The following is a 144,179-nucleotide window of genomic DNA, read 5'->3' on the forward strand; positions in this document are numbered from 1 at the left end:
CAAACTAATCACATCAGAAGAAATTATGTTTTAACTTGGAGAAAAGATAATAAATAAAAGCAGTGATTATGCATGTGCAAAATTGAGAATTTTTATATGTTGAAATGACATGGAAGCCTGTTAAGTGACCTGATTTCTCAGTCTAGTGTTAATCAGTGATGTTGCGGTTCAAGTGAGGGAAATTGGAGAATTCCTAGCATACATTTTCTCACAGAAAAGGGAACTTCAACCTTGTCAGGAAACCCTTATTCCCAGCCTCCCTGTGCCCCACCTCTGGGGATGCTCACTGTGGTCAGAGGGTGCTGGGCTCCCCCCATAACATACAACATCCTTAATGTATAATTCATGTTCGGAAAGATATAATCTTGCTATGCTTGTAATTTAATTTCCTTGATGGAATATCTGGAGGGACAAAATATTTTTACTTTTACTAAAGTTCAGTTCATGAGTGTTTTCTTTGTTGGGTCCTGTTTTGGGTGATTTTACATAGAACTCCTCAGAAAATGCTGAGCCTCCACTGTCCATGTGGATTGGCTACAGCAGCCACAGGAACTGGAGTAGGTTCTGGTACCAGAGGGGAGTGCTGCTGGGAAACTACCCATAAATCTGGACGTGACAGTGGAACTGAGTAAGGGCAACAAGCTGGGCTTGTTTTGAGTCACATGACAGAAATAAGCCAGATTGTCATGGACAGAGAATTACTGGACATGTAGGTTTAAAGCTTCCTCCAGTGAAGGACCAGAAGGAAGTCATAGATACAGCTTTATCATCGTAGGAAATACCTGTATAATTAGGAACAAGAGTTTGTGAAATGTAGAAAGTCAAAGATCATGCTGGTAGTGATGAAGAAAAATAAGGAAAATGTCACTTCAAACTGGTGGGAAAGGGATTACTTGTTTTTACATGCACATTCTCACAATGCCTCTGTTCTAGAAAGTAACACCTTCCCAGTCCAGGGAATTAAGACTTGGACATATTTGGGGTTATTACTCACATCAGGGGTCCTCAAACTTTTTAAAAAGGGGGCCAGTTCACTATCCCTCAGACCGTTGGAGGGCCAGACTATAGTTTAAAAAAAACTATGAACAAATTCCTATGCACTCTGCACATATCTTATTTTGAAGTAAAAAAACAAAAAGGGAACAAACACAATATTTGTATTTGCATGTAGCCCGCGGGCCGTAGTTTGAGGACCCCTGACTCACATGGTCTCTCCAGTGAAGAGTGGACACCTATCACTGGAGGAGCCATGGCGAAGGTGTGTATGTATGAGGAGCCATCATTCCATTAGTCCTGGACCCTGTCTCAGTCCATCATCATCATTGTAATCATCATCATCATCATCATCATCATCATCACCACAATTTGCTTGCTTATAACCATTCTCATTTTGAATAGACATGGTGATTGTTCCCACACAATTCCTTTTTTTAAATAAAGAAAGCAGGCATCTACTCTTCAGATACCGTTGGGAATTCAGACCCCAATGGCCCAATGTAAGTTAACATAGGCCTTTTAAAAAGCCGATGACCATTGGTGAGAAAGTAGATTCCTGTCAAACATTAGATTAAGATTCTTTTTGAAATGTATCATCATCACCACCACCACCACCATCATCATCATCACCATCTTCATTATCATTTCCTTACTTATAATTATTCTTCTCATTTTCTGTAGACTTGCCTTTTGTACCCACATAAAGACTCTTTTACTTAATTTTGCTCCTTTTGTATAGTAGTTAAGTAAAATACAAAGCCATACTCTGTTTTCTGTATTGTTTGACTTCTAACAAGTGATGGCTCATTGCTGCCTCTTCTCCATCTGTCCCCGACAGGGAAAATCAGATAAGAAACCATACATTTCTCTTTAGATGTCATTGTGAGATTGAAACAACCCCCTGGGAGCAAAATTCCTCTGTATTCCCACCACTTTGCCAAAATAAGAGCCCTGCACCATTCTCCTTTCCTGAATCCATCAAGGCAGGTCTGTTTTCCTCAAGGGCCTTTTCTGAGTTTAAAGGGATTTCAACTCTGTGCACAATAAACATTCCATGTCCCTTGGTGTGTGTGTTTGTCATCAGCCTGTACATCTGCACCAAGCTGTCATGGATCCCTCTGTCTCTGCTTGGTGTTACAGACTCTCTGTGCTATGAGTGTGATGACAAGACAATGACTGTCACCACTGGGGGTCCTTCTTTTCCAGCTTTGGATTCATATACTTGTGGAGCACGCTGCCCAGCAGTGAGGTGAGCTGCACAGCTGAGTCATTAGAGCCTCCAGTTAGATTTAGGTAACATGGGTCAGAAGTGTTGGTGATTAATAGTACTTTTAGCACAAGTGTGTCTGAATGACACTCTCTGCCACTGGTCCATGGGACAAAGTTGTCTTTGTTTACAACAGACTTTCTAACTCAAAGATTTCAGACGTAAACACAGAATCTGGAATCCAGAGGTTCCCTGAGGGAAATGTGACATGAAGAGGAAACCAGTCCAAACCTCCAACTGCACCTGTTCCTGGGAAGGTCTTTGTGTTCAGGGACACTGAGCGCCCCCTGGTGGTCACAGACTCTGCTGCAGGGAGGTTTGTGTCTGGGTTCTCACAGACTTTCCCTCACTGTGTGTATTTAGCACAGTAATACATGGCTGTGTCCTCAGCTCTCAGACTGCTGAGCGCGATGTAGGTTGTGCTTGTGGATGTGTCTCTAGTCATGGAGACTCTGCCTTGGAACTTCTGTGCGTAATTTGTGTTTCCATTGTTAGGGTTAACTTTCCCCATCCACTCAAGCCCCTGTCCTGGGACCAGTCCCACCCAATTCATCCAGTAGCTGGTGAAGGTGTACCCAGAAGCCTTGCAGGAGACCTTCACAGAGGCCCCAGGTTTCCTCACCTCAGCCCCAGACTGCACCAGCTGCACCTGGGAGTGGACACCTGTGGGAGGAGACAGGAGTGGGTGGAAATCCCCCTTGACTCTCCCTGACCCCCTCTTCAGCCAGGAGACTGGGGAGCCCCTTACCTGTAGCCATGGCCACCAGGAGGAGGGTTCTCCAGCTCCAGTCCATGGTGAGGGGCTGTGCTGTGAGCACTTCTGTAGGGGAGGGTGTGGCTGTGGGTGATACCCTCAGGGCACAGACTTATCCATATTTAACCTAGTCTATTCCCTCTCTTTTGAATATTCTTGAGGCAGAGTATTTCAGAGCTGAAGTCTTGAACCATCTGAGAGAAGATTGAGGACACAGGCATCATGCTCAGTGGGAATCTCAGGGTACACGTCCTAATTCTTTCTTTAAAAAAATTATGTCTTTATTGATGAAATTATTACATATGTTCCCTTTTATTCTCCATTGACCACTTCTAGCTCTCCCTCAACCCCTACAACAAGTCTTCACCATCCTATTGTATGTGTCTATGGATTATACATATATGCATACAAGTTTTTGGTTGATTACTTCCCACCCACCCATCCGTTCCAGCCTTCCCTCTCAGATTCCACAATCTGTTCCATGCTTCTAGGTTTCTGGATCCATTTTGTTCATCAGTTTATTTTGTTAATTAGATTCGACATATAAGTGAGATCACTTGATATTTGTCTTTCAATGACTTGCTGATTTTGCTTAGCATAATACTCTCCTGGTCCATTCATGCTGCCCCAAAGGGTAGAAGGGTATTTTTTTGTTTTTGTTTTTGTTTTTGTTTTTTGTTTTTTTTTGTTTTTTTACTGTAGCATAGTATTCCATGGTATAAATGCACCACAGCTTTTTTATGCACCCATATACTGATGGGCACTTGGTCTGTTTCCATATCTTACCTATTGTAAATTGTTCTGGTATGAACATAGGGGTGCATATATCCTTTCTGATTGGTATTTCTGATTCCTTGGGATATATTTCTAGAAGTGGGATCACTGGGTCAAATGGCCGTTCCATCTTTAATTTTTGGAGAAAACTCCATACTCTTTTCCACAGTGGCTGCACCAGTCTGCATTCCCATCAGCAGTGCATGAGTGTTCCTTTTTCTCCACATCCTCGCCAGCATTTGTCGTTTGTTGATTTGTTGATGATAGCCATTCGGACAGGTGTGAGATGGTACCTCTTGTTGTTTTGATTTGGATCTCTCAGATGATTAGTGACTTTGAGCAGGTTTTTATATGTCTCTTGGTCCTCTTTAAAAAAGAGTCTATTTAGGTTCTTTGCCCATTTTTTAATTGGATTGTTTATCTTCTTTTGGATAAGTTGTATGGGTTTCTTATTTTGGATATTATTTTGTATATTTTGGCTGTTAACCATTTATCACATGTATCTTTGCCAAATATGTTCTCCCATACTGTGGGCTCCCTTTTCATTTTGTTTATGGTTTCTTTTGATGTGCAGAAGCTTTCATTTTGATGTAGTTCCATTTGTTGATTTTCTCCCTAGTTTTATTTGCCCTAGGAGATGTATCTGTAAGCACATTACTATGAGAAATGTCTGAGATTTGCTGCCTATGGTTCCTTCTAGGATTTTTATGGTTTCCCTTTTTATATTTAAGTCTTTTATCCATTTTGAGTTTGCTCCTGTGTATGGTATAATTTGGTGGTCTAGTTTCATTTTTTTGAATGTGTATCTGTCTAATTTTCCCAACAATATTTACTGAAGAGGCTGTTTTGACTCCATTGTTTGTTCTTGCCTCCTTTGTCAAATATTAATTGAGCATAATTGTGTGGGTAGATTTCTGGGTTCTCTGTTTTGTTCCATTGATCTATATTCCTATTCCTATGCCAGTAGCAGGCTGTTTTGATTACTATGGCTTTGGAGTATAATTCGATATCTGGTATTGTGATCTCTCCCACCTTTGTTTTTCTTTGTCAAGATTGCTGTGTCTAATTGGGATCTTTTTTGGCTCCATATAAATTTTTGAAGTATTTTTTCTAGATCTGTGAAATATGCTGTTGTTATTTTAATAGGGATTGTATTGAATTTATAGATTGTTTTGGGTAATATGGACATTTTAATTCTACCAATCCATGAACATGATAAATTTTCCCTCTTGTTTATATCTTTCTCTATCTCCTTATTAAGCACCCTGACTTTTTCTGAGTACAAGTCTATTACGTGCTTGGTTAAGTTTATTCTTAAGTATCACAATTTTTTAATATATTTTATTGATTTTTTTTTACAGAGAGGAAGGGAGAGGGATAGAGAGAGTCAGAAACATCCATGAGAGAGAAACTTTGATCAGCAGCCTCCTGAACACTCCCCATTGGGTATGTGCCCGCAACCAAGATACATGCCCTTGATCGGAATCGAACCTGGGACCCTTGAGTCCGCAGGCTGACGCTCTATCCACTGAGCCAAGCTGGTTAGGGCAGTACCACAGTTTTTTGATGCAATAGTTAATAAGATTGTTGGTTTGGTTTCCCTTCCTGAGAATTCATTATTGGTGTTTAAAAATTCCATTGATTTCTGGGTGTTAATTTAGTATCCTGATACATTGTGGAATTTGTTTACTAAATCTAGTATTTTTTGATGTTGTCTTTAGGGTTTTCTATGTACAATATCATGTCACCAATGACTAATAAGAGTTTTACTTCCTCCTTTTCAATTTGGATGCTTTTTATTTCTTCTTCTTGTCTGATTGCTGTGGCCAGGACTTCCAGTACTATGTTGAATAAGATTGGTGAAATTGGACATTTCTGCTTAGTGCCTTTTCTTTTGGGAAATGCTTTTCATTTTTGCTCATTGACTATGATGTTGGCTGTTTGTTTGTCATACATGTCCTTTATTATGTTGAGATATGCTCCCTCTTCTCCCATGTTGCTGAGAGTATTTATCAAAGGTGAGTGTTGGGTTTTGTTGAATTCTTTTTCTAAATCTGTAGATATGGTCATGTTATTTTTGTCTTTCAATTTGCTTATGTGATGTAATGTGTTTATTGATTTGTGAATATTGTACCAGCCTTGCCTTCCTGGGATAAATCCCATTTGGTTATGCTGTGTGATCTTTTTAATATATTGCTGGATCTGATTTGCTAATATTTTTTGAGGGTGTTAGCATCTATGTTCATCAGGGATAATGGCCTGTAATTATCTTTCTTAGCAGTGTGATCTAGTTTTGAAACTAGGATACTGCTGGACTCATAAAAACAGTTTGGACGTTTTCCTTCTTCTTGGATGTTTTTAATAGTTTGGGGAGTACGGGGTTTAGTTCTCCTTTTAATGGTTCATAAAACTCCCCTGTGAAGTCATCCAGACCAGAGCATTTGTTTGCTGGGAGTTTTTTGATACCTGCTTCTATTTCCTCAGTTGTTATTGGCCATTCAGGTTTTCTGATTCTTCCTGTTTCAGTTTTGGGAGATTTTGTTTGTCTAGGAATTTGCCCACTTCATCCACATTGTCCAGCTTGTTGGCATATAGTTGTTCATAGTATTTTATTGCAATCCTTTTTTTTATTTCCAGGGGGTCAGTTGTTCCTTCTCCACTTTCATTTCTGATTTTAGTTATTTGGGTCCCCTCTCTTTGTTTCCTGATGGGTCTGGCTAATGGTTTGTCAAACTTTTTTATCTTTTCAAAGAACCAGAACATGGTTTCCCCAAGTCTCATTCCTTAGTGGTGAAAGGTTCTGTAGTCACCAGGGCTGTCTGGAGGAGAACAGGGTAGACACACAGAAGTTTGGGGAGCAGTGCATGACTTGGGAAAGTTTTGCAGACATAGTGGGTTCTCATAACTCCTGGAAACCCATCAAAGAAGTTCAAGGAGGAAGTGTGGGAGCTCTCCTCAATCCTGGAGATGGAAGGTGAAGGTGGGAGTCACTATAACACCTAAACATGGAGGTTAGGAAAATGCTGAGATAGATCAACATAATCAACAAGCACCCTCCACCTGGGTTATTATCCCGTCTGAGCCCTCAAAGGAGTAATCTACAGAGAATTCAACACCATCATTATGAAATGTCAAACTTTACCCCATGATGTTAAGTAAAAAAATAATGGAAAACTGTATAGGTGTCTCCTTCACCAAGATATTTGCCCAGTCAGCTGCTTGTTGAAATGAGATTATTTCCAATGAGTCTTTGTTACACTTTCCTATTAAACTACACTACACAGAGAGTGTATCATCTCACATCAGTGGTGGTGTGACACCTTTTGGGAAAGAGCTGAGGTCATTTCCTGCTCCTGTGGTACCAGAAACAGCAAATCCTGGCACCTGCACAGGTGAGGTGACCAAGGAGCAGCCCTCTAGGGCCTTTTGCACAATTCAGATGGGTTTCATCCAGTTTCCACTGTCCCTGGTAGGTGCATATGTTTTATTTATTGTGGGCCTGTCAGAAGGAAGGGCCCCTATGGGGACAGGTGGGCATATGGGTCAGACCCTGAGCTCAGCATACAGGTGACTGGGCTGTGCTGGGGTCTCTCTTTGTGGGAAAGTTTCCAACCACAGGCTGATGAGAGCTCTGAGGATGGTCCTTGTCCAGAAAGCAAAACAGAAAATACAGAACATAGTGAGGAGATTCCCTAGTCACTTCCCATATGTCTTCTGCCAACAGATGTGTTACCTCCTCCTCTGGTGTCTGCAGTGAGAATGGGGGAAGTTAGAGCCACAGATAAAGAGCAAGAACCATCCCTGGATGCAGCTGAGAGCTTGAGAGGAAATCCCTGTGCCCAACAGGAAGGCCCTTTCTTCCCCACCTCCCTCTGCCCCTGCTCCTGAGGTTGCACACTCTGGGCTTGGTGAGTCAGGAGCTCCCCCTGGTGTCTAAAGCGCCCCCTTGTGCCCAGCCCAGCTGTCTCCCTCAGGGAGGTTTGTGTCTGGGCTCACACTGACTTTCCCTCACTGTGTATCTTGCACAGTAATACACGGCCGTGTCCTCAGCTCTCAGGCTGTTTAATGTTAAATAAACTTGGCTCTTGGACGTGTCCCTGGTGATGCTGAATCGAGACTTCATTGTTGGGCTATAGTAGGTACCTCCATTACCCCATATACCTCCGACCCATTCCAGCCCTTTTCCCGGAGCCTGGGGGGTCCATTGTACACCATAGCTCGTTAAAGAGAATCCTGAGACAGTGCAGGTGAGGGAGAGGGTCTGTGAGGGCTTCACCAGTCCTGGGCCCGACTCCTGCAGCTGCACCTGGGAAAGGACACCTGGGGACAAAGAGTATCAGTCTTGTCAGTCACCTGTAGTCACAGCCTTCCCATGACCCCTGCCTGGCTCCTGAGACCCTCACCTTGGGAGGCTGTCACCAGGAACAGGAGAAGACCCAGCAGTCTCATCTTCTTCTAGACCATAGCTCTGCCTTCCCAGAGACCTCAGTCCTGTGTGAGGAGAGAGCTGTGAGCCTGCATAGTCCAGGTGAGGATTTACCCTGGAGTTTGAACAGACATTTGCATGTGGGCCCGCCTTGCCTATAAGTGTAGGGACTGAGGTTGGGCTTGCCTGGTTTTTCTGAGGATTGTGTGGGGACATCTCTTGCTTTGACCTCACTCAGCATGTAAATTGGGCTCAGCAGACCACATGGGTCATGACACTCATTGGTTTAATGTCAAAGAACAGTCTAAAATCTCTGAACTTATGAAGAAATATGGAGTAATTAAGAAGGTTACACTATTATCTCCTCATGCATATTTCAAGCAGATATAAAAGGGATTAGCATTTGTTCTGACCATTTCTAAATTCAACACACTAGTGTATCCCACAATTTCCAAATTTTTGAATCTAATTTTATATAAATTCTACCCTGTGTGAAATATAAAAATAAAGGACATTCACTTTCAGTGTCTTACATCTTAATTTATTTTGTTACTTTTTTTGGAGAAACCATTGCCCAAGCACATGCAGGTGGGATATTTGTTATTCTTGATGTTGAAACTTTCTGATTATGTCTACATCTTCCTGTGAAAACTCTTCCTTTATGCATGCCCATGGCCGATTGCAGAGACCCTAATATAATTACATCAGAAATAGTCATGGCTTCAAGTGGAAAAAAATACACGAAATAAAAGCAGTGATCATGTATGTTCACAACTGAGAATCATTCATATCCTATGTTATAAGTCTAAGTGGCATCACACAACGTTGTCACAAAATGGCCACCACAAAGATGGCTGGCAGAGGAGGGAATTTGTGGGCAATCAGGCCAGCAGGGGAGGGCAGTTGGGGGCTACCAGGCCTGCACGGGAGGGAAGTTAGGGGTGACCAGGCTGTCAAGGAAGGGCAATTGGGGGCCATCGGGCCAGCAGGGGAGGGCAGTTGTGGAAGATCGGGCCAGCAGGGGAGTAGTTAAGCATAAATCAGGCCAACAGGGGAGCAGTTAGGGAGCAATCAAGCTGGTAGGCAGAAGCAGTTAGGGGCAATCAGGCAGGTAGGCAGGTGGCAATTAGGAGCCAACAGTCCCGGATTGTGAGAGGGATGTCCGACGGGCCTAAACTAGCAGTCGGACATCCTCCAAAGGGTTCCAGATTGGAAAGGGTGCTGGCTGCGTTGAGGGACAACCCACCCCATGCACAAATTTCATGCACTGGGCCTCTAGTATTTAAGTAATTATGGAAGGAGAATAACCTGTTTTCTCAGTCTAGTGTTATGAGTTACGTTGGGGTCCAGAGGGAGGTGAGTGAAGTGGAATCTGAACTTAGAATTTCTCATAGGAAAGGAAACTTCAACCCTGAGAGGAATCCCTCACTCCCAACCTCCCTCTGCTCTTCCCCTGGGAGGTCTCTGTGGTCAAAAGGTGCTCAGTTCTCCCACAAACATATAACATCCTTAATATATAATTTATACCTTCTCATATGAGGCATATGATTTGGAAACATATTCTTTGTGTATATGATTCTGATTTCATTTATTCAATGGAATCTTTGATGGGGGATAAGTTTTTAATTATAACCAAGGCTAATTTATTAATGTTTTCTTTAATGAATCCTGTTTTGGGTGGTTTTACAAAGAACTTCAAGAAAATGCTGAGCATTCACTCTCCATGTGCATTGGCTACAGCAGCCACAGGGAGTGGAGCAGAGGGGAGCGCTGCTGGGAAACTACCCATAAATCTAGATGTGACTTTTAACTGCATAAGGGGAGGAATCTGGATTTGTTCTGAGTCACTGGAGAGAAATATGCTTGATTTTCATGGAAAGAGAATACCTGGACCTCTGGGTTTAAAGCATCCTCCAGTGAATGCCCAGTAGTAATTGCAGGACATGATAGCAACAGCTTATATCAGGGGTCAGCAACCTTTTTGTTAGCATGTGCCAAAACTAGCAAAATCTCTGACTCAAAATTCTGCGTGCCAACCTTAATTTTTTGAGAACATGTTATGCCTACTTGATATCTCTTAAGATGTATGTGAAGAATCTTGAAGAAATAATAAAATTCATTCGATGTCCTGACCTGTTTGGCTCAGTGGATAGAGCGTCGGCCTGTGGACTGAGGGGTCCCGGGTTCGATTCTGGTCAAGGGCATGTGCCTTGGTTTCGGGCATATCCCCAGGGGGGGTTGTGCAGGAGGCAGCTGATCGATGTTTCTCTCTCAGCGATGTTTCTAACTCTCTATCCCTCTCCCTTCCTCTCTGTAAAAAACTCAATAAAATATATTTTTAAAAAATTCATTCGAGCGACAAAAACACAGAATATGATGATGAAAAATACATTTATTTTTTAATGTATACATGTTATGTAAAATTATTTATTTATCTAAGATGCACCTACACTGAATTTATCTGAAAAATTAAAAAAAAGTCTGTATTAAGAAAAAAATTGTAAATGGAAGATTATAAGAGAGGGTTTCGCATGCCAGCAAAAGTTACTGGTGTGTCATGTTTGACACGCATGCCAGGGGTTGCCCACCCCTGGCTTATATCATCATAGGAAATACCCGAATAATTATGAACAGGAGTTTGTTAGAAATAGAAGATTTAAAGATCACACAGAAAAAAGGAACATGTCCTTGCAAACTGGTTAGAAGGGAATTCCTTGTTTCTTACATGCACATTCTCATAGTGTCTCAGTTCTGAAAGGTAACACCTTCTCAAGTGCAGGGAATCTGCACTTGGACACCTTTGGGGTCGTTACTAACATTGTGACACCATGAATCACCCAAACTGCATAATTTATTGGCTCTCATTTATAAAATCCCTCAACAGTTATAGGGAAGAGTGGACACTCCTCCCTTGAGGAGCCATGGTGATGGTGTTTCCGTATGAGGAGCCTTCATTTCTTTAGAACAAGACCTCTTTCTCAGTCCATCATCATCATCAACAGCATCATCATCAGTTGCTTACTCATTCTCATATTTTGTAAGCATGGTGGTTGACCACACACATTGATTTTTTATCAAATAATAAAAGCGGGAATCTTCTCTTTAGATGTCATTGGAAATTGAAACCAAAATGGCCACATCTAAAAGTTGATACAAAGCTTCCAAACAACTTATGGTTTTGGATAGGAAAGAGGTCCCACCCAAGACAAGGGACCATACCCCGTGTCCAATTCTGTGGTCATCAGTACTATCACCATCACCATCACCATCACCATTATCATAATCATTTTGTTATTTATCATCATTTGTCTGAATTTCTAAAGAGGTTGTTTTTGTACCCACATAATGGCCCTATTTCTAAATGTTTGCTCAAATTTTATAATTGTTCAGTAAAATAAGTAGCCATATTTTATTTTATTTTTTGCTTGATTGCTGAAAACTGATGGTTCATTCCTGCCTCTTCTCACTTGGCCCCATATGGAAATATAAAAAGAAAAGTTGGGTCTCCTCTCCAGATGTCAATAAAAGGTTGAATACATATAAGCCCCTGGAAGCAGAATTACGCTGCTCCCCCACCTCTACAAAATAAAATCCCTGAGCCAGTCTCCTTTCCTGGCTCCATCAAAGCAGGTCTGACTTTCTGATGGGCCTTTCTTGTGTTTCACAGAGATTTCAACTATGTGCATAATGAACATTCTATGCCCCATGGTGTGTGTGTTTATCATCACACTGGTTGTCTGTACTAAACTGCTGTAGGTCTCCCTACCTCTGCTTGGTGTCACCTACTCTTGGTGCTATGAGCATGATGAAAAAGCAATGAATGTACCACCTGGGGTCCTTCTTCTCTAGTTTTGCATTCATAGGCTTCTGCTGCCCATTGTCCAGAACACGTGAATTCCGTTGTTGACTGGCTGGGACCCTGAGCTGTAGAGATGAGCTGTACTATTGAGTCAGTAGAGACTCTGGTTAGATTTAGCTGATGTAGTTCAGATTTGATAATGAATTGTCAGACAGGCACAAGGATGTCTGAAAGAGACTCTCTGTGATTTGTGCAAGTGAGAAAGTTGCCTCTGTTTACAACAGACTTTCTAACTCAGAGACTTCAAAGATAAGCTCAGAATCAGGAATCCAGAGGTTTTCTGAGGGAAACTGTGACATGAAGAGGGAACCACACAGGAAACCAGCCCAAACCTCCCACTGCACCTGCTGCTGGATGGTCCTTGTGTTCAGGTACCCAAAGCACCTCCTGGTGGTCACAGCCCCTCTTGCAGGGAGGTTTGTGTCTGGGCTCACACTGACTTCCCCTCACTGTGTCTCACACAGTAATACAGGTCCATATCTTTGGCTCTCAGGCTGTTCATTTGCAGATGCAGCAGGTTCTTGGCATTGTCTCTGGAAATGGTGAATTGGCCCTTCACAGAGTTGGCATAATTTGTGGTACTTCCATCAGGATTCATTTGACATAAACACTCCAGCCTCTTCGCTGAAGCCTGGTAAACCCAGTTCATCCAGTAGCTGCTGAAGGTGAATCCAGAGGTTGCACAGGAGAGGCTCTGAGACACCGCCCCCCCAGAGTCCACCAGCTGCAACTCACACTGGACACTTGCAAACACAAAGATGTCCTTGTCAGGAAACTCTCACATGTCCACCATATCACTCACTCTTGTCCACTCACATATTCAGTATCTCTTGTTCTCTATAAATTACCTCTTAAAAGAGCCACAAGGAACACCCAGCTGAGTGGTCTGTGTTCAGTCCTGATCAGGGAATGGGAACACCTGGGGATCCCAGGGCTGGGCTCCTGTCCCAGATCTGCAGGGTTAGGGCTGGGCTGGTTTTTATGAACAGCGTGGCCTCTATTTGCATGTCCTTCTACTATATAGGATCTCTGGGTTGGATGGTGATACAAATAATGCCATCCCAGGTGTAACATGTCCAAGGGTGCATGTATGTTAAATAATTCCCCACAACTACACCTGTGCACTCCCCACTGAACCCAACTGCTCCAGGTCACCTGTACAAAAAAGAGGAGGATTGAAAATAATTGATTCCTTTGACAGTCACCAATAATGACAACCAAGAGAAATTAATATTCAAATCCCAGAATTAAAAGTGTAGGAGTTTCATGTCCAGGAGACAGGAAGTTCCATCTGACAGTATTTTCAAGCTTTTTTAAAAAAATATATTTTATTGATTTTTTACAGAGAGGAAGGGAGAGGGATAGAGAGCTAGAAACATTGATGAGAGAGAGAAATCGATCATCTGCCTCCTGCACACCCCCTATTGGGGATGTGCCCGCAACCAAGTTACATGCCCTTGACCGGAATCGAATCCAGGACACCTCAGTCTGCAGGCCAACACTCTATCCACTGAGCCAAACCAGCTACAGCTCAAGCTTTGTTTTATATATTTCAGTGTTCCTATGTAGGATGCCTAAATGTTTCCCAGAGGTATATCCTCTTGTTTCCCACCATGGGGCCAAGGGGCAGGTCAGCAAATGTCCCAAGACACCCCTGGATCCTTCTGTGCCTGCCTCCACCTGCGGGCTGCCAATTAACCTCAGTCACTGGAAAGGCTCAGTCTCTGAAAGAGACTCCCGTGGAATCAGGAGGATGGGGCACTAGGATGTCCCTTAAGGGGGAGATGCTGATCAGACTTCAGGGAAGGTGGTGGGTGTGTTCCTCTGTTCTAGAGCCACATATCTGAGTCTGTCCTTGATTTTCCCCTGAACTTGACACCTTGAAACCCCTGGTGCTAAGGTGGGTGGGTTCTGTGGAGATCAGAGCTTGGGTCTCCCAGAAGCCAGGATGCTGTTACTATCAGATCTCCCATGAGGAGCATGCACCAGTGAATTTCAAGAGAAAGTTGGTCAATGGCCTCACCAAAGCCAGTCTCTGACACATCCTGAGACTCCCAGACGTCTACAACCAGGCTTTTGCCCCTTACTCCTCAGCAAGGCTTATGATTCAGGGTGGGGTGACAGGGTTCCAGAGGTGGGGGAATTGCTTTCCCCAGGCTCATGCCATTGGGTGGGGATTGCTCCTCCCAAGAAATATGGCTGCTGAGGAATGGAGGAGGGCTCAGACAGGGTCCTGGAGGCTCTTCCCCCACATCCCTCCCCAAAGCCACCCATCCTGACTCTCCTCAGGCAACTGCCATCTGACCGCCCTCCTTCCCTTGGAGCACAGCATGAGTGGCTGCTAACACACATTTTGCTCCTTAACCTGATGAAGTGGTGGCTTTGTCTCCTTCAGGCTCTGCCCAGTGAAGGTGCAGAACCCTGGTATGATATGAAAGCATGGATGCGTGTCTGTGATGTGGTGTTACCTGCATTTCAGGGCCGGATCCACCTGTGGCCTCCGAGTCCTCACTATACGGAGAAGGTCATGCCTCACCTGGGAGGTGGTCCCCTATCACCTAAGGGGAGTCAGGTTCCCCCAGGTCTGTCACATGCACCTGAGGTCTGTGTTGGGCTCAGCACCACTATCGTGATCCCCACAGCCCCTGTCTGTCACTCTGTTACCAGGGGCCTGAGACCCTCTCCAGCCCCAATGTGCATGGGCATCTTCATGTGGGTGTTAGGAGGTCAGTGGTAACGGTCATGGCTGCAGCTGTCCCTGGGGTCAGACGTGGCATCCGTCATTGTCCTCCATGTGCCTCTGGACCCGCTAAGTCTGTCCAATGCTGTGGGGAGTAGGCTGCTGTGTGTGGCTGAGATTTGCCTATTTATGGTAGGTCTTTAATGGAACCAGGAGCTGGACTGACAATTCCAGTCTGGGTGGATTTACAAGACACAGAGTCATCCTTTCAAAAGGGAGAACAGAGTTTTGCTCATTTGAAACACACAGTCCGTCAATTACTCCAGCTTCTGAAGTGGCATTTGCCTATTAACCTCAGTACTGTTTCCATAAAGGTGTTTCCAACGTGGACTCACCTCTCCATCCTCCTTCAGGGCTATTCTGTAATGTTGGCCTCACAGATATTGCCTGAATATCTAGGCTGTAGTCACTGGGGACAATGGTGGCACTGGGAGTGGCCAGCCGCCCGGCCTATTCTGGGACTGCCGTCTGCTCCAGAACCCATGGGCCTGTCCATCATGCTGTTCCAGCTGGTGGGGCCAGACAGATGACTGTGACCCCAGGTGTGTGACTGTTAGAGGAGCCATGGGGTCAGCATCCCTCGGGACTTACACATGAACCAGCTTGACCTACAGCAGGGCCCACGGGACCTAAACTCACAAATGATAGCTTACGGACCCTGATGAGGGGATTAAAGACAGGACACAGGCTGATATGTCATGTGAGATGGCTCATTACTGCCTCTTCTCCATCTGCCCCCCCCCACACACACACACACAGGAAATTGGGTAAGAAATGATAGCTTTGTCTTTAAATGTCATTGTGAGATTAAAACCACACAAGTCCCTGGAAGCAGATTCCTCCCTGTACCCACTGCCTTGCCAGAATAAAAGCACTGAGTCTGTCCTCTTTCCTGGCTCCATGAAAGCACGTCTGTCTCCCTGAATGACCTTTCCTGTGATTCCCAGAGATTTCAACTATGTACTTAATAAACATTCCATGTCCCTTGGAGTGTGTGTGTGTGTCTTTGTCATCAGCCTGGACACCTGTATCAAGTTGTTGTGGGTCCCTCTGCCTCTGCGTGGCATCACCTATGCTTGGTGCTGTGAGCATGATGACAAGTCATTGACCTTCACCAGTCAGGGTCCCCTTTCTCAAACATTGGGGTCACAGGATTTTGGTGCCCACTGTCCACCCCACACGTGTCCTGCTGATGACTGTCGGGGCCCTGAGCTGTGGATCTGAGCTGCATTGTTGAGTCTGCAGAGCCTCTGATTGGGTTTAGGAGATGTGTGTCTGAAGATTTGATGATGAATTGTCATTTGGGCACAAGAAGGTCTGAAAGAGACAATCTGTGGTTTTTCCACATGAGAAAGTTGTCTCTGTTTATAACAGACTTTTCTAACTCAGAGACGTCAGAGATAAGCACAGGATTGGGAATCTAGAGGTTCTCTGAGGGGAACTGTGACATGAAGAGGAAACCACACAGGAAACCAGACCAACCCTCCAACTGCACCTGCTGCTGGGACGGTCCTTGTGTTCAGGGACCCTTGAGGACCCCCTGGAGCCTGGCGAACCCAGATCATGTAGTAGCTACTGAAGGTGAATCTAGGTGCTGCACAGGAGAGTTTCAAAGCCCCTCCAGGCTGCACCAAAAATCCTCCAGACTCTACCAGCTGAACCCCACACTGGACTCCTGCAAACACAAAGATGTCCTGGTCAGGAAATGCTGACCCGTGCACTGTTTCTCTCACTCACATCCACTAACATACTCAGTGTCTCCTGTTCTCCATAAATTACCTCTTAAAATTGCCACAAGGAAAACTTAGCTGAGCCCAAACCCCATGGTGAGGGGTCTGTGTTCAGTCCTGATCAGGGAATGGGAAAACCTGGGGATCCCAGGGATGGGCTTCTGTCCCAGCACTGCAGGGTCAGGGCTGGGCTTGTTTTCATGAGCAGAGGGGGCCCTATTTGCATGTCCTCCTGCTATATGGGGATTTCTGGTGCTGGACTCTGTCATAAAGGACATGGTCTTTGAGTGTGATATATGTGAGGGTGCTGTCTGTGAAAAATCACTCCCCACATATGGGTCTTTGCCCTGCCCACTGGGCCCACCTGCTGCAGGAGACCTGTACAAAGACCCAAGAGAGGAAATTGTTGTACATATAAAAACAGGAGGTTTAAACTGAGAGATGCCTTTGACTTTTACCTATAATGGCAACCATGAGAAATCAACCCTCACAACCCAAGAAAGAAGTAAAAGTCCAGAAGGTTCATGTTCAGCACATGGTAGGTTCCATCCAACCCTATTTTCCCTACAAAGTGATCAAAGGATAAACTAAGACCAGAGTGTGTGCCTGGCACCAGTGGATCAAATGTTGGGGGAGAGAGGAGTGTCTGTGTGGGTCCCTGGAACCAAAAGCATGAACAATAGAGACCCAGAGTTCTGGGTCCTATTCCTTCAGGGGAGTTTGGTGCTTGACGTGTAGCAGCTGCACTGCCTTCTTTTTTGTGCTTATCCTCTAGACTCTGTTCAAAAACCAATTTCATACATTAGGATATAGAACACTCATAGTCATAACCACATGTGTTTAGGTGAAGATGTCGGTAATGGTTTAGGAGTAATTAATTTTACATCATGGGAATTTTGTGATTGGAAACTTGATTGTAGGGACAAGACAAGGACCTTTATTTTTCTTTGCTGTGGCCACCACAATATATGAGAATCACCTGATGATGAAACTCCCAAATTGTTATCTTCTCTGATCCAAATAGCCCCTCTGTTCAAACGGAGGGAGAAGATAGCTACTCTCAAGGCTGAATTGTTGTATCCCCCCCTCCCTGCTGGTTTCAGAACTCGGGGATAATTCACACCAATGAGTCTCTAGTTAATAGAAAGTTCCCTTCACCCCTCCAATTGAAAAAGCATCTTTGTGAATCCTCATACCTTTTGCTCTAAGCATGTTACAGGCTTGGGGGAAATACTGATAAGACACCTTCCTACAACATCTGTCAGACTGTCTCCTTAAAAGCAAATAAACTGTCACTTTTCAAGACAATCCCCCTCGTATCTGCTCAACTTCAGCCCTAAATCCTTCCCCCTTCCCTGTCACCTAGCAACAGCAGACATTACTCTTTGAAGTATAAGCTGCATTTTGTTCCTGCCCTGTATTGACTAGTGATACACTGGCCCCTTCCCTTTCTGGAAAGTAAAACACCCTTCATCTCTGTATCTCTCATTTTAGTTGTGAATCCTTGCACAGGCCGAGTCACCAGCCAAACCCTAACACTGATGTCTGCTTGTGACTCTCTGGACCACTGTCCCTTGTCCCCACATGATGGGAGTCAACTGAAACCTACAGCTGACTCAGTGTCACATTGGAGGAAGCTACCTGAGAACAAGATGGGGGATTAACCAAGACCAAGGACACACAGGCCCAGGGTTCTTGTTTCATTACGTTGTGATCTCCTTGTTGTTTAGCCAGTTCAAGTTTTCTTCCCTCACTTTCCTCTGAAACAGCCCACATATTTCTTAGAGTCTTGAAGACACTCTGTTGAGAGGGTGCAGGGGCACAAGGCATTGTGTATTGTTTTGTATCTTACATCTTTCCTGAATTCTAGTTCTATTAGCTTCTCATACACTTTTTAGGGTTTTCTATGTTCAAGATCTGCCATCTGCATACAGGTAAGGAGAAACATTTTAGCTTGTTTCCTTATGACTTAGACATTTTAAATTTCCTTTATTGTCTAATTATTCTGACAAGGACTTCTAGTTTTGATGAATATAAGTATTCACAGGGGAGCCCTTATCTTGGTCCTGATGTAAGAAGAATAGTTTTGAAATTTTCTCTGTGTAACATGATGTCACTTGTTGGATTCTCAAATGTGCCCTTTAGGATATTGAGGTACATCACGTCTATACCTAATCTGCTAAGAATTTTAATTCTGAAGTCATTTTCAATTTGAAAGGCTTCATATATATCTATTTATAGGATGTATATGTTATCCTTCATTCTGTGGATGAGGTACGTTGAACCACCCTTGCAAATCTGGTTTTATACACACATAAGGACACTTTATCTTAATTTTTGCTCTTTTTAAAGTTGTAAGTAAAATGGGGAGCTATATTCTATTTTCTTTTTCCTTTGACTTTTGCCAACTGATGGGTCATTGCTGCCTCTTCTCTATCTGCTCCCCCCGCCATAGGAAATCGAATAAAAAAATCATGGTTTTCTCTTTAGATGTCTTTGTGAGATTGAAACAACACAAACCCCTGGAAGCAGAATTCCTCCCCCCGCCCCACCCACCTGAACAACAACAACAAAAAAAGCCCATAGTCAGCCCCCTTTTATGCTCCTCACCAGCTGAGGGGGCCTTTCCTGTGCTTCCCATAGATTTCAACTCTGTGCATAATAAACATCCCAAATCCTTGGTGTGTGTGTTTGTCGTCAGGCTGGACATCTGTGCCAAGCTGCCATGGGTCCCTCTGCCTCTGCCTGGTGTAACCTATTCCCTGTGCTGTGAGCATGATGACAAGACAATGACCATCACCAGAGGGGCCTCCTAATCTCTAACGTTGGGTTCTCATAACTGTGGTGGCCACTGTCCAGTATTCAGGTGACCTGCACTGTTTAGTCAGCGGAGCTTCTTGTTAGATTCAATGGATGTGGGTCAGAAAATTAGATGATTTATTGCCATATGGGTACAAAGGTATCTAAAAGACATTCTCTGTATTTGTCAACGTGAGAAAGTTGTCTCTGTTTACAACACAATTTTCTAACTCAGAGACATCAGAGATAAGCGCAGAATCAGCAATCAGAGAGGTTCCTTGATGGAAACCGTGACATGAAGAGGGAACCACACAGAAAACCAGCCCAAACCTCCAACTGCTCCTGCTGCTGGGATGGTCCTTGTGTTCAGGGACTCTGAGCGCCCCCTGGAGGTTGCAGTCCCTACTGCAAGAAGGTTTGTGTCTGGGCTCACACTGACTTCCCCTCACTGTGTATGTTGTACAGTAATACACGGCTGTGTCCTCGACTCTCAGGCTGCTGAGTTCCATGTAGGCTGTGTTGATGGACGTGTCTCTGGTTATGGAGACTCTGCCTTGGAACTTCTGTGCATAATTTGTGTCTCCATTGTTAGGGTTAACCCTCCCCATCCACTCAAGCCCCTGTCCTGGGGCTTGTCGCACCCAGTGCATCCAGTAGCTGGTGAAGGTGTATCCAGAAGCCTTGCAGGAGACCTTCACAGAGGCCCCAGGCTTCCTCAACTCAGCCCCAGACTGCACCAGCTGCCCCTGGGAGTGGACACCTGTGGGGAGGAGACAGGAGAGGGTGGAAATCCCCCTTGACTCTCCCTGGTCCCCTCCTCAACCCAGGGACTGGGAAGCCCCTTACCTGTAGCCACAGCCACCAGGAGGAGGGTTCTCCAGCTCCAGTCCATGGTGAGGGCTGTGCTGTGAGCACTTCTGTAGGGGACGGTGTGGCTGTGGGTGATGCCCTCAGGGCACAGACTTATCCATATTTATCCTTGTCCACCTCCACCCTTTGCATATTCATGAGGCAGAGTATTTCATAGCTGAGGTCTTGACCCCATGTTAGAGAAAATGAATGTCAGAAGGACCAAGCTCAGTGGGAGTCTAAGGGTCTAAGTCCTTATTCTTAAATATATATATATATATATATATATATATATATATATATATATATATTGTTAAAGGTATTACATATGTCCCCTTTTCCCCCATTGATCCCTTCTAAACCTCCCCCACTCCCCATACCCCAAGCCTTCACCATCCTATTATCTGTGTCCATGGCATATATATATATATGCATACAAGTTCTTTGGTTGATCTCTTCCCACCCTTCCACCCTCCCCTACTTTTCTTCTGAGATTCCACACTCTGTTTCATGCTTCTAGGTCTCAGCATCCATTTTGTACATTAGTCTATTTTGTTCATTAGATTCCATATGTGAGTGATATCATATGATACTTGTTTTTCTCTGACTGACTTAGCATAATACTCTCCAGGCCCCTAAATGCTGTCTCAAAGGGTAAGAGATCCTTCTTTTTACTGCTGCATAGTATTCCATAGTATAAATGTACCCGGGCTTTTAATCCACACATCTACTGATGGGCACTTGGGCTGTTTCCAGATGTTTGCTATTGTAAATTGTGCTGCTATGAACATAGGGGTGCATACATTCTTTCTGATTGGTGTTTCAGTTTTCTTAGGCTATATCTCCAGAAGTGGGATCACTGGGTCAAATGGCAGTTCCATATTTAATTTCTTGAGGAAATTCTGTACTGTTTTCCATAATGGCTGCATCAGTCTGAATTCAAACCAGTAGTGTACTAGGGTTTCCTTTTCTCCACATCCTCGCCTGCACTTGTCATTTGCTGATTTTTTGATGGAAGCCATTCTGACAGGTGTGAGGTGATACCTCATTGTCTTATAATTTTATCTCTCTGATGATCAGTGACTTTGAAATTTTTTCACATGTCTCTTGGCCTCCTGTATGTTCCCTTTAGAGAAATGTTTATTTAGTTCCTTTGCCTAATTTTTAACTAGATTTTTTGACTTCCTTTTGTTAAGTTATATGTGTTCCTTATATATTTTGGATATTAACCCTTTATCAAATGTATCCTTGCCAAATATGTTCTCTCCTACTGTGGGCTCCCTTTTCATTTTGTTGATGGTTTCTTTTGCTGTGCAGAAGCTTTCTATTTTGATGTAGTCCCATTTGTTTATTTTCTCCTTAGTTTCCTTTGCCCTAGGAGATGTATCTGTAAACATATTGCAACTAGAGATGTCTGAGATTTTGCTGCCTATGGTTTCTTCTAGGATTTTTATGGTTTCATGACTTACATTTAAATATTTTATCCATTTTGAGTTTATTCTTGTTTGTGGTGGAAGTTGGTGGTCTAATTTCATTTCTTTGCATGTATCTGTCCAGTTTTCCCAATGCCATTTATTAAAGGGACTGTCTTTACTCCATTGTATTCTCCTCCTTCTTTTGTCAAATATTAATTACATGTAATGGATTGGGTCTACTTCTGGAGTCTCTGTTCAGTTCCATTGTTGGATATGCTTGTTCTTGTGTCAGTAGCAGGCTGTTTTGATTACAGTGGCTTTGTAGAATAACACTATAGCTGGTATTGTGATCCCTCACACTTTGTTCTTCTATTTCAAGATTGCTGTGGCAATTCATATATAGCACATACTTGGGGAATTTAATCTAGACCTGTGAAATATGCTGTTGGTATTTTAATATGCATTTCATTGAACTTGGGGTAGTATGGACATTTTAGTGATGTTAATTCTACCAATCCATGAACACAGTATATTTTTCAACTTATTTTTATCTTGCACAGTCTCTTTTTTAAAAGGAATATAGTTTTTTGAGTACAAGTATTTTTCTTACTTGGTTAAGTTTATTCCTAAGTATCTTATTTTTTTTTTGTTGCAATAGTAAATGGGATTGTTTAGTTTCTCTTTCTGAGAATTCACTATATATATATATATATATATTATGAAAAGTGATCTCTTAGGATTTTGACCAGGAGACCAGGAGTTTGATCACTCACTATGATGTGTGCTGACCACCAGGGGTTGGCATGGAATGAAGGAAGGCTGTGGTTGGCAGCTGGCAGCCAGGGAAGGAAGGCCTCAGGCTGTAGCTGGAAGGTCCCGATCAGCCCTTATCACTGACTAGGCCTAGGGACCATACTCATGCACGAATTTCATGCAGCAGGCCTCTAGTTAGTCTATGAAAATACCATGGGTTTCTGGGTTTTAATTTTGTGTCTTGCTACATTGCTGAATTTGCTTATTAAATCTAGTAGTTTTGGTGGAGTCTTTAAGGTTTTCTGTGTACAATATCATGTCATCTATGAATAAAAAGCATTTTACTTTCTCCTTTCCAATGTAAATGCCTTTTATTTCTTCTTCTAGTCTGATCACAGTGGCTAGGACTTCCAGTACTATGTTGAGTAAGAGTGGTGAAAATGGACATCCCTGTCTTGTTTCTGTTTTTACAGGAAATGGTTTTCATTTTTGCCCATTGAGTATGATGTTGGCTGTAGGTTTGTCATATATGGCCTTCACTATGTTGAGGTAAGATCCCTCTATTTCCACTTTGCTGAGAGATTTTTTTATCAAAAAAATGAGTGTTGGATTTTGTTGAATGTTTTTTCTGTATCTATTGATGTGGTTATGTGATTTTTGTATTTCAATTTCTTTATGGGATGTATCACATTTATTGACTTGGGAGTATTGTACCAGCCTTGCATTCCTTGAATAAATCCCACTTGGTTATGGTGTATGATCTTTTTAATAGATCTTATTTGCTAATATTTTTTGAGGATTTTAGCATCTATGTTCATCAGGGATATATTGGCCTCTAACTGTTTTTCTTTCTAGTGTCTTTATCTGGTTTTGGAATTAGGATAATACTGGCCTCTTAAAAAGAGCTTGGAAGTTTTCTAAACTCTTGGAATTTTGGAATAGTTTTAGAAGTATAGGTGATAGTTCTTTGACTGTTTGTTAAAACTCCCCTGTTAGGCCATCCTGACCAGGGCTTTTGTTGCTGGGAATTGTTTGATTCCTGCTTCTATTTCCTCACTTGTTATTAGTCTATTCAGGTTTTCTGATTCTTCCTGTTTCAGTTTTGGGAGATTGTGTTTTTGTAGAAATCCCTCCATTTCATCCACATTGTAAGCGTGTTGGCATATAGTTGTTCATAGTATTTTCTTACAATCTTTTGTATGTCTGTGGTGTCAGTGGTTACTTCTCCTCTCTCCTTTCTGATTTTATTTATCTGGGGTCTCTCTCTTTGTTTTTTTATGAGTCTGGCAAATGGTTCATTGATTTGTTTATCTTTTCAGGAAACTAGCTCTTGGTTTCAACAAGTCCTAATCTTGGCTGGAGGATGTGTGTCTCCTGCCAGGTCCCTGACCTCAGTGAAGACAGAGCTCCTCACACTGAGGAACTAGCCCTCACAGGACATGATCCTCATTGTGGGCTCACCTTTGTGTGAGAAGAGGCCACCTGGACCAGCTCTGGGCTTTGATACCTGAATGTCTTCTCCTTGGATCAGTGTGTCTCTAAAATGCTGCCCCTAGTGAGGTAATAAATCCATCCCTGTGCCAACCTCTTACAATGCAGATATCCCAAAGCCATAGAAACACCCCCCTGTGTGTGGTTCTCATGTCTCATTGAGTTTGGTAAATGCTCTGATAGAGCAGGATGTTCACAGTCACCTCAGCAGTCGTGTCCAACTTTCAGTTTGGATTGTTTGTATGAAGAGAGGAAGGCCCAGGGCTTAGAGGAAACCCTTGCCCAGCTCCCTCTGCACCTGCTCCTAGGACAGCAGCCTGTGCTCCTGGGCCCTGAGTGCCCCCTACTGTCCAGCCCTGGCTCTACAGGGGAGCGTCCTGTCAGGTCTCACAGGGCAATGACCTCTCAGCATCTCTAGTCCAGTAGTGACTGCTGTGCCCTGATGTCCAATTGCTTCCTCAAGGACACCGTGTGGTTTTGGTGTCTCTGGACAGAGTGAACTGGCCTTTCTGAGCCCCTATGGCTCTGCAGGGAGACCCCAAACCAGGGCTTTAGGAAGCCATCAGGGAGCCCTTCCCTGGAGCTCTTAGTTGCAAAGACACAGCTGACCCTCCCCTCATCCAGAAGCTCCCGGGAGCCCTGGGGCCACTTATGCCCTTAGGTTTCTCTCATTGAAGGTCTCATTTAAGTATCCCGGTGTGTGACCAAATCTCACAGCACTTTTAGTATTTAATAAATTACACATACACACACACTGTGATGATATTCTTTGCTATGAAATCCACATTTTCCCCTTCTCTGTACATAGCACATGAGCAGGGACCACATGTGGGTTCTGGGCCTGGGTGTGATGTTCTTTGGAAGCCAATAAAATGCACCCATGATACAAACACAGACTTTGAAGAGCAGGAACTCGTGTGTCCATGTTCTTGCAGGTCCTGTATACCCAGACACAGGTTAGAAAAGTCAGGTTTGTTCCAGGGAGAGTCAGAGGTGGGGCTGAGTCACCCCTTTGACTGCAGTTGTGCGTTCCTGGAAGTCCCCTGGAGACCCCCCCATCATGAAGCAGGAAAGAGACCTCAGAAGTTGGAGGGGAGGAGGCAGCAGCATTGTCAGCTGTCAGGTGAGACTGCTCTCCCAGGTCACCTGGTGGGTGGAGCTGCAGTGGCACGTGAAAGAGTCCAGCTCTAGGAGGGACCCTGGCTTCCTCAGGACTCCTGGTTCCAGGATGAATTGGGAGTCTGTCTATTCTTGGTGTCCATCCTGATGGTTAACTTCCCTGTGAGCTCCCGCCTGGTTGCCCTCATTCCCTGCCTCCCACATAGAGACACCCACTGCTCAGAGACGCACAGATGCACCTTCAGCCCCTGCAGGAGACTTCATCTCCTCCAGTATTGGTGTCTCTGGTTCACCCTCATGGGTAGTCCTGCCCTGAGTACAAGGTTGGGAGTGAGAATTCAGACTCCACTGGTGGTTACTCAGGCACCTACCAGGGAGAGTTCAGGGACATCCCCATTTCCTCAGGCCCGTGGGTCTGTGCTGGTCCATCAAGGGTGCAGCTGTGGATCTCTGAGCAGTGGGTGTTTCCATGTGGGAGGCAGCGAATAAGGACAACCAGGCGGGAGCTCACAGGGAAGTTAACCATCAGGATAGACACCAAGAATAGACAGACTCATAATTAACCTTGGAACCAGGATTCCTGAGGAAAGTGTGTGCCATCACTTCCTGTAAGTCAGTGTACATTTATCCTCTATGTGGTTCTTGTCCTGATGTGTTGTCACATGTGTGCCCTACATTAAGCAACATCCTTTCTAAACAATGTTCACAGCAAAGTGACAACTCAAATGAATCTCTATCACTACAGAAAATGTCCTTCAGGAACGCTCCTGCATGAAGGGGGCTGATGGCAGCTTCAGGCCACTTGTCTGGGATGTGTCCTGCGTGACTCTGGAGGAATGCACATGTTAAATGAATAGATGATGTGGGTTGCGTGGACTGATGACTAAAATTTTATAGAAGACAGCAAGGGACATAGGAGTACCTGTCTGAAGTAAAGGGCCAGGTAGGACAGTGTGTGCCAGTCTGAGGACAGAGAGTGTGAGGTTCTTTTTAAAAAATACTAGAAGCCCAATGCACAAAATTCATGCAAGAGTAGGCTACCTTCCCTTGGCTGCTGGCACTAGCTTCCCTCTGGCACCAGAGACATGGGCTTCCCTCTAACCTTCCCTCCAGCCACAGTCCTGCTACTGGCAGGCCCCCAGGGCCCAGGCTTCCCTTGTAGCCCCGGCTTCATCCCGATGTTCATCTGGAAGGAAGTCTGGTCTAATTAACATATTATGCTTTTATTATTATTGATATTTTATTCATTTCAAGAGGGAGAGAGAGAAATATAGAAACATCAGTGGTGAGAGAGAATCATGGATCTGCTGCCTCCAGCATGCTCCTTGCTGGGGAACCAATCTGGTGGGCATGTGCCCTCACCTGAATCTAATCATGACCTCCTGGGTCATAGGTCAATGATCTATCACTGAGCCCCACTGACTGGGCCAGAGAGTGTGAGCTTAAACCCAAGGGCACTGATGTCAGTGCTGTTTCCCTTTGAAGGAAATTTGTCCCCAACATGGATGTGATAATCAAAAGGCTGATCTGCTCATGGAGAAGGTCCTGCAGGGAACTGGTGAAGAGAACCTCTAGTGCCTGTTCATAATTCACCTGCAAACACAGTGCTTCTTCTCCTTCCTGGTCCCAGTGATGATGTGACAATTTAGAGATCCAAAGAACAAGAAATGCTCTTCCCTGGGAACAAAGAGCAATGTGGAGAGGCGTGGAAAATACCCATCATAATAGGAAGCTTGCCTCTGCCCCTCTGCACCTGCCCAAGAGTAGAGAAGTGTGACTGCCAGGAGCCAGTCCATCCTTGCTGCTTGACACAGTCGCTGCAGAGAAGAAACATCTGCACAGCATATGTTTCAAGGGACCTGGCGTATATGGCATACTGTTCTTAATATGTTTGCTCCCTTTAGCGCTATGTGTTTTAACCATGGTCACCTCTCTGAGAAAGGTTGTTTTCCCAGGTAGGGATTTTTCCCTGAAGTTAAGGAGGGGATAAAACCTCTTAACTAAGTGCCAGGCAGGTAGTTAATCACCTTAATTACAATCACCCTTAAGCTACATAATCTTTACTCCCTGGAATGGAGATAAGAAACGCCCTAACCTTTGCAATAGAAATTGACAGGATTAAAATCAACTGGTATAAATAAAATACAGATGTAACAAGACAACAAGATAGAGAACCTAGAGAGAGAACCTAGAGACAGGACTTGGCTGGAGATCCTAGACAGAACCTAGAGACAGGACTAGGCTGGAGATCCAAGACAGAACCTAGAAACAGAAACTAGCAAGAGAACTTGGACAGAACCTAGACACAGAACCTAGTGAGAGAACATGGCAAAAGATCCTGGACAGAACCTGGCTACAGAACTTTGCTGGAGTACCTAGACAGAACATGGCAAAAGAACCTGGCTAGAACCTGGCTGGAGAACCTGGTGACCAAACCTGGCTGGAGAACCTGGAGAACCTAGCGAGAGAACATGGCACCAGAACTTGGTTGGAGTTCCTAACCAGAACTTCGCTGGAGATCCTGGAGGGAGAACCTCGCTATGCTGATGAACTGAAACCAGTTTCCATGTCATTCATTCTTCGCCGACTCCGTCCACACTTTTGGGGAACCCTGGACCTGTTGGGGTTGGACCCCAACATGTGACCTGCTGATCCTGAGCACCCCCTGCAGCCCAGCCCTGCTGTCTCCTCAGGGAGGTTTGTGTCACGGCTCACAATGACTTCCCTTCACTGTGTGTTGTACAATAATACACGGCCATGTCCTCAGATGTCAGATTGGTCATTTTAAGAGAGACTGTGCTGGTAGGGTTGTCCCTGGAGATTGTGATCTTCCTTGAATTGCTGGAGCATCTCACTGATCCTTTCCATTTGGTTTACTCACTCTTGCCACCCACCGCAGCCCCTTCCCTGAAACCTGGCGGACCCAGTCCATGCTGTAGTCAGTGAAGGTGAATCCAGAGGCTTTGCAGAAGAGGCACAGAGACCCCCTGGTTGGCACCACGCCTCCCCCAGACTCCACCAGCTGAACTTGGCACAGGCTACCTGCAAACAGAGAAACACACTGAGAATTACCCCGTGTGACCCAGTCCCCATGAGCCTGATGCACAGGGACACACCTTTGGCAGCGAAGAGAAGGGCAGCCCAGATGAGCGTAGACCCCATGATGTGGGCACTAAGGGGCTCACACAGGAGGCTCCTCTCCAGGGTCTGGAGAGACCCAGCCTGGCAGGCTTTCATGAGCAGGGGAGGCCTTGCATTTGCATGTCTTCCCCTGAGGCCCTGACTGAGCTGCCTGGAGGTTCCTCCATCCCTGTAAACAACAAGGGACTGGGGATAGCCTCATGGGAAGGGCTGGTGGATAATGGTGTCTGGGCCAGGACTCAGGGGCACTCGCCTGGTCTGAACATTCTAGTAGCTTATCTGTAAATAGTGATAGACACACTCTGCCAGGATGGAAAGTGGGACTTTTAAGGTTCTCCAGTGCAGGTTGCACATATAACCTCTCATGCAACATCCTGGGACAGGATTGTGGAGATGACAGTGACCCCTAGTGGTTTTTCTGAGCCTCAGGGTCTGAGGACAGGTGTTTGAACCAGCTCCCTGAGAGAAGGCAGGCATGTCTGCCATGGGGAAGCCTTCCCTGGCGTTTCTGAAAGAGTGGCAGCCCCAGTCCTGCTACTTGTATGCAGGTGGTTCTCTGCAAGGGCGCCCTAGGCCTAGGCAGCTGCCTCGGGGGAGAACCTGAAGAACATAACCCTCCGCAGACTAGGCCTCTAGTGCCAGGTCTCAGCTTGCACGTGGGAGGTGCTGTCACCCGGTCTTGTATGCACACTCAGCATCCTGGAATGTCCACCATGTGGCACAGCAGTGCCTGTTTAGCTCAGGAAACATATTTTCTGATATTTGTGGGGGACCCTCCCTAACTGTTGGCAGTGGAGCTGCAGGGAGCGGTAAGCACAGGAGACAGGCTCACCATGGACAGAGGACAGTTCCCTTTCCAGGAACCGGGCCCTTTAAATACAGCCCCTGAGACTCCGTATCTGTGAATTCTAGGATTGTGCTCGAGATCATATGAGTAAGTCGCAGTGGAGAGGACAGCACAGCCCTCCTCACTCTGGGACACGAGGAAGTGGGCCCACCTCTGCAGGGGTGATTTTCATCCATTCCTTTTAGCCTTTGAAAGGTCATTTCCTCCATTTTTTCATGAATAAAGCCAGGAGTACAAAGTCTTACCACCTGAGAGGTCAATAAACTTGTTGGATGATTCTGTCATAAACTCTAACCCCTGGATGCAGGTCCTTGAAGAGCCCCGAGAGCAGCTCAAGGAGAATATGCTGGCCCTTTGGTGAGCACCTGGACATGGGTGCTGGCCTGTCCCAGGACCATAGTGGGGAGCGCACCTGACATCCAGAGCAGGTGCAGCCATTCTCATCAGGTTCTCTGGCCCCTTGGTGTTTACAGATGTGCACAGGTCCTATCTGGCCAGAGAGGGGAGGTGTGCCTGGATGTAGACTGGTACACACTGTTGAGCACAGAGAAGAAAATACACTAGGTGGGCCTTGTGTATGTGGGTTTGCATGGGTTACTCAGGTGATCTCATTCCCAGGAAGGAAAGAGTTAGTCTACTGCAGAAATGAGCTGTGACACTGCAAATTAGCAACTGTGAAGGGACACTGATCTCATTGGAGTAATAATGATAGACCCTGTGGAGAAAGTCAGACTTGGTCACATATGAAAATAGAGGTTAACATATAAATGTGATGTCTTTGACTTTCACCTGTAATAGCAATCACGGGAAATCAAATCTCACAATCTAAGAAAGAAGTAAAAGTGCAGGAGGTTCATGTTCAGGAAACAGGCAGTCCCATCTGACACTATTTCCCTTACAAAGTGATCAGAGGATAACCTAAGACCAGAGTGTGAGCCTAGAGCAAGTGGACCAAGTGATGGGGGAGCGAGGAGCATCTGTGTGGGTCCCTGGGAACAGAAGCTGCACTATGCCCACTCCACATAGAGGATCAAAAGCCTACAGAAGGCCAGGAGGATATACCATCACACCTCCTTCTGAAGTAGAGCCTGTAGAGCAGGGGTCCTCAAACTTTTAAAACAGGGGGCCAGTTCACTCTCCCTCAGATCGTTGGAGGGCCAGACTATAGTTTAAAAAAAACAAAACAAAACTATGAACAAATTCCTATGCACACTGCACATATCTTGTTTTGAAGTAAAAAAACAAAACGGGAGCAAATACAATATTTAAAATGAAGAACAAGTAAAGTTAAATCAACAAACTTACCAGTATTTCAATGGGAACTATGGGCCTGCTTTTGGCTAATGAGATGGTCAATGTCCAGTTCCATATTTGTCACTGCTAGTCGTAACAAGTGATGCAAGTGTGCATCAGTTAGTCTAGATCTGGTTGGAGATTTCAGATGTTTTATTCGGGAAAAAGGCTCTCCTAACTTCAAAAAAAAAAAAAAAAAAAAAGGCCCCACTAACTGCAAAAAAAAAAAAAAAATAGACCTCCTAACTTCAAAAAAAAAAAAATAAATGCTAACTTGTTCTTACCTCGGTTCGCAGGCAGCAGCAGGCTCTGCACAGGAAAGCTCATGACTCTTCCAATTACACTGGAGACTGAGAGGAGGAGTTGAGAGACAGAGAGAAGGAGGGGAGTCAGAGAGTGCAGCGCACATTCCACACAAGCGCACTGTGGGCCCAGGATGAGTTGGCTGCTAAGCAACAGGCAGCGGGGGCAAAAACACCAGGTGGGCCTGATAAGTGTTTTCTGCAGGACGCATGTGGCCCACGGGCCTTAGTTTGAGGACCCCTGCTGCAGAGCCTGTAGAGCCTGTAAAGCCTGAAGAGCCTATAGAGCCTATAGTACCTAAAGCCCCGCTGCTGAAGGAAATATTTCCTGATCCTCTGCCTCCCGCGTGGGAGAATCCATCAACTAGATCCTTGGTTATGGGATCCTGTGTCAGGCAGCCATGTCAGAAGGAGAGCTTTTGGCTTGCCCAGTTATGCAAGATCAACAAGGCAATAGGATTCATGAGCTGCTCTCCTTTAACACTTTAAGGAAATAAGGAAGAATATCAGAATATGGGGCTAACAGCCTGTTTATAAAGGGCTCCTCAATGCGTTGTCTGAATGTTATCACATGACACCTCGGTACTGGCAGATTTTAGCTAAAACGACTTTAGAGGCCAGTCAGTATTTGCTATGAAGAGTAGAATATGATGAGATCTGTAAGCAACTGGCTGTTTGTGGGTGTTCACTGGCTGCCCCACCTAGCAGCCCTCTGGGCCGCATTCTGGCTATAAGTCCCAGGCACTGTGAGACATCCTGTGAGGGATCCATAGAGAAGGAATTTATTTTGCATCCTTGTTATAACCCAGAATATGACCTCATTGGACATCAACACAATTGTGGTACTTAGGAGACAAGCAGAAATCCTAATACCCGTATATCTCACCAGTGAATGACAATGCTCATCAACTATTGAAGACTTAGAAAGATCATTGGACCAATTATGGCCCAAAAGATTTTTGGGAATGCTCATTGCAGCCATCATCTTGGCTATTGTCATTCTGACCACTGCCAGCGTAGCTGTGGCAGCCCTTTCTGAGTCTGTACAGATGGCCACATTTGCAGATAATATGGCGAAAAATGTAACTAGGGAATTCAGTATATAACAGCATATAGATAATAATATATTCGCTAGAAAGAAGACAATAGAGGCAGCCATTGAATATTTTGGGGAAAGGCAGGATGCTATAACATACAGGCAAGTGCTCAATTTTGATTGGGAGCATAAGCACATATGTGTCACCCCTTAAAATGGAACAGTAGTCACCATCAGTGGACTGATGTTAAAAAGCATCTATGGTAGTCTTTCATGATAACATTACTGAAAAATAAACACTTTTCAAAAGCAAATTAATGAATCCTTACTCGCTATCAATGAACATGAATAACAGACTACTGCTTAGAATGCAGTAAAGGAGCATTTGGAGTGGAGAGACCCCCAACACTTGGTTTCCTAGAATCAGTTGGCACCTAATCAGACCAACCATTGCTGTCATCTTAATTCACTTTGCTTTTCTTATAGTCTGTAAAATAAGAACTCAAGGAATGAATGCACTTCTCAGACGTGGGCATTGCAAAGCAGGAAGTTCGCCGCCTCCCTTTTCTTCTGCAGCTAGCAAAACAAAATAGGGAGAGATGTGGGGGAGCACAAGACTTGTTTGGAAAGTCTGTAAGGATGAAACTCCGAATGGTCAGAACATCCTGGGGGAGTTGGCTGAAGGTAACTAGCCCTGCCTTGACTTTTGCAAACAAGTCCGTGTACGTGTGAGCCCCCGGGTGTTTACTGGAATCTTTATGCTTAGTCTTCAGACATCTTGCTTAAAGGACACTGCAGATGCATGTCTTCTCAAGGATGCTTGCCCTGCTGATTGTATCTAAAAGTTAATTTTAGTTCTAGATGCTGTTGCAATAAAAGCCTAAGGAGACAGGCAAATGGGGCTGTTTGGTTACTATAGCCAGGCAGTCCCTTAGCCCTCTCTTTCACAGAAACATGTGTCAGAGTAATCATTCGTCCTTTGCTCAGGATCTGCCAGTCAGTCCCGGCAATTGTCACCAGCACCAGCACCGCAATTATAATCATCATCATTTGCCTATTCATAATTATGTTCTCATTTTCAGTAGACTTTAATTTTGTACACACATAATGACATATTATCTCAACATTTGCTCTGTTTATATACTTGTTCAGTAAAATATCTAGTCATACTTTATTTTCTTGTTTGTTTGATTTCTGAAAACTGATGGCTTATTCCTGCCACCTCTCACTTGGCCTTGCATGGAAAGCTGAAAAGAAAGGTTGGGACTCCTCTCTGTATGTTAATAAGAGGTTGAAACCACACAAGCCTTTGTTAGCAGAATTCTTCCTCCTCCCCCACCACCTCAAATAAATAAAATCCCTGAGCCAGTCTCCTTTCCTGGCTCCAACAAAGCAGGTCTGACTTCCTGATGTGTCTTTCCTGCATTTTTGAGAGATTTTAACTATGAGCATAATAAACATTCTATGCCCCTTGGTGTGTGTGCTTGTTGTCACCCTGGACATCTGTACGAAGCTGCTGTGGGTCTCTCTGCATCTGCTTGGTGTCACCTACACTCAGTGCTATGAGCATCATGGCAAGTCAATGACCATCACCACCTGTTACCTTTTCTTCTCTAGCTTTGGGGCCACACTCCTCTGGTGCCCACTTTACAGCACACATGTGTCCCGCTGACTGGCTGGGACCATGAGCTGTGTGGGGATGAGCTGCCCTGTTGAATCAGCAGCAGAGCCTCTGGTTCTATTTAGCTGACTTGGGAAGAATTTTTGATCATTAATTGGCACAATAGCGTCTGAAAAAAACCCTCTGCCTTCTGTCCACGTGAGAAAGTTGTCTCTGTTTACAACAGACTTTCTAACTCAAAGACTTCAGAGGTAAGTGCAGAGTCAGGAATCCAAAGGTTCCCTGATGGAAACTGTGACATGAAAAGGAAACTACACAGGAAACTAGCCGAAACCTCCAATTGCACCTGCTTCTGGGATGGTCCTTGTGTTCAGAGACCCTGAGCGACCCATGGTGGTCACAGCCTCTGCTGCAGGGAGGTTTGTGTCTGGACTCACACTGACTTCCCCTCACTGTGTCTCTCTTGCACAGTAATACATGGCCGTGTCCTCAGACTTGAGGCCATTGATCTGCAGATAGGCAGTGCTGATAGAGGTGTCCATGGAGAAGACAAATCTTTCTGAGAAGCCCTGGGCATACGTGGGTGCCCCAGTTTCTGTTTTGATCCAGCCCATATACTTCATGCTCTCCCCCGAGGCCTGTCTCACCCAGCTTATAATGAAGCTGGTGAAGGTGTATCCAGAAGCCTTGCAGGAGATCTTCACGGAGTCCCCAGGATTCCTCACCTCAGCCCCAGACTGCACCAGCTGCACCTGGGAGTGGACACCTGTGGGGAGGAGACAGGAGTGGGTGGAAATCCCCCTTGACTCTCCCTGGTCCCCACCTTATCCCAGGGACTGGGGAGCCCCTTACCTGTAGCCAGGGTAACCAGGAGGAGGGTTCTCCAGCTCCAGTCCATGGTGAGGGCTGTGCTGTAGGGGAGGGTGTGGCTGTGGGTGATGCCCTCAAGGCACAGACTTACCCATATTTAACCTAGTCGACTCTCTCTCTTTTGCATATTCATGAGGCAGGATATTTTATAGCTGAGGTCTTGACCCCACCTGAGAGAAGATGGATGACACAGGGACCAGGGTCAGTGTGAGTCTGAGAGGCAAAGTCTGGAGGATGTGTAACCCCTGCCAGGTTCCTGATCTCCTTTTGAGGAACCAGCCCCCACAGGACATGCTCCTCATGTGGGCCAACCTGTGGGTGACATAGGGCCACCTGGACCATTCTGTGCTTTGATACCTGAATGTCTTCTTCCTGGATCAGTGTGTCTCCAAAATGCTGCCCCTAGTGAGGTAATAAGTCCATCCCTGCCCCAGCCCCTTACAAATCAGATAACCCAAAGCCATAGAAACACCCCCTTGTGTGTAGTTCTCATGTGTCATTGAGTTTGGTAAATGCTCTCATAGAGTAGGATATTCACAGTCACCTCAGCATTAGTGGCCAACTTTCAGTTTGGATGGTTTGTATGAAGAGAAGAAGGCCCAGGCCTCAGAGAAATCCCTGATTAGCTCCCTCTCACCTGCTTCTCGGGCAGCAGCCTGTCCTCCTGGGCCCTGAGCATCCTCTGCTGGCCAGCCTGGCTCTGCGGGGGAGGGTCCTGTCTGGGCTCACAGGGCATTGAACTCTCAGTGTCTCTAGTCTAGTAGTGAAGACTGTGCCCTGTCAGATTGCTCCCTCAGGGACACTGTGTGGTTTTGACGTCTGTGGAGTGAACTACCCTTACAGAGCCCCAATGGCTCTGCAGGGAGACCTCAAATGAGGGCTTTATGTGGGCAGCTGGGAGCCCTTCCCTGGAGCTGCCAGATGCAGGGACTCAGCAGACCCTCCCTTCATCCAGAAGCTCCTGGGGGTCTTGAGGCCTTTTATGTCCTCAGGTTCCTCACGTTGAAGGTCCCATCTGAGTATCCCAGCATGTGGTGTGGGCTCTGGTCCTGGGTGTGACTTTCTCTGGAGACTGATCAATTACACCCACTATACAAACACAGACTTTGAAGAGCAGGCACTAGTGTGTCCATGTTCTTGCAGGTCCTGTACATGCAGATGCAGGTGTCACAGACCATGTTTGCTCCAGGGAGAGTCAGAGGTGGGGCTGGGTCACACCCTGACTACAGGGTTCATTGCTTGGAGTCCCCTGGAGACCTCCTTCAGGAAGCAGGGAACACACCTCAGAACTGGAAGGGGAGGAGGCAACAGCATTCTCAGCTGTCAGGTGAGGCTGCTCTCCAAGGTCACCTGCTGGGGATGGTGAGTGCCTGCCCCTGGTCCCAGAGAGTCATTCTGGGACCTGTCCTCCCAGCATGCACCTGAGACCCTGGGAGGAAAGGAATCTGGTGGCTGATTTTCTGGGAAGGGGCCTGTGAACTGATGATGGGCTAAGACTACAGATGGAAGGAGAATCAAAATGCAGGGCAGTTGTATCTTGTACTAAATCACTTAACTAATATTTACCTAATAATGAGATATCAGAATAAAGGGCTTTTGAATTCCCCCGAAGAGACCTGATCATGTGTTTTAACAATAAAGTCCATTGTGAAACTGCAATTACTCCCTGAGTTCACACCTTATAGCTCACGGAGCAATTGAGACTCCACTCCTCAGAGAACCGCTCCAGTGCAGACTTCTAACTCAGGTTGCCCAGAACCCTCTAGAACCTGCAATTCTGGAAGCAGAAATTGACCCCTGACCTTCTGTACAAGGGGAGGATCAGACAGTGGAAACTTCACTCAATGTGAGAACCAGACCCCACTCTCACTTCTGCTTTGTGTCTATTGACTTGCCCATCATCACTAGTTGCTGTCCACTCAAATGCATGAGTACCTCCCTTTCTCTTAGTATTGCAATTGTTAGGTGGACACAGGAGTCTTACCCCAAGTTTCGTGCTGATGTCTGGCTGTTTTCTAGCCTTGTCTTCCATCCTCTACTTCTTCCACCTCTGGACACTCAGGTGAGGAATCCTGGTCGTCTTTACTCTGCCCCTGGAGGAGCCCATCCACTTCAGCCCCTGCCCAGCACAGGAACCCCCACCAGTCCTCCCTCTCTGACACAGATCAACCTGAGCCAGTCTCTCTCCCAGCTCCCTGAGGCCATTGTGCCTGTTGGGGAGGCCTCCCTGCCTCCTGAGACTGAGGTTATATAAGAACTGAAAGTCATCTCATCTCCTGGTGTGTGGACATCCTCAGTCTCAGCCTCTGAAGCTGCTGTGGGAGGGACCCTGCTGTCCTTGCACAGGGCCCACAGCCATTGTCTGTGTGCCTTTCTTCTCCATCAACAATAACCAGCTCTCTTCTTCTGAGCTGTCTTTGTCCTGTCCATGAATCTGGAGAAGGTCCAGGAGACAATGTCAGATGAAGATGTCAGGACCCAGCTTCCAACAGGATCCAGGCTGAGCCTCCCTGTGAGCCTGCTACTGGGTTGCCTGTGCTGATTTTTGGGTCCTGATTGCCCCCTGGTGTCCTGAGCACACTCTGCAGCCTACACTTGCTGTCTCCCTAAGGGAGGTTTGTGTCTGGGCTCACATTAACTTCTCCTCACTGTGTCTCACACAGTAATACACAGCTGTGTCTTGGGTGATCACAGAGCTCAGCTGCAGGAAGAACTGGTTTCTGGCCATGTCAGCAGTGATGGAGATGCGGCCCTGGAAAGCAATATTGTATCTTGTGCACCCTGTCCAGTACCCCATCTGTTGCAACCCTTTCCCAGTGGGCTGGTAGTTCCAGTTCCAGTAGTAACCGCTGATGACTGAGCCCCCGGACACAGTGCAGGTAAGGGAGAGGGTCTGTGAGGTCTTCACCAGTCCTGGGTTCTACTCCTGCAGCTGCACCTGGGACGGGACACCTGGGGACAAGGAGCATCAGTCCTATCAGTCATGTGCAATCACCTCCATCTCAAGACCCCTATCTGACCCCTGAGACCCTCACCTTGAGGGGCTGTCACCAGGCACAGGAGAAGACCCAGCAGACTCATCTTCTAGAGTCTAGACCACAGCTCTGACTTCCCAGAGACCTCAGCCCTGTGTGAGTAGAGAGCTGTGAGCCTGCACAGCCCAAGAGAGGATTTACCCTGGAGCTTGAAGAGAAATTTTCATGTGGGGCAGCCTTTCCTCTAAGTTGAGGGACTGAGGTCAGGCTTCCCTAGTCATACTGTGACCTATATGGGGAAGACTCTTCCCTTGAGCTGAATCACCATGTAAGTCAGGGACACAGGACCATCTGGGTCATGAGACTCATTGTAATTAAGTGAAAGAATGGCCTAAACTTTCTGAGGATAAAGAGAAATGGTGGATGTGATGAGTAGATGACACTTTTACCTTCTCATGCATCTTTCAAATAGATGTCAAAAGAATAACATTTGTTCAGACCATTTCTGAATCTCCACACCCTAGAGTATCCACAATTTCCAATGTTTTTGGCTCGAACTTTAAAGAAATAATTCTTGTGTAAAAAATAAAAATAAAGAAAAACCATTCTCAATATCCTATATCTTAATTTATGATATTACATCCCAAGCACAAATAAGTGAGACATTGTGATTCTTCATGTTGCAAATTTTGCGATTATGTGTACAGCTTCCTGTGCAAATTATTTGATATGCAAACCCATGGCCTATTGCAGAGAGCCCAATCTAGTTACATCAGAAATAGTCATGGCTTTAAGTGGAGAAATGTCAAGAAATAAATGCAGTAATCATGTATGTGTACAACTCAGAAGCATTCATATGTTGAAATGATGATGGAAAGATGTGAAGCCATGGCCCATGTGGCCTCGGGTTCAAAGACTTGGAGAAAGGGCTGACACACAAATTAATTACACAAGACAAGATATATAAATTTGGAAATTATGTGGGAAGCCAGTTGTGATCTTGGTACAAGGGACCAAGTTCCACTGTGTCTCTGTTCCCATCTGCTTTTATTTATTAGAATGCACAATTGCCTTTCAGGAATGCAAACACATACCAAAGGTGATTTGATAAACAGTAAGATTATAAGGTTGGGGGAGTTTGCTTTAGGCCATTGAGTCAGCAGAAGGTAATAAAATGCAGATATTCAGCCATGCGAATATCAAAGAGCACCATTTAGCCTTCTGACCAAACTTCTCACATTTATATTAATTACTGTTAATCTTGGTTCCCAGTAGAAGGAGTTAGACCTGTTTTCTCTGTCTAGTGTTATCAGTGAGTGATGTTGTGGCTCAGAGGGAGGTGAGGGAAAAGAATTCCTACCACAGAATTTTCATAGGAAAGGAAACTTCACCCCTGAGAGGAATCCCTCACTCCCAGCCTCCCTCTGCTCTTCCCCTGGGAGGTCACTGTGTTCAGAGGGTGCTGGGGTCTCTCACAAACATATAACGTCCTTAATCTATAATTTATTAACTTGGCCATCAGACATATGATTTGGAAATATATTTGTTAGGCTTATGTTTTAATTTGCTCAATGAAATCTTTGATGAGACAAAGGTTTTAATTTTGACTAAGGCTTATTTAACATTTTATTTAATGGGTCCTGTTTTGGGTGACTTCATAAAAAAAAACTGCACAGAAAATGATGAGCCTCTACTGCCCATGTGCCTTGGCTATAGCCGCCACCAGGACTGGAGCAGGTTCTGGTACCAGAGGGGAGCGCTGCTGGGAAACTAACCATAAATCTAGATGTGATAGTAGAACTGGGTGAAGGGAGTAAGCTGGACTTATTTTGAGTCACATGATAAATATATGGATGATATTCATGGGCAGAGAGTTACTGGACTTATGACTTTAAAACCTCCTCCAGTGAAGACCCAGAAGCTAGTACAGGGTATGATAGAGGCAGTTTGTATCATCATAGGAAATGACTGAATAATTATAATCAGGAGTTTGTTAGAAAGGGGAACATTAAAGATCTTGCAGGTAGGGATCAAGAGAAATAAGGAACATGTCACTGCAAACTGGTGGTAAGGGGGTCCCTGTTTCCTACATGCACATTCTCACAGGGTCTCTGTTCTAGAAGGTGACACCTTCCCAGGTCCAGGGGATCTGCACTTGGACATCTTTGGGGCCATTACTGATCTAGTCTCAGCATGGATCACTGAAGCTCCATAATCATTGGTGTCCCATTTATGAAATCTCTCAACACTTACAATGAATGGTGGACACCTCTCACTGGAGGAGCCATGGTGATGATGGGTCTATATGCGGAGCCATCATTTCATTGAGCCAGGACCCCTTTCTCAGTCCAACCTCATCATCACCATTGTCCACACCATTGTTTTATTTGTAATCATTCTTCCACTCATTTTCTATAGATATAGTTGTTGTTCACAAATATTGACTCTTTATCTCATTTTTGGTCATTTATTAAAACTATAAACCCAGTGAGATTAAAAATGGTGGCACAGTAGGTAGATGTGGCATGGACATGATCCCATGAACAAGTTAGAATTACAACTGAAATAGAGAAAGGCTTCCTGAATAATAAATGAAAAACTCACAGGAGAAAACCCTGATACCTGTTATGCCCAGATTTCAGGATCCCCAAGAAACCACATCAGGGAGCCAGGCAGTCTGATGAAAAAGCATAAGAGTCTTTATTCGAACTAGCTTGGCTCCCCCACCTTGCTGACGCAGTGACAGGAAGCAGAGAGAGAGTGAACATTGTGTGCAGAGGGGTTTTATAGGGGGTTGGAGTAAGGGTAGGAGAAAGGGCTGTGGCCTTGCCGATTGGCCAGGCGCAAGTCGGTGTCTTGTTCCTGGCTGTGGCTAGCAGAGGCTTAGACTTCCAGAAAGAAGCTCCTTGCCAAGCACATGGCCAAGGTAAGATGGAGCACTTACCCTGGGACAAGAGGGAGGGCGTAGCCCTAACCCTGGGGCAAGATGGAGGGCCTAGCCCTTACCCTGGGGCAAGATGGAGGGCCTAGCCCTCGCCCTTTCAATACCCAGTGACCACTGGTGGAGACTGCATAGAGACTGGAAGGAGGGGTGGTGGTGTGAAAGTGCTGACTAGGTGACCACAGACAGGAACTAAAGTCCCAGAGAGATATCTCAGCTCAGGGGGCGGGGGGGGAGGCGGTTGGGAGGGAATCACTGAGAATTTTGGCATCTAATCCCTAAACTGGGCTCCCCAGGAAAGAGCACCTAATCTGAGGAGGGTACCCACATAACATCTGGCTGTGAAAGGAGGCAGGGCACTCACTGCCAGGGAGTGGCAGCTGAAACTTCAGGCACCCTCTTGAAGGGCCAATGAACAAAAATTCCCTGTGGAGCCACCCAACTTGTGCTATGGCAGAGGGATGGTAAGTGGACTGGAGCTGTGAGAGCAGAACCCAGGACTTGGGACTCTGGGGATAGAGCTCAGAAGTCAGACACTCCAAGTTTCCTGGCTGATTAATTTCCTCACGCAGCAGAGGAGGACATCTTTCCCACATACACATTTGCCTTGCCTGGGGAGAAGACACACCCTACTGGAAAACACCTTGCCCTGAGGCCACTTATGAGATTAAAAGTAACAATTAGCCTCCAGGGAGAAGCCACCAACCCACACTGTTGAACAACAAACCAAACCAAAACAAAACAAAACAAACAAACAAACAAAAAAAGCCCTTTTGCCACACCTGAGGATGATTGCCTGGGGCTATTCAAACCATAATCTCAATAGTCTGTAGACAGAGGTGGTCTCTGGAGGCTTTGAATCTTTGCTGATCCAATTAGTCAGAAATAGCCTTTAACACTGTCTTGCACTAGAGATTGAGAGGTGTAGAGGATCTACCTAATACATAGTCACAAACCCAAACAGACAACCAAAATGAAGAGAAATGAAACAACCCTCAAATGAAAGAACTAGAGAATTCTCCAGAAGAAGAGATAAATGAAGCAGAGATAAGAAATTTATCTGAGAGTTCAGAATAATAATGGTAAAAATGCTCAAAAAAAGAGAAAAAATAACTCAACAGTATGAAAAAAGACACAGTCTCTATGAAAAAAGAATCGTCTGGAATAAAAAATGGCATAACACAAATAAAGAACACATTGGAAGGAAGACACAGCAGGTTAGGGGAAGCTGAGGATTGAATCAGTGAATTAGAAGACAGTTGAAAATATCACTCAATCAGAGAACCAAAGAGAAAAAAAGAAAAAAAAAACATTTAAAAACCAGGAGGCCTGCTTAAGGGAGCTGTGGGACAACATGAAACATAACAATATTACAATAGCAGGTGTTCCAGAAGAAGCAAAAAGGGACAAAGGAATCAAGAAGGTGTTTGAAGAAACAATGACAGAAAATTTCCCTAACCTGGTAAAGGAAAAAGTCACACAAGTTCAATAGGCACAGAGAACCCCAAACAAGAAGAACCTAAACAGACCCACAAGACACATCATAATTAAAATGCCAAACATTAAAGACAAAGAGAGAATCTTTTTTTAAAAATATATTTTATTGATTTTTTACAGAGAGGAAAGGAGAGAGATAGAGAGTTAGAAACATCAATCAGCTGCCTCCTGCACATCTCCCACTGGGGATGTGCCCGCAACCCAGGTACATGCCCTTGACCGGAATCGAACCTGGGACCTTTCAGTCAGCAAGCCGACGCTCTATCCACTGAGCCAAACTGGTTTCGGCCAAAGAGAGAATCTTAAAGGCAGCAAGAGAAAGGAAAACTGTTACCTACAAAAGAGTTCGCATAAGGCTGACACCTGATTTCTCATCAGAAACTCTACAGGCCAGAAGGAAATGGCATGAAGTACTCAAGGTAATGGAAAGAAAGGATCTGAGATCAAGATTACTATATCCAACAAGGCTATCATTCAAAATAGCTGGTCAAATAAGAAGCTTCCCAGACAAAAAAAAAACAACAAAAAAATGGTAGAAGAGTTCATCACCACCAAGCCAGAATTACACAATCAAAAGGTGTAGAGTAGCTGAATGGATACAAAAACATAACCCCAATATATTCTGTCTACAAGAGACCCACCACAAAACAAAAGACACACAGGTTGAAAGTGAAGGAATGAAAAAAAAAAATTCATGCAAATGGAAAAGAAAAAAAATCTGGAGTAGCAATACTCATATCTGGCAAAATAGACTTTAAAATGAAGGCCATCACAAGAGAAAACAAAGGTATCTACATAATACTAAAAGGACCAATGCAGAGGATATAAACCCTGGTAAACATCTATGCACCCAATATAGATGCACCTAAGTGTGTGTGTGTGTGTGTGTGTGTGTGTGTGTGTGTGTGTATATATATATATATATATATATATTTCTAGAGATTGACAATAATACAGTCATAGTAGGGAATTTTAATACCCCTCTAACTTCACTGGACAGATACCCCAGACAAAAACTTAATAAGAAAACAGAGACTCTAAAGGACACAGTGGATCAGATGGATTTAATAGACATTTATAGAACATTTCACCCCAACACAACAGAATATACATTCTTCTTAAGTACACATGGATCATTCACAAAGATAGACCACATGTTAGGACACAAAACAAGTCTCTACAAGTTCAAGAAGACTGAAGTCATATCAAGCATCATCTCAGATCACAGTGGAATGAAATTAGAAATCAACTACAGTAAAAACACCCAAAACCATTCAAACACATGGAGGCTAAATAGCATGTTATTAAACAATGAATGGGTTATCAACGAGATCAAAAAACAAATAAAAAAACTTCCTGGAAACAAATGAAAATTAACACACAGCAACCCAAAATCTCTAGGACATAGCAAAAGCAGTCCTGATAGGGAAGTTCATAGCACTACAGGCATACCTAAGAAAACTAGAAAAATCAGCAATAAAATACTTAACTCTACAACTTAAAGAACTAGAAATAAAACAGCAAGAAAAACCCAGAGTAAGTAGAAGGAAGGAAATACTAAAGATTAGAACAGAAATAAATAACATAGATACTGAAAAAAAAATCAATGAAACCAAGAGCTTGTTCTTTGAAAGGATAAAAAAAATGATAAGCCATTAGCCAGACTCATCAAGAAACAAAGAGAGAGGACTCAAATAAATAAAACCAGAAATGATAGTGGAGAAGTAACCACTGCCACCACATAAATACAAAGGATTGTAAAAAAAAAAAATACTATGAACAACGATATGCCAACAAGCTGGACAATGTGGATGAAACAGACAAATTCCTAGAAAAATACAATCTCCCAAAACTGAATCAGGAAGAATCAAAAACACTGATAGGCCAATAACAACTGATGAAATAGAAGCAGTAATCAAAGAACTCCCACCAAACGAAAGCCCAGGTCTAGATAGCTTCACAGGAGACTTTTTCCAAACATTCAAAGAAGAGCTAACACATATACTCCTCAAACCATTTCAGAAAATACAAGGGGAAGGAACACTTCCAAACTCTTTTTATGATGCCAGCATTATCCTCATTTCAAAACCAGATAAAGACACTACAAAGAAAGATGATTACAGGCCAATATCCCTGATGGACATAGATGCTAAAACCTTCAATAAAATACTAGCAAATCGGATATCCCAATATGTTAAAGAGATCTCACACCGTAACCAAGTGAGATTTTTCCAAGGATGCAGGCTAGTACAATATTCACAAATCAATAAATGTGGTACTTCACAGCAACAAATTGAAAGACAAGGATCACACGATCATATGAACAGACACAGAAAAGCACTCAACAAAACCCAATACCCATTTTTGATAAAATCTCTCGCCAAAGCGAGAATAGAAGGATCATACCTCAACATAATAAAGACCATATATGACAAACGTACAGCCAATGGGCAAAATGTAACAGCATTTCCCCTAAGAACAGGTACAAGACAAGGATGTCTGCTTGCACCACTCTTATTCAACATAGCACTGGAAGTCCTAGGCACAGTGATCAGACAAGAAGAAGAAATAAAAGGCATTCAAACTGGAAAAGAAGAAGTAAAACTATCATTATTCGCAGATGACATGATATTGCACCTAGAAAACCCCAAAGACTCGATAAAAAACTACTAGACTTAATAAATGAATTCAGCTATGTAGCAGTCTACAAAATTAACAAACAGAAATCTATGGCTTTTTATACACAAATAATGAACTCACAGAAAGAGAAACTAAAAAAAAACACACAAAAAAATCAATCAAACAAACAAACAAAAAACAATGCCATTTGCCATTGCACAAAAAAATTAAGATACCTAGAATAAACTTAACTGAGGAGACAAAAGACCTGTACTCAGAAAACTACAGGATGTTGAAAAAAGAGATAGAGGAAGACATAAACAAATGGAAGAATATAGAATGTTCATGGATTGGTAGAATCAACATCACTAAAATGTCCATACTAACCAATGCAATCTATAGATTCAATGCAATCCCCATTAAGATAACAATGGAATATTTCACAGACCTAGAACAATCTCTCCAAAAATTCATCTGGAATAATAATAAAAAACAAAACAAAACAAAAAACCCCGAATAGCTTCAGCAATCCCGAGAAAGAAGAACAAAGTTGGAGGGATCACAATACCAGATATCAAGCTATATTAAAAAGCCACTGTTCTCAAAACTGCCTGGTACTGGCACAAGAACAGACATGTAGACCAATGGAACAGAACAGACAACCCCAAAAATCAACCCAAGCCATATGCTCAATTAACATTTGACAAAGGTGGCAGGAGCAAACAATGGAGACATTATAGTCTCTTCAATAAATGGTGTTGGGAAAATTGGACAGATGCATGCAAAAAAATGAAACTAGAGCACCAAAGTACACAATATACAAAAATAAACTCAAAATGGATAAAAGGACTTAAACATTAGATGGGAAACCATAAAAATCTTAGAAGAATCCTTAGGCAGCAAAATATCAGACATATGTCATAGAGATATCTTCACAGGTACAGTTCTTAGGACAATGGAAACTAAAGAGAAAATAACAAATGGGACTACATCAAAATAAAAAGCTTCTGCACAGCAAAATAAACCATTAACAGAACAACAAGAAAGCCCACAGCATGGGAGAACATATTTGTCAATGTTATCCTATATGATAAAGAGGTAATATGAAAATTGACCCTCACAAGATGGCTGCCTATGACCAGGCCAGCTGGGGGATTAGTGAGGGATGACCAAACGACTGAACAGCAGGCTGTGTGGGGTGACCAGGCCGGTGGAAGGGAGGGGGGGCATGAGGGGTGACTAGGCCGGCAGAGAGGAAGTTGGGGATGACCAGGCCAGTGGGGTGGGGCAGTTAGGGGCAACCAGACTGGCGGGGGGTGCAGTTGGGGGAGATTAGTCTAGCAGGGTGGGTGGTGATGAGCAACTAGGCAGGCGGGGGGTGCAGTTGGGGGTGACCAGGCCAGCAGAGGTGGGAGGTGGGGGGCAACCAGGCTGGCAGGGGGGCAGCAAGGGGTAACCAGGCTGGTGGGGGGAGAAGTTAGGAGCAACCAGGCTGGCAGGGAAGGGGCAGTTGGGAGTGACCTGGCGGGCAGCAGGGGGCAGTTATGGGCTACCAGGTCAGCAGGGGCGTTAGTTAGGGACAATGAGGCCAGCATGCAGAGGCAGTGAGGGGCAATCAGGCCAGCAAGGGGGGGTGCAGTTTGGGGAGACTGGGCAGCAGGCAGGTGAGCGATTAGGAGCCAGCAGTCCAGGATTGTGAGAAGGATGTTTGACTGCCAGTTTAGGCCTGATCCCCGACTGCTAATTTAGGACCCCCCACCCCTGTGCATGAATTTTGTGCACCAGGCCTCTAGTATCCAATAAGGGTTTATTCTCCAAAATATACAGGGAACTCACACAACTTAACAAAAAGGAAGATAAACAATCCAATCATAAAATAGGCATAGGCAAGGACATAAATAGAGACTTTTCAAAAGAGGACATAAAGAAGGCCAAGAGACATATGAAAACTTGCTCAAAGTCACTAATCATCTGAGAGATGCAAATCAAAATGACAATGCGGTGCCATCTCACACCTGTCAGAATGGCTGTCATCAACAAATCAACAAACGACAAGTGCTGGCGAGGATGTGGAGAAAAAGGAACACTCGTACACTGCTGGTGGGAATGAAGACTGGTGCAGTCACTGTGGAGAATGGTATGGAGTATCCTCAAAAAATTAAAAATGGAACTCCCATTTGACCCAGTAATCCCACTTCTAGGAATATATCCCAAGAAACCAGAAACACCAATCAGAAAGGATATATACACTCTTATGTTCATAGCAGCACAATTTATAATAGCTTTGATTTGGAAACAACCTAAGAACCCATCAGCAGATGAGTGGATTAAAAAACTGTGGTACATCTACACAATGGAATACTACACTGCTATGAAAAAGAAGGAACTTTTACCATTTGCAACAGTGTGGATGGAACTGGAGAGCATTATGCTAAGCAAAATAAGCCAGTCCGAGAAAGATAAATATCACATGATCACACTCATTTGTGGAATATAATGAACAACATAAAATGATGAACAAAAATAGAGCCAGAGAAAAAATATTTTAGAATATAATAGAAATAATCCTGCCATTTGCAGATTTTTAATATCTCCTACAACTTTTGAGATATCATACTATGATAGTACAGTTTTGGCAATATTATGATACTTAAAATATTTTTTCTTGAAATACTAATGTTTATTGTATGTAATCCTATATAATAAAGGGCTAATATGCAAATCAACTGAACCATGGAATGACTGGTCGCTATGACACTCACTGTCTTCCAGGGGGCCGATGCTCATCTCAGGAGCTGCCCCCTGGTGGTCAGTGCGCCAGAAGTCAGGCTCAAGGCTGGAGAGCACAGTGGTGGTGGTGGGAGCAGTCGGACATCCCCTGAGGACTCCTGGACTGCAAGAGGGCTTAGGCCCAGCTGAGGGACACCCGTCCCCCCTAGTGCACAGATGTTGTGCACCGGGCCTCTAGTATTAAATATTTTCTTCTTAGTTCCCTTTGCCCTAGGAGATGTATCTGTAAACATATTGCAACTAGAGATGTCTGAGATTTTGTTGCCTATGGTTTCTTCTAGGATTTTTATTTATGACTTATATTTATTATCATTTCTCTTAAATAATTGGTGTTTCTTGCAAGTAACATTATTATATTAAAATCTTTTTTCTTGAAATATTAAGATTTATTGGATGTACCATTATTATATTGAAGATAGTTTTTTTCTTGAAATATTAAAAAAATAAAAAATTAAAAAATGAAGAAAAAATAGAGACAAAAAAACCCTCAAAAGGGAAATAGGTAGCCAAACATTATATTATTTTACATTCGACTGCTGCCTACTTATGCCTCATTCCTGCACTTCTCCCTCTGCCCCACATGCGAATCTGTCCTGAAATATTGGTCTTCTCTTCATTTGTCAGTAAGAGGTTAAAACCACACAAGTCCCTGAAAACAGAATTCTTCCCCTCCCCCACCAGCTTGACAAATCAAGTCCCAGAGTCAGTCTCCTTTCCTGGCTCCATCAAAGCAACTCTGACTTCCTGAAGGGCTTCCCTGTGCTTCACAGAGATTTCAACTCTGTGCACAGTAAACATTCCATGTCCACTGGTGTGTGTGTCATCAGCCTGGACATCTGCACCAAGCTTCTGTGGGTCTCTCTGCCTCTGCCTGGTGTCACATCTCTCCATGCTATGAGCATGATCACAAGTCAATGACTGTCACCACCTGGATTCCTTCTTCTCAGCTTTCAGTTCACATGACTCTTGTGCTCACTGTCCAACATGCTCTTGTCCTTCTGGCTGGCTTAGACCCTGAGCTGTGTGGGGCTGAGATGCACTGTTGAGTCAGTAGAGCCTCTGGTTGGATGTAGGTGACGTTGCAGAAGATTTGATCATTAATTGGACTTGGCACACGAGTATCTGAAGAGACGCTCAGTTTGTCCACCTGAGAAAGTTGTCTCTGTTTACAACAGACTTTCTGACTAAGAGATGTTGGAGGTAAGCACAGAGTCAGGAATTCAGAAGTTCACTAGGGAAACTGACATGAAGAAGAAACCGCACAGGAAACCAGCCCAAACCTCCAGCTGCATCTGCTGCTGGGATGGTCCTTGTGTTCAGGGACCTTGAGCGCCCCCTGGTGGTCACAGACTCTCCTGCAGGGAGGTTTGTGTCTGGGCTCACACTGACTTCCCCTCACTGTGTCTGTTACACAGTAATACACGGCCATGTCCTGGGCTCTCAGGCTGTTCACTTGCAGATACAGCAGGTTCTTGGCGTTGTCTCTGGAGGTGGTGAATTGGCCCTTCACAGAGTTGGCATAGTATGTAGTACTTCCATCAGGATTTATTCGGCATAAACACTCCAGGCCCTTTCCTGGAGCCTGGCGGACCCAGTCCATCGAGGCGCTATTGAAGGTGAATCCAGAGGCTGAACAGGAAAGTCTCAGAGATCCCCCAGGCTGCACAAAGCCTCCCCCAGACTCCACCAGCTGCACCTCACACCGGACACCTGCAAACACAGAGACACCCTGGTCAGGAAACTCTCAAACATCCATTGTTTCTCTCACTCATACCCACTCACATACACAGTGTCTCTAGTTCTCCATAAATTACCTCTTAAAAGAGCCACAAGAAAAACCCAGCTGAGCCCAAACCCCATGGTTAGTGGTCTGTGTTGAGTCCTGATCAGGGAATGGGAACACCTGGGGATCCTGGGGATCCTGGGGCTGGGCTCCTGTCCCAGATCAGCAGGGTCAGGGCTGGGCTGGTTTTTATGAGCAGAATGGACCCTATTTGCATATCCTCCTGCTATATAGGAAGCTCTGGGGTTGGATGCTGATACAGATAACACAGTCCCAGGGAGTCACGTGTCCAAGGGTGCATGTCTGTTAAATTATTCCCCACATCTGGGCCTGAGCACTGCCCACTGAGCCCTAATGTTCTAGGTCATCTGTACAAAAAAAGAGGATTGAAAATGATAAATTCCTTTGACTGTCGCAAGTAATGACAACAAAGAGAAATTAACCTTCAAATCCCAGAATTAAAAGTGCAGGTGGTTCATGTTCAGGAGACAGGAAGTTACATCTGACACTATTTCAAGATTTGCTTTATATATTTAGGTGCTCCTATGGTGGGTGCATAAATGTTTACCAGAGTATATCCTCTTGTTGTATCCATCCTTTAATTATTAATGTCTTTGTTTCTCTCTTACTATAGTCTTTCTTTCAAAATCTATTTTGTCGGATATGTGTTGCTACCCCATTTTTTCATTTCCATTTGCACGAAATTTCTTTTATGATTCCTTTACTTTTATCTCCGTGTGTCTTTCATTCTGGAGTGTGTTCCTTATAGAAAGCATGAATGTGAGTCCTGCAGTCTTGTACAATAAGCTACCCTATGTCCTTTGATTATAGCATTTATGTCTTTTACATTTTAAGTGATGTTTGATTGGTACAAATTTATTGCCATTTTATGCTTTTACCTTTGTATTTTTGTCTTCTTTTTCTCTCCCTCCTTCTCCTCCTTCTCCACCTCTTCCTTCTCCTCCTCCTCTGCCTACTCCAGCAGACCCTTTAACATTTCTTATAATACTGGTTTGGTGGTAACAAACTCCTTTAGCTCTTTCTTGTCTGGGAAACATTTTATTTATCCTTCAATTCTGAAAACCTTGCTGGGTAAAGTAGTCTTGGTTTTAGGTTCTTGTTTTTCATCACTTTGAATATTTCTTGCCAATCTCCTCTGGCCTGCAATGTTTCTATTGAAAAATCAGCTGAGAGTCTTATGGGAGCTCTCTTATAGGTAATTAGCTGCTTTCAAGAATCTTCCTTGCTTTTAAAATTCTCTTTTTGTCTTTATCATTTGTCATTTAAATTATGATGTGTCTTGTGGGCCTCTTTGGGTTTATCTATCTTATTTGGGTCTCTCTGTGCTTCTCAGACTGTGTGTCTCTTTCCTTTGCCAGTTTAGGGGAATCTTCAGTCATTATTTCTCAAATAGGGTCTCAATCACTTGCTCCATGTCTCCTCCTTCTGATACTACTATCATGGGGATGTTGTTTCATTCCACGTTGCCACAAACTTCCCTAAAACTATCCTCATTATTTTAAATTATTTTTATTTCTTATCAAATTGTGCATTTTTCCCTACTTTTACTTCCAAATCACTGAATTTATCCCCTGCCTCATCCAATCTAACTTTTATACCTTCCAGTGTATTCTTGATGGCAGATATGGTATTCTTCATTCTGAAGGGGTCTTATTCATAGTTTCTACATAATTTTTCATGCCATTATAGTCCCTACTAAGTTCATTGGGCATCCTTATAATCATACTTAGAACTCTATATTTGATAAATTGCTTACCTCCATTTAATTTCATTCATTTTCTAGAGATTTACATTGTTTTTTTTCTGGGACCTATTTCCTTGTCTCCCCAATATGGTTGTCTCTTTGTGTTTCTTTCCATGTATTAGATGGAACTTCTATTACTCCAAGTTTTTGTGGGGAATCCTTATGTAGCAGGTGTCCTGTGAACTACACTGCTACAGTCCCCTTCATGTATGGAGCTCGATGCTCTGGAATGTCCCCATGTGTGTTATGTGGGCTCTCTTGTTGTAATTGGGTCTTGATTTCTGTTGGCCCATTCATGGCTGGTATTGACCTTCAAACTGGCTGACTGTGAGGCTGAAACCAGACAACATCATGGAATCTGATGTACAGGTGTTGACAACAGTAAACAATACAATAAAAAACAAAACAAATAAACAAACAAACAAAAAAAACAAAACAACACCACCACAAAAACAAAGAAAATCACAAGAGAAACAAAAAGAATAAAGGAAAAAGTATAAGAAAAGTAAAAAAAAAAATATGAAAGGAAAGAAAAAAGAAGGAAAAAGGCATTAAAATGGGGGGAAAAAGAAAAATACAATAAGGAACACAAAGTGAAATATAAGAGACAAGGAAAAATAGAAAAGAAAATATAATGAAAGTAACACAAGAAAAATGGAGGTTCTCCTCAGCAGAGTATGTAGTGCCTGCTGCGATCTCCCTTTGGAAATGCTGTGTGAGAAGCTTGTTGGATGTTGCTCCAATGTTGTCTGAGGATGGCCAGTGGGTGTGCTGGCTTAGGGCCTCCTGGGAGGTTCTCTGGGGCAGGCCCATCTTACATGCTGTCTATGCCTAGCCCTTGGCAACCAGTTTGAAGATATAAGTGACCCAGTTTGTGGTGCCTCTGATGGGCTTGGCTGTGCACAGGAAGGACTAAGCTGAGCTCCAAGCCTGGTGTTTACCCCCATGAGATTCAGGGGCAGGTCAGCAAATGTCCCAAGCCACCCCTGGGTCTGCCTCTGCCTGCCTCCAGCTGCTGGCTGGCTGTTAACCACAGTCACTTGAAAGGCTCAGTGTCTGAAAGACCCTCTGGAGGAATCAGGGGGATGGAGCACTAGGATCTCCCTTAAGGGGGAGATGCTGATCAGACTTCAGGGAACATGGTAGGTGTGTTTCCCTGCTCCAGAGCCACCTGTCTGCATCTGTCCTGATGTTTTCCTGTACTTGGTACCTTGGAACCCCTACTGGTCAGGTGGGTAGGGCCTGGGGAGATCAGAGATGGGGTCTCCCAGAAACTGGGAGAGTGTTTCTATCAGATCTCCTGTGAGGATCAGGTGCCAGGTAGGTTAATGGGAAAGTGGGTCAATGGCCTCACCAAAGCCAGTCTCTGTACCTTCTGAGATGCCCAGGCATCTACGCCCAGGCTTATGCCCCTGACTCCTCAGCAGAGCCTAGGATGCAGGGTGGGGTGACAGGGTTCCAGAGGTGGGGGATTGCTTCCCCAGGCTGATGCTAAGGGGTGGGGTTAGCTCCTCCCAAGAACAATGGCTGCTGAGGAATGCAGATGGGCCCAGTACAGGGTTCTGGCACCTCTTCCCCCACCTCCCTCCCCAAAGCCACCCATCCACAGCATGAGTGGTTGCTAACACACATTTTGCTCATTGGCCCTTTAAGTGGTGGCCTTGTCTCCAGCGGGCTCTGCCTCTCATTGGCAGACAGAACCTCCCTGCATTTCACCTCTGGGTGCTATGTGGGTGCCCATTCACTTCTCTGGCTCTCCAGGCAGGGCCTGGTCTGGGTCTGGGCTTCACACCTCTCAGGGGAACCACTGCAGCTGAGCAATCTGTCCATCACATGGCCTGCCAACCAGGGAAGAATAGCCTGCCAATTTCAAATGGCCCTCTTCCTTCCAGTCTCAAGGTGCCTTCTCCCAGCTCCATGGTTAATTGTATTCTCTCTATATAGTATTTAGTTGGTAATTAAGGGTGAATGACCCCCAATTTAGTGTAAATTCCAGTTGATTCTGGAAGGAAGTGAGAGTAAGATCCATCTACATCCAAGCCATCTTGAACCCTCACCCTCTGCATTTCCTTTCCTACAAACATGAAACTTCACCTGTGCTGCATCTGAGGCTGTACCTACTAATATAATAAAACTGTTAAAACACAGAGCCATCAGTGGTAGTCACAGAGGCATAGGTCTAGCAGTAGTTCTCAACCTTCCTAATGCCGCGGCCATTTAATACAGTTCCTCATGTTGTGGTGATCCCCGACCATAAAATTATTTTCATTGCTACTTCATAACTGTAATTTTGCTACTGTTATGAATCGTAATGTAAATACCTGATATGCTATATGTGTTTTCTGATGGTTGCGAGCCACAGGTTGAGAACCGCGGCGTCTAGAGATACTCTTGGATAAACTGTTATGTGGAGAGGAAACCCAGAACCCTCAGAGGAAACAGCCATAAACACCTCCACCAACTGCTCCTGGGGCAGCAAATAAAATCTGTGGGTCCCAAGGCCACCAGCTGGTCATAGCTTCCACTCTTGGGAGGTTTTTGTCTGAGCCCCCACTGCCTTCCCCTCACTGTCTCTCACACAGTAATACACAGCAGTGTCCTCTGCTCTCATACTGTTCAATTGCAGATACAGTGTGTTCTTGGCATTGTCTCTGGAGATAGTGAATCATCCCTTCACAGTCAGTGTAGTATTTCTGACTTCCATCATACCATATAACTGCCACCCACTCCATCCCCTTTCCTGTAGTCTGGCTAACCCAATTCATGTCATAGCTGAATCCAGAGGCTGCACAGGAGAGTCTCAGAGACCCCCCGGCTGCACCAAGCCTCCCCCACACTCCACCAACTGCACCTCACACTGGACACCTGCAAACACAAAGACATCCTGGTCAGGATAACGCTCATAATTCCACACTTTTTCTCATTCATGTCCACTCACCTACTCAGTGTCTCTTGTTCTCCATAAATTACCTCTCTTTTTAAAAAATATATTTCTTTATTGGTTTCAGAGAGAAAGGGAGAAGGAGAGAGAGATAGAAATATCAATGATGAGAGAGAATCATTGATCAGCTGCTTCCTGCACACAACCCACTGGAGATTGAGCACGAAACTGAGGCATGTGCCCTTGGCAGGAATTGAACCTGGGACCCTTCAGTCTGCAGGATGACGCTCTATCCACTGAACCAAGCCAGCTAGGGCCATAAATTACCTCTTAAAAGAGCCACAAGGAAAACCCAGCTAAGCCCAGACCCCATGGTGAGTGGTCTGTGTTAAGTCCTGATCAGGGAATGGGAACACCTGGGGATCCTGGGGCAAGACTTCTGTCTCAGAGCTGCAGGGTCAGGGCTGAGCTGGTTTTTATGAGCAGGGGGAGCCCTATTTCCATGTCCTCCTGCTATATAGGGAGCTTTTGGGTTGGACCCTGACATAAAGGATATTATTCAAGAGTGTGAAATGTCCAAGGGTGCATGTCTGTTAAGAATCACTCCCCATATCAGGGCCTGAGCCCTGCCCACTGAATCCCACTACTCCAGGAGACAGAAAATTCTCACAAAAAGAAAAAAGAAAAGTTTAAACTGAGAGATGCCTTTGACAGTCACCAGTAATGACAACTAACAGATATCAACCCTCACAAACTGAGTAAAAATGTAAAAGTGCTAGGGGTTCATGTTTAGGATACAGGAAATTCTATCTGACACCATTTCCCCTACAGAGTGATCACAGGATAAACTAAGACCAGAGTGTGAGCCTCCAGCCAGTGGACCAAGTGTTGGGGGAGAGAGAAGCGTCTATGTGAGTCCCTGGGAAGCAGAAGCATGAACTGTAGTGGTTCTCAACCTTCCTAGGGCCGCGCCCCTTTAATACAGTTTCTCTGTGATGGGCTTCTGGCAAGTGCAAATGGGGGTGTCAGGTAGATTTGGAAAGTACAATGAAATTTCGTCTGCAAGCTTGTGCAAGTGTTCTTTCACAGGAATTATCATCGTAATCCTTTTGTCTGGTTCGATATCATGTTCCTCAAAGAAAGCAGATAAGGTAGGCAACATGTAAATTTTAATTTCATCCAATTTTTTTTTGCCAAAGCTGAAGTTTCATTTGGAATGATCGGATCTTTTCAGACAAATTGAGGCTTGTTGCATTTGGTCCTTGCAGGGATAAATTTAACTCATTCAAGGTGGCAAAGATGTCAACCAAGTAAGCTATTTTTTGCAGTTCACTTTTATCACCGAAAAGTGCTTCGAACTACAATCTTGCTTTCTGATTAAAAAACGTTTTGAGTTCATCACAAAGCTCAAAAACACGTTTTAAAAATTTTCCTCTTGACAACCATCTCACTTCAGTGTGAAATAGCAGAGCATTGTTTGGTGCATCCAACTCATTGCACAGTTTGGAAAACAGTTGATTGTTTAAGTGCTCGCCTTTACAAAATTGACACAAGTTATGACACTTTTCATCACTTCATGTAACTCTTGTGGCTGTGTCTTCATTGCTAATATTTGCCGATGAATCATACAGTGAGTTATGATGACTTTTGGTGACTCATTCAGTACAAAATGTTGAAATCCAGATCGACATCCTAGCAGAGCTGGAGCACCATCTGTGCAAACACCACAAACCTTTTCCCAAGAGATCTTATGCTCTTTCAGAAATGAACCAACTGTGTCAAATACTTCACATGCAGTAGTTGTCGTTTCAAGAGGTTTGCAAAAAAGAAACTCACCTTTAAAGTCGTCATCATTAATATACCTCACGTAAACCAGTAACTGTGAACAGTTTGCAACGTCTGTAGATTCATCAAGCTGGATAGTAAATATTGGAAGTGGAGCAGATTTAATTTCCTGGATTACCTGATCAAGAATATCAGCAGACATGTAATCTATTCAAAGACATGTCTTTGGCCGCTGGCAACAGTAAATCCTCAGCAATGGTGTGAGGTTTCATAGCTCTGATGATTCTGAGTGCCACCAAATATGAAGCTTCAATGGCTGCTACCAGAAGCTGGTCCATTCTTGCTGCTTGACACAGTCACTACAGGGAAGAAACATCTGCACAGCATATGTTTCAAGGGACCTGGTGTATATGGCATATTTTTCTTAATATGTTTGCTCCCCCTCTTAGCGCTATGTGTCTTAAACAAGACCACCTCCCCAAGAAAGGTTGTTTCCCCAGGTGAGGATTTTTTCCCTGGAGTTAGGGATTAACAGGACTAAGGAAGAGAATAAATCAGTAAAACCCCCTAGTGTTACAGAAATACCATGTACTACTTATGAAGAACTTGGACTAAGACTGTTGGCAATAAATTTGGGACTTGTTGGGCCCACATCCCCAGGGGTCTGTCCACCAGGGAAAGCAGTAAAGCCTATACCCCTGGAGACCCACTGACACAGGGCAATCCCACGGAAGGCAAGCAGCTAGGTTGGGAGTACATAACCTTTACTGGGTAGGATAATCTCCTTCAGTCACTTCCTTGTAGCTTATCAGTAGAGCAGCGACCTTGGAATAGCCCTTATAATGGAACACAGAGATTAACCTAGACAGGATTAAACTCAACAGAACTAGATTAACAAATGCCCTAACCTTTTGAATAGAATGGATAGGATTAAAATCAACTGGTATAAATACCGTTGTAACAGGACAATAAAGACAGAACCTGGCTGGAGAACATGGCTACAACCTGGCTAGAACCTGGCTGGGCTGCTGGTCAACTGAATGATGTCTCTGTGTCATTCTTTCTTCGCCGACTCTGTCCACACCTTTGGGAACACCTGGACCTGCTGGGGTTGGACCCCAACAGGCTTCTACATTTTGTCTGTGGTAGTTGCCACCAGTGTCAAGTCTGGCTTTCTTGATTCCATCAGCTTTGCTTCTAAAATAGTATCCTTGCCGGCAAAGCTCCGATGCTTGCTATCAGAATGACGTTTTAGTTTGTTTGGCTTCATAGATTCGGCTGATAGAACTTCACAACAAATAACACATTGCAGTTTCTCAATTCCTGCTGTAATTATTGAGGTAAAACCATACTGTAAAAAATCCTCACTATATTTTCATTTCTTAATGTTCTTCTCTACACGATCCATTGTCATGGGATGGTTTGCTAATGAAAATAATATATAACAATAGCTTTAATAATACAAAAGATGATCCATGGCATAGTTCATTCAATACAGTTCATTAAAGTTTCCTATGTTGTTAGGAACATTCTCAGTGTGGTTTTTCTGTGTTTTTTTTTTTCATGCCTGTTACTATCACAAGGGAGCAGTATTCACATCAACCACAGTTGGATATAAAAAGACCAATCAGCATCCAGATTAAGTTTCCATGGTACAGATATATTTTTTTTTGCAGTAGTTGATGATTTTACAGTACATAATTTTACATTTATCCAGTAATTATAATTCACGAAGTGTCGTTTTGCCTCCAATACTGCTACTTTCAACACAGTAGCTGCTTTTAACAGAGTAGCTGCTTTCAACACAGCAGCTGCTTTCTACACAGTAGCTGCTCTATACACATGTGTGACTGGTCTGCATAAGTACATTATGGTGCCAACCCTGTCATATACACTTGTATTTGTACGGGGTGTACGTGATGGGGTTGGCGTGAAGATGTCATCACGTTGGGTACGTATGTGGTTGTATCTGCATGTGGGCGAACCCACCTAGAGACGGTTAGAGGAGCTATGTCTCGGTTCCTAAGACCATCGAAAATATGTGTTTTCCCATAGTCTTAGGTGACCCCTGTGAAAAGGTCGTTTGACCCCCAAAGGGATCGTGACCCACAGGTTGAGAACCGCTGAACTATAGAGACACAGACAGAGCTCCTGGGTCCTATTTCTTCAGGGGAGTTTGGTGCTGGACGTGTAGAAGCTGCACTGCCTCCTTTGTGGTGTTTATTCTCTAGACTCTGTTGTAAATACAGTTTCATACATTGGGATATTGAAGAATTTCTGTCATGACCAGGTGTGGTTAGGGGAAGATGTGGGTTATTATTTAGGAATAATTAAGTTTGAGTCAGGAAAATGTTGTTATTGGAAACATTCATGTTTACATGTGGCCCTTGGGACCTCTGTCACCATGTTCTGGTTCAGCTTCAGGTCTCTTCTGTGACCCATCCTGGGGTGACCACAGGTGATGGACTTGTGAGAGGGGTGCTAGTGGATGAAGGGGGGCAGGTGGGTTTCACAGGGTCTGCTCTGTACTTGAGGCTGTGGGAGGAGCTAGTGAGAGTCAGCAGGGTTCTGATGATGGAGCTCAGGGTCTCACACAGATCTAAGGAGAATGTGGACAGTGGAAGGCAGCTTGGGAGTTTTCCCTCTTCTTGAATTTTGGAAATATTTTGAGAAAGATAGGTGTTAGTTCTCTTTAAATGTCTGGTGAAATTCACCTGTGAAGTCATCTTGTTCAGGACTTCTGTTTTCTGGGAATTTTTTGATTCCTGCTTTGATTCAATTAGATTAATTTGGTCTATTTAGATTTTCTGATTGTTCCTGATTCATTTTTGAAAGCATATGTTTCCAGGGATTTAGTATTTTTGCCGGTATCATCCAATATGTTGGTATATGGTTGTTCATAATAGTTTATTATAACCCTTTCTATTTCTATGGTGTTAGTTGTTACTCCCCTTTCATTTTTATTTTATTTATTTGTGTCATCTGTCTTTATTTCTTGATAAGTCTGTTTAAGTTTTTCAATCTAGTCTCTCTTTGAAAGAACCAGCTCTTGGATTCATTAATTTTTTTAGACTGTGTTTTATTTGTTTCTTCTATGATCTTTATTATTTCCTTCCTTGTACTCTCTCTAGGTTTCTCATCCCAGCTCCTTCAGGTGTAGAGTTAGATTGTTTATCTTTGTTCCTGTCTCTTGATGGTTCATATTTCTTTCTTATAACTGCTTGTGCTGTGTCCCATAGATTGGGGTTGTTGTGCTCTCCTTTTCATTTGTTTTAAGGTAACTTATGATTTCTTCCTTGATTTCATGTATAACCCATTCATTGTTCAGTATCATGTTCCTTAGCCTCAATGACATTATGTGTTTCTCAATTTTTTTTCCTTCTAATTTCATACCATTATAGTCAGGGAAGATGCTTGATATCTTTTAAATCTTCTTAACCTTATTGAGATTTGTTTTGTGTACTAACATGTGGTCTATCCTAGAAAACATTTCATTTGTGTTTGGAAAGAATAAATATCTGCTGCATTGGGGTGGAATGCTCTGAAGATTTCAATTAAACCCATCTGCATTAGTATGTCATTGGAGATCTGTTTTCTTGTTGATTTTCTGTCCAGAAAATCTATCCATTGATGTCAATGAGGTGTTAAATTCCCCTAAAATCTATGATTACTGTCAATCCCTCCTTTTATGTCTTTCAAGATTTGTTTATTTATTTTATTTTGTCAAGATTTGTTTTTTTAAATGTATTTTTATTCATTTCAGAGAGGAAGGGAGAGGGAGAGAGAGATAGAAACTTCAATGATGACAGAGAATCATTAATTGTCTGCCTCCTACATATCCACTGATGGGGATAGAGCCTGAAAACTGGGCTGGTGCCCTGAGTGCCAAACCAGCTGTGACCTCCTGGTTCATAGGTCAGTGCTCAACCACTGAACGACACTAGTGGCTGGGCTCAAGATTTCCTTTATCTATTTAAGTACGCCATGGTTGTGTTTATAAATGTTTGCCAGAGTTATATTGTCTTGTAGGATTGCTTCTTTTATTATTATGTAGTGTCTTTGTCTCTTACTATAGTCATTGTTTCAAAGTCTATTGTGTCAGATATAAGCATTGCTATCCCAGGTGTTTTCATTTCCATTTGCATGAAATTTATTTTTTCATCCCTTTACTTTTCTCTGTGTGTATCTTTCATTCTGGAGTATGTCAGTTGTGGACAGCATATATGTGAGTCTTGCTTTCTTATCTAATCAACTACCCTATGTCTTTTGTTTATAGCATTTAAGCCACTTACTTATAATGTGATTATTGATTGATACATATTGATTGCCATTTTATGATTTTACCTCTGCATTTTTGTTTTCTTTTCCTCTTCCTCCTCCTCTACCTCTTTCTTCTTACAGAGCCTTTAACGTTACTTTTAGTACTGGTTTGATGGTAACAAACTCCTTTAGCTTTTTTTTTGTCTGGGAAACTCTTTATTTCTCCTTCAATTCAAAAACCTTGCTAGGAAAAGCAGTCTTGGTTGTAGGTTCTTGCTTTTCATCACTTTGAATATTTCTTCCCTTCTGGCCTAAAATGTTTCTGTTGAGAAATTAGCTGACAGTCTTATGGGATTTGCCTTGTAGGTAATTAACTACCTCTCTCTCGTTACTTTTAAAATTCTCTTGTCTTTAATATTTGTCATTTAAATGATGATGTGTCTTGTTGTTGTCCTCTTTGGGTTTATCTTATTTGGGACTCTGTGCTTTTTGTACTTGTGTGTCTTTTTCCTTTACCAGTTTAGGGAAAGTTTCAATCATTATTTCATGAAGGAGGTTCTTGATCACTTTCACCTTGTCTCCTAATTCTAATTCTGCTATGTTGTTTTATTCCATATGGTCCCAAATTTTCATAAAACTATCCTCAATCTTTTTCATTATTGTTTTCTTCTCTGATTGTCCATTTCTACCTACTTTTTTTCTGCCAAATCACTGATTTGATCCCCTGCTTCATCCAACCTACTTTTAATTCCTTCCAGTGTACTCTTTTTTTTATTTTTTTAAATATATTTTATTGATTTTTTTTTTTATAGAGAGGAAAGGAGAGGGAGAGGGATAGAGATTTAGAAACATTGATGAGAGAGAAACATTGATTCAGCTGCCTCTTGCACCCCCCCTACTGGGGATGTGCCCACAACCCAGGTACATGCCCTTGACCAGAATCGAACCTGGGACCCTTCAGTCTACAGGCCAATGCTTTATCCGCTGAACCAAACCAGCTAGGACTCCAGTGTATTCTTGATGGCAGATATGGTGTCCTTCATTTCCAACTGGTTCTTATTCAGAGTCCCTGTGTAATTTTTCATGCCATTGTTGTTCCCACTAAGTTCATTGAGCATCCTTATTACCATTAATTAGAACAAATTGCTTGCCTCCAGTTGATTTAGTTCATTTTCTGGAGATTCCTCTTGTTTGTTCTGGGGCCTGTTTCTTGTCTCCCCAATATGGCTGTCTCTTTGTGTTTCTTTCTATGTTTTAGATAGAACTGCTATGACTCCCAGCCTTTGTGGGAAGCCTTATGTAGTAGGTTTCCTATGAGCCCCATTTGTTCAGTCTCCTTGATGTCTTGAGCGAGATGCTCTGGAATGTCCCTATTGTGGATTATGTAAACCCTCATGTTGTAATTGGGTGTTGATTTCTGTTGGCCCATTCATGGCTGGTATAGACCTTCAAACTGGCTGACTGTGAGGCTGAAACCAGACCACACCATGGAATTGATATACAGGTGCTGACAATACAGTACAATACGATACAATACAGAACAAAAAAACATCACCACCAAGAAAAACAACTAAAAATAACATGTAAAGATAAATTTAAAAAGAATAAGAAAAGAAAGGAGTATAAGAAGAAAACAGAAAAGTAAACAATATGAAAGGGAAAAATGAGGAATAAGAAATTTAAATGGGAACATATAAAAATAGAAAATAAAAGGAAAGAGAAAAAATAATATAGAAGACAGAAGGAAAATGTAGAAACCATAATATAATGAAAAGAAGAAACAGGAAAAATTGGGGTTCGCATCAGCAGAGGACACAGTGCCTGCTGCGATCTCCTTTGGATATGCTGTGTGTGAAGCTTGTTGGATGCTGCTTCAATGTTGTGTGAAGATGGCCAGTGGGTGCGTTGGTTTAGGGTGTCTTGAAAGGTTCTCTAGTGAAGGGAAATCTTAGGTGCTGTTTATGCCTAGCGCGTGGCAAAAAGTTTGAAGATACAACTGACCCACAGTTTGTGGCTACCCCTGCTGGGCTTGGCTGTACACATGAAGAAACAAGCTGCAAGGCTGGTGTCTCCCACCACAGGACTCAGAGTCAGGTCAGCAAATGTGCTGAGACACCCCTGAATCCTCCTCTGCCTGCCGGCTGCCTATTAACCTCAGTCACTGGAAAGGCTCAGTCTCTGAAAGAGCCTTTGGAGGAAACAGGAGGAAAGGGCTCTAGGATCTCCCCTGAGGAGGATGAGCCAATTAGACTTCCTGGAAGATGGTGGGTGCGTTCCCCTGCTCCAGAGCCACCTGTCTGACTCTGTCCCTGATTTTACCCTGAACTTGGTACATTTGGACCCCTGGTGGTCAGATGGGTGGGGCCTGCAGATATCAGAGTTTGAGGCTGTCAGAAGACTAGAGAGCATTTCTACTAGATCTCCTGTGAAGAGCAGGCAACATTAAGTTTAATGGTAAAGTGGGTTAATGCCTTCACCAAAGCCAGTTTCTAACACCTCCTGAGATGCCCAGAAATCTACATCCAGACCTTTGCCCATGACTTCTCAGCAGGGCCTAAGATACAGGGTGGGGTGACAGGGTTCCAGAGGTGGGGGGATTGTTTTCTCCAGGCTGATGCCCATTGAATGGGAATTGCTCCTCCCAAGAAAGATGGCTGCTGACGAGTGGAGGATGGTACAGTACAGGGTCCTTGTGGCTTTTTCCCATGTCCCTCCACAAAGCCACCCATCCTGACTCTCCTTAGGCAGCTGAAGTCTGACCGCCCTCCTTCCCTTAGAACACAGCATGAGCAGTTGCTAACACACATATTACTTGTTGGCCCTTTAAAGTGGTGGCTTTGTCTCCAGCTGACTCTGCCACTCCTTGGCACACAGAAACCTCCCCGCATTTCACAGCTGGGTGCTATGTGGGTGCCTATTCACTTCTCTTGCACTCCAGTTGGATCCTAGTCTTGGTCTGGGCTTCACACCTCTCAGGGGAACCTCCGCAGCTGAGCTTTCCCTCCATCACCTTGGCCTGCCAACCAGGGGAGAGGGGCCAATCCCTTTTCAGTGCCCCCCTTCCTTCCAGTCTTCAGATGCCTTCTCCCAGCTCCTTGGTTAAATGTCTCCTCTTCAAATAGTCTTTAGTTGGTGAATGATCCCCAACTTAGTTGTAATTTCCAGTTGGTTCTGGAAGGAGGTGAGAGTAAGATCCACCTACATCCAAGACACCCTGCAGTCTCACCCTCTGCATTTCTCTTCCTGCAAACATGAAACTTCACCTGTGCTGCATGTGAGACAGGAGCTACTGATATAATAAATACAGAACCATCAGTGGTAGTCACAGAGGCATAGGTCTAGAGAGACTCTTGGAGAAACTGTTATGTGGAAAGGAAACCCAGAATCCTCAGAGGAAACAGCCATAAACACCACCTCCTAGTACTCCTGGGGCTGCAAAACAAACTCTGTGTGTCCTGGGCGCCCCCTGGTGGTCACATCTCTGAATGAGTGTCCTTACCTGGGGGACTCCATTATGATTTACTTGTTGAAATGCCTGCCCTGCTCTCAAAAGACACCTCCATGAAGTGATAAACCTTTCAAGGTCCCTCTGTGTGAGAACATCGTCAGTCTGCACATCCATTCCAAGGTACGAGGGGTCCTCTACTTCCTCCTGATGGCATCACCTGCTATTGGTGTTCTGAGAGTGATGACAAGTGAATGAACGTCACCGCCGGGGTCCTTCTTCTCTAGCTTTGGAGTCACACTCCTCTGGTGTCCGCTGTCCAGCACACAGGTCTCCTGGTGCTGGCTGGCTGGGACCTGAGCTGTATGGGGCTGAGCTGCACTGTTGAGTGAGCAGAGCCTGCCTTAGATTTAGGTGACCTGGGTCAGAATATTAGATCATTAATTATCATTTGGGCACATGATTCTCTGAATAAGATTCTACCTTTTGTCCATGTGTGAAACTTGTCTCTGTTTAAAACAGACTTTCTAACTCAGAGACGTCAGAGGTAAGTGCAGAGTCAGGAATCCAGAGTTTCCCTGAGGGGAACTGTGACATGAAGATGAAACCACACAGGAAACCAACCCAAACCTCCAACTGCACCTACTGCTGGATGGTCCTCGTGTTCAGGGACCTTGAGCTCCCCTGGTGGTCACAGCTTCTGCTGCTGGGAGGTTTGTGTCTGGGCTCAAACTGACTTCCCCTCACTGTGTTTCTTGCACAGTAATACATGGCCGAGTCCTGGGCTCTCAGGCTGTTCATTTGAAGATGCAGCGTGTTCTTGGCATTGTCTCTGGAGATGGTGAAGCGGCCTTTCACAGAGTCTGCATAGTATTTCTGGCTTCCATCATTCCATATAATTGCCACAAACTCCAGCCCCTTTCCTGGAGCCTGGCGGACCCAGTTCATATGGTAACTACTGAAGGTGAATCCAGAGGCTGCACAGGAGAGCATCAGAGACCCCCCAGGCTGCACCAAGCCTCCCCCAGACTCCACCAGCTGCACCTCACACTGGACACCTGCAAACACAAAGATGTCCTGGTCAGAAAACACTGAAACGTCCACTGTTTCTCTCACTCACATCCACTAACATACTCAGTGTCTCCTGTTCTCCATAAATTACCTCTTAAAAGAACCACAAGGAAAACCCAGCTGAGCCCAAACCCCATGGTGAGTGGTCTGTGTTGAGTCCTGATCAAGGAATGGGAACACCTGGGGATCCAGGGCTGGGCTCCTGTCCCAGAGCTGCAGGGTCAGGTCTTGGCTCCTTATTATGAGCATAGGGAACCCTATTTGCATGTCCTCCTACTATATAGGGCAGTGATGGTGAACCTATGACACGCGTGTCAGAGCTGACACGAGAACTCATTTATTTGGTTGATTTTTCTTTGTTAAATGGCATTTAAATATATAAAATAAATGTCAAAAATATAAATCTTTGTTTTACTATGGTTGCAAATATCAACACATTTCTATATGTGGCATGCCACCAGAGTTAAGTTAGAGTTTTTCAAAATGCTGACACACCGAGCTCAAAAGGTTCACCATCACTGATATAGGGAGCTCTCAGTTAGAATCTGATACAATGACAACGTCCCAGAGTGTGACATGTCCAAGGATGCATGTATGTTAAAATAATTCCCCACATCTGGGCTTGTGCCTGCTTTCCTGGACCCAACTTTTCTAAGTGACCTGTGCAAACATTCTAGAGAGATAATTGTCATAAAATTAAAAAAGAAGGATTGGAAATTAGAGATGACTTTGACAGTCACCAGTAATGACAACCAAGAGAAATTAACTCTCCAATCTAGGAAACAAGTACAAGTGCAAGAGGTTCATGCTCAAGAGACAGGAAGTTCCATCTGACACCATTTCCCCTATAAAGTGAGCAGAGGATAAATTAAGACCATAGTGTGAGCCTAGAGCCAGTGGACCAAGTGTTGGGGGGAGAGAGGAGTGTCTGTGTTTGTCCCTGGGAACCAGAAGCATGAACTATAGAGACACAGACAGAGATCCCGGGTCCTATTCCTTTAGGGGATTTGGTGCTGAGTGTATAACAGCTGCACAGCCTCCTTGTGGTGTTTATTCTCTAGACTCTGTTGTAGATGCAGTTTCATACATTGGTCCTGATGTCAGAAGAATTGTGTTGAAGTTTTTTCTATCTAGCATAATGTTACCAGTTTTCTATTGAAATGCAGCATGTATTATGTGGGGGTACACCACTTCCATACTAAATGTATTGAGAATTTTCATCATAAAGGTATTTTAACATTTCAATGGCCTTTTATATTTTTTTATATGAAAATACAGTTTTCTTCTTTATTCTGTGGATGGTGTATCCAGTTTACTGATTTTTAAAGGTTGAACTCTCCTTCCATTCTAGGACAATATCCCACTTGATGATGGTAAATGATCTTTTCAAGATGTTGTTAAGTTTTATCTTATACTAGAGGCCCAGTGCATGATATTCCTGCACTTGGGTGGGGGCGGGGGTGGATGGGGCAGTCCCTCAGCCCAGTGTCTGCCCCCTGGTGGTCAGTGTGTGTCATAGTGACCATTCGTTCTGCCATTTGGTCGATTTACATATTAGGATTTTGTTACTTATATAGGATTGTTGAAGATTTTAGCATTTATGTTCATCAAGGATATGACCTGTCATTTTTCTTTGTGTACTTACTTTGCTTTGGTATGAATGTAGTGCTCAACGCAATAAACGAGTTTGGAAGTTTACCTTCTTTTGCAATTCTTGGAAGTGTTTGAGAAGAACTGATTGAGAAGATACTGTTTTTTCTTTGAAATTTGGATAGAATTCCCCCTTGAATACTGTGGCATGCACTTTCCTTTGCTGAGAGGCTTTAGTTATTACTTCAATTATTTTTTTAAATCTACACCCATCTGCAAAGTCAGGGGCAAATTTCTAATTGAAGCAACAAATAAGAGGACTGATAAACACAACTGTTGAACTTCACAGGGAGTAGGCAGCACTTGCACATACATGGAGCTGAGCAGTGACAGCCAACTGGCATCCTAGTTCTGCATCCCACAGGTAGATCTGAGCAACATGAACTGACAGGGGAGCACCAGCTGCTCTCCGTTGGCTCTGTGGTAGGCAGGACCAGTTCTTACCTACAAGTCAGCAGTCAAACACATGTCTGCTTTCAACTTTGAAGAAGGAAGGGTTTTTTTAGAAGAATCTTACAAAGTTAATCCACTGAAGATTTCTATGCATGGAGAGAAAACAATGGAAAAAGGAACAAGTCTTCTCACCACATTTAACAATTCCTCCTGTGAGAGGCTACATTCAGCCAGCAGGACACCTCACAGAACTAAGGGACAGTGCATTTGGGTCAGTGTGGAAATTGCAGTTGTTTGCAGACCACATATTTATTTCCATACTAGAGGCCCAGTGCATGATTAAATTGTGTGTATGTCAGGTCCCCTAGGCCTACCTTGCCAACAGGGCCATGTCTGCCACCCCACGGATGCCTTGCATACTCTGTGGACTCTGCTGGTACTCCGTGCTACTCCATGGACGCTACCGGCGCCCTGTGATGCTCTCAAGACTCTGCCAGCCCCCCACAGTGCCTCACATGCTCCAGTAACTCTGCCAGCGCCCCAGGGAGGTGGGGGCGGCGGAGGGCCCGAGAGGTGTTCCAGCACCTCCTGGTCACCAGTTGTTTGGTCATCTGCCATTATGTCGTCATGACCACAGGCCTTTTATTATGTAGATGCCATCCAAGAAAATGAAATGAAACCATGTTATCTTGTATAGAATTCATAAAGTGTGTTGTCCTGAGAATGCATCCTCCTTCCCTCCAACACGAGGAGCACAAGGAACAGGTCCAAGCTGATGTTCCCTGAAATCCACCATGGATTTGGCTGAAGACACAGCTGTTTATGACTCCCAGACCACGGCTGGGCTCAGCGTTGACACTAAAGCAAGGCCATTGCTGGGAGACTCAGGCGTCATCGGAAGGAACATTATGGCTGATGACATCTCCAACAGATTTGCTGGCCTTCCTGGAATGCAGGGAAGTTCACGAAAGTTCCACATTTCATTGTCACAGAGTTTGATTGTGTGCTCACAGTTTCCCCAGGCTCACCAACCCCTCTGCATTTTTCTTCCTCCAAATGAAAAATGCCTCCTGCAGTGCATGTGGGAAAGTCCCTACTAATTTAATAAAACTGTTACAATACAAAGCCATCAGTGGTAGTCACAGAACCATAGGGCTAGAGAGAATCTGGGAGAAACTGTTATATGGAGAGGAAGCCCAGGACCCTCAGAGGAAACAGCCATAAACACCACCTGCAACTGCTCCTGGGGCCACAACACAGAATCTGTGGGTCTTGCGCGCCCCCTAGTGTCCTGAGCGCCCCCGGCAGCCTAAATCTCCTTTCTAAGGGAGGTTTGTGTCTGGGCTCACACTGATTTCCCCTCACTGTGTCTCTTGCACAGTAAAACACGCTGTGTCCTCAACTCTCATGCTGTTCAGTGTTAAGCAAACTTGGCTCTTGGATGTGTCCCTGGTCATGCTGAGTTGGAATTTCAATGTTGGGTTATAGCCGGTACTTCCAACAGTCCATACAGCCCAGACCCACTCCAGTCCCTTTCCTGGAGCCTGGCGGGTCCAGTGTACACCATAGCTCGTTAGGGAGAATCCAGAGACAGCGCTGGCTTCACCAGTCCCTTTAGAACATTTTTGGACCTAATTCCAATGTGCTTCATGACCCAGGTGGTCCCCTGTCCCTGACGTACATGCTGGTTGAGGTCAAGGGAAGAGATGCCCCCACAGAGGCATCACAGCTGCAGGCGACTGGAACCACAGGGCAAATGGTTTGTCCCTCTCTCGGGCCACAGGCGCAGCCACTGGTGCCCGGGACCATGGGGACCATGGGGTGTGTGGATTGTCCCTTTCCCGGGCTGCAGCCTGGCTGGTCCCCATTCCTCTCAGGCAGACAGGTAGGCAAATGGTTAGGAGCCTGGGCCCAACTCCTGCAGCTGCACCTGGGATAGGACACCTGGGAACAAGGAGCATCAGTCCTGTCAGTCAAGTGCAGTCATAGCCATCCCATGACCCCTGTCTGACCCCTGAGACCCTCACCTTGGGGGGCTGTGACCAGGCACAGGAGAAGATCCAGCAGCCTCCTCTTCTTCTAGACCACAGCTCTACCTTCCCAGAGTCCTCAGCCTTGAGTGAGGAGAGAGCTTTGAGCCTGCACAGCCCATGAGAGGATTTACACTGGAGCTTGAACAGAAATTTGCATGTGGGGGGAGCCTTCCCTATAAGTGTAGGGCCTGAGGTCAGGCTTCTCTGGTCATTCTGGGTCCTCTGTGGGGGCATCTCTTCCCTTGACCTCAACTAGCAGGGGACCACCTGGGTCATGAAGCACATTGGAATTAGGTCAAAAAATGTTCTAAAGTTTCTGAGCATAAGAAATGGTAGACTAGATAAGTACCTTACACATTTAACTTTTCATGCATTTATCAAACAGATGTAAAAGGGATTAGCATTTGTACAGTCCATTTCTGAATCTCAAAATCTTATTGTATCCACATTTCCAAATTTTTAAATATAATTTTATAAAAATAACTAGAGGCCTGGTTCACAAAATTTGTGCACAAGGGTGGGGGTCCCTCAGCCTGGCCTGCACCCTCTCCAATCTGGGACCCCTTGGGGGATGTCTGACTGCCTCTCACAATAAGGGACCACTGGCTCCTAACCATTCGCCTGCCTGTCTGCCTGATTGCCTTTAATCCCTCTGCCTGCCTGACAGCCCATAACCACCTCAGCCTGCTTGCCTGATTGCTCCTAACTGATCCCCTGCTGGCCTGATTGCCTCTAACCACCTCTGCCTTGTCCTGCACCCGGGACCCAGGATTCCCTACTTCTTGTCAGCCGCAGGCATTCAGGACCTAGGCCAGCTTTGCCCGGGCCAGCCACAGCAGCAGGGGACCATGGGCAGGCGTATTTGCTTGAACCACAGCTGCAGGCGTCTGGGACCACAGGGCAAGTGGTTTGTCCCTCTCCCGGGCCACAGGCGCAGCCACTGGTGCTCGGGACCATGGGGACCATGGGGTGTGTGGATTGTCCCTTTCCTGGGCCGCAGCCTGGCTGGTCCCCATTCCTCTCTCATGAGCTCATTTATATCAGGCTTGTCCTCATTCCTCTCTCCCCAGTGTTGAGTGTCTGAGCCATTAGGGCATGATAGCATGAGGGCGTGATGACCATTGGCATATTAGCTCTTTATTATATAGGATCCCTACTGTTGTGCAAAAAATAAACATAAGGGACAGCCATTCTCAATATTTTAGTATATCCTAATTTATGATGTTACTTTGATCTGAGAAACCATCTCTTAAGCATTGACAGATTAGACATTTGCTACTCTTGATGTTGGGAAATTTTGTGACTGTGTCTACAGCTTCTTGTGCAAGCTATCCATTTATGCAAGCCCATTGCAGAGACCCCAAGTAGATACATCAGAAAAAGTCATGGCTTTAAGTGGAGAAAAGATTTGCAATAAAAGCAATGATCATGAATGTGTACAACTCAGGTTTATTCATATGTTGGAAGGAGATTGACCTGTTTTCTCAGTCTAGTATTAGCAGTGATGTTGAGGTACAAAGAGAGGTGAGTGAAGAGAATTTCTTCCGTAGAATTTATCACAAGAAAGGAAATTTCAACTCTGAGAGGAATCCCTCACTCCCAGCCTCCCTCTGACCTTCCCCTGGGAGGTCACTGTGGTCAGAGGGCACTGGGCTCTCCTACATAACAACTAACATTCTTAATGTGTAATATATACATTCTCAATACAGACATATGATTTGGAACTATATTCCTTATGTTTTTTGTGAGTTTTCATTTGCTCAATGGAATCTTTGGAGGGACAAAGTCTTTATTTTTAACCAAGTCTAATTTAACAGTATTTACTTTAATGGGTCTTACTTTGGTTGATTTTATGAAGAACTCCCCAGAAAATGCTGAGCCTCCACTGTCCATGCGGATTGGCTGCGGAAGCCACAGGAGCTAGAACAGGTTCTGGTACCAGAGGGGAGCACTGCTGCTGGGAAACTGCTCATGAAAAGTAACCCAAGTTCCAGGTTCCAGGTGAGATCCAAACTACTGTGTGGTGCATCCCAGACAGACAGATGTCATGGCTGAATTCCAAGAATGGGAGGTAGTTGTCTTACCTCCATCAGGGATGACTCAGTGCACACCTTCAGTTTATTAGAGACTCCCAGGGAGAGCCTTGACCTAATAGCACCTGATGGATCACACAGCAGTATTGTGACTGGAGGCTGAAACCAGCACTTGCTAAATAAAGTAAGTTTCCTCCAGAAATGGTTCTTCTATCTGATGTAAGCTCACCCACGTGGCGGGAGGTTCTGCAGTCACCAGAGCTCTCAGTCAGGAGGGGACCAGGGAAGACACAGAGGTCTGTGTAGCAGTGCATGACTTAGGGGTGCTGTGCAGACAATGTGGGATATCATCGCTCCTGGAAACCCATCAAAGGAGCAAGGTGGGAAGTGTGGGAGCTCTCCTCCATCCTGCACATGTGAATGAGGTGAAGGTGGAGCCACTACATCACCTATAACATGGAGGCTGGGAAAATGCTGTGATAGATCAATATGCCCAACAAGCAGCCTCAACCTGGGTTATTATCCCTTTTGAGGCCTCACATGATTATTCTCCAAAGGATTCAAGGCCATCATTATGAAATGTCAAAGTTTAGCCCATGGTTTTAAGTAAAAAAAAGAATGAAAAACTGTATAGCTGTCTCTTTCACTAAGATATTTGATTTCTCATGTCAGCTGCTTGTTGAAATGAGATGATTTCCAATGAACCTTTGTTAAAATTCCATATTAAACTACACTACACGGGATAGGCACTCTGGTGTCATCTCACATCAGTGCTGGTGTGAAACCTTTACGAAGAGAGCTGAGCTCATTTCCTGCTTCTGTGGTACCAGAAAGAGAAAATCCTGGCACCTGTACAGGTGAGATGACCAGGGAGCAGCTCTAAAGGGCCCTTTGCACCATTCAGATGGGTTTCATCCAGCTTCCACTGTCTGTGGGATGTGCACACATTTTATGTGTTGTTGGCTTGTCAGTAGGAAGGGCCACAACGAGGCAGGTGGGCATGTGGGTCAGACCCTGAGCTCAGCACTCAGCTGCCTGGGATGAGCTGGGGTCTCTCTTGGTGGGAAAGTTTCCAACCACAGACCCAGGGTCTGTGCCCAGAAAAAAAGCAGAAAATATAGGAACATGGTAAGGAGAGTCCCCAGTCACTGCCCATATGTCATCTACTAACAGCAGTGTGATTTCCTCCTCTGGTGTCTTCAGTGAGAATTAAAGAAAATAGAGCCACAGAAAAGAGCAAGAACCATCCTGGATGCAGCTGGGAGCTTGAGTGGAAATCCCTGTGCCCAACAGGAAAGCCCTTCCTTCCCACCTTTCTCTGCCCCTTCTGGGGCTGCTCTCTGTGCTGTGGGTCCTGAGCACCCACTGATATCCTGAGCTCCCCGTGCAGCCCAGCCCTGCTGTCTTCCTCAGGGAGGTTTGTGTCTGGTCTCACACTGACTTCCCCTCACTGTGTCTCACACAGTAATACACGGCCATGTCCTCAGTGGTCACGGAGCTCAGCTGCAGGGAGACCTGGTTCTTGGATGTGTCTCTGGAGATGGAGGTTTGGCTCCTGAGGGAGGGGCTGTAGCAAGTATTTCCATCATAACATATGTTCCCCATCCACTCCAGCCCCTTCCCCGGGGGCTGGTGGATCCAGCTCCAGCAGGAACCACTTGTGATGGAGAATCCAGAGAAAGCTCAGGTGACGGAGAGTGTCTGTGAGGGAGTCACCAGTGTTGGGTCTGACTCCTGCAGCTGCACCTGGGACAGGACACCTGGGAGAGAGAGAACACAGTGAGTCCTGGGCTCAGATGCAGGGTCCCCATCTTCTCACATCTAAGCCCTTTGCTCAGTCACATCTGGGAGCTGACAGCAGGAAGAGGAAGAGCCACATGGGATTCATGCTCTTGCAGGTGAGGTCCTCTTCCCCCAGAAAGTATTCTCCAGGGTGAGGAGGCCCAGAATTTAAGTGGACGCCCACTGTGTGTGCGCCTGGTGGTCATGTGGGCATTTGCATATGGGAGGTGTTTGCACATACAAAGGGCAAGTAGTGAGGGGAGGTCCTGGTCTCTGGGGCTTCTCCTGGAAGGAGATGCTGACTGTGCCCTCAGAGAACCAGGCCCTCCTTGGGGTCCTGGTCACCATGCCCAGGGACCTCTTCTTCCGCAGCAGGAGATGTGCTGCAGGAGGTGGTCAGGAAGTAGGATGTGGGAAAAATCAGTGACTCCTTAGGGATAAAATCAATGTGCCTCTGCTCCCATGGCATAGACCAGGGGTCCTCAAACTTTTTAAACAGGAGGCCAGTTCACTGTCCCTCAGGCCATTGGAGGGCCGGACTATAGTTTAAAAAAAAACTATGAACAAATTCCTATGCACACTGCACATATCTTATTTTGAAGTAAAAAAACAAAACGGGAACAAATACAATATTTGTATTTGCATGTGGCCCGCGGGCTGTAGTTTGAGGACCCCTGGTATAGGCAGATGACATAGATATAAATTTTCTTTCTGTATCCTCACCTGAGAATATGTTCACGGATTATTAGAGTGAAAATAGGGGACAGGGAGTGAGAGAGAGATATTGATGTGTGAGAGAAATATTGATCAGTTTCCTCCTGTATGTGCAAGGACTGAGAATCAAATCAGCAACCATTTCATTTATTTATTTATTTAAATATGTTTTTATTGACAGGAATGGAGAGGAAGAAGGAGAGAGAAACATCAATGATGAGAGGAAATCATTGATTGGCTGCCTCCTACACACCCCCTACTGGGAATCAAGACTGAAATCGGGGCATGTGCCCTGGCCAGGAATGGAATCATAGGTCAGTAGCTCAACCACTGAACAACACCAGCTGGACTTCAGTCCCTTTTGTTTCATTTGCTTGTTTGTTTGTTTTTAATTCTCACCCAAAGATATTTTTCCATTGATTTTTAGAGAGAGTGAAAGAGAGGCAAAGACAGAGAGAAAAATCAATGTCAGAGAAACACATGGATTGGTTGCCTCCTGTACATGCCCAGACCAGGGCTCTGGCCAGGGAGGAGCCTGCAACTGAGGTACATGCCCTTGACCAGAATCAAACCCAGGACCCTTCTGGCTTTCAGAATCATAACAATGCTGAATCTACTGAGCCAAAAAGCTAGGGCCAGTTTTGAAATATCTTTCAGTTAGTTTAGAATTCTACCTTGATATCTTTTCAATTTTCCTTCAGCATTTCAAAGTCCTCATTCCTTTGTCCTCTGGTAATGATAGTTTTTCATGAGACATTTAATGTTTTTATTGATCCTTTTTAAAAATAAAAAAAATATTTTTATTGATTTCAGAGAGGAATGGAGAGGGAGAGGGAGAGAGAGAGAGAGAGAGAGAGAGAGAGAGACATCAATAATGAGAGAGAATAATTGATCAGCTGTCTCCTGCACATCCCCTACTGGGATGGAGCCCACAACCCAGTTATGTGCCCACACTGGAAATTGAACGGTGACCTCCTAGTTCATAGGTCGATGCCTAACCACTGAGCCAGGTGGGCTGCTCCTGCACTTTTAGGATTCACACAGCTCCCTGTGTACCTGGGCTCTGGTCAGCGAGATGTTGGCAACATTATAGGTGACCAGGCACCAGCCCTTCCCTGACTGCCCTCTGACTCCAGTGTCCACGGGCTTGTCCACCATGATGATCAGCAGCTCACAGGTCCCCTGGAGGTTCCTTCAGCACAGGTGTGAGCTGTTGGAGGTGCTCTGAGGTCAGTGGTCAGCTGTGTTTCCACCTGACACAGGTGGGGCCCCCACAGCCTGACATCACATGTGGCACTGCACATGGGCTTGATGAAGAAAATAAGATTTTTTTAGGGGGGGGCGTGTAAGCAGCAGCCTAACTCTGTAACTAGTTAATCAGTATCCCTAATGCACATTCCTGTTAAGCTATAGTCTAGTCATTGCCCCTTCCTTATTTATCTGGTCTTGCAAGACCTGCTTACCTAAATACTCACATTTTACAGAGGCCATAAACCATGAACAACACACAACCCCTGGAGGGGGTTATCAGCCCTGGTGACAGGCCAGGCCTTTAGGTGTGGTCTCACGGCCCCCATCCCAACACATGGGGTTTTTTGCAAAGCCCACTAAAGGTCCAGAAGTTCCATCCATATGCCTGAGTCGCCCTGGCCCTGGCCTCTCAGGGAGGGATTGGCACAGGAGATGGGCATGAGAGGATGGTGTGGGGGTGCATTTACAGCAAAAACTACCAGGGTTGGAAGGAGAGGACAGAGTGCAGCCACAGGGGATGTCCTGCGCAGGCCTGATGGGGTGAAAATGTGGGCAGTAGAAGACAGAGGGTGAGGATAAGGTGGGGACCATGTCTCCTTCAGCAGGTTCTCAGGATCCAGGTTGATTCTCTAGAGCAGTGGTTCTCAACCTTCTGGCCCTTTAAATACAGTTCCTCATGTTGTGACCAAACCATAATATTATTTTCGTTGCTACTTCATAACTGTAGTGTTGCTACTGTTATGAATCATAATGTAAATATCTAATATGCAGGTCAAGATCCACAGGTTGAGAACAGCTGCTCTAGAGGAAGCAGGACAGGTGTTGGGATGTGTCCTCGGGGACCAGGTTCTGAGATACATGTTGCACCGGGCCCAGCAGGGCTGTGATAGGCCCTGTCACTGGGCCTCCTTCCTGCCTCCATCCCAGACACCCTGAGCTCTAGGTCTGCCTCCCAGGTTCACTGATCCAGCAGCACACAGGGGTGGAACCTAAACCTCCATATGCAGCCATGTCAGTGATAGGGAAGCAGGTAACTGCCCCAAAGGGCTCCTCACAGGACAGCGCAAGGGGCTAATCACCTTAAGGGCTTGGACTGTGCTTTCCCAGCTCAGCACTGTGTTGGAGGCTGGGGGACATCGCTCTCAGTAGGGGGGATGGGCATCCCTACAATGCTTTCCTTGTCAACCCAGAGAGCAGACCATCAGGGACATGGTGACAGGAAGGGCACAGATGAGAAGTCAACCAGATCAGAAAACACAGCCACTTCCTACTTTTTTGTGGGCAGAGAATCTAATTAAAGACACAAAGAAGGAAGCAGGAGCTGCCCCAGGGACAACAGGAGGGAAGAAAGCATTGACCCCAATAGGAAGCCTGCACAACCCCTCCAGGGACAGCTTCTGAGTTGGGACCTGGATTTGCTGGTCCTTATCGCCCCCTGGTGGCCTGAGCGCCCCCTGCAGCCCAGCCCTGCTGCCTCCCTCAGGGAGGTTTGTGTCTGGGCTCACACTGACTTCCCCTCACTCTGTCTCTTGCACAGTAATACACGGCCATGTCCTCAGCTCTCAGGGTGTTCATTTGCAGAAACAGCATGTTCTTGGCATTGTCTCTGGAGATGGTGAGTTGACCCGTCACAGAGTTGGCGTAGGATGTGCTACTCCCAGCAGGATTAATTTCACCAAGCCACTCCAGCCCCTTCCATGGAGCCTGGCGGACCCAGTCCATTTCATAGACACTTAAGGTGAATCCAGAGGCTGCACAGGTAAGTCTTAGAGACCCCCCAGGCTGCACCAAGCCTCCCCCAGACTCCACCAGCTGCACCTCACACTGGACACCTGCAAACACAGAGACACAAGGTGGGCTTAGAATCACATGGAAGCAAAAACAGGCACAGGCACAGGTCTCAGCGCTCTCCACTCCTGAGAATGACCTTGAAGAATGATCAGGAGGAAAATGCAGCTTGGCACCAAGTCCATGGTGGAGCCGCTGGGGTCCTGTCTCAGGCACTTGGCTTCTGGGTATCTCCCCAACATGCCGGGCAACTGCCCCCTTTTTATGAGCAGGAGGAGAGCCCCATTTGCATAGAGTCTGGATATAAGGTTGCAGCTGGGACCCTGGGTTGCATGCCTGACCTTGTCATCCTAGGGGTGAATCCAGATGGAAAAGGACTCAAGGATGCTGGCCACAAGGTGTCCCATCCTGACATGCCCTTCCTCCCTCCTTTCCTGAGAACATTCACCCTGACCCCATGCATTTGGGAGCAGCCTCCAGGATTGAGAGTCCTCCATCATTGGGGTTTTGATGAAGACCCAGGGGTGCTGCACCCAGAGGCGGGTGGTTGGTCTTCCTCTCCCTCTCCTTCACCCGCCGTGGGCCATGTTGCCTTTCTTGGATTTGGGAATAAGAATTTGCATTGGAATGATATTTTTATTTTGAGACTTAAAAGATTCTCCATGTTGTTTTCACCAGTCAGATCTCCCACAAAACTCGAATGTGTACAAATGATGAGGCAGGAGAGGCCGGGCTGGACACTGTGGCAGCAGATTCTGTCTCAAACCTGCTGTCCCTGTCACAGCTCACACCTACCTTCCCAAAACCACACATTTCACTCAGCTTCCTGTCTGTTCCTGTGCAAAAGTCTTGTTTCCCAGCCTCTCAAAATGGGAGGATTTCCATCCTTTAAAAATGGATCCCTGGTGGTGGTGGGGATGCGCTGGAGGAGGTCAATGCTGGGAAAAAAGGGGACATACGTGATACTTTCAATATAAAAAATTAATAAAAAATAAATTAATTAATTAATTTAAAAAATGGTTTGGCTCAGTGGATAGAGTGTTGGCCTGCGAACCAAAGGGTTTCAGGTTCAATTCTGGTCAAGGGCACAAACCTTTGTTGCAAGCTCCTCCCTGGCCCTTGGCCTGGTGAGGGCACGTGCAAGAAGCAACCAGTTGATCTATTTCTCTCACATTAATGGTTCTCTCTTCCTCTCCCTACCTTCTACTCTCTCTTTGAAAAGCAATGGAAAAAATATCCTTGGGTGAGGATAAAAAAAGATTAAAAAAAGGAATATATTTGCTCTTAGAAGCAAAATCAGGGGTAGAGCATTGAGGCACCAAGTCATCCTTGGGGGCAGGTGAGCACCTTCCTTTTCGGAGGACAGTGGCCACCTGTGTCATCCAGGCAGGTGAGGACAGACAGACACCGGAATCCAGAACTGTGGTCAGCTTGTTCTTACTGGGAAGGCAGCCACCACCACTTGCAAAGTGCAATCACAATGGGGAGGGGGTGGGGCACGGGCAGGTCAAACACCACGAAGCCTTACTACTCTCTTTCTTTTCATTTTTTTATTATTATTTTAAAATATATTTTATTTATTTCAGAGAGGAAATCAGGGGAGATAGAGATAGAAACATCAATGATGAGAGAGACTCCTCCATCAGTTGCCTCTGGCACACCCACACTGGGGTTCCAGGCATGTGCCCTGAACAGGAATCCAACCATGACCTCTTGGTTCATAGGTTGATTCTCAACCAGTGAGCAACACATGCCAGGTTCTGGGGTTACCTGTTACCATTTCTTTCTTTCAATTAAAAAAAAATTATAAGATTCCTTTACTTGGTTAGTTTTGTTAATCCTCACCCGAGGATATTTTTCCACTTATTTTTAGAGATCCTGGAAAGTGGGGAGGGAAGGGGAGGGAGAGAGCTGATAGAGACACATTGAGTAGTTGCCTATTGCTGGCAGGGATGGAGATTGCAATGGAGGTACGTTCCCATAAAGGGAATTGAACCCAGGACCCTTCATTCCACAGGCTGACGCTTTATCCACTGAACCATGTCTAGTTAACACTCTGGAGGCCCCTGCACATGTCTAGTTAACACTGTGGAGGCCCCCGCACAGCATGCAGGCAGCCAGGGTCCTGCCAGGTGGACCAATAGACTTGGGGGTTGTCTGTGTTGCTGGGACAAGGGGAACTAGAATGGAGAGGCCCCCAGAAGGGCAGCCCCAGGTGCCAGGGTACAGCGGTGCATGGGGAGCTGGACTGGAACCTCTCTCCAGAGAATTAATGAGGAAGAACTACCCAGACCCCCTCTCCTGCAGGCTGAGGGTGGGGCCTTGCTGTGTGGGACCCACCTGAAACCAGTTGGTCAGGGCCCCATGAGGGCTGAGGGAAACACAAACCTAAATTAGGGAAAAGACCATTTTCTCAGGTGCCAGGAAGAGAGAGGGACTTCCTCCCGCCGTTACCTTCTACATTCATGCAAGTTTCAATGTCAGTTTAAAAGCTCACTGAGCACCTCCCCGACTTTACACCCCAGTGTATTTTCTGGGGACCTTGGTACTGTCTCTGAAGTGTGACCACTAGGGGGCACCCCTCTCCCCACTTCTGTGGGAGGAAGGGGACAGCCAGACTTCAGGGGGCTCCTGGCTCCCAGGTTCAAATGTATTTCCTGTCCTAAAGAGGCAGAGGTTTCCTGTCCCCTGGGATCAGGTCAATGAGCAAACACATGAAGCCCCTCCATTCACCAGGGAATTTAGGGTGAACTCTGGGTGACAGTGGTGCTGCCAAGTTCCTCCTGAGGCTGCACCTCTGTGAAAGCTGTGTTTCTGTGGATGGTTTCTCACAAGAACTCAGTTCTGTCCCCTTATCTGCTGTTTTGCCAGCCCCACACAGGCAACACCACTGCAGTTATGATAAGTCTTAACATTGGGCAAGTGATTCCTGTAACTATTTTTCCTTTCCCAACATTGCTTAGATGTTTCCTTCCTTTGTCCTTTGTCCATATCAATTTAAAAATCAGATTGTCCATGTCTATAAAATCCGTGCTGAGATTTGGACTGATATTCTGTGAAATCTGCAAGTCAGTTTGTGGAGAAATCTTCACTGTGATGCTTCTTCTAATCTAAGTCTCCAGTTGTTTTGGGATTCTTTGGTTTATTCTGTTAGAATTTGGTAAATTTTAGGTTTGTTAGATTTATACCTAAATATTTCATCTCTTGGGAGATTATTGCAGGATATATATAGATATATAAAATTTTAGAGGCTCAGTGAACGAAATTCATGCACTGGTTGGGGGGATGTCCCTCAGCCCAGCCTGCACACTCTCCAATCTGAGAACCCTCGGGGGATGTCTGACTGCCGGTTTAGGCCCTATTGGCAGTCGGACATCCCTCTCACAATCCTGGACTGCTGGCTCCCAACTGCTAACCTGCCTGCCTGCCTGATTGCCCCTAACTACTTCTGCCTCCAGCCTGATCAATGCCTAACTTCTCCCCTGCTGACCTGATCACCCCCACTGTTCTCCCCTGCTGGCCCTGTTGCCCCCAACAGCTCTCCCCTGTCGATCCAGTCACTTCTAACTGCCCTTCACTGCCAGCCTGGTCCCCCTCAACTGCCCTCCATACCCTGAAAGCACGGTCACCCCCAACTTCCCTCTCCTGCCAGCCTGTTTGCCCCCAACTGTCCTCCCCTGTTGGCCTGGTCACCCCTAACTGCCCTCCCCATTGCCTGACCCCCCACAACTGCCCTACCCTGCTGGCCATCTTGTGGTGGCCATCTTGTGGTCATATGGGGTCATCCATCTTGTGACCACATGAGGGTGGCCATCTTGTGATGACATGAGGGTGGCCATCTTGTGACCACATGGGGGTGGCCTCTTGTGCAAGGGTATGATGGTCAATTTGCATATTACCTCTTATTATATAGGATATATACATATATAATTGACTTCAGAGGGGAAGGGAGAGGGAGAGGGAGATAGAAACATCAATGATGAGAGAGACTCATTGATCGATTGGCTGCCACCTGCTTACCCCACAAAGGAGATCAAGCCTGCAACCCTGGCATGTACCCTGACCAGGTATCCAACCATGACCTCCTGGCTATTAGGTTGATTTTCAACCACTGAGCCTCACCGGCCACACTATATTTTACTTTTGGGTTCCATTTACACATGGCTAGTGTATAGAAATAGAATCATTTTTGTGTATTGACCCATGATTTTGCTAAAATCACGAATTAATTCTAGGAGATTTTAAAGTTGATTCTTTTGATTTTTTCATAGATAAATATGTCACATGCAAATAGGGACACCTTCCATCTTTTGTTCAAATTTTAATGTGAACAAAATATATATATATTTGATTTCAGAGGGAAAGGGAGAGGGAGAGAGAGATAGAAACATCAATGATGAGAGAGACTCATTAATTGATTGGCTGCCTCCTGCTTACCCCACACAGGAGATCAAGCCCTTCAACCCAGGATTGTTCCCTGACTGGGTATCCAACAGTGACCTTTTAACCAGGTTGATGTTCAACCACTGAGCCTCATCGGCCAGACTATATTTTAATTTTAGGTTCCATTTACACATGCTAGTGTATAGCAATAAAATCCTTTTTTTGTGTATTGACCCATGATTTTGCTAAAATCATGAATAAATTCTAGGAGATTTTAAAGTTGATTCTTTTGATTTTTTTTTCATAGATAAATGTCATGTGCAAGACAAAAATGTGTCTTTTGCTCACATTTGAATGTCTCTATGTATTTTTCTTGTCTTGTTTCACTTGTTAAATATCAAGTACAATGTTGAATAGAAGTGGTAAGAGTGGACCTTTTTTACTTTGTCCCCCATCTGGGGGGGGGGAATTCTTTAACTTCCCACGGTGAAGTATGATAGTAGCTACAGGAGTCCATGATCAGATTGAAGAAGTGCCCTTTATCCCAAGTTCCCTAAGTGGTTTTATCATGAATGAAAGCTGTGCTTTGTCACACACTTTTCTGTAACAATTTTTATGACCTTGTGAATTTTCTTCTTTACACAGTTGACCTGTTGGATTACATTGGTTGATTAAAAAATATTGACTCAGCTTAGAATTATTGGTATAATTCTTGCTTTGTCATGATGTAGTATGATCCTATCTAATAAAAGAGTAATATGCCAATTGACCATCACTCAACACACAAGATGGCTACCCCCATGTGGACACAAGATGGCCACCACAAGGTAGCCAGCAGGGGAGGGCAGTTGGGAGAGACCAGGCCAGCAGGGGATAGCAGTTATTGACAACCAGGCTGCAAAGGGAGGGCAGTTATGGGTGACTGGGCCAGCTTGGGAGGGCAGTTGGGGGGGGGAGGACCAACCTGCAGGGGAGGACAGTTGGGTGTGACCGGGCTGGCAGAGGAGCAGTTAGGCTGGCAGGGGAGTGGTTAGGGGGTGATCAGGCTAGCAGGCAGAATCGGTTAGGGGCAATCAGGCAGGCAGGCAGGTTAGCTGTTTGGAGCCAGCAGTCCTGGATTGTGAGAGGGTTCCCAGATTGGAGAGGGTGCAGGCTGGGCTGAGGGACACACACCCCTGTGCATGAATTCTGTGCACCAAGCCTCTAGTTTTCTTATATTGCTGGTAGGATTTGCTATTGTTTTGTTGAGCAATTTAGTAAATCCTATATAATAAAAAAGGAGTATGAAAATTAGGCCGGACTTCATAACTGCATGGCTGCTTGGGAGGGGGGGTGGGGCGGGAGGGAGTGGGGGAGTGGGGCCTGCAGCCTGGTCATGAGCCTGTGGTGCCTCCCTTGGATTTGGGGAGCTAATGACCAACGGGTTCTGGTCCTCCTCCAATAGCCCTTTCCAGCAGGCATGGGGTTGCTGAAACCCAGGCTGGGCCTCTGGTCTCAGATCCACAGCTTCTCAGAGACCAACTCTACCAGGCTACCTGGAGGCCATGTGGTTGGGCCGCAGGGTGCCCGTTCAAGATGTGACACAGAGAGGTGGTGCAGGAGGAAATCCAGAGAATGGGATGTAGGGGTTCAAGACTCACTTCCTTTGGGCTTCGTCCTTCTTGGCCTTGGTCCTTTTCTTTCTGATCTGGAGCACAAGCACTGCAGGAGAGAGGGCTGGATAAAGGGTGAATGTGGAAGAAAGAAGGTGACTCAGGAGTGGATACCTAGCACAGGTGCAAGGCCTGACTGCGGGGCTACTTTTGTGAATTGGCCAGCCAGGAGGTAGGTGGCCCAAGGGGCTCAGAGTAGCATCACAGAGTTCCTCTATGAGGACACCCTACTCAGGCGCTCCCTTTACCAGCAGGCTCTGGGCACCATCTGCAAATGCTACTTCAACCTCTAACATTATGGGCAAAAAACTGACCCTGTGCCCCTCTGGGTGCATGGCTTGCTAGGAGTGTGCTGTCACCAATGCCATCGATCAAAGGTAAAAACCTGGCGAGGCGGGGTGCACCAGAGGGGGCTCGGGCTGGGGTAGAGGGGCAGGTGGGAATCTGCCTCACCTGTAGAGAGCAAGGTTCTGCAGTGGCCCCAAGACTCCAGTTGGCCAGGAGGGGAACAAGGGGCATAAAAGGATGCTCAGGCAGAGGGGGCAGACCAGCAGCCCTGAGGTGGGGGTTAGGGACAGCACCATCTCAGTGGAGGGGTGCAGCACTGCAGGGTACCCAACTGACTGAAGAGATTCAGAGAAGCTCCAGGAGCTAACTGGGCCTCCTAGGGCAGCCTTTTCACTTCAGAGGCAGTGATTCCTGCTCCCACCTTGGCCCGAAAGCAAGCGAGCACCCGCCCTGCCCCACTGCAGCACACACCTGCAAGGTGAGTGCGAAGCCTACCACATGCTCCCCAGAAGGGGGGCAGTAAAGAATGGGAGCGAGGGAGAGGAAAGAATGTGGAGCTAGCCCAGGCCGGTTTGGCTCAGTGGATAGAGCGTCGGCCTGGGGACTCAAGGGTCCCAGGTTCGATTCCGGTCAAGGGCATGTACCTTGGTTGGGGGCACATATCCAGTGGGATGTGTGCGGGAGGCAGCTGATCAATGTTTCTCTCCTATCAATGTTTCTAACTCTCTATCCCTCTTCCTTCCTCTCTGTAAAAAATCAATAAAATATATTTAAAAAAATAAAAAGAATGTGGAGCTTCCTGATGAAAAGGTGCTTGAGAATGAGGCTCAGAAGCCTGATAAGAAGGTTTGTTCTGTTTGCCCTGAGGCTGCTCCTTAGGAAGGGTTGAGAGCAAGGCTGTGAGGGCTCCCTGCAAGCTGAGTCAAGTGCAGCAGCCAAATGGAATTGGCCTGAGTTTCCTGGTCTGTAAAATGGATTATCATGTCCCAGTGCCTTTGCTGAGCTTTGAGGGCCAATTGAGGTACTATATAAAGAAAATGAGGGAAGAAGTGAGAAAGAAAAAGAAGGGTAAGCAACACAAAAGAAAGATTGGAAGGAACCTGTAAACCTATTGTCACTTAAATAGGGAATATAGTCAATAGTGATGTAATGACGGTATGATGCCAGGTGGTACTGGAAATATCAGGGAACACTTTGTAAAGGATATGATTCTCTAACCACTACTCTGTAACTAATATAAAACCTGAAACCAATACCAAATAATATTGAATGTAAAGAAATGAAAAAAAGGAGTGAAATTTTTATAAATTTCAAAGTTTAAATAAAGTTTGTAAAGGAAGGAAAGGGAAAAATAAAAATAGTGTTTTTCATTTTAACACTTTACTGTCTTTTCAGTACATGAAAACGACAGTTGTCTTTATATGGTGCTTTTATACTTTTCTAAGTCATTATCTCATTTGATGTTCAGGGCAACTTAAAGACAAGATAATTATTCCCTCCACTATTCAAAGCAAGGAAATCTTGGTGTCTAGCCCCAATGATTCTATCGTCAAGCCCTTATTGTAAAGCAGGGTTAGAACTTTTCTGTGAAGGGTCATATCTACAGGAATAAAACCTTGGGGGTGATCAGGCCAGCAGAGGAGAGCAGTTGGGGACAATCAGGCTGGCAGGGGAGTGGTTAGGGGGTGATCATGCCTGCAGGCAGAAGTGATAGGGGAATCAGGCAGGTAGGAAGGTGAGCAGTTAGGAGCCAGTGGTCCTGGATTGTGAAAGGGCTGTCCGACTGCCACCGAGGGGTCCCAGATTGGAGAGGGTGCAGACCGGGCTGAGGGACTCCCCCATGAACAAATTTCTATCAGCAGACCTCTCGTATGTTAATAAGAGATTTTGGTCAGTAGTTTACTATTACTTTGTACTGACTGCACAAAGAATGCCAGTCTCATAAGAATGCATTGGGAATGTGTTTATATTTCCGAATAAATTACTGATATTGGTAATTTGTCTCTTTGCTAGTCTGGTGAGCTTTTGATTAGTTTTAAGGACCTTTTCAAAGATTCAGCTTTTGGCATCATTCATTTTTCTTTATTATTTTCCTGTTTTGATTTCATTAATCACTGTTCATATTTTTTCTCTCTCTCTCTCTTTTTTTAATTGCTTAAAGTATTACAAAGAGTATTACATATGTCTCCTTTTTTTCCCCCGCCCTTGACAATCCCCAGACCTCCCCTACCCTCCAGTGTCTTATGTCCATTGGTTATGCTTATATGCATGCATACAAGTCCTTCGGTTGATCTCTTACCCCCCTCCTTCCCCCCAACCCTCCCCGGCCTTCCCACTGTAGTTCGACAGTCTGTGTAAGGCAGCTCTGCCTCTGTATCTATTTTTGTTCAAAAGTTTATTATGGTCTTTATTATCCATAAATGGGTGAGATCATGTGGTATTTTTCCTTCACTGACTGGCTTATTTCACTTAGCATAATGCTCTCCAGTTCCATCCATGCTGTTGCAAATGGTAAGAGTTCCTTCTTTTTTATAGCAGCATAGTATTCCATTGTGTATATGTACCACAGTTTTCTAATCCATTCATCTAGTGATGGGCACTTAGGCTGTTTCCAGATCTTAGCTGTGGTGAATTGTGCTGCTATGAACATAGGGGTGTATAGATCCTTTCTGATTGGTGTTTCTGGTTCCTTGGGATATATTCCTAGAAGTGGGATCACAGGGTCAAATGGGAGTTCCATTTTTAGTTTTTTGAGGAAATTCCATATTGTTCTCCACAGTGGCTGCACCAGTCTGCATTCCCACCAGCAGTGCACGAGTGTTTCCTTTTCTCCGCATCCTCACTAGCACTTGTCGTTTGTTGATTTGTTGATGATAGCCATTCTGACAGGTGTGAGATGGTACCTCATTGTTGTTTTGATTTGCATCTCTCAGATGATTAGTGACTTTGAGCATGTTTTCATATGTCTCTTGGCTTTCTGAATGTCCTCTTTTGAAAAGTGTCTATTTAGGTCCTTTGCCAATTTTTTCATTGGATTGTTTATCTTCCTTTTGTTGAGTTGTATGAGTTCCCTATAAATGTTGGAGATTAAACCCTTATCAGTAATAACATTGGCAAATATTTTCTCCCATATAGTGGGCTTTCTTGTTGTTTTGTTGGTTTCATTTTCTGTGCAGAAGCTTTTTATTTTGATGTAGTCCCATTTGTTTATTTTCTCTTTAGTTTCCAATGCCCTAGGATCTGTATCGATGATGAAATTGCTTCAGCATATGTCTGAGATTTTGTTACCTTTGGATTCTTCTAGTATTTTTATGGTTTCCCATCATATATTTAAGTCCTTTATCCATATTGAGTTTATTTTTGTGTGTGGTGTAAGGTGGTGGTCTAGTTTGATTTTCTTGCATGTATCTGTCCAATTTCACCAACACCATTTATTGAAGAGACTATCTTGACTCCATTGTATGTTTTTGCCTCCTTTGTCAAACATTAATTGAGAATATTGGTTCGGGCCAATTTCTGGGCTCTCTATTCTATTCCATTGATCTATATGTCTGTTCTTGTGCCAGTACCAGTCAGTTTTGAGAACAGTGGCTTTGTAATACAGCTTGATATCTGGTATTGAGATCCCACCTACTTTGTTCTTTCTCAGGATTGCTGCAGCTATTTGGGGTCTTTTTTTATTCCAGATGAATTTTAGGAGAGTTCATTCTAGGTCTGTGTAATATGCCATTGGTATTTTAATGGGAAGTGTGTTGAATTAATATTTGCTTTGGGTAGTATGGGCATTTTAATGATGTTGATTCTACCAATCTATGAACACGGTATGTTCTTCCATCTCTTTATGTCTTCCCCTACCTCTTTTTTTCAACGTCCTGTAGTTTTCTGAGTAGAGGTATTTTACCTCTTTAGTTAAGTTTATTCCTAGGGAGCTTAATTTTTTTGGTGCGGTGATAAATGGGATTGTTTTTTTAGTCTTTCTTTCTGCAAGTTCACTGGGATTGTTTTTTTAGTCTTTCTTTCTGCAAGTTCACTATTGGTGTATAGAAATGACATAGATTTCTTGGCGTTAATTTTGTATCTTTCTATATTGCCGAATTCTTTTATTAAGTGTAATAGTTTTTTGATGGAGTCTTTAGGATTTTTTTATGTATAATATCCTGCCATCTGCAAATAAAGACAGTTTTACTTCTTCTTTTCCAATTTGGGTGCTTTTTATTTCTTCTTCTTGTCTAATTGCAATGGCTAATACTTCCAGGACTATGTTGAACAGGAGTGGTGAGAGTGGGCATACCTGTCTTGTTCCTGTTCTTAGGGGAAATGGTGTTAGTTTTTTGTCCATTGAGTATGATGTTGGCTGTGGGTTTGTCATATATGGCTGTTATTATGTTGAGGTATGATCCTTCTATTCCCACCTTGCTGAGAGTTTTTATCAAAAATGGGTGTTGAATTTTGTCAAACGCTTTTTCTGCATCAATTGATATGACCATGTGTTTTTTTTTTCTTTCAATTTGTTTATGTGGTGTATCACGTTTATTGATTTGTGGATATTGTACCATTCTTGCATCCCTGGGGTAAATCCTACTTCGTCATGGTGTATGATCTTTCTGATGTACTGTTGGATCTGATTTGCTAAGATTTTGTTGAGGATTTTGGCATCTATGTTCATGAGGGATATTGGCCTGTAATTCTCTTTCATTGTGTTGTCTTTAGCTGGTTTGTGTATTAGGGTGATGCTGGCTTCATAGAATGAGCTTTGGAAGTGTTCCTTCCTCTTGAATTTTTTGTAGTAGTCTGAGGAAGATAGGTTTCAGTTCTTCCTTGAATGTTTGGTAAAACTCCCCTGTGAAGCCATCTGGCCTTGGGCTTTTGTTTGCTGGAAGCTTTTTGATGACTGCTTCAATTTCTTCCATAGTTATTGGCCTGTTGAGATTTTTAGATTCTTCCTGATTGAGTTTTGGAAGGTTGTATTTTTCTAGGAATTTGTCCATTTCCTCCAGGTTGTCTAGTTTGTTGGAGTAGAGCTGTCCATAGTATTTTTTAACAATCATTTGTATTTCTGTGGGGTCTGTTGTTATTTCGCCTCTATCGTTTCTGACTTTGTTTATTTGGGTCCTCTCTCTTTGCGTTTTGGTGAGCCTGGCTAGAGGTTTGTCAATCTTTTTTATCCTTTCAAAGAACCAGCTCTTGGTTTCATTGATTTTCTGTATTGTTTTTTGGTCTCTATGTCATTTATTTCTGCTCTGATCTTTATTAGCTCCTTCCTTCTGCTCACTCTGGGGTTTTCTTGTTGCTCTCTTTCTAATTCTTTGAGTTGTAGAGTTAGACGATTTACTACCATTTTTCTTGTTTTTTGAGATAGGCCTGTAGAGCTATAAACTACCCTCTCAGGACTGCTTTCACTGTGTCCCATAGGTTTTTGATTGTTGTCTTTTCATTGTCTTTAGTTTCCAGGATGTTTTTAATTTCTTCTTGGATCTCATTGGTAACCCAATCAATATTTAATAACATGATATTCAGCTTCCAAGTGTTTGAGCATTTTGGGTTGTTTTTATTGTAGTTTATTTCTAATATTATGCCTTTGTGGTCTGAGAAGATGCTTGGTATGATATCAATCTTCTTGAATTTGGGGAGACTTTGTTTGTGACCCAATATGTGGTTTATTTTTGAATCGGTCCCATGAGCACTTGAGTGGAATGTATATTCCGTGGCTTTGGGGTGAAGTGTTCTGAAGATGTCTATTAAGTCCATCTGATCTAGTGAGTCATTTAGTATTGCTGTTTCTTTGCTGATTGTTTGTCTAGCGGATTTATCCAGTGATGTCAGTTGTGTATTAAAGTCCCCTACTATGATTGTATTGTTGTCGATCTCTCCTTTGATATCTTCCAGTAGGTTTTTATGTATTTGGGTGCTTCTGCATTGGGTGAATATATGTTTACCAGGGTTATATTTTCTTGTTGTATTGATCCCTTTAGTAGTATGAAGTGGCCTTCCTTATCTCTTGTTATGGCCTTCACTTTGAAGTCTATTTTGTCTGATATAAGTATTGCTACCCCAGCTTTCTTTTCATTTCCATTTGCCTGAAACATATTTTCCATTCCTTCACTTTCAGTCTGTGTGGTTCCTTCTAATGAGGTGGGTCTCTTGTAGACAGCAAATGTATGGGTCATGTTTTTTATCCATTCAGCCACTCAATGTCTTTTGGTTGGAGCATTTAGTCCATTTACATTTAAAATTATTATTGAAAGTTACTTGTTTGTAGCCATTTCTTTTTTTGTGTGGCTGTTTTCTTTCTGAGATTTTTATTTCTTCTTTTTATACCAGTCCTTTTAGCATTTCTTGCATTGCTGGCTTGGTGGTGATAAACTCCCTTAGCCTTTTTTTTTTTTTGTCTGTGTAACTTCTTATTTCCCCTTCAGTTTTGAATGGTAGCCTTGCTGAATAAAGTATTCTTGGATTCAGTCCTTTGCTTTGCATCACTTTGTAAATTTCCGTCCATTCTTTTCTGGCCTGATGTGTTTCTGTTGAGAAATCATTTGTTAATCTGATGGGGGATCCTTTGTAGGTAACTCTCTGTTTCTCTCTTGCAGCCTTTAAGATTCTCTCTTTGTCTTCTACTTTTGCCATTGTTATTATGATGTGTCTTGGTGTGGGTCTTTTGGGCTTCATCTTGCTTGGGAGTCTCTGTAGTTGTGCAACATTTTTCTTCTCCATACCTGGGAAGTTTTCTGTCATTATTTCTTCAAATAGATTTTCTAATCCTTGCTGCTCTTTTTGTCCTTCTTGCAGCCCTATTATGCACATGTTACTTTGTTTCATGTTGTCCCAAAGCTCCCTTAGTCTCTCTTCCTGCTTTTTAATTTTTTTCTCCAGTTGCTGTTCAGATTGAGCTTATTTCTCTGCCTTATCTTCTAACTCACTAATTCGGTCTTCTGCTTCTTTTAGTCTGCTGTTGAAACTTTCCATGGTGTTTTTGATTGTAGCTATATCACTTTTCATTTCTTCCTGACTCTTGCATAGGTTGTTGATTTTCTCATCCATCCGGTGAATGAATTGTATAACCATTATCCTGAATTCTTTTTCTGTCATGTTGCATGCTTCAACTTCATTAATTTCCTTTCTTTGTGACTCCTCATTGTCTTTCCTCTGGGTGTTGTGTCGTCTCTTCATTCTGATATTCTCCCGATGATTCAAATGTCTAGTTGCGTGGGCCTGGGGCGTGTGCAGTGGGAACCTCCCACCACCCTAGTGTCACTGAAGAGCTCTGACACTAAGATGTGTGGTTTTTGTGGGTTGGTTTGAACCAGGCTCGCTCAGAGTCAGTGTTGCCAGCGCTCAATGTGGCCTCGTGCATGCCCTTAGATTCAGGGACCCTGCCTGCACCATGCTGAAACACAGACGCCCCCTGGAGCTTGTTGAAAATCAGGGCCCCCTAGAGTGTGCCAGAAGTCAGAGCTCCCCAGGAATCCAGTATCAGAGTCTCTGTTGCTTCGTGCAACCTCTCCTTGAGAATTAGGGTCCCTGTGTGCCCTTGCACCAGGAATTGGAGTCCCTGGCTCTTAATATGAATACACAGGAAATTAGGATCACAGGCGCAGGTGATAAGAAACACAGTCAAGTCATTGGTGCTTGGTGCTGCCTCCTGCCCAGAGAATCGGGGTCCCTGGGCCTGTGCTCCGTGGGACAAATTCCCGGTGTTCACACAATTGCTCCCAGCCCAGGGCTCCGAAGCCGGCAGTGTGAGTAGGAACAGTTCCCGGTGTTCGCATGATTATTCCCAGCCCAGGACTCCTGAACCCGGCCCTAAGCGGGATCAGTTCCAAGGTGCTGGCAAACTTCCAGGTTAAAGTTCCTGTGGCAGTGCTGAGGGCCAGGCAAGGGGTGGGTCTATCAGTTACTATGGTGCTGCCCACGAGCCTGTGGGAAGGGGGGATGGGCTCTGTTACTCATGGATCTGCCCTGGGGATTTCTGAACTTTTGGGGTCCGCAGGTCTGATGCTGTGGTCACAGGTCTCTGTCCCCAGTGGCTGCAGGGTCCTGGTATGCGTCTGAGATCAGACTGGGTGGTGCTGAGGCCAGGATCCTAGTCTCAAGCAGCTCTGTTTCCCAAGATGGCGTGGTCGCTGTGCCCCTGCCAGCTGCCCAGGAGTGTCCGCGTAGGGAGCAGGGCTCCACCGCCTAAGACTGCCCGGTTTATCAGCCCCTTAGAAGACTTGCAGAATCTAACTGTCCCTAGCTCATACATACACACACCACACATGTCCATACACTCCTCTATCACTTCCTTGCCCTCTCACACTCTCTCCCTCCCTACCTTCCTGCTGGTCATCATTTTTTCAATCAATCACTGTTCATCTTTATGTTTCCTTCCTTCTGCTTTATTTTAGTTTTATTTTAGTTGATTTTTATCTTCCTTTTCTAATTTATTTTTAAAAACCTTTACTGTTGCAAGTATTACTAATGTTCCCCCTTTTCTGCCCAAATCCCCCCTCCAACCCATTCCTGCCCCATCCCAGGCTTTCATCACCCTCCTCTCTGTGTCCTTAGGTAATGCACATGCAAATAAGTTCTTTGGTTAATCTCTTTCCACCCTCCTCTCTCACTTCTCTGAGTTTCCTCAGTCTGTTTCATGTTCCCATGGCTCAGGTTCTATTTTATTCAACAGTTTATTTTATTCATTAGGTTCTTTGTTGGCTTATTTTGGTTTTTAGATGAAATTGTTGATAAATATGGATTTATTGCTATTTTTTTCATATTTTGTATCCCTTTCTCTGATTCTTCTTCTTCCTCTTCTTCTTCCTCCTCCTCCTCCCCCTATTTCTACTCCTCCTCCCGGATGTGTGGAGCTGTAATCTAGTGTGGTCTGAAGTTGTCCACCAGGTGCACTGGCTCTAGGGCCTCCTGGGAGGAGCAAAGTCAATCACTGCCTGGAGCCACCAAGCAGGAGCTGTAGGGGGATCTTCAGATGGCTGCTACTTGTATTGAGCTTGGAAGTGCCCTGGTGAGACCAAGTTGTGCAGCGAAGCAGACTGGTGCTAGTGCCAGTTCTTGGGCCACTTATTGATAGATTTGGGGCATCCTGATGTCAGTTGCTGCTTGTTTGAGAGATTTTAGGAGAGTCTGAACCCTGAGTCAGGAAAAGCCATTCATATGGAAAAGCTCCTGCAAACAATTTGGGTGGGGCTGAAATATGAATGGGTCATGTTCTCTGGGATTCACCAGGGCAGAGCAAACTGTGTGAGTCACCCAGATGGAAACTCAGATATGGCTTTGAGGAAGCTATGTGATGGGAGAAGTCCCAGCACAGAAACAATGAGTCCTGTGAGCGCTCCTGTTTGGGAAAAAGCCACCCCAAGTTCCTGCCCTAAATGCCAGACAATCCAGTTCTTCCCTGTATGTCCCTGGATCCCCCAATTTCACCACCTACAGATGGAGCTCAGAGGAAGTGGGATCCTGTGCCCAACCTTTACAAGGAACAGCCTGGGTCTCCAGCTGCATCCATGTCACTCAGTGACAATTGTTTCTGGTTTTTACAACCTGAAGTTATGAGGACATCTCTTCCCAGCTCTCAAAATATGGGTTGGGGGGTATTGTGTGGGGCTGGGATGCTTTGCTTTTCCTGGGAGGCCTCTGAGGTTGAGATATCCCTCCTGATTAAACACACACCACATGTGGGTGTCAGACTAGCTTGTTCCATGCCTCCTCCCTTCTCACTAGTATTGGAGTACTTTCTTCTTAACCTCTCTAGCTGTGGGACTTCCATTCAGCTAGATTTCAGGTGGATTGGAATTATAGTCATTGTCTATTTTAGTTGTGATTTTCATGTGGTTGTGGGCACAGGCCTGGCTGAGGGACCGTCCCGCCACACACACAGCCTTTACCTATGCCTCCATCTTGGTACTCTCCCTTTTCTAACTTTTTAAAGTGGAGACTCAGATAATTGATTTAAATATCTTTATTATTTTCTAACATAAGCATTTAATGCTATACATTTTCCTCTAAGGACTTCCCTAGCTGCATCTCACAAATTTGATATTTTGTCATTTCATTTCCATTCAGTTTTTATATACATTTTCAGTTACTTTAGAATTCTAAGTTCATGGATTTTTAATGTCCCCTCGGCACTTTAGAGTCCTCATCCATTGTTCTCTGGTTTTGGTAGTTTTTCATGTGACCTTTGATGTTGTTATTAAGCTTGCTCCTTAATTCGTGTGTGTGTGTGTGTGTGTGTGTGTGTGTGTATGTTTTGTTTTTGCTGTGCTGCTCTTAGGCATTTTATCTTTTTTCATTGGTTTTTATGTGTTTGATTTTAATGTGTCTTATTTTAATTTTGTTTATTCTTATTTTTCTTGAGGTACTTTAGTGGTCTTAGATCTCTTTATAGTTTACACCAAACTCTGTAAATATTTGCCATAATTCCTTCAACCATTCTTTTTGGTGCTTTCTCTCCTCTTTATGGGATTCCAATTACATATATATATATATATATATATATATATATATATATATACACTAGAGGCCCAATGCACAAAAATTTGTGCACTCAGAGGGATTCCTCAGCCCAGCCTATGCCCTCTCGCAGTCTGGGACCCCTCTGGAAATGTCCACCTGCTGGCTTAGGCCTGTTCCCCGGGGGATTGGGCCTAATATGGTAGTCAGACATCCCTCTGGCATCCCAGGAGCCCTCAGGGGATGTCCACTTGCCAGCGGGGAGCAGGCCTAAGCTGCAGTTGGACATCCTTTGTGCTGCTGAGGAGGCGGGAGAGGCTCCTGCTACCACTGCTGTGCTGGTAGCCATCAGCCTGGCTTGTGGCTGAGCAGAGCTTTCCCTGGGGGAGCGCACTGACCACCAGGGGGCATCTCCTGCATTGAGCATCTGCCCCCTGGTGGTCAGTGTGTGTCATAGTGACCAGTGATTCCCAGTTGTTCTGCTGTTAGGGTCAATTTGCATATTACCCTTTTATTATATAGGATAGAGGTCTGATGCACAGGTGGTGGTCAGTTGGTTTGCCCTGAAGGGTTCCCAGATCAGGGTGGGGGTCCCGCTGGGGTGCCTGGCCAGCCTGGATGAGGGGCTGATGGCTGTTTGCAGGCTGGCCAAGCCACCCAAAGGGACCCTCACCCCATGGGGGTGTGGCCAGCCTGGGACAGGAGCTGAAGGCCTTTTTCAGGCTGGCCACAGACCCTTCAGGGTGGTGGGGGGTCCTGCTGGGGTGCCTGGCCAGCCTAGGTGAGGGGGTGATGGCCGTTTTCAGGCTACCAATGCCCCCCGGTGACCCAAGCTCCCAGCCTCTCATTTTTTTCTTTCTTTTTTTTTTTCTGGGATTTATTTATCTTCTATAATTGAAACTTTGTAGCCTTGAGCAGAGCCCAGGGCTGGCCAGGGCAGGTGAGAAGCTTGGCTTCCTCCATCGCCAGGGGTAACCCAAGCCTTCTGCTCGCTTTGGCTCAGTGGCCTCTGCCATCTTAGTTAGGTTAATTTGCATACTCACTCTTGATTGCCTGGTGGGTGTGGCTTGTGGATGGGGCTTGAGCATAGCAGAGGGATGGTTCATTTGCATATCTATCTTTTATTATATAGGATATATATATATCTGGCTGCTTTTATTGTCTCTTACACTCCTGACACTTGGCTATTTTCTGGAAAATTTATTTTGTGTTCTATTTTGGAGAGTTTCTATTATACTTATTTAAGTTCACTTACATTTAATATACATTGTTAGTCTTACTTAATGTATTTTTCCTTTCAGATGTTGTTACTTTCTTAACCTCTAGAAATTCATAATACAGACTAGTTCCACCAAGGTCTTTCATGTTAGATTAAAGCCTTGTGTGTTTTATCCAACAGAAGCTCCTGACAGAAGACTGCCCCTTTGCTCACACAGCCAAAGTTATTGGTTTCTGGGGCTGCAATAACATTTTTCTGGTCACTGCCCAACGATGTCCCCAATGGCCTCCTTAAAATGCAACATTTCCTGGAACAGAGACCAAAGGAAATATTAAGGCCTCCTTCTGACTGATCAATGGGGCAGAGGAAGTAAGTAACTTCCTCTAAGGGGTGGGGTTGGAGCATAGTAATCTCTATTTTGTAAACTACTGCTTAAAATCCTCTGTTGTTTTTAAGTGATTTCTTGTTACATGTAGTCAACTCTGTTATTTTTTAGACAGTCCCTTATTCTGTAAATTAACTTTACTATTTAACTTGTTTAAATAATGAGGAAGATAAGCTTGGCTGTCTGACCTTGAAGCCGCTCTGCTGCTGTTTCTACCCACCCCCTTACCAGGTACCTGTTAGTTATCTATTAAGTTGTGCTGCACTTAAAGCTTAGAAGCTGTCTGCAAAATAACTTACACAGAGCTCTTTGGAAGAACTGCAGAAAGTCCAGAACCCCTATATTTGGGAGACAAAGGACTGAGAAAGATATAAATAGAGAAAGCTCCCTCCAAGTTTTTGCTCAGAATTTGTGAAGCCATTCCTCTGAGCCCGCTAGCATAATAAAGACTCCTAATTATTTGGCACTTGGTCTCAGGCACCTAGGGTGGACGACCTCCCCGGCCAGATTGCCAGGTCCTGAGCATCTCTAGGGAAGGTACCACCTGATGACATTCCAGGGCCCTAGAGATATCTGTCCTGTTCCTGACAGCCGGACATGGGCCCCTGACATGCCCCTGCATTCTTTCAGAGTCACCAGAAAACCTCCAGAGGTGAGTGAATTTGATTAAGGGATTTCAAGTTCACTTTCCTGTCTCCCTGCCTATGACTGATCATCCTGTACCAAGAGAAGGACTAGACGCATTCGTAACTTTTCTGGTGAGATTCTCACCGAGAAGTTTGTTGAGAATTCTGTTCCTGGGGCATGGGTTCAGGGAGGGACATATGTCTGTTTCTGTTGGGCCCCCACGTCTATTAGGGGAGTTAGGCAGTGTTCTGGTTAACTGTTTAACTTCTGAGTGAATGTCTGCTGAAAGAGTGTGAGAGCCTGTGTGAAGTGAAAGCTACTTTGTATTGTTCTGTGCTTTTGTTAACTGAGAGAGATTAGACCATCTGGCTGCAAACATAATAGTATTTGTTGATGTTTTTGTCTGTTTGTTTAATTTGATTGGGGTAAGCCTCACTTTAGGGGGAAGCTCAATAGGGCTGAACTGTAACAGAAATTGCAGGATGACATTCCAGCAGCTGCTAAGAATCTTTTTTTTCTTAGGAATCATCCTTATCTTTCTTTTTAAGTATCAGCTTGCTAGAGAACTTTTCATTTGCTTTTCCCTGTTGGGTTAAAATTTTAAGGTTAATTTAAAGGTATAAAATTTGTAAAGATTGCGACCCAGTCAAGTTTACTACTCATGAGGTGAAGCAAGAGCAAAAAAAAATAATAATAATAATAAATTCTGAAGTTAACATTTGCAAAAGAGTTTCATTCATAAAAATCTCAAGGAGATTTAAACAAAGAACCTGTTATTTCTAGCTCCCTTTATCTCTTCTTGCCAAGGATGGAGGGAATGGTTAATGCAACAGGGAGGGGGAGAGAGGGAAAGATAAAAACTGAAGGGGAAAAAAAAGAAGCAGGAGGTTTCTGGCTCTGAGCCTAGCAAAATAAGATTACTGGACATAAGAATAGCAAAGAAACTTTAAAATATAGTATTTTATTAGCCCAACTAGAAAAGAACAGTACAAATTGCTAAAGGTATAGCAGGAAAAAATAATGTTAAAGTGGAAATACTTAATAGAAGGTCTAAGGCATAGTTATGCATTTTTGAAGAACATAGAAAGGAGGTTTAAAGACTAATTTAGAAGTATAAGATTTATAAAGGTTATATATGTGATAAGAACGGACAGAATAAGGTTTTAGTAGCAGGCAGAAAAAGAAGCAGTCAGAACAGGAGCAGGTGTGACTTGGAAAAACTAAAACAAAAACAAAAACAAACAAACAAACAAAACTTCCAGGAGCCAGGTGGAGGAGAGACAGAGCTGAAGTCTGCAGCTGCCCTGGTGATTTAGAGCTGATTGCTAGGCAGACCAAAGACTCAGCCCCCAAGAAACTGACACCTGAGCTGCTGCCCAGTGAATTATAGGTGTTTCACAACATGCAATAAAAAACTTAAAAACTTAAGCATTTGGCTGCTGGTTAAAGGGAGACACCCAGTAAGCCCTGGGACCTGTAAAAGCAGCCAGTGACAAAGCTGGTAACGTTTCCTGGTTGCAAATGTGCTGAAAGGGTTAAAACTTCAGCACTTCAACAGCAGTTACTAGTACAGCAAGGGATTAATAGGATTGTATAGAGAAAGGACATCCCCATTGAGTTGGAGGGCTTCCAGGACTTTGAAGTCTCCCAGAGAAGCTGAAAGATTTAATCCCTTAGCGTCTAGGAGTGGGCCAAGACACCTGGTTAAGGTGGCGGGGGAGGGGAGCAGATGCCCTGTTCTTACTTACCAAGAAGCCTGTAGAAAAAGTCAAGGTCACTGCCAGGAAAGAGGACAAGCAGGAAGCAGAGGCCTGACGCCAAAGCCACTGCCAGAGGAGTGTTTTGCAATACGCAAAGTTGTTTCTAGCTGCAGCCCTGGCTGCTTTGGGCTAGCAGCTTAAAGCCAAAGGGCAGCAAGAAACAAGGATGGCAAGACCCTGTGACTGGTAAACAGAGTTAACAGGAGAGGGTAAAGAGAAGACACTTTCCCTGGACCGAGAGCCTTCTGGACTTTGAGATTCTCCAGGAGAGAAAGAGTCTGACTGAGGAACTGGCTGAGACTCTGTTGGGTTAGGAGGACCTGAGGCTACATGTTAAGCTTATAGACTATAGCTGTCTGGGCAGATGTCCAAGCCCAGTTGTATAGGGGATAAGCTGCCATGTACAGCAAACAACTTTCTCCCATGCCAGAACACATTCTAGGGAGATTGGACAGACTGTTTGCAGCTAGAGTGAAGAAGGATGGTCCCCTGCACATAGCCCTGCAGATGTGCAGTGTGACCAGTGAAAGGAGCCAATGGCATTTAATAGATGACTGTGACTTGCAGAAAACTGCATGATGAACTTAATTGGTGCCTTCTCCATGGACATGAATCCAGAGAGTCAAGGACAGTTACTTTGCATAAAAGGGTTGACAGTGAACTTTAGTTGCCCTCCCTCAGAGGTGTTTTGTATAGCTTTACCATGTGTCATGTTTAATGGCAAGGGATATGGCTGCCTGCGGCGGCCATGGTGCCAATATTATCTTTCATTATGTTAATAGTATTAACCTTTAATTTTCTTGCAGATTTGAATGCAGCTGCCACCAATCACTATAGACCTATGTTGGTCTACAGCAGAAATCAGGCTTTTAAAAAGATTCCCAGGTGATTCTAATGTGTAGCCAAGGTTGAGAACCACTGGTCTACAGGCTTTAGTAGTCTTTAGGTGTAACTGGCAAATGTCCAGTTTCCCGCCCTGCACATCATTGTTATGGCCATATGTTAGCTGTCCTGGAAGAGGGTTATATAGGATTAAATCCCAAAAGAAGTAAAGGGCAATTGCCCAAATGGGCAAGGAAAAATACTCATCAGGTTTTGGTCTCAGTTATGAAAGAAACCTAGAAGCTGATGCTCTCTTATTGAAAGACAGTTGGTAGCCTGTATACTGCCTTGCAGGCCTGTGTGACCATGCGCATGTCAGGGGTAACACAAACCTACACTTTAGGAAAGTGGGGCAGGCCTGTTTAGAACAAAGGGAAGCTATGAGTACCAGTCCTTAAAAGAGATCCTGTGACATGTAAGACCCTGTAAAGGGATAAAACTCTTGCAGAGAAGCTACTCCCTTAGTCTGTTCTGAGAGGGCATGTCACCCCCTCCCCTTCAGAGACCATATATGGTTTAAGAAAGAGTATGGAGCACCCTACTACAGGGACAGCTGTAACTGTCTATTTGAGTAGAGACACATTTTAAATGTCTTCTTGGCATTTGAATAAAGTTACTACTTTGTTATAATACATTTGGAAAAATATTACTCTGGAAAGTCCATGAAAAGGACTGGTAAGGAAAATCAGAAGATCTTAAAGCAGGTCAGTGTATTTTTGTCCTTATGTAATTCCTCCGAAATTTGGCAATACTTAATAAGCAAATCATGGCAATGGATTTCTTTGCATAAATTCAATATGACTGGTTTCTAATAGTAGTTTTATTGACCAAAAATTTTGATTGAAGTATCTTGTTTTAAAGAGTCCTGTCTGGACTCTGAAGACCTGAAACCAATAAGAGTGCCATGGAGAAAGCCTGGTATCTTGCTTGGTAGCTCTGAAAATAGATAATGCTGGAGTGTCAGGCCCATACCCTGTCATCGCTGGTGGTTGGTCAGAGTAGAAAGGGAACAATAAGGGCATCTTCACGTCCCTGCCGAACCCCCACACACTCTAAGCCAAGATGAGTAGGAGGCCTGCTGAGATGGGCCTTAAAGGCTAGGGTGCAGGCCCAGGTGAAGTTGCTACAGGTGTGGAATTCACCTAACTCAGCAGATACTGCAGGCAGGCCTGATGGCAACTGAATGGCTTGGCTTCCTGGCCTTTGGGGGCACATTAAGATTCAATCATGAAATTCTGGCAAAGGTAGTCAGTTACCATTCTTGTTGTGTTTATGCAAACAATCAGGCCAAATTGAATATAATAAATAAATTAATCTTAATTTGGCTCTTTTAATAAACATAAGGGTAATTTTAAGGAGAAAAATTCTATTTCAATAGAAGTTATTAAAACTAAAATATTTTCTTTCCCTTCCACCAGATAATTTGTTGTAACTCTTACTGTTCTAATTGCTCAATAATACTTAATGCTATAATTCAGTTTGTCTCTGCCAGGTCACAAGCCCACCTCCTTCTGTGCCTAGACCTCATTGTTTCTCTTACAGACAGCAAGGATCTCTTGGCACTGAAAGAAAACTCTGTCCCTCTTTAGCATGGAAGTATCCAGAGGGGCCCCACCAACATCCATTTTCTCTGAAAGAATTCAGAGCCAAGATCCTTGAGATAGTATATTAGACAGTAAGACAGACATGAGCAGAGCAAGGACGATGGGCCAACTGATGCTACCAAATGTAACTAAGTCTTTCCTCCTCTACATATAAAGGACAAGGGGCATAGCCAACGGGGTTCTCACCCAAAGTCTTGGCCCCTAGAAAAGTCTGGTAGCCTACTTGTCCAAAAAAAATTTGACACCGTTGTATCTAGGTGGTCTACCTGCCTCCGGGAAGTAGCAGCCACTGTTATACTTATCAAGGAAGCAGACAAACTAACCGTAGGACAGGAGGTGATCCTGCCATGTGAGGTTATCCCCACATGAAATTATGTTTGAGAGACTCCATCGCATATTCCCCAAAACTCAGAGAAGAAATAAAAGCTGAAATCCATAACCAATCTTTACTCAAGTGCTTACAGGCTTTGCAGTCCACAAAGAGCAGTCCAGAAGCATGTCCAAGACGCTCTACTTGTACCAACTTCTGATATAGTCCATACCTTCTCGCCTGGTGACTCTTTGGGTAAAGAAATTTACCACCCAGAGACTGACTCCTGGAAAGGAACATATATCGTTATCCTGACAACCCCCACAACAGTAAAGGTCAATGGAACCCTGGCATGACTCCAACATACACAACTCAAGGAAGCTAAAGCACAATAGAAAATCCAGGACTCTTCATCAGACCCACTAAAGCTAAGAATCTCGCATGTACTCCCACCCCTCAATCTGGGCCCTGACCTTATAAACTGGCTTACTGACTTTATTCAACAAAGAATTAATTCTATCAAGCTTATGGTTCTCTAGGTTCAATATAACTCCCTACCCAACAATGACTCACAAGAGTCAATGATTTGACTCATATACATAAAACCAGTGGGGAATGAAGCATAATAATCTCTATTTTGTAAAATTACTGTTTAAAATCCTCTGCTGTTTCTAAATGATCCCTTGTTCTATGTAGTCAACTCTTATTTTTTAGACAGTCTCTTAATCTGTAAATTAACTTTACTTTTTAACTTGCTTAAATAATGAGGAAGATAAGCTTGGCTGTCTGACCTTACAGCCACTCTGTTGCTGTTTCTACCCACCCCTTACCAGGTGCCTGTTAGTTATCTACTAAGTTGTGCTGTGCTCAAGGTTACAAGCTGCCTGAAAAACAACTTACACATAACTCTTTGGAAGGACTGCAGTAGGTCTGGAACCCCCATATTTGGGAGACAAAGGACTGAGAAAGATATAAATAGAGAAAGCTTCCTCCATGTTTTTGCTCAGAATTTGTGAAGCCATTCTTCTGAGCCCACTAGCATAATAAAGACTCCTAATTAATTGGATCATTAAGGCCTCCTATGTTCCACTCACTGATTTACAATAAAACAGGGTGAAAGAAAATGTAAGGCATAAAGCGAAGAGGCAGTGAGTCCGTGAGGAGGCTGTTTATTCTTGAAGAATAAAACCACTGACAAGATCATCAGAGAATATATCCTCCAGGTTCAGTTCCTGAGCTGGTCCTCATTCTCTGTAGTCCTAAGGGCCCCCTACTGGTCCTTGCCACCCCCTGCAGCCCAGCCCTGCTGTCTTCCTCAGGGAGGTTTGTGTCTGGGCTCACACTGACTTCCCCTCACTGTGTATCTCACACAGAAATACATGGCCATGTCCTCAGTGTTCACGAAACTCAGCTGCAGGGACAACTGGTTCTTGGATGTGTCTCTGGAGATGGTGGTTTGGCTCTTGAGGGAGGAGCTGTAGTAAGTGTTTCCATCATAACATATGTATACCATCCACTCCAGCCCCTTCCTGGGGGCTGGCGGATTGAGCTCCAGAAGTAACCACTGCTTATGGAGTAACCAGAAACAGAGCAGGTGAGGGAGAGGGTCTATGAGTGCGTCACCTGTCCTGGGCCCAACTCCTGCAGCTGCACCTGGGACAGGACACCTGGGACAGAGAGAACACAGTGAGTCCTGGGCTCAGATGCAGGATCCCATCTCTTCATGTCTAAGCCCTGAGTCACTCACGTCTGAGAGCTGACAGCAAGAAGAGGAAGAGCCACATGGAATTCATGCTCTTGCAGGTGAGGTCCTCATCCCCAGAAAGTATTCTCCAGGGTGAGGAGGCCCTGAATTTAAGTGGACGCCAACTGTGTGTGTGTGTCTGGTGGCCATGTGGGCATTTGCATATGGGAGGTGTCTGCACATACAAAGGGCAAGAGGTGAGGGGAGGTCCCTGTCTCTGGGGCTTCTCCTGGAAGGAGGTGCTGACTGTGCTCTCAGAGAACCGGGCCTTCCTTGGAGTCCTGATCACTGTGCCCAGGGACCTCTTCTTCCACAGCAGGAGACGTGCTGCAGGAGGTGGTCAGGAAGTAGGATGTGGGAGCAATCAGTGACTCCTTAGGGGATAAAATCAATGTGCCTCTTCTTGGACGGATATTGATAGATATATAGATATAGATATAGATATAGATATAGATATAGATTTTTTTAAATATCATTTTCTTGACTTTTAGAGAGGAATAGATAGGCATAGAGAGATAGAAACATGCATGAAAGAGAATCATGGATTGGCTGCCTCGTGTATGGCCCCCACTGGGGATGGAGACAGCTACCTGGTCATGTGCCCTCACTGGGAATTGAACCAGTGACTTCTTGAGTCCTGGGTCAATGCTCAATTGCTGAGCCACATGAGCCAGGCTGGATCTTCTTTCCTTCATCCTCACCTGAGGATGTGTTCATTGATTTTTAAAGGGAAAGGAAAGGAGAGAGAAGGAGAGAGAGAAACATTGATATGAGAGAGAAATATTGATCAGTTACCTCACATTTATGCCCATACTGTGAATCAAACGTGCAACATTTTCATTTACTTATTTATTTATTTTTATTTGATATCAGATAGGAAGAGAGAGGGAGAGAGGGGTAGAAACATCAGTGATGAGAGAATAATTGATTGGCTGCCTCCTGTACACTCCACACTGGGGATGTTGCCCACAACCTGGGCATGTGCTCTGACTGAAATTCAAACAGTGACCTCCTGGTTCATAAGTCGATGCTCAGCCACTGAGCCATGCTGGCCTGTCTGTTCCTGCATGTTTAGGATTCACAGAGCTCCCTGTGTACCTGGGATCTGGTCAGTGGGACACTGACAACATTATAAGTGACCAGAACCAGCCCTTCTCTGACTGCCCTCTGACCCCAGTGGCCACGGACTTGTCCATCATGATGCTCTGCAGCTCATGGCCCCCCTTGAGGTTCCCTCAGCAGAGGTGTGAGCTGTTGGAGGTACTCTGAGGTCAGTTTTCAGCTGTGTCTCCACCTGACACAGGAAGGGCCCCCTGGCCTGCGTCACATGTGGGCTCAGCAGGGTGGCTGAGGCTGGCTTCATGCCACCTGAGTGGCTCTGGCCCTGGCATTTCAGGGGGGGTCTGGTACAGAAGATGGGCATGAGGGGATGGCGTGGGGTTGCATTTAAGGCATAACCTACAAGGGCAGGATGGAGCGGGCAGAGGGCAGCCACACTGTACATCCTGTGCAGGCCTGATGGGGTGAGAATGCGGTGGTAGAGGACAGAGGGTGAGGATGGGTGGTGTCTGCACAGCCTGGAGGCACAGCAGAAGTGGGTGGGGACCATCTCTTTCTTCAGCAGATTCTCAGGATCCAGGTGGATTCTCCAGGGGAAGTGGGACAGATGTTAGGACTGTGTTCTGAGACCTACTGGGAACAGGGCCCAGCAGGGCTGTGACAAGCCCCATCACTGGGCCTGCTGCCTGACTCCATCCCAGGACACCCAGAGAGGTGGGTTAGTTTCCCAGCTTCACACAGTGGCAGTGCCCTCAGAGTATGATACTAAACTCCATGCGCGCATCAAGGTCAGTGAGAGGCAAGTGGCTAACTGCCCCCAAAGGGCTCCTCCCTGGACATAGCGAGGGGCTGATGACCCTCAGGTGAGGTTTGGAGCCTGGAATCCCTGATCCCTGCTCAGCACTGTGTGAGTGGCTGGGGCACATCACTCTCAGTGAGGGGAACATGCATCCCTACAATGTTTTCCTCATCAACCCAGAAAACAACCATCAGGGATATGGTGACAGGAAGAGCACAGATCTGAAACAGCCACTTCCTACTTTTTGCCTGCAGAGAATCTAATTAAAGACACAAAGAAGGAAGCAGGAACTGCCCCAGGAACAACAGGAGGGAAGAAAGCATTGACCCCAATAGGAAGCCTGCACCACCCTTCTAAGGACAGCTTATGAGCTGGGACCTGGGTTTGTTGGTCCTGAGCGACCCCTGGTGTCTTGGACGTGCCCTGCAGCCCAGCCCTGCTCTCTCCCTCAGGGAGGTTTGTGTCTGGGCTCACACTGACTTTCTGTCACTGTGTGTGTCTCACACAGTAATACAGAGCCTTGTCCTCGACTCTCAGGCTATTCATTTGAAGATACAGTGTGTTCCTGGAGTTGTCTCTGGAGATGGTGAATCGGCCCTTCACAGAGGCGGCATAGTATGTGGTACTGCTATCACTCCTAATGTCTGAGACCCACGCCAGCCCCTTCCCTGGAGCCTGGCGGGCCCAGCTCATCCAGTAGTCACTGAAAGTGAATCCAGAGGCTGCACAGGTGAGTGTCAGAGACCCTCCAGGCTGCACCAAGCTTCCCCCAGACTCCACCAGCTGCACCTCACACTGGAAACCTGCAAACACAGAAATGTCCTCGTTAGGAAACTCTCACACATCCACTGTTTCTCTCACTCATATTCACTCACAATACTCAGTGTTTCTAGTTCTCCATAAATTACCTCTCCAAATAGAAACAAGGAAAACCCAGCTGAGCCCCAACCCCATGGTGACTGGTCTGTGTTCAGTCCAGATAAGGGAATGGGAACACCTGGGGGTCCTGGGGCTGGGCTCCTGTCCCAGAGCTGCAGGGTCAGGGATGGGCTGGCTTTTATGAGCAGAAGGGGTCCTATTTGCATGTCCCCCTGCTATATAGGGAGCTCAGGGGTTGGAGACCTACAGGGAGAGCAGTTCATTCATGCAGGTGAGAGTGTCCTGGGGAAGGATTGTGGTTGTGATAACATTTCAATAAATAAATACTAAATCCTAAGTACGTATAGAGCTTGACCAAGTGTCCACATGTTAACAGTGAACCCAACATCTGGCCTATGCCCTCCCCTGTGGACCCACTGCTGCAGGAGACCTGAACAAAGACTCGGAGGAGAAAATTTTCATAACAATAAAGGGAGGAGGTTTAAAATGAGAGATGCCTTTGACAGTCACCAGTAATGACAATCAAGGAAAATCAAATCTCACAACCTGAGAAAGAAGTAAAAGTGTAGGAGGTTCATGTTCAGGAGACAGGACGTTCCCGATGACACTATTTTCCCTACAGAGTGATCAGAGGATAAACTAAGACCAGAGTGTGAGCCCAGAGCAAGTGGGCCAAGTATTGGGAGGAGAGAGGAGCATCTGTGTGGGTCCCTGGGAACCAGAAGCATGAGCTAGAGACACAGACAGAGCTCCTGGGTTGTATTCCTTCAGGGGTGTTTGGTGCTGGATGTGCAGCAGCTGCACTGCTCTCATTACTGTTTTATTTTCTAGAGTTACTTGTGAGACCCAATTCTATCATTGGTGATGTAGGTGACACTCAGTCAGAACTAGGATTTGGTAGTGAAGATGCAGGTAAAGAGTAGGGGCAATTAAGTTTAGGTCATGAAAATCTTGTGATTGGAAATCTGATGTCTGCATGTGCCCCTTAGGACCAATGTGACCATGTTCCTACATGATGGGGGTCAACTGGAAACTTCACCTGACTCAGTGCCTCACTGGGGAGAAAGCTACCTGGGAACATGATTGGGGTATGAACCAAGACCGAGGAACACACACATCCATGATTATTTTTTTATTAGGTTGTCATCTCGTTGTTTAGCCAGTTCAAGTTTTATTCCCTCACTTTCCTCTGAAACAGCCCCACATGTTCCCTAGAGTCATGAAGACACTTTGTTGAGAGTGTGCAGGGGCACAAGCCATTTGTGTCTGTTGCTTTTGTATCTTATATCTTTCCTGAGTTCACTTTCTAGTTCTATCAGTTTTCTTTTGAAGTCTTCAAGGTTTTTTATATATAAGATCATGTCACATCCATGGAGTTAAAGAGAGCTATTTCATGGGCTCCTTTCTGATTTAAGAACTTTTTAAAATATATTATTTTTCTTTTTTACAGAGAGGAAGGGAGAGAGATAGAGAGCTAGAAACATCGATGAGAGAGAAGCATCGATCAGCTGCCTCCTACACACTCCCCACTGGGGACGTGCCCGCAACCAAGGTACACGCCCCTGACCAGAATCGAACCTGGAACCCTTCAGTCCCCAGGTCAACGCTCTATCCAGTGAGCCAAACTTGCTAGGGCTGATTGAAGAACTTTTTATTTCTTTTGATTGCCAAATTATTCTGACAAGGACTTCCAGTTTTGTTCAATTAGAAGTAGTCACCTGGGGTCCTTGATATTGGTCCTGATGTTAGAAGAATTGCATTGATGCTGGGAATTTTGTGACTTTGTCTACACCTTCCTGTGCAAACACTTCCTTTATGCAAACCCATGGCTTATTGCAGAGACCCCAAACTAGTTATATCAGAATTAGTCATGGTTTTAAGTGGATAAAAGACAAGAAATAAAACTAGAATCATTCACATGTTGAAATGATGATGGAAGGAGATTGATCTGTTTTCTCAGTCTAGTGTTTTCAGGGATTTTAGGTTCAGAGGGAGGTTAGTGAAGAGAATTCCTACCATATAATTTCTAAAAGGAAAGGAAACATCAGCCCTGAGAGGAACCCCTCACTCCCAACCTCCTCTGCCCTTCCTATGGAGGGTCACTGTGTTCAGAAGGTGCTGGGCTCTCCCACAACCTTAATGTATAATGTGTACATTCTCCCATCAGACATATGATTTGGAAACACATTCTTTATGTTGATGTTTGTCTTTTTATTTGCACAATGGAATCTTTGATGGGACAAATGTTTTTGCATTTAACCAAGGCTAATTTAACAATATTTTCTTTATTGGGACCTGTTTGGGGTGATTTTAGAAAAAACTCCCCAGAAAATGCTGAGCCTCAAGTGTCCATATGGATTGGCTACAGCAGCCCAGCCCCAGGGACTGGAGCAGGTTCTGGTACTAGAGGGGAGCACTGCTGGGAAATTACCCATAAATCTGGACATGACTGTGGAATTGAGTGAGGGGAGGAAACTGGAATGTTTTGAGTCACATGACAGAAATGTGCCTGATGTTCATGAATAGAGAGTTACTGGATATACAGGTTTAAAGCCTCTTCCAGTGAAGGTTCAGAAGTCATTGCAGGGCATGATAGAGACAGCTTGAATTATCATAGGAAATACCTGAATAATGATGTGCAGGAGTTTGTTAGAAATAGAAACGTTAAAGATTAAGATAAATAAGGAATGTGTTATTGCAAACTGGTGGGAAGGGGATTACCTGTTTCCTACATGCACATTCTCACAGTGTCTCTGTTCTAGAAGGTGACACCTTCCCAGGTCCAGGGGATCTGCACTTGGACACCTTTGTATCATTACTCAAATGGTCTCACCATGAATCACTGATGCCTGAAAATTTTGGATGCCATTTATGAAATCTCTCAACACTTACATTGAAGAGTTGACACCCCACACTGGAGGAGCCATATTGATGGTGTGTCTGTATGTGGAGCTTTCATTTCATTGGACCAAGACCTCTTTCTCAGTTCATTGCCTTCACCATCATCATCATGATCATCGTCAGCAGCAGCAGCAGCAACATCAACATAATTTGCTTACTTATAATCGTTCTTATATTCTGTAAACATGGTGGTTATCCAGACACAATGGCTTTTTATCAAATAATAAAAGCAGGCATCTCCTCTTTTGATGTCATTGGAAATTGAAATCACAGCAGCCTCACCTAAATTTTGATACAAGGTCTTGCAAGCAGCTGATGGCCTTGGGTAGAGGAGAGATCCCACCTGAGACAACGGACCATAACCCCTGTACAATTATATGGTCATCACCACCACCACTACCACCACCACCATTGTCATCATTGTTTGCCTACTTATAATTAATTTTCTCAGTTATAGTAGACATTGGTGCTGTACACATATAATGACCATTTATCTCAAATGTTGCTCAATTTTTATAATTGTTAAGTAAAATATGTAGCCACACTTTATTTTCTTTTCCATTTGATGTCAGTAAATTGATGGCTCCTTTCTGCCTCTTCTCACTTGGCATCAGATGAGAATCTGAAAAGGAACATTGGGTATCGTCTCCAGATGTCAATAAGAGGTTGAAACCACACAAGGCTCTGTAGGAAGAATCCCTTCCCTCTCCCCCACCAGTTTAACAACATAGAATCCCTGGGCCAGTCTCCTTTCCTGGCTCCATCAAAACAGGTCTGACTTCCTAAAGATCCTTTCCTGTGCCTCCCATATATTTCAACAATGTGCATAATAAACATTCCATGTCCCTTGGTGTGTGTATTTGTCATCAGCCTGGGCATCTGCACCAAGCTGATGTGGGTCCCTCTTCATCTGCCTGGTGTCACCTACTCTCCTAGCTATGAGCCTGATGACAATTCAATACCCAGCACCACCAGGGTCCTTCTTCTCTAACTTTAGGATCACATACCTGTGGTGGCTTCTGTCCAGCATTAAGGTGAGCTGTACTGTTTAGTAATCAAAGTCTCTGGTTAGATTTAGGGGACGTGGATCAGCAGATTTGATCATTAATTGTCATTTGGGCAAAAGAATATTTGAAAGAGACTCACTGTTTATTGTCCATGTGAGAAAGTTGTCTCTCTTTACAACAGAATTTTTATCTCAGAGACTTCAGAGGTAAGGGCAGAGTTAGGAATCCAGAAAGGTTCCCTGAGGGAAACTGTGACATGAAGAGGAAACCACACAGGAAATCAGCCCAAACCTCCAACTGCACCTGCTGCTGGGATGGTCCCTGTGTTCAGGGACCCTGAGCGCCCCCTCGTGGTCACAGCCTCTCCTGCAGGAAGGTTTGTGTTTGATTTCCCCTCACTGTTTCTCTCACACAGAAATATATGGCCATGTCCTAGGTTCCCAGGCTGTTCATTTGAAGATATAGCGTGTTCTTGGCATTGTCTCTGGAGATTGTGAATCGGCCCTTCACAGAGTCTGCATAGTATTTCTGACTTCCATCATTCCATATAACTGCCACCCACTCTAGCCCCTTCCCTAGAGCCTGGTGGATCCAGCTCATGCTGTTGCTACTGAAGGTGAATTCAGAGGCACACAGGAGAGTCTCAGAGACCCCCAGGCTTCACCAAGCCTCCCACAGACTCTACCAGCTGCACCTCACACTGGACACCAGCAAACACAAAGATGTCCTGGTCAGGAAACTCTCACCCATTCACTGTTTCTCTGACTCATGTCCACTCCATGCTCAGTGTTTCTTATTCTCCATAAATTACCTCTTAAAAGAGTCACCAGGAAAACCCAGCCAAGCCCAAACTCCATGGTGAGTGGTCTGTGTTGAGTCCTCATCTAGCAATGAGAACATTGGGGATTCTGGGGCTGGGCTCCTTTCCCAGAGCTGCAGGGTCAGGGCTGTCCTGATTTTTATGAGCAGAGGGGCCCCTATTTGTATGTCCTCCTACTATATAGGGGGCTCTAGAGTTAGACACTGACATTATGGACATGGTCTTAGAGTCTGACATATCCAAGGGTGCTGTTTATTAAGAATTACCTTCCACATCTGGGCCTGTGCCTTCCCCACTGGATTTAACTGCTGCAGGTGACCTGTACAAAGACCCAGGAGATAAAATTTTCATGAAAAGAAGAGAGAAGATTTAAAATGAGAGATGCCTTTTGCAGTCACCAGTATTGAAGCCAAGAGAAAACAACCCTCATAATGCAAGAAAGAAGTAAAAGTGCAGGAGGTTCATGTTCAGGACACAGGAAGTTCCATCTGACACCATTTTCCCTACAAAGTGATCAGAGGATAAACTAAGACCAAAGTGTTCACCTAGAGCAGTGATTCTCAACATTCCTAATGCTGCGACCTTTTAATACAGTTCCTCATGTTGTGGTGACCCCAATTTCATTGTTACAAATTGAACATAATTAAAGCATAGTGATTTATCACAAAAACTATATGTAATTATATATGTGTTTTCCGATGGTCTTAGGCGACCCCTGTGAAAGGGTCGTTTGACCCCCAAAGGGGTCACAACCCACAGGTTGAGAACCGATGATCTAGAGCAGGGGTCCTCAAACTTTTTATTTATTTATTTATTTATTTATTTTTAATTAAATCTTTATTGTTCAGATTATTACATTGGTTCCTCTTTTCTCCCACCATAACTTCCCTCCACCCAGTTCCCACCCCTCCCTCCGCCCTCACTCCATACCCACTGTCCTCTTCCATAGGTGCACGATTATTGTCCAATCTCGTCCCGCATCCCCACACCCCTTTCCCCCCCAAGAATAGCCAGTCCATTCCCTTTCTATGTCCCTGATTTTATTATAATCACCAGTTCATACTGTTCATCAGATTATTTATTCACTTGATTTTTAGATTCACTTGTTCATAGATGTGTATTTGTTGTTCATGATTTGTATGTTTACCTTTTTCTTCTTCTTCCTCTTCTTAAAGGATACCTTTCAGCATTTCATATAATACTGGTTTGGTGGTAATGAACTCCTTTAGCTTTTTTTTTTTAATCTGTGAAGCTCTTTATCTGACCTTCAATTCTGAATGATAGCTTTGCTGGATAAAGTAATCTTGGTTGTAGGTTCTTGCTGTTCATCACTTTGAATATTTCCTGCCACTCCCTAATGGCCTTCAAAGTTTCTTTTGAGAAATCAGCTGACAATCGTATGGGTACTCCCTTGTAGGTAACTGACTTTCTTTCTCTTGCTGCTTTTAGGATACTCTCTTTGTCTTTTGCTCTTGGCATTTTAATTATGATGTGTCTTGGTGTGGTGCTTTTTGGATTCCTTTTGTTTGGGGTTCTCTGCGCTTCCTGGACTTGTAAGTCTATTTCTTTCATCAGGTAGGGGAAGTTTTCTGTCATTATTTCTTCAAATAGGTTTTCAATATCTTGCTCTCTCTCTTCTTCTGGCACCCTTATAATTAGGATGTTGGTACGCTTGAAGCTGTCCCAGAGGCTCCTTACACTATCTTCGTATTTTGGGATTCTTTTTTCATTTTGCTTTTCTGGTTGGGTGTTTTTTGCTTCTTTGTATTTCAAATCTTTGACTTGATTCTTGCAATCCTCTGGTCTGCTGTTGGGAGTCTGTATAATATTCTTTATTTCAGTCAGTGTATGCTTAATTTCTAGTTGGTTCTTTATCACAACATCGAGGGTCTCACTAGATTTCTTGAGGATCTCACTATATTTATCAGCGGCTTCTAGACAGTTCTTGAAAGACCTTAAAAGTTTGGTTTTGAATTCTATATCCAGCAGTTTGCTTTCCTCCATTTCTTTCATTTGTGTCCTGTTTCTTTGTCTCGGCATTTTTTATGCTTCCCTGTGTTGAAAAGTGGTTTTCTGTGCTGAGTGTCCTCTAGGGCCCAGTGGTTCAGCCTCCCCAATTACCTGAGGAGGACACTCTTGGTGCACCCCCTTGTGGTCTTTGTGCACAGTCTTGTTGTAGTTAGCCTTGGTTGTTGTAGTTATCACTGGGAGGAATTGACCTCCAGGCCAATTGGCTGTGAGAATCAGCTGTATCTGCAGTGGGAGAACTTCTGTGCTGGAGGTACCCTTATGGGGCAAGACTTGCTTCAATGGGGCTTTGGTGCTCACTGAACCTGCCCACTGAATGTGTCCTTTATGTTTCCATGGAGCTGCAAACTGGATGGTCCCACTCTGATATCTGGGCTTCCTGGCTCCTGGATCTCTAGGGAGGTACTAATCTAGCCTTTGCCTGTGGCTATCCAGCAAAAGCCTCCCAGCAGGGCTTGGGCGGGGCAGGTCCCCCGGGATCAACAAGGCAGGGCTAGCAGTTATGGCTGCTCTCAGTCTTGCCCTCAGAGGCTCTGCTTCTCAGTGTCCCAGTAATCAATGCAAGTCCCTCAGAGAGAAAGCTGCCCTCCGGTTCCAACCAATGCCAGACAGTCCCGATTCTCCCGTATGAGTCTGGGTCCCTAGAGACCCGCCTGGAACTGGAGCTCAGAGCCTGAGACTCCCTCCCGATTGAAAATGACAACCGCGCCTTCAGCCACCAGCCCGCTCCGCATGCACTCCGCACCTTAGTATTTTACTTCCGCACTGCACCTCCTCTGAGTCTCAGTATGCTTTTCTCTTTCCTTCTAGTTGTAGAATTTCCACTCATCCAGCCTTCCTGTGGTTCTGGATGATGTCCGCCCCGTCTTTTATTTGTATTTTTGAAGTGGTTGTTCAAGGCAGCAAACTCCGGTGTTTACCTATGAGGCCATCTTTGTTTCCTCCAAAACAACCCTTATAATGCAAGAAAGAAGTAAAAGTGCAGGAGGTTCATGTTCAGGACACAGGAAGTTCCATTTTACACTATTTTCCCTACAAAGTGATCAGAGGATAAACTAAGACCAAAGTGTTCACCTAGAGCAGTGATTCTCAACATTCCTAATGCTGCGACCTTTTAATACAGTTCCTCATGTTGTGGTGACCCCCAATTTCATTGTTACAAATTGAACATAATTAAAGCATAGTGATTTATCACAAAAACAATATGTAATTATATATGTGTTTTCCGATGGTCTTAGGCGACCCCTGTGAAAGGGTCGTTTGACCCCCAAAGGGGTCGCAACCCACAGGTTGAGAACCGATGATCTAGAGCAGGGGTCCTCAAACTTTTTAAACAGGAGACCAGTTCACTGTCCCTCAGACCGCTGGAGGGCCGGACTATAGTTCAAAAAAAACTATGAACAAATTCCTATGCACACTGCACATATCTTATTTTGAAGTAAAAAAACAAAATGGGAACAAATACAATATTTGTATTTGCATGTGGCCCGCGGGCCATAGTATGAGGACCCCTGATCTAGAGCTAGTGATCCAAGTGATGAGGGAGAGATGAGCTTCTGTGTGGGTCCCTGGGAGCCATAAGTGTGAACTTTAGAGACACAGACAGCTCCTGGTTCATCGTCCTTCAGGGGAGTTTAGTGCTTGATGTGTAGCTGCTTCACAGCCTCCTCTGTGGAGTTTATTCTGTATGCTCACTTGTGGATTTGTGTCTATCATTTGTGATGTAGATGGATTCTTGTTTCGTTAAGTTGTCATCTCATGGATGTTTAGCCAGTTCACATTTTCTTCCCTCACTTTCTTCTGAAACAGACCACATATTTCCTAGAGTCATGAAAACACTCTGTTGAGAGTGTGCAGGAGCACAAGACATTTGTGTGTTGGTTTTGTACCTTATACCTTTCCTAAATTCTAGTTCTATTATCTTCTCATAGAGTTTTTAGGGTTTTCTATGTATAAGATCATGTCATCTGCATACAGTTAAGGAGAAATATTTTAACTTTTTTCTCTCTAATTTAGACATTTTAAATTTCCTTTTCTTTTCTAATTATTCTGACAAGGACTTCTAGCTTTGATGAATATAAGTAGTCACAGGGGAGCCCTTGTCTTGGTCCTTAAGAAAGAAGAAAAGCTTTGAAATTTTATGTGTAGCTTGATGTCACTCGGTGTCTCAAATGTGACCTTTATTCTATTGAGTTCCATCACTTTTACACCTAATCTGTTAAAAATTGTAAGTCCGAAGTGATTTTTAATTTTAAAGGCTTTATTCTGTATCTAATTATATGGTGGTATACTTTATCCTTCATTCTGTGGATGAGAGCTATCACATTTTCTGATTTACCTACGTTGAGCCATCCTTACATGGTGTTAGGGTATCCCACTTGATCATGGTATATTATCCTTTCTGTATGCTGGCACATTTCCTAGAGTCTCATTGAAGATTTTTCCATTTATGTTCCTCTGGGACACTGATCTGTCATTTTTGTGTGTCCTTACATGGCTTGGTATCAGTGTAATGCTCAGCTCAATAAATATCTTTGGAAATGGTGCCTCTTCTTTTAATTCTTGGAAAAGTTCAAGAAGATTTGATTAAGAAGTTATCAATTCTTCTTTGAAATTCTGGTAAAGCTCACCCTTAAGTCCATTTGACCCTTGGATATTTTCTATTAGAAGGTTCTCACTATTACTTCAATTGTGTGTGTGTGTGTGTGTTTAATTCATAACAATCTAGCAATATTAGAATCAAACCCCTAATTTGAGCTCCTAACAAGTGGACTGAGAAACACAACTGCTGATCTTCACAGTGTGTGGTCAGTGTTGAAATAATAGTTGCTTCCAGGCCACATATTTATTTCAAATGGCATCCAAGAGAATGAAATATAACCACGTTTTCTTATTTAGAATTCATAAAGTACAGTGTGTAATGAGATGAATGGTTTTGTATCACTGCTCATGTGTGAATGCATGTCTTTTCCAGAAATGAGTATGCGACTGTGTATGACTGTTTGTAACTATGTGTGTCTGTGTTTCTGACTGCTTGTGACTCTATGTGTGGGACTATGTGACTCTGTGTTTCCTGGGGAAGTAGTAAGATGAGGGTATGGATGCAGGGGGTCCCATGGACAACTCCTCGGCTCCTGATGCACATCTCACCCACAGTGAAGTTAGAAAACCTTGGATCCAGGAGGAAAGCAGGAGGGACACATTCTATGATGCACATCCAAGCTCTCAGGGTCACGTGTCCCCACTGTGGAGTTAGCACTGCTTCCTGCAGGACAACAGGGGCCCCTCCTGTGGATGAATATGGGGCTCCCTGTGTTTGGTGCACTGAGCTGACAGCTCTTCCAGGGATCAATGTGGACCCAGAGAGGATGGGTGAGGTCCATCAGCCCTGAGTGTGCTCAAGCCTTTCAGTAGAGGAAGGGCCCTGTGATCTCCCTGGAACCAGGATGGGAGAGAGTACATGGAGAGACAGACCCTGAGAGAGCTGTGATGGGGGAGGGATGGAGGCAGAGCAGTGAACACAGCCCAATGCCAGCAACATACCTGCGGGGTTTACACTCATCAGTGAAACATTGAAAAGTTAGTGAAAAAAGTCACTTTTAGAATTTGTGAAGGAGACTTGGTGAAGGAGAGACCCCAGAGACCCCTTCCCTGCTAACAAGTCACCTGCAAACAGACAATGTCCCTCGTTCAATGCTGTCTGCAGTGAGAATATGGGAAGGAAAAATCATTCCTGGAGGAAGTTGAGAGCTTGAGAGGAAATCCCTGTGCTCAACAAAAAGGCCCTTCCTCCCCACCTCCCTCTGACCCTGCTCTCAGGGCTGCTCTCTGTGCTGTGGGTCCTGAGCGCCTCCTGATGTCCCAAGAGCACCCTGCATCCCAACCCTGCTGTCTCTCTTCCTCAGGGAGGTTTGTGTCTGGGCTTACACTGACTTCCCCTCACTGTGTCTCGCACAGTAATACATGGCCATGTCCTCCGTGGTCAAGGAGCTCAGCTGCAGGAAGAACTGGTTCTTGGATGTGTCTCTCGAGATGGAGGTTCGGCTCTTGAGGGAGGGGCTGTATTTAATGTCTCCATCATAACGTATGCCCCCTATCCACTCCAGCCCCTTTCCCGGGGGCTGGTGGATCCAATTCCAGCGGTAATTACTGGTGATGGAGTAACCAGAGACAGTGCAGGTGAGGGAGAGAGTCTGTGAGGGCTTCACCAGTCTTGGGCCTGACTCCTTCAACTGCACCTGGGACAGGACACCTGGGGCCAAAAAGCATCAGTCTCTGTCAGTCACATGCAGTCACCCACATCCCATGACCCTTGCCTGATCGATGAGACCCTCACCTTGGGGGGTTGTCACCAGGCACAGGAGAAGACCCAGCAGCCTCATCTTCTTCTAGACCACAGCTATGCCTTCCCAGAGTCCTCAGCCTTGTGTGAGGAGAGAGCTGTGAGCCTGCACAGCCCAGGAGAGGATGTACCCTGGAGCTTGACCAGAGATTTGCATGTGGATCATCCCTTTTCTTATAAGTGAAGGGCCTGCAGTCAGGCTACCCTGGTCTTTCTGGGGCCTGTGTGGGGCGCCTCTTCACTTGACCTCAATCAACATGTAAGTTGGGGACAGGGGACCACATCAGTCATGAGACACATTGGATTCAGGTCAAAGCACAGCCTCATCTATCTGAGCATAAGAAGCAATATGGACTAGATGAGCAGGTTACACTTTTACCTTCTCATGCATCTTTCAAAGAGATGCAAAAGGGATTAGCATTTGTTCAGACCATTTCTCAATCTGAACACTCTAGTGAGTCTACAATTTCCAATTTTTTATTTCATACCAATAATTTCTACCTTTGTGCAAGAAAAGAAAAGATAAAGGATAGTCATTCTGAATATCTTATACATTAATTTATAAGTTACTTTGATCTGAGATACTACCTCCCAAGCACAGGCAGGTGGGACATTCTTGATTCTTATTGGAAATTTTGTGATTGTGTCTATAGCTTCCTGTGCAAACTCTTCCTTTGTGCAAGCCCATGGACTATTGCAGAGACCCCCTAATTACTTACATCAGCAATAGTCATGGCTCTGACTACTCAGAATCATTCATATGTTGAAATGATGATGGAAGAATTTTGACCTGTTTTCTTAGTTTAGTGTTATCAGTGATGTTGAGGCTCAGAGGAAGATGAGGGAAGAGAATTCCTACCATAGAATTTCTCACAGGAAAAGAAACTTCAACTCTGAGGGGAATCCTTCACCCCCAGCCTCCCTCTGCCTACCCCTGGGAGTTCACTGTGGTCACAGGGTGCTGGGCTCTCCCACAAACATATAACATCCTTAATGTGTAATTTATATGTTCTCATATCAGACATATGATTTGGAAATTTGTTATGTTTTATTTTTCTTAATGGAATCTTTGACGAGACAAACTTCTTTAATTTTAACCAAGGCTAATTTAATAATATGTCCTTTAATGGGACCTGTTTTGGGTGATTTTACAAAGAACTCCCCAGAAAATGCTGAGCTCCACTGTCCATGTGGATTGGCTACAGCAGCCACAGGGACTGGAGCAGGATCTGGTACCAGAAGAGAGCACTGCTGGGAAACTACCCATAACTCTGGATGTGACTGTGGAATTGGGTGAGGGGAGGAAGCGGGACTTGTTTTGAGTCACATGACAAATATGCCTGCTGTTCATGGACAGACAGTTACTGGGCATGTGAGTTTAAAGCTTCCTTTCACCCTAGCTGGTTTGGCTCAATGGATAGTGCATTGGGCTATAGATAGAGAATAGTTTAAGGTTCGATTCCAGTCAAGGCACATGAATGGGTAGGGGGCTCGATCCCCCATAGGGGGCAGTCAGTAGGCAATCAATCAATGATTCTCTCCCATCATTTATGTCTCTATCTCTATCTCCTTCTCCCTTTTCTCTGAAATCAATAAAAATATACTTTTAAAAAAGCCTCCTCCAGTGAAAGCCTAGAAGGAAGTGTAAGGCATGATAGAGACAGCTTGTATCATTGTAGGAATTACCTAAATAAGTATGAACAGGAGTTTGTTAGAAATAAAAATATGAAAGATTATGCAGGTAGGGACCAAGATAAATTAGGAAAGTGTCATTGCAAACTGGTGGGAAGGGGATCCCTCTTTCCTACATGCACGTTCTCACAGTGTCTCTGTTCTAGACCATTACTATAGCTCTCACACCTTTTGAGGTCCAGGGGTCTGTACTTGGACATCTTTGTGATCCTTACTCATGTGATCTCACCATGCATCATCCAAGCTGCATAATTCATTGGGGTCACATTTATGAAATCTCTGAACCTTTACAGGGAAGAGTGGACATCTCTCACTGGAGAAGCCATGGTCATTGTGCGTCTATATGTGGAGCCATCATTTCATTGGACCAAATCTCTGTCTAAATTTGTAGTCCTTGTCCTTTTTTTAAGTGTGTGATTCTTAAAAAAAAAACAAACGCTGTCTTGTTTGAAGTGTTACATAAGTCTCCCCTTTCTCCTATCAAGCCTCGTCTACATCATCATCATCATCAACATCATCATTATCACCATCATCACCATTTTCTTACTTAAAATTGTTCTTCTCAATTTCTATAGACAAGCTGGTTGTCCACACACAATGACTTTTTTATAGGAAAAGAAATCAGGTGTCTACTCCATGGCTGTCATTGGGAAATTGAAACCTCAAAGGCCCAACTCTAAGTTGACACAAGGCCTTCTAAAAACTGGAGATGTTGAATAAAGTACAGATTCCCACAAGACATTGGAACAGAGAGTTACTGTTGTACAATTTTATTATCACCATCACCACCTCCACCACCATGACCAAAATCATCATCATCATGATCACCTTCATCATCCTCATCCTCATTTTCTTACTTATAATTATTCTTCCCATTTTCTGTAACCCTGGATTTTGAATACACATAATGACACTTTATTTCAACTTTTGCACATTTTGTATAGTTGTTAGGTAAAATATGTACCCATACTTTATTTTATTTTTGCTTGACTGCTGACAACTGATGGCTTATTCTTGCCTCTTCTCCATCTGACAAACAGGAGAAATGTGATAAGAAATCAGGGTTTTGTCTTCAGATGTCATTGGGGGATTGAAACCACTCAAGCCCCTGAAAACAGAATTCATTCCCTCCCCCATCTCTTTGAAAATAATAGAGCAGAAATCCAGCCTCCTTTCCTGACTCCATCCAAGCAGGTCTGACCAGATGAAGGGCCTTCCCTGTGCTTCCCTGAGCTGTGAACTGTGTGCATAATAAACATCCCATGTCTCCTTGTGTGTGTATTTGTCATCGGCCTGTACATGTGAACCAAGCTTCTGTGGGTCCCTATGCCTCTGCCTGGTGTCACCTACTTTTGGTGCTATGAGCATGATGACAAGTCAATGATTGTAACCACCGTGAATTCTTCATTTCAAGCTTTCGGGTCACATGCCTCTGGTGTCTGCTTTCCAACACAATCATGTCCTGCTACTGGCTGGGACCCTGAGCTGTGTGGGGCTGAGCTGCATGGTTGAGTCAGCAGAGCCTCTGGTTGGATTTAGCTGATTTGGTTCAGAAGATTTGATCATTACTTGGTACTTGGCACAAGAGCTTCTGAAACAGACTCTCTATGACATTTGTCCATTTGAAGAAGTTATCTATGTTTACAACAGACTTTTCTAACTCAGAGACTTCAGAGGTAAGTGCAGAATCAGGAATCCAGACAGATTCCCTGAGGGAAACTGATATGAACAGTAAACCATACAGGAAACACCCCAAATCTCCAACTGCACCTGCTGCTGGGATGGTCCTTGGGTTCAAGGACCCTGAGTGCCCCCTGGTGGTCACAGCCTCTCCTGCAGAGAGGTTTGTGTCTGGACTCACACTGACTTCCTCTCACTGTGTGTCCCTTACACGGTAATACATGGCTGTGTCCTGGGCTCTCAGGCTGCTCAGCTCCATGTAGGCTGTGCTCGTGGATATGTCTCAGGTCATGGAGACTCTGCCTTGGAACTTCTGTGCATATTTTGTGTTTCCATTGTTAGGGTAAACCCACCCCATCCACTCATGCGCCTGCCCTGGGGCCTGTCGCACCCAGTTCATCCAGTAGCTGGTGAAGGTGTATCCAGAAGCCTTGCAGGAGACCTTCACGGAGGCCCCATGCTTCCTCACCTCAGCCCCAGACTGCACCAGCTGCACCTGGGAGTGGACACCTGTGGAGAGGAGACAGGAGTGGGTGGAAATCCCCCTTGACTCTCTGTTGTCCTTTCCTCAACCCAGGATGGGAGCCCCTTACCTATAGCCATAGCCACCAAGGGGAGGGTTCTCCATCTTCAGTCCATGGTGAGGGCTGTGCTGTGAGCACTTCTGTAGGGGAAGGTGTAGCTGTGGGTGATGCCCTCAGGGCACAGACACCATATTTAACCTAGTCTTCCCCCTCTCTTTTGCATATTGATGAGGCAGATTATTTTATCGCTGAGGTCTTGACCCCACCTGAGAGAAGGTGGATGACACAGGGACCATGCTCAGTAATAGACTGAGTCTCCAGGTCCTCATTCTTTTTTTAAAAAATTGTATCTTCATTGTAGAATGTATTACATATGTCCCCTTTTATCTTCCAATGACCCCTTCTAGCCCACCCCAACCCCCTGCTCAAGGCCTTCACCAGCCTATTGTCTCTGTCCATGAGTTATACATATATGCATAGGAGTTCTTTGTTTGATCTCTCCAGACCCTCTCACCCTCCCCCAACTTCCCTCTGAGATTCTACAATCTGTTCCAAGCTTCTAAGTCTCTGGATCCATTTTGTTCATCAGTTTATTTTGTTAATTCGATTCCATATATGAGTAAGATCCTGTGATACTTGTCTTTCTCTGACAGACTTATTTCACTTAGCGTGATACTCTCCAGGTCCCTCCATGCTGTCTCAAGGGCAAGAGATCCTTCTTTTTTTTATAATATATATATATATATATATATATATATATATATATATATATATATATATTTTTTTTTTTTTTTTTTTTTTACAGAGAGGAAGGGAGAGGGATAGAGAGTTAGAAACATTGATGAGAGGGAAACATCGATTAGCTGCCTCCTGCACACCCCTTACCAGGGATGTGCCCGCAACCAAGGTACATGCCCTTGACCGGAATCGAACTTGGGACCCTTCGGTCCACAGGCCAATGCTCTACCCACGGAGCCAAACCAGTCAGGGCGAGATCCTTCTTTTTTATGGATGTACTGTAGGCCTGGTATACGAAATTCATGCATGAGGTGGGGGGAGGGGCGAGGGTGTCCTAGGCCTGGCCTTTTGGGGCTTTCTTTCCCCTGGCTGACAGCAGCTTGCCCAGCTCCCCTGCTGACACTGCTTGCAATCTGTGCAGTGTGGCTCCCCCTCCCCCACCACCCATTGCCTCCATCTGCTGGACAGGCATGGGGTGCCATCGCTTGGCTGACATGGGTCTCCCTCTGCAGGGCAATCACTGGCTACCTGCCACAGCATTGCTGGCTGGTGGCCTGGTCCTTCCTCTGTGGGGAAATCGATGGAGGGGGCCCCCAGATCCATAGCCCTGCAGAGGGAGGCCCCGCCCACTCGCCTCAGCACAGCCAGCAGGGTTGTCTGGGCCTCCCTCTATGGGGTGATCTTGGGGCGATGGCAGGGCCCCTGACTAATTGCTTCGCACCTGCCTTGGCTGGCCTGGCAACAGTGCATGTCATAGCGTGGTCATCCGGAAGGTCGTCCAGACAGTCGTTCTGCTGTTCAGTTTGCATATTACGCTTTCTTTATTGTAGATAATAATTTGTTGTATAAATATACCACAGATTTTTTATCCACTCATCTACTGATGGTCTCTTGGGCTGTTTCCAGGTCTTAGCTATTATAAATTGTGCTGCTATGAACACAGGGGTGCAGACATTTCTTCTGATTGATGTTTCCAGTCCCTTACGATATATTCCTAGAAGTGGGAACACTGGGTTAAATGACAGTTCCATAGCTAATTATTTGAAGAAAAACCATAGTGTTTTTCATAGTGGCTGCACCAGTCTCCATTCCCACCAGCATTGTACCTGGGTTCACTTTTTTCCACATCCTCAAGTGCTCTACACACAACGTGTTGGTTTGTTTATGATAGTCATTCTAACAGGTGTGGGTGATACCTCACTGTCTTTTTAATTTGCATCTCTTGGATAATTAGTGACTTGTGCATTTTCTCATATGTCTCTTGGTCATATGTATGTTCCCTTTGGGGAAGTGTTAATTTAGGTCCTTTGCCCATATTTTAATTGGGTTTTTTGTTTTCCCTTTGTTAAGTTGTATGAGTTCCTTATATATTTTGAATATTAACCCTTTATCAGATGTATCCTTGCCATATATGTTTGCCAATACAGTGGGCTCCCTTTTCATTTTGTTGATGGTTTCTTTTGCTGTGCAGAAGCTTTTTATGTTGATGTACCCCATTTGTTAATTTTCTACTTAGTTTCCTTTGCCCTAGGAGATATACCTGTAAACATATTGCTATGAGAGATGTCTGAGATTTTACTGCCTATGGTTTCTTCTAGTGTTTTTATAGTTTCCCAACTTACATTTCAGTCGTTATCCATTTTAAGCTATTTCCTGTGTATGGTGTAAGTTGGTGGTCTATTTTCATTTGCTTTTGCATGCATCTGTCCAATTTACCCCCACAGCATTTATTGAAAAGTCTGTCTTGACTCCATTGTAAGTTCTTGTTTCCTTTGTCAAATATTAATTGTGTGTAATGGCTTGGGTCCATTTCTGGGTTCTCTGTTTTATTTCATTGGTCAATATGCCTGTTCTTTTCCCAGCACCAGGCTGTTTTGATTACGGTGGCTTTTGTACTATAACTTGGTGCCTAGACTTGTGATCCCTCCAATTTTGTTCTTCTTTCTCAAAATTGCTGTAGCTATTTGGGGTGTTTTTTGGTTCCATATAAATTTTTGGAGTGTTTATTCTAGCTCTGTGAAGCATGCTGTTGTTATTTTAATAGGGGTTGCATTACATCTGTAGATTGCCTTTGGTAACATGGACATTTTCTGATGTTAATTCTACCAATTCATGGACACTATATTTTTACATTTGTTTATATTTTACTCTATCTCTTTTTTCAAAGTCATGTAGTTTCCTCAATACAAGTCTTTTACCTCCTGGGTTAAGTTTATTTCTAAGTATCTTAATTTTTTGGTTGCTATGGTAAATGAGATTGTTTGTTTAGTTTCTCTTTCTCACAATTCATTATTGGTGTATAAAAATATCATCAATTTATTAGTGTTAATTTTGTATCCTGCCGTATTGCCAAATTCATTTATTAAATCTAGTAGATTTTTGGTGGAGTCTTTAGGGTTTTCTATGTACAATATCATATCACCTGCAAATATTGACAGTTTTACTTCCTCCTTTCCAATGTACTGTCTTCTTTCCTTTTCCAATTGTAGGACTTCCATTCTGCCAGCTTTCAGGCTATTCTGGTTGATGGTTGTTCTGTATTTTAGTTATTATTTTGATGTGGTTGTGGGAGGTGGTGAGTACAGGCATTTACCTACACCACCATATTGGTTCTTTCCCAGGCTCTGTTTCTGATGATTCATGCTGAGGTGTTATGGTTCATCCCTCTCTCTTCTCCTGCACACTTAGGGGAAAATTGAAGAGAAAGCAGGATGCCCCCATGTGTCCTGCAGGTGAGATATTGAAACCACATAAGCCCTTCTGTGTGAAGGACCCTCCCTGCCCCCACCTTGATCCACAATAAAACCCTGAACCAGTGTCCTTAACTGGGGGATCCAAACATTTCTTTCCCTTTTGTTCAAAAATATATTTTTCAGTTATTTCAGAGAGGAAGAGAGGAGGGGAGAGATAGAAACATCAATGTTGAGAGAGAATCATGAATCTGCTGCCCCCTGCATGTCCCACACTGGGATTGAGACTGTAACCTGGGCATGTGCCCTGACCAGCAATGGAACTGTGACTCTCAACCACTGAGCCACGCCACCAGGCAGCCATTCCTTTCTTCCTTTCTTTCTTTCTTTCTTTCTTTCTTTCTTTCTTTCTTTCTTTCTTCCTTCCTTCCTTCCTTCCTTCCTTCCTTCCTTCCTTCCTTCCTCCCTTCCTTCCTTTCTTTCTTTCTTTTTCTAAAATTGGAGTTCCCATCCTATATTTAATGGGAATTAACATTTACAGGGTGAATTGCATTTACATATCCTATAATACAGGAATGATATCCCTTTGCCAGAAGATAAAATTGTAAATTTTCTTGCTATTTCTTGGTTCCAACTTGATAATTTCTTAAGATTGTAAATTATATAGTATGTGGCTAAAACATTTCTTTACAAATAGTTACAAACATGCCAAAACACAAGAAGAAAGTATATTAAAAAACAAAAACCTGACGTTTGGATGTCACACAACACCAGAAACAATGCTTAGAGACATGGCGTTGTTCCAGAAGAAAGTGGGTCAGTGAGCTACTAAGCTGAAGATAGAGACTGCCCTTCCCCAGGATCATATTGCACAATGCAAAATGTCAAATGACAGAACCTCAAAGCAAAATAAAGGTCTGAGGATGAAGCCGACTCACTTGTAATCCTGTTAAAATAATGAGAGTCACCATTTAGATCCAATGTACTGGAAAACATTTGCTAGCTCAGAATACCATATTTGTAAAATCTGCTAAGAACCCAGCCAAGGATGCCGAAGGCATTCACCAGCAGAGGCTTGTTTTTCTGGAACCATTCCTAACATAGGAAATCTGTAAACTGTGCAGCATCTTCAGGGGGACACCCATACTTTTCCACAAGTACATCAAGGAGGCTCCAGGGCTTCAGCTTGGTGATGTGCTGCAGTTCTCCTCTGCGATTGAAGAATTTCTTAGAGTATTTTTCAGATAGAGCAAAGTGCCTTGGGATACTGCAAAGCAGCTCTATGATATGGCCAATGTGGTCTTCCTCTCTGGAATAGTCCTCTCCAGAACGCGGTTCAAACAAATAATCTCCCGTCACCCACTCAAATGCCATACACACCATGCTCCAGGTGTCAGCAGGTGTGCTTTAACCTGCTCCTATTAAAACCTCCATGGGAGAGCAGGGTAACGATTAAAGAACCAGCTCTGGGCAGTGGACTTCCCCAAACCAGTTTTAAGTGCAATAGAGAAAATAAACCCAAGCTACTGGATAGAGAGGCTGTATAGCCTCAGAGGCCAATCCAGAAACATTGCCACCCAGAGCTGAGCCACAAACTGACTCTTAGGTAAACACAACTTAAGGCAGTCTGGGACACAATTTACGGCCTGCCTTAAAATCAGGACTGTGGTTTACAACATGGAGGAACTGTGTATCGCAGGGAAATTCAGCATTCTCTTGAATACCTGGCAGGACTATGGCGAGCCAGACTGAAGAGTAGAAGGACCGAAGGACCTTCACTACTGCAAATTTTTATTTATATTTTTATTCTTTTTTCACTTTTTAACTAAGAAACCACTTTTTTTCTTTTTCCATCACCTGATTATACCCTTTTAATTACTACATTTTTATTTTTAACCATTATTATTACTGCTACCATTTTACCATTTTTTAAAGTGTCATTTTATTTTCTCTTTATTTTATTTTGGGATTAGTGTTCTACATTCTATTTCCATCATTCCTTTAGCATCATTTTTATCTACCTCAATTTTACCTCTATGCTAAAACCCTCTTCCTCACTTTTCCCCTTTTGTTGTCCTGTTTCTCTTACCCTATTCCTGCTTTAGATTTTCCCTATTCCTTCTTTTTACCCCCTGTCAAAATTTCACCCTACTTATATATCTTATTTTCAGTCCACTGCTCTAAATCCTTTTACACCTCTCCCTTTTTTTTCTTCACTATCCAAATTTTTTTCTTTTATCTTTCTACTAGAGGCCCAGTGCACAAAAATTTGTGCACTCGGGGTCCCTCAGCCCAGCCTGTGCCCTCTCACAGTCTGGGACCCCTCGGGGGATGTCCACCTGCTGGCTTAGGCCTGCTCCCCAGGGGATTGTGCCTAAGCTGGCAGTGATACATCCCTTGGGGGATGTCCACTTGTCAGCGGGCCGAAGCTGCAGTTGAATATACATTGCGCTGCTGAGGAGGCAGGAGAGGCGCCAACCATCACCGCTGTGATGCCATCAGCCTGGCTTGTGGCTGAGCAGAGCTCCCCCTGTGGGAGTGCATTGACTACCAAGTTGCAGCTTCTGCATTGAGCATCTGCCCCCTGGTGGTCAGTGTGTGTCATAGTGACCAGTCATTCCCAGGGTCAATTTGCACATTACCGCCCTAACAGGGTTTGGCTCAGTGGATAGAGCGTCGGCCTGCAGACTGAAGGGTCCCAGGTTCGATTCCCGTCAAGTGCATGTACTCTGGTTGCGTACACATCCCCAGTAGGAGGTGTGCAGGAGGCAGCTGATTGAAGTTTCTCTCTCATCGATGTTTCTAACTCTCTATCTCTCTCCCTTCCTCTCTGTAAAAACTCAATAAAATATATTTGAAAAAAAATTGCATGTGCACATTACCCTTTTATTATATAGGATAGAAGCCTGGTGCACGGGTGGGAGCGAGCTGGTTTGCCCTGAAGGGTGTCCCGGATCAGGGTGGGCAGGTGACCTCCAGCTCCCTACAATTGCCCACGCCGCCCCTGCTCACGATCGCTGGCTCTGCACATGCTCAGGCCTAACACCTCTGGCCAAGGCATTAGGCCTGGGCAAGGGACCCCCAGCTCCCCACCATCGTCAACTCGGCCCCTGCTCCCTGCGATTGCTGGCTCTGCCATAATGCCTCTCATCCAGGCATTAGGCCTGGGCAGGGGACCCACAGATCTCCAAGGGATCTCATGCTCCACCCCTTCCCAGGCCTAACCCCTGTGGCCAAGGCATTAGGCCTGGGAAGGAGACCCCAAGCCCCCACCAACTCTGCTCCAACAAACTAGACAACCTGGAGGAAATGGACATATTCCTAGAAAAATACAACCTTCCAAAACTCAATCAGGAAGAATCTAAAAATATCAATAGGCCAATAACTATAGAAGAAATTGAAGCAGTCATCAAAAAACTTCCAGCAAACAAAAGCCCAGGACCAGACGGCTTCACAGTGGAGTTTTACCAAACATTCAAGGAAGAACTAAAACCTATCCTCCTCAGACTACTACAGAAAATTCAAGAGGAAGGAACACTTCCAAGCTCATTCTATGAAGCCAAAATCACTCTAATACCAAAACCAGGTAAAGACAACACAATGAAAGAGAATTACAGGCCAATATCCCTCATGAACATAGATGCCAAAATCCTCAACAAAATCTTAGCAAATCGGATCCAGCAGTACATCAGAAAGATCATACACCATGACCAAATAGGATTTATCCCAGGGATGCAAGGATGGTACAATATCCGCAAATCAATAAACGTGATACATCACATAAACAAATTGAAAGAAAAAAAAACCACATAGTCATATCAATTGATGCAGAAAATTATTTGACGAAATCCAACACCCATTTTTGATAAAAACTCTCAGCAAGGTGGGAATAGAAGGATCATAACTCAACATAATAAAAGCCATATATGACAAGCCCACAGCCAACACCATACTCAATGGACAAAAACTAACACCATTTTCCCTAAGAACAGGAAGAAGACAGGGATGCCCACTCTCACCACTTCTGTTCAACATAGTCCTGGAAGTATTAGCCATTGTAATTAGGCAAGAAGAAGAAACAAAAGGCATCCAAATTGGAAAAGAGGAAGTAAAACTGCCCTTATTTACAGACGACATGATATTATACATACAAAACCCTAAAGACTCCATCCAAAAACTACTAGACTTAATACATGAATTTGGCAATGTAGCAGGATACAAAATCAACCCAAAGAAATCTAAGGCATTTCTATACACCAATAGTGAACTTGCAGAAAGAGAGACTAAAAAAACAATCTCATTTACTATCGCACCAAAAAAAATTAAGCTACCTAGGAATAAACTTAACTAAAGAGGTAAAAGACCTCTACTCAGAAAACTACAGGACGTTGAAAAATAAGATAGAGGAAGACATAAACAGATGGAAGAACATACCATGTTCATGGGTTGGTAGAATCAACATCATTAAAATGTCCATACCTCGCAAAGCAATCTATAAATTCAACGCACTTCCCATTAAAATGCCAATGGCATATTTCACAGATCTTTAACAAACTCTCCAAAAATTCATCTGGAATAAAAAAAGACCCCGAATAGCTGCAATGATCCTGAGAAAGAACAAAGTAGGTGGGATCTCAATACCAGATATCATGCTGTATTACAAAGCCACTGTTCTCAAAACTGACTGGTACTGGCACAAGAACAGACATATAGATCAATGGAATAGAATAGAGACCCCAGAAACTGGCCCGAGCCAATATGCTCAATTAATATTTGACAAAGGAGGCAAGAACATACAATGGAGTCAAAATAGTCTCTTCAATAAATGGTGTTGGGAAAATTGGACAGATACATGTAAGAAAATGAAACTAGACCACCAACTTACACCATACACAAAAATAAACTCAAAATGGATAAAGGACTTAAATGTACGACAGGAAACCATAAAAATTCTAGAAGAATCCAAAGGCAACAAAATCTCAGACATATGCCGAAGCAATTTCTTCACTGATACAGCTCCTAGGGCACTTGAAACTAAAGAGAAAATGAACAAATGGGATTACATCAAAATAAAAAGCTTCTTCACAGCAAAAGAAACCATCAATAAAACAACAAGAAAGCAAACTGCGTGGGAAAACATAATTGCCAATGCCATATCTGATAAGGGCCTAATCTCCAAAATTTATAGGGAACTCATACAACTTAACAAAAGGAAGATAAACAATCCAATCAAAAAATGGGCAAAGGATCTAAATAGACACCTTTCAAAGGAGGACATTCAGAAAGCCAAGAGAAATATGAAAACATGCTCAAGGTCACTAATCATCCGAGAGATGCAAATCAAAACAACAATGAGTTACCATCTCACACCTGTCAGACTGGCTATCAACAAATCAACAAACGACAAGTGCTGGAGAGGATGTGGAGAAAAAGGAACACTCGTGCACTGCTGGTGGGAATGCAGACTGGTGCAGCCACTATGGAAGACAGTATGGAGTTTCCTCAGAAAAACTAAAAATGGAACTCCCATTTGACCCTGTGATCCTACTTCTAGGAATATATCCCAAGAAACCAGAAATACCAATCAGAAAGGATATATGCACCCATATGTTCATAGCAGCACAATTCACCATAGCTAAGATCTGGAAACAGCCTAAGTGCCCATCAGTAAATCAATGGATTAGAAAACTGTGGTACATATACACAATGGAATACTATGCTACTGTAAAAAAGAAGGAACTCTTTCCATTTGCACCGGCATGGATGGAACTGGAGAGCATTATGCTAAGTGAAATAAGCCAGTCAATGAAGGAAAAATACCACATGATCTCACTCATTCACGAATAATAAAGACCATTATAAACTTCTAAACAATAATAGATACAGAGGCAGAGCTGCCTCCAACAGATTGTCAAACAACAGCGGGAAGGCCGGGGAGCTTTGGGGGGCAGGAGGGAGGGGGGTTAGAGATCAACCAAGGGACTTGTATGCATGCATATAAGCATACCCATTGGACATAAGACACTGGGTTGTAGGGGAGGCCAGGGGATTGTCAGGGCGGGGGAAAAAAAGGAGACATATGTAATACTCTTTGTAATACGTTAAGCAATAAAAAAACCTCCATGGATCTGTACTGACATGTCTGAATGTCTTCTGTGAAGTATTTATGCACCCAACAAGCATCACACAGGTCAGCAATCTTAACTCTAACTTTATCAGCATTCCGTGGATCCAGGGGATTCACCAGTAAGTGTGCTGCCTGTGTTTTGTTTGTTGGCAAATCCCCAGTGTTGGAGGCCGAAACCATCCTGCTCTTGTCTTGGGATGGGCTGCTTTCCTCCTGCTCAGTGAGTGGGATTCCTCAGAAAGTGCAGAGCCACAAGGTTCTAAGGGCCCAAAGGTCAATGAGGTGGAAAATTCTGGAAACTGTGACTTGGGAATTTTATGCTGTCCATTTGGCAATTTACCATTGAATTGTTCACAGGAGCTGGTATACGTGTAATCACTTTCTGCTTTTGGCTCATCAAGGTTATACTCCTCGGGGTTTGGGAAATCTTCTTCATCATCATCTTCATCATCCAGCTGCTGCTCCAGCAAGAACGGGCCATTCCCAATGTGGTCATTGGTTTTAGGTGATTTTATCCAGGTGGGGTCTATCTTCTTGAGCTCCTATTCACCATCGTCTTCATCCTGCTCAATGTTTTCTTTCTCAGCATCTTCTTTCTCTTCCTGGTCCTCAGCTTCACTGTTGTTAAGCACAGGCTCTCCCTCAGCAGCCTCCTCTAGTGCTTCTGTTTTTAGTTTCACCTCTGGGCGGTATTCATCATCTTGCTCATTGGAAGGTACGGCTGATGTGACATTTTCTTCTATTATTTTCCTTTTGGCTTCACACTCCAATTCTTCCATAAAGCAGGTGATTTTCCAGTAACTCAGCCTGCCTTTTCTGCTGCTTTTTTTTGTTTTTAGAAATTTTTCCTATAGGTTTATGTTGTGGAGCCGTACTCATTGCAGTCCCTGAAGGAGGAGGAACACCGGCTTTCTGCCACTTTGTGGCCTCAGCTGCCATTCTTCTCACATGTGCATCATCACACACATCAAGATGTCCCCTGGCTTGATATCAGTATGAATGATCTTGCATTTCCTGTAGTAGTCAAGCGGAATGAAAAGTTAACTAGAAGAGGACGTTCTGCCATGAAAAGGCGGGAGCCTGCAAGCAGGCCATGTCAGAACAGTCTTGCATGCAAGACTTATTGTTCAGAGGCAGAACTTTCCTTGAGGTGATAAATAGTCCATGAGGGCATGGCAAGTTCAAGGGAGGGTGCACTACTGCAGGTGGAAATAGTCTTTGTATAACATAGGAAATTAATAGTGTAATGTATAACTTAGCTTTGATGATCTCATAAGCATGCCTGTTAATCATTGTCACTTGCTGTACTCCATTGTTATTTACTGTACTCACTGAATAAAAGCCATGAGAGTTTTGGGGGCCTTTGCTACTCGCCTGAGCGAGCGTTAGCCCTCTGCTTCTCTGCATCCTGCACGTCCGGCTCATCTCAGTGTCACCGTTCAAAAAGAACATCAACATTTCCTGTGTAGATGATCTAACCCTGGGAGTATCTGTCAAATGATACTCCTCACACAACGTAAAGGAAGGCCTTGATAGTTGGACTTGATAATCCATTTGAGGAGATGGTGGCCAAGCACTTTGAAGAACATGCAGACATGGATTCCATTCATGCCTGAAATCTTGAAGTCATCAATGAGCTGTACTACCATGCTTTTACTTGGGTCACTGGGATCACTTTCTAGAACACATTTGAGCAATTTTATTTAATCCAAGGCTGTCTCTGCATAATGCTGGGCACTTTTTACAACTTTCACTGCAACAAATTTTTCCCCTGCATGTCCCATCACAGCCAGACAGTAGAGAAGTGTCCCCATCCCAGCTTCCTAGTAACATGATACTGACCATTGAAAAGGTCTCCGTTTTCACAGGATGATGGCCACCTTTGCATTAGTCTGTGGGGTCCTCCTGCTCCTTATCGTCTGAACCCAGGATATCCTCATCTGGCTCTGGGGGCGTGGGGTCTAGTAGAAGTGGCTGTGGTGGCCGAGGTGGTGGTAAAGGAACTAAGGGAGCATTCTGTGGAGGCCCCAGCCTTTCTGAAGAGGACAACTTCTCAGAGTTAACTGACATCAGCAGCTCAATCTTATGCTTGATTTCATTTCCTTTACTCAATCTGCAGGACAGCTTATCCACCATAGTATTCCCAGTAGTCACTCATTTTTATTTTATCAGATGCTTTTCTTTCAGCCTCTGCTTTCAGGCCTGAATTTCCAGCGCTTTCCTGGAGCTCTTCCCAACACAGGGGAAGCAGCCAGGCAGCCATTTCTGACTCTCTGAAAAGCCTGCCCTGCTTGCAATAGATGTGTCTGTGATGTGATAAACCTTACCAAGGGCCTTCTGTGTGGGGGACATCATCAGCCTAAACACCATTCCAAGGTACGGTGGGTCCCTCTACATCCTCCTGATGGTGTCACCTGCTATTGGTGCTATAAACATGATGACAAGTGAATGAACTTCACAAAGAGGTCCTTCTTCACTAACCTTGGGGTCACACTCCTCTGAAGCCTTCTGTCCAGCACACTCGTGCCCTGCTGTTGCCTAATTGGGACCTGAGCTGTGTGGGGGTGAGCTGCACTGTCGAGTCAGCAGAGCCTCTGGTTAGATTTAGGAAAGGTGGGTCAGAAGATTAGATCATTAATTGTAATTTTAACACAAGACTGTCTAAAAGAGACTCTCTGCCTTTTGTCCACATGAGAAAGTTGTCTCTGTTTACAACAGACCTTTCTAACTCAGAGACATCAGAGGTAAGTGCAGAGTCAGGAATCCAGAGCTTCCCTGAGGGAAACTGTGACATGAAGAGGAAACCACACAAGAAACCAGCTCAAACCTCCCTTCAACTGCACCTGCTGCTGGGATGGTCCTTGTGTTCAGGGACCCTCAGCGACCCCTGGTGGTCGCAGCCTCCCTGCAGGGAGGTTTGTGTCTGGGTTCACAGTGACTTCTGCTCACTTTGCGTGTCTTGCACAAAAATACACAGCCATGTCATCGACTCTTAGGCTGTTCATTTGCAGATACAGCGTGTTCTTGGCATTGTCTCTGGAGATGGTGAATCAGCCCTTCACAGAGTCTGCATAGTATGTGTTGCCACCACTCCAATTAAAGAGTGACACCCACTCTAGCCCCTTCCCTGGAGCCTGGAGGACCCAGTGCATGCCATAGTCATCAAAGGTGAATCCAGAGGCTGCACAGGAAGGTCTCAGAGATCTCCCAGGCTGCACAAAGCCTCATCCAGACTCCACCACTGCACCTCACACTGGGCACTTGCAAACACAAAGATGTCCTGGTCAGGAAACTCTCACACTTCCACTGTTTTTCTCACTTATACCTACTCACATATACAGTGTCTATCATTCTCCATAAATTATCTCTAAAAACAGCCACAAGAAAAACCCAGCTGAGCCCAAACTCCATGGTGAGTGGTCTGTGTTCAGTCCTGGCCAGGGTATGGGAACATCTGGGGATCCCAGGGCTGGGCTCCTGTCCCAGAGCTGCAGGGTCAGGGCTGGGCTGGTTTTTATGAGCAGAGGGGACCTATTAGCATGTACTCATACTATATAGAGAGAATAGGGGTTGGATTCTGACATAAAGGACATAATCTCAGAGTGGGATTTGTACAAAGGTGCTGTCTGTTATAAATTACTCCCACATCCAGGCCTGTGCCCTCCCATAGGACCCAGATGCTCAGAAGATCCATACAAACACACAGGGGAGAAAATTCACACAAAAAGAGAAGGTTTAAAATGAGAGATGCTGTTGACAGGCACTAGTAATGTCACCCAAGAGAAATCAACCCTCACAATCTGAGAAAGAAGTAAAAGTCCAGGGGGTTCATGTTCAGGAGATGGGAAGTTCCATCTGACACTGTTTCCCTTACAAAGTGAACAGAGGATAAACTGAGACCAGAGTGTGAGGCTAGAGCCAGTGGACCAATAGTTGGGGGCAAGAGGAGCATCTGTGTTGATCCCTGGGAACAGAAGCATGAACTATAGACACACAGACAGAGCTCCTGGGTCCTATTCCTTCAGGGGAGTTTGGTGCTGGATGTGTAGCAGCTGCATAGCCTCCTTTGTGGTGTTTACTCTTTAGATTCTGTTGTAGATCCAGTTTCATACATTTGGATATAGAATTTTCATCATGACCAAGTGTGTTTAGATAGGCTGGGGGTAATGGTTTAGTAATAATTAGGTTGAAAGTCTTGTTATTGTGATCCTGATATCTGCATGTGACTCTTGGGACCACCGTCACTATGCCCTGGCTCATCTTCAGGTGTCCTGTCTGTGACCCATCCTGGTTTGTCCATAGACGGATTGACCTGTGAGATAGGTTCTGGTGGATGAAGGGGGGCAGCTGGGTTTTACAGGGTCTGCTCTGCCCTTGATGCTGTGGGAAGAGCTGGAGAGAGTTGGCAGGGCTCTGGCCATGGAGATCAGGGTCTCGGACAGATCTAGGGAGAATGTGGACAGTGGATGGCAGCTTGGGAGTTTCCTTCCTTCTGAATTTTGGAAATATTTTTAGAACAAAAGGTGTTCGTTTTCCTTTAAATGTCTGGTGAGATTCATCTATGAAGTTATCTGGTCCAGGAATTTTCTTTGCTGGGAGGTTTTTTATTCCTGCTTCAACTTCATTAGAATAATTTGGTGTATTTCAATTTTTTAATTGTTCCTGATTCAGTTTTGAAAGGATATATGATTCTAGGAATTGAGCATTTTTGCCCATGTTGTCCAATATGTTGGCATGCGGTTGTTCATAGTAGTTTATTATTAACCTTTCTATTTCTATGGTATTTCTATGTTGTTCATTTACAGATACAACATGTTCTTAGAGTTACCACTAGAGATGGTGAATCGGCCCTTCACAGAGGTGGCATAGTTTGTGGTACTTCCATCACCATTAATGTATGAGACCAACTCTAGCCCCTTCCCTGGAGCCTGGTGGACAGAGATCATCCAGTAGCTACTGAAGGTGAATCCAGAGGCTGCACAGGAGAGTCTCAGAGACCCCCCAGGTGGCAACAAGCCTCCCCCAGACTCCACCAGCTGTATGTCACATTGGACACCTGCAAATACAAAGGCATCTGGGTCAGGAAACTCTCACACATCCACTCTTTCTCTCACTCATGTCCACTCACATGCTTAGTGTCTCTTGTACTCCATAAATTACCTTTTAAAATAGCCACAAGGAAAACCCAGCTAAGCCCAATCCCCATGGTGAGTGGTCTGTATTCAGTCCTGATCAGGGAATGGGAACATCTGGGGATCATGGGTTTGGACTCCTGTCCCAGAGCTGCAGGGTCAGGGCTGGACTGGCTTATATTAGCATAGGGGGCCCCTATTTGCATGTCCTCCTCCTATATAGAGAGCTTTGTTGTTGGATTATTACATAAAGGACATAGTCACAGAGTATGACATGTCGAAGGGTGCTGTGTGTGAAGAATTACTCCCCACATCTGGGCCTGTGCTCTCCCCAGTGGACCCAAAAGCTCCAGGAGACCTGTACAAAGACCCAGGAGAAAAATTGTCATAAAAAGAAAAAAAAGAGCTTTAAATGAGAGATGCCTTTAACCGTCAACAGTAATGACAAACAAAGGAAATCAACCCTCACAACCCAAGAAAGAAGTAAAAGTGTGGGAGGTTCATATTCAGGAGGCAGGTGGGTCCATCTGACACTGTTTCCCCTACGAAGTGATCAGAGGATAAACTAAGACCAGAGTGTGAGCCCAGAGCCAGTGGACCAAGTGTTGGGGGTTGAGGAGCATCTCTGTGCATCCCTGGGAACCAGAAGCATGAACTGTAGAGACACAGACGGAGCTCCCATGTCCTATTCCTTCAGGAGAGTTTGGTGCTGGATGTGTAGCAGCTGCACTGCCTCCTTTGTTATGTTTATTCTCTAGACTCCCTTGTAGATCCAGTTTCATACATTAGGATATAGAAGAATCTCAATCATGACCAGCTGTGTTTAGAGGAAGGTATGGGTAATGATTTAGGAATAATTAAGTTACGTTCTGAAAATATTATTATTGGAAACCTGATGTCTGCATGTGACCCTTGGGACCGCTGTCACTATATCCCCCATGATGGGGGTCAACTGGAACCTGCACCTGACTCAGTGCCACATTGGAGAGGAAGGTACAGGGAACATGATGGGGGATTAACCAAGACCGAGGACACACACATCCAGGATCATTGTTTCATTAGGTTGTCATCTCCTTGTTGTTTAGCCAGTTCACGTTTTCTTCCCTCACTTCCCTCTGAAACAGCCCCATATATTTCCTAGAGTCATGAAGACACTTAGCTGAGAGTGTGCAGGTGCACAAGTCATTTGTGTGTTTGTTTTGTATTTTACATCTTTCCTGAATTCTAGTTCTATTAGCTTCTCATACAGTTTTTAGGATTTTGTATGTACAAGATCATGCCATCTGCATACAGATAAGGAGAAACATTTTAAGTTGCTTCTTTCTGATTTAGATATTTTAAATATCCCTTTCTTGCCTAATTATTCTCTGTTGTGATGTAAGAAGAAAAGCTTTGATATTTTCTCTGTGTAACATGATGTCACTTGTTGGCTTCTCCAATGTGACCTTTAGTATATTGAGATCCATCACTTCTACACCCAATCAATGATGACTTTTAATTCTAAAGCGATTTTCAATTTTAAAGCCTTTATTTTGTATCTATTTATATGATGGTATACTTTATCCTTCATTCTGTGGACGAGATGTATCACATTTTCTGACTTACATACCTTGAACCATCCATGCATGCTAGGCCGGTATCCCACTTGATCATGGTAAATGATCCTTTCAGTGTGCTGTTAAGTTTCCTAGTATATTGTTGAGGATTTTTTCATGTATATCCATCAGAGATATTGACCTGCCATTTTGTATGCTTTTATTTGGCTTTGACATGAGTGTAATGGTCACCTCAATAAATTTGTTTGGAAGTCTTGCCTCTTTCTTTAATTCTTTTTTTTTTTTTTTTTTTTCGCTTAAAGTATTACAAAGGGTATTACATAAGTGTCCTTTTTTCCCCCCCGCCCTTAGGGAGGGTAGGGGTTTGTCTTTCTTTAATTCTTGGAATAGTTTAAGAAGAGTTGCTTAAAAAGTTATCAATTCTTATTTGACATTCTGGTAGAATTCACTCTTGAGTCCATTAGGTCATTAGATCTTATTTGCTGGTATGTTTTCAGTACCACTTCAATTATTTTTTTTTTTAATTTGTGGCAATCTAGCCAATTTGGGTTTCAGTTCCTAATTTCAGCTCCTACTAAGTGGACTGAGAAATACAACTGTTGATCTTCACAGGGTGTGATCAATTTTGAAATAATAGTTCTTTGCAGACTACATATTTATTTCATCTGGCATCCAGAGAATAAAATATAACCAAATTTTTATATCGGATTCATAAAGTACACTGTGTAGCTACATGGACAGTTTTATATCACTGTTCATGGGTGAACACATGTCTTTTCCAAAAACAAGTGTGTGACTGTGTGTATGTGGCTGTGTGTGTGACTGTGTGTATGTGACTATGTTTGTGACTGTTTGTGTATCTGCGTGTGTCATAACATGTCTATGTGACTCTGTGCTTCCTGGGCAAATAGTACGAGGATGGTATGGATGCAAGGTGTCCCATGGACAGCTCCTGGGCTTCCCACATGCTCAGGATGCACATCTCACCCACCATGAACCTAGAAAACCTTGGATCCAGGAAGAAAGCTGGAGGGAGGAATTTGTTGACTCTGAGGCACATCCCAGCCTCAGAGTCACCTGTCCCCACTCAGTTCTCAGGCTGTTCATTTGCAGATACAGTGTGGGGCTAGCACTGCTTCCAGCAGGACAGCAGGGGCCCGTTATGTGGATGGATGTTGTTCTCCCTGTGTTTGGTTCACTGAGCTGACAGCTCTTTCAGGGATCAATGTGGACCCAGAGAGGATGGGTGAGGTCCGCCAGCCCTGAGTGTGGTCAGGCCTTTCAGCATAAATAGGACTCTGTGATCTCAATGGAACCAGGACCGAGAGGGCATGCAGAGAGTCAGACCCTGAGGGATGAATGCAGAGCTGTGCACACAGCTCAATCCCAGCAACCCACCAGCAAATTTCAGACTCCTAAGTGAAAAGTTCAAAAAACAGTGAAAAAAGACACTTTTAGAATTTTAAGGAGACTGGGTGAAGGAGTTCCTGTCAGTGCCAACATGTCTCCTGCAAACAGACAATGACCCTTCCTCACTGTTGTCTGCAGTGAGAATATGAGAAGGAAGAGTCCTGTCTGGAGGCAGGTGAGAGCTGGAGAGGAAATCCCTGAGCCCAATAGGAAGGCCATTATCCCGGCCCTCCCCCCCCCCCCCAACACACACACACTCTCCCCCTCTGCCTTTGCTACTGGGGCTGCTCTCTCTGCTGTGGGTCCTGAGAGCCCCCTGGTGTCCTGAGTGCCCCCTGCAACCCATCTTTGAAGTCTCCCTCAGGGAGGTTTGTGTCTGGGCTCACACTGACTTCCCCTCACTGTGTCTCACACAGTAATACATGGCCGTTTCCTTGCCCTCAGCTCTCACGCTGTTCATTTGCAGACATAGTGTGTTCTCTGCATTGTCCTGGAGATGGTGAATGAGCCCTTCTCAGAGTCTGCATAGGATTTCTGACTTTCATCTTTCCATATAACCGCCACCCACTACACCCCTTTCCTGGAGCCTAGCGGACCCAGTTCATCCAGTAGCTATTGAAGTTAAATCAAGAGCCTGCACAGGAGAGTCTCAGAGACACCCCCCCCCCCAGGCTGCTCCAAGCCTTCCCCAGACTCCACCAGATGCACCTCACACTGGACACCAGCAAACACAAAGACGTCCTGGTCAGGAAACTTTCACATGCCCACTGTTTCTCTCACTCATGACCAGTCACATTCTCAGTGTTTCTTGTTCTCCATAAGTTACTCTTAAAAGAGCCACAGGGAAAACCCAGGTGAACCCCAACCCCATGGTGAGTCCTCAATGTTCAGTCCTGACCAGGGAATGGGAACACTTGGGGATCCCAGGACTGGACTCCTGTCCCAGAGCTGCAGGGTCAGGATGGGCTGGTTTTTATGAGAAGAGGGGGCCATATTTGCATGTCCTCCTACTCTATAGGGAGCTCTCATATTGGACTCTGACATAAAGGACAAGGTCCCAGAGTGTGACATGTTCAAGCATGTTCTATGTTAGGAATTACTCCTCACACCAGGTCGGTGCCCTCCCCACTAGACTCACCTGCTGTATGAGACCTGTACAAAGACACAGGAGAGACATTTTCATAAAAAAGATAAGGTTTAACATGAGAGATGCCTTTGACAGTCTCCAGTAATGAGAACCAAGAGAAATCAACCCTCACCACCTGAGAAAGAAGTAAAAGTGCAGGAGGTTCATGTGCAGGAGATGGGAAGTTTCATCCAACACCATTTCCCCTACAAAGTGATCAGAGGATAAACTAAGATCTAGGGGGAACCTGGAGCCAGTGGAGCAAGTGTTGGGGGAGAGTGTCGTGTCTGTGTGGGCCCCTGGAACTATAGAGACACAGTCAGAGCACCCAGGTCCTATTCCTTCAGGGGATTTGGTGCTGAAAGTATAACAGCTGCACAGCCTCCTTTGTGGTGTTTCTTCTCCAGACTCTGTTGTAGATCCAGTTTCATACATTGGGATATAGAAGAATCTCTGTCATGCCCAGGTGTGTTTAGGGGAAGATGTGGGTAATGATTTAGGAATAACTAAGTTCAGGTCAGGAAAATGTTGTTATTGGAAACTTTGATGTTAGCATGTGACCCTTGGGACTACTGTCTCCATGTCCTGGCTCAGCTTCAGGTCTATTTTCGGTGATCCATCCTTGGGGTACCCACAAGTGGATTGACCTGTGAGAGGGGTGTTGGTGGATATAGAGTAGCAGATGGGTTTTTATGGGGACTGCTCAGCATATGAGGCTGTGGGAGGAGCAGGGAAGAGTCAGAAGTGTTCTGGCCATGGAGCTCAGGGTCCCTGAGAGATCTAGGAGAATGTAGACAGTGGAAGGCAGCTTGGGAGTTTTCCATCCTCTTGAATTTAGAGAATATTTAGAGAGGGATAAGGGTTAGTTCTCTTTTGAATGTCTGGTGAAATTCACCTGTGAAGTTATCTGGTTCAGGATTTTTGATTGCTTGAAGTTTTTGGGCTCCTGCTTCAATTTCATTAGGTTAATTTGGTCTATTCAGATGTTCTGATTGTTCCTGATTCAGTTTTGAAAGGATATATGTTTCTAGGAATTAAGCATGTTTGCCTATGTCAGTGGTTGGCAAACTGCGGCTCATGAGCCACATGTGGCTCTTTGGCCCCTTGAGTGCAGCTTTTCCACAAAATACCACATGCGGGCGTGCAAGTACAGTGCCATTGAAACTTCGTGGCCCATGCGCAGAAGTTGGTTTTCATCCTGAGCAAGTCTATTTTGAAGAAGTGGCCTTAGAAGAAGTGGATGTGTAGGTTGGTTGGGCTACTGGAGACACAGCTCAGGCTGGCCTCAGGATATGCTGTGTGGGGGAGGAGCGCACGATTCATGCAGGAGTTGAGTGAGCCAGTCAGCAGTCTCATTGTGCGGTAGTTAGTGTTAGTTGTGTCCACAAATCGCATGCGGGTGACAAAAGTACCTACTCAAAGCATAAAGTTACCTATATTTTTCCAACCAGCTGCAAATCCTACACGTATTTTTGTCATCAATTTAAAAATTGTAATTCTTTTGTGTTGGTGGCTTTGTTATTTTAAAATGAAACATGTTTTTAGGTTCCCTGTTTGAGATTGCTACAAAGAAGAAGCAAAGAAAAACGGAAGATGAAAACCATGAATTTAAAGTTGAATTTAAACTTGAATGTATCTATTTATACAGTTTAAGTTTAAAAAATTTGGCTCTCAAAGGAAATTTCAATTGTACTGCTGATATTTGGCTGTGTTGACTAATGAGTTTGCCTACCACTGGCCTATGTGGTCCAATATATTGGTGTATGGTTGTTCATAGTAGTTTATTACAATCCTTTGTATTTCAATGGTTTTAGTTGTTGAAAAATCAGACGGAGGCCTAAATATTAGGACTACAGGCTTTATTAGAGGAGAAGCACCTGCCGGGCTGTCTCCCAAGGGGAGAACAGCAGCACGTGCATGGGTGGGCATGCCTTTTGAGGGGCAGAATGGGAAGGGGTGGGGGGCTTAGTGTACTCGGCGCACACTGATTGGTGGCTTACTGCATTGTCCATATAGGACAAGGGCTTAGGGTATTTGGCAGGTGTGGATTGGTGGTCCAATGTTTAGTCCATATAAGGTACCTGGTTAGTCACTCAGGTATTTCTAGGCTGCAGGTTACGTCATACCCCTCCCACCAGTTGCAGGGAGGGAGGATTTATCATTCCAGGCTTTTGGTAATAGTAAAAAAAAATTGAGAGTCCGGGCAAGGTCAGGGGGCAAACGTCTGTCTTCCGTAGCTACTTCCCGCTGAGAGGGGACGTCGTCAGGGGCATCTACCCGGGGTCTCAAAGATTCCGGTGACATAGGTGTCTCTAGGTTCTGAATTCAAGGCCAGATAGATTTCTCCCACCTTCTGGTTGGCGAACGCCTGCATTCTGTTCTGCAAAAAAAGTAGTAAAACAGTGCATGAGACAGGGGCCAAAGAGCAAGATTAAAAGAATAAACACCAGTGGGCCTAATAGTGGGAGGAGCCATGATATAAGTGAGCCAAAGATGGCATATCCCCCTTCTAGCTGGTTACATTGTCTTTGGTCAATCCTGTCCCAGAGGGATTTAATGTGATCTTTGACAATTCCTGATTCATTTACAAAGTAGAAAGATTGGGGGTTAGGAAGACATAAAGGCAGAGCAAGTGTGACAGGTCCTGGGGGACACAGGTGCAGGCTGTAGTCCCACAGAGGAGAAAAATACTCAGTGGAGGACAGGCTAAGGGAGGGGGTAAATTTATAGATTGTGCACAGTAGTAAGGTGTAGGAGTAGTTGAGGTAGTGTTTGAGAGGTATTTGTTAAACAGGTAGTGTTTTCTGTATTAAAGAGAGAGATGTTGTATAGGGTGCATTGAGGTCTGGTATAGGAAAGAGTTAAGTTAGTGGTCCAATAGGTTGGGATTGGAGTGGCTATGAAGAGGGTTTGAGCCAGTGACAGACAAATCCAGCAGGATGTAGAGAAGGAGGGATTGATGTTAGAGAGTAGATGGAAAGTTGTATTGATGAGGGTGGGCAAGGGAGTAGGTTCAGGGTCTGCAGGGCGAGAGAGAATGTCCTTTAGTGAGGGAGGGATAGGTTGGGGTTAATAAAGACAATTATAGTAGAATTGATGACTCCCTCAACATCCCAAGTCCGTTTCATCTGAAAATATTAAAAACCTGAGCTTCTTCCAGAGTAAAAAGTCGGAGGGTCCCTTGCCAGGTAAGAGCCTGTGAGGAGTGAGGAGCCATCAGGCCCTGAATGGTGCCACTGAGTCTTCTTCAGGGATGGTGGGAGGCATTTGGTGAGCCTGAGAGGTAGGTATTGCAGTGAAAGTGAGAGGGAATGTTAGAATGGGCTGTTATCCAAGGGAAAAGCAAATAGGAAGGAAAGGAGCAGTGGTAGTTGGGGACCTGGATGATTGGATAAGAAGTAAGACACTGTGCTGGCTTAACTTCTTATTTTTACTGAACCTTAATCCTTGCTGTTTTTCTGAATATTCTGGTTTAGCTAAAGAAGTATCTAGCAACCTTGTCCTGCCAGGCTTGAAGACTGAAACCTCTTTCTTGCTCAGAGTAAAATGGCCCTTTTACAATTCTTGTAAATAGTTAACTTAGAATTTCTTTCTTTCTTTCTTTCTTTCTTTCTTTCTTTCTTTCTTTCTTTCTTTCTTTCTTTCTTTCTTTCAACATTTCTCTTTTCCTTCTCATCACATACTCAACCTTCAGTAATTTCACACTTTCAAATTAGCCTTCAAACCTTCTTTCTATGTTCTTCAAAAATGCATAACCATGCCTCAGACCTTCCATTAAGTATTTCTCTTACTTTCAAGAAAGTATACATACTAAAAGAAGGCGAATTAAAACATGTAGCCCAGCAATGCTCCAAAGTCTTTAAGTTAATAAAGACTTTGGAAAATTATGTATAGGTATATGAGGCTGGAGAAAATGCAGGAGGAGGAGGGAGCAGGCTCCACAGCCTGCTCCCAGGCTTCTAGCCACTTGGATTTTAAAACTGCTGCATTTTTCCTAGAGATAAGGATCTCAGTTTCTGATAGTAGCCGGGCTGTTGAGTAAACCTGCCCAGTAAAGGTAGTTGTTTTTTGGGAAGGGTGGAGTGGGTGAGGGAAGAGGGGTGAGAAGACGCTGAGGTCAGAGTAGTTTTCAGAGCATTAAAGGGGTGAGGATGTTGGCCTTGGGATCTAAAGGCTCAGTGAGGGGGTCCCTTTGCCATGCCATGTCATAGAGAAGCTTTGCAAGAAGACTACAGTTGTGAACCCAGAGGCGAGAGTACCCAGTGAGCATGAGAAAGATTTCTTTTTCAGATGAGGGGACAGTCACAGAGGAGATAAGATAAGGCATTTACAGTCCCAGGAATGGCGCAGCCTTGTGGAGTGAGACAGTGAAATTGAGGTAGGTGACTGTGGTTTGGGACAACTGGGCTTTATGAGGGAATACATGGTAGCCCTGGCTGGGCACCGAGGAAGAATGAAAAAAAAGTGAATGGGGGAATTTAGTAAGATGCAGTGTAGAGGTGAGGTGGCTAATGGTTGTGAGACTAATCCGTCAACCCCCATAATAGAGACTAAGGACTGGACAAGGGTCCCAGCGAATTCAGAGAGGGACAATAAGTGGCCCGAGTGTCAATTAAAAAGGAGATCGGCTTACCTGTTGCCACAGTCCTTACCTGAGTCTCTGTCCTGGTGGTGTAAGTCTGTGGGGCCCTGTCAGGGCCTGGGCAGCTTCTTCGGTGGCCAGTCCCAGGAGGTCGGGAGCTCCAAACCGGATTCAGAGGGTGGCTTCGCTGGACAGGCTGAGGCCTGACCTGGAGGGCTGGACTACAGTCTGATTTCCAGTGGCCTTTCCTCCCTCACCTTGGGCAGGGCCCAGGCGGGGGTCTCAGGTTTGAGGAGGACTTGGCTCACAGTCTTTTCTTGCTGCTTTTGAGGCATGGGCCCGGAGGAGGCTTAGCCCCTCACTTACCCGAGGTTGGAGGACTGGCACGTCGTTTGGGGTTAATAAGAGCGGTGGCTAGGAGCTGAAAGGCCTCCTAATGGGCCTTAGCCTTGGCCTGATCTCTTCTTTGATTTTGGATATGGGTTTCCTCATCTCTATTATTAAAGACATTAAAAGTTAATGAGGTCTTCTTGAGGGGTTTGTGGAAGTTTGTTGCGCATGTCGGGGGAAGTAAAGGTGGTCAGGTCAGTGGAAAAAGAAGCCTGAGATCCCTCTCAATCTGTGTGAGGCTTGACATAGAGAATGGAACATTTACTCAGACTATGCCCTCAGTTCCTGCTGCCTTCCTCGGGTAGAATGGACTCGGGAATAGAAGAGGCTGTTGAGGAAGGCAGTCTGTGGGTGACCTGAAAATGAGTATTAGATGGGGAAGGTTGTTTTGGAGCTCACGTTCTCAGGATTTGGGCTTCCAGGGATTGGGGAGAAGGTGGCTGCTGGTTAGGAGGATCTGAAGAGAAAAATCTGAAGTGTTTTTCTATTTGAGAAAGATCAGAGACTGAGAGGGGAATGGTTACCCAGGTAATACCCTCCCCCCTGCGACTTTTGAGCAAAGGGAACTGGCCAGCCACCTGAATTCCATTGCTGGTGGTCATGGGGGCGGAGATTAGGCAGAGAGTGCACAGGGGAAGGCTGGTAGTTAGAGGTCTCAGAGAGCGTGGGATGCAGGTTTCTACGCAGGGTTGTAAGGGTCAGAAGACAGAGAAAGGAGCTGAAAATCAGTTTGAGAGGGCAAAGAGGACTTTGCGAGGAGAATCTGATGAGTGGAACATGAGGAGTAAAGCAAGGAGTGAGAGCGGAGGGGAAATAAAGCCTATTTGTAGGGATTTCGAAAGCTTTCCCTGTCCGGTGGCAAAAATTATCTAGGTCTCTGAGGATATTGGAATCGAAAGTGCCGTTTTCAGGCCACTGAGAGCCATTGTCAAGTTTATATTGTGGCCAGGCAGTGTTACAGAAAAAAAAAACCACAAAAAAATCTAGCTTCTTTGGTTTGATGTAGCCAGAAAGACCAAGGGTCGAGAGATTGGCGAGGAGACACCCTAAGGGTGTGTTTCGAGGGGGTTTGGACCAAGAGGTCCCTATGACCGGAGGGAAGGGCGAGAGAAGTTGGGGAGGGAACAAGGAACATCCTCCTTTTCCCTCAGCCAACCTGTAGCGAGAGAGAGACAAGAAAAGGTTCCAAGGTCGTCACCCCGAGACCTTTCCTGCGGAGTAGAAGAGAATTCCCGGCCAGGTACTTGAGCTTTCGTAGAATGCACGAAATGTGTAGCCGAGTAGACGGGAAACTCTGTAGGCCCTAATGCCCCTCCAGGTCACAGGGAGCTAGCAAAAAAAAAAAAAAAGTCGGGGGGGGGGGGGGTTGGGAAAGTCCCTGAAGCCTACCGGTGGAAGGGAAGCGATGAGATCCCCACGTGTCCTGGTACAGCAGGGTTCGAGAGGTGTCCGGAGCGGGCCAATCAACTCAGAACCATGCCACTGAGCAGAGCCAGAGTAGGAGCCAGAAGCTCAGGCCTAGGTTCGAAGATCGTCCACGCTCCCGTTCACTTCTCCTGGGTTTCGGCACCAAAATGAAAAATCAGACGGAGGCCTAAAAACCAGGACTACAGGCTTTATTAGAGGAGAAGCACCTGCCGGGCTGTCTCCCAAGGGGAGAACAGCAGCACGTGCATGGGTGGGCATGCCTTTTGAGGGGCGGAATGGGAAGGGGTGGGGGGCTTAGTGTACTCGGCGCACACTGATTGGTGGCTTACTGCATTGTCCATATAGGACCAAGGCTTAGGGTATTTGGCAGGTGTGGATTGGTGGTCCAATGTATAGTCCATATAAGGTACATGGTTAGTCACTCAGGTATT

At 44.6% G+C, this 144,179-nt stretch overlaps 2 long non-coding RNA genes, 1 pseudogene and 2 gene segments (V, D, J or C); 1 reads left to right on the top strand and 4 right to left on the bottom strand.

The window, feature by feature from the left end:
- Positions 1–7,813: 7,813 nt before the first annotated feature.
- LOC138999145 (uncharacterized) lies at positions 7,814–71,892 on the bottom strand. The gene is made up of 3 exons (XR_011469331.1): positions 71,846–71,892; positions 71,750–71,763; positions 7,814–8,097 (listed from the first exon to the last, which is right to left on the bottom strand). It is a non-coding gene; the product is annotated as an uncharacterized lncRNA (long non-coding RNA).
- On the bottom strand, positions 33,662–34,134 carry LOC138999333 (immunoglobulin heavy variable 7-4-1-like). The segment is given in 2 exon segments: positions 33,662–33,978; positions 34,065–34,134. Coding segments are annotated over 2 exon segments (363 nt in total).
- Positions 71,893–102,455: 30,563 nt separating the features above from the next.
- On the top strand, positions 102,456–106,871 carry LOC138999087 (uncharacterized). 2 transcript variants are annotated; one of them, XR_011469317.1, is made up of 4 exons: positions 102,456–102,611; positions 102,951–103,426; positions 104,565–104,663; positions 106,338–106,871. It is a non-coding gene; the product is annotated as an uncharacterized lncRNA (long non-coding RNA). The 2 variants fall into 2 exon arrangements; XR_011469318.1 differs by lacking the exon at positions 104,565–104,663.
- Positions 106,872–114,254: 7,383 nt separating this feature from the next.
- LOC138999360 (Ig heavy chain V region 1B43-like) lies at positions 114,255–118,648 on the bottom strand. The segment is given in 3 exon segments: positions 114,255–114,569; positions 118,437–118,555; positions 118,639–118,648. Coding segments are annotated over 3 exon segments (444 nt in total).
- A 4,379-nt stretch (positions 118,649–123,027) lies between these two features.
- LOC138999112 (SRSF protein kinase 2-like) lies at positions 123,028–130,215 on the bottom strand (annotated as a pseudogene).
- Positions 130,216–144,179: the final 13,964 nt, after the last annotated feature.

Source organism: Myotis yumanensis, unplaced genomic scaffold (genome assembly GCF_028538775.1).
Source record: "Myotis yumanensis isolate MYYU_CA2020_CCGP unplaced genomic scaffold, mMyoYum1.0.hap1 SCAF_22, whole genome shotgun sequence".
NCBI lineage: Eukaryota > Metazoa > Chordata > Mammalia > Chiroptera > Vespertilionidae > Myotis > Myotis yumanensis.